Genomic DNA, 144,179 nt, shown 5'->3' with positions numbered 1-144,179 from the left:
AGGGAACGCTGTACAAAATGATAACCCGGAAGTCAAAAGAAAAGATTCAGGCCACTGAACACCTGTTAGGACACCTATCGATGTGCTGACAGCGGTAATTAACTCACTTTTGACTGCTTTAAGCAAAACTAAATGTACTGCAGGCTGTCTTGCAGGAGCCTTACAAAATGTATGACATAAATATAAGTGCAGGGGGAAAAACTTGTAGTAATGAGGCCTAATTAAAACAGCTAATTTGGCAGTCGGCTGAGAACTTTCTGCCAGTACTGCGGCAGCATCGTTCCTTGTTTATTTAGAAGTTGTTCCTTAACTCTGTTTCCTGGAAATGTAATGAGGTTATTTTGACAGAGAGGCAACTTTGATTATTTTAATCACAGAAAAGGTTTATAATTAAAGGTGAAGCACGCAAAGAAAGGTAAGGCAGTCTGCAGGAAGTATTAGTACAGGTGAAGAAGATGGTGCTACCCGGTGACATCAAGAAGCCTATTCATGATAATTATCGGGGTCTGAACGGCCCCCGATAATTAACGTTCTAACTCACAAAATCAGCTGTCCCCGAGAGCGACTTCACTGCTGCTTTTCGGAGCAGTGAATCTTTTCACTGCTCCTTTCGGAGTAGTGACGGGACTGCGCGTGCGTGACCTACAGGTCACGCACGCGCACAAGAGCCCCGAAGTCCAGCGGAAGGAGACGGACAGGGGCGTATCCCTCTTCGCAACCCGGACTTCCTTCCCATAGGAAAGGAGCGGGTTGCGAGCCCGGAGCAGGAGCAGGAGCCATCTGAAGATGGCTAAAGCTCCCACAGTCAAGCTCCGAAATATTATATTTTCGGTGCTTGATAAATTCTGTCCCCATACTACTGTATGGGGACAGCAGGCCATTCCGCAAAAGGAAGGCAAGTAGGAGATATCTGTGATATCTCCTGCTTTACCTCCTTGATGAATGGCCCGATAACTTAATTTTTACAATTGCAGGTGAAAATGTGCATTTTCACCTGCTTTTGTAAAAAAATAAGTGAAGAAGAATAGGCCCCTTAGACATTATTATTAATTAACAGTTGCTCATATAGCGCACACATATTCTGCAGCATTGTGCATAGAAGATTTAAACTACAGTACACACCATACAATATATAATCCAATATATCGTCCCCAAGTGCGGATCTAAACAATATATCATACACATCGAATAGTTGTTCCCAGTTGTCGTTCATTGAATCGTCCCATCTGCTGTGCTGCACATCCAATGGGACGATTCAATTAACGACATGGTGTAGTTACATGCAGCATTTAATGATACAATGAGTCATCGTAAATCGGATTGTGCAGTGTGTATGGCGCACGTGATATATACAATTTGCTGCATTACTGGATCTTTCCTTCGTAAGGTGTGTACCCAGCTGTAGTCATCCACATCATTACATCAGTTCCTGCCCCAGTGGATTTTACAACATATATTCTTTTATACACAAAATGGAAGTTGCTCAATCAATGTATGGGCCTGTTGCAGGTGCTTACAAGGGAGGGGCTAGTCTAGACAAGAAAAAAAGGCAAAAGTTCCCCCAGCAGAAGAGACTTACATCCTACATAATAAAATGTACAGATCTCAGTTGCACACATTTGCAAACATATGCTAAGCCACCAGCCATATTAAGCCTCCATATGGTTCATACATGTATGTGTTTCTAAATTGACTGCCAACTCACCTGGAGGCACATCAAGGTCCTCCCCTATGGCAATATAAGGATCAGCATTCCCTCCAGCAACTGACCCCATACTTGCCTCGCAAAATAGTGATGCACATAATGGAAGACACTCAATTTATTGGCCCATCACATTGATTATTATTATTACTATGTGGTGTAGGACCACCTTAGCAGAGACGTCTTGACGTGGCTGGTGGCTTATCATATTTTTGGAAATGTGTGTCCCTGAGTTTTGTGCAAGTTATTATGTACGATAGGATGCATGTCTCTTTTGCAGAGTGCTGGGGGAACCTTTGTCTGTTTTTTACATACATAAGCATGCGCAGGCTTTGAGAGAAAGGGTGTGCGGCAACCCTCCCAGACACCACCATCACCCAATCTCCTTAGACATAGGCTATCCATTTACCCATGTTAGAAAGCAGTGCGCTCCAGTATTGTCTCCTCACTGTGCATACATGCTGGGCACTAGGACCCAAAGTCTGCAGGAAGGTCCAACCTTCAACCTTATGTACTACTGCACGTGACTGCAGCCATCTGAAGTCTGTGAGTGGATACAGATACTTTGTGATGCTTATAGATGACTTCACAAAGATGACAAATGTGTACTTCAAAAATGTGTACTTCAGATATGTAGAAAATCAAAGAGGTTACATACATGAATACAGTATCTCAACAGAGAGGTAAAACAATTCTTACAAAAATATAGAATAGAGCATCATTTGACCATTGCCTATACTCCTGAGCAAAATGGTGTCAGTGAACGAGCAAACCATAGACTAATAGAGAGAGCAAGATGCAGGCTAAAGGATGCAGACCTAGACAAGTGGTTTGGGTCAGAAGCTGTGTTCACAGCAGTTTATCTCAAGAACCGTTCTGCTACAGTTGCCCTAAAGGACATAACACTTATTGAAACATGGTCAAAGAGAAAACCAAGTAGAAGACATCTCGTAAATGTTGTAAGTGTGGACTATGGGCCTGATTCAGCAAGGCTCACAGATGTGATCGCGGCAGCAAACGTGTACGCAATTCTGCTGCAAAATTATGCAAATGACTGCGATCGCAATACCACCACAGCACCTCATAAAGACGCCCACTTCCCTTTACTCACATCCATAATACCTTGCAAGTCTGCATAAACATTGGTACCATTGAGCACCAACTGACCCTTACGCACAATTAAGACAGGTCAGACCTCACTCAGGAATTGCTAAACTTCCTGCACGCAGTGAGTGCTCAGGCATATGGGTTCACCGTGGATCATTTAAGCACGCCCCTGTAACGGCATTCAAATGCACTGACATGCCTGTGTTCACTCGACCACCCCCCCCCCGTCACCATCCACAAACGGCATTTCCTGTCAATTACTTCCTGATTGGGTCTTCGTACACACTGTGATTGCAGTCCCAATCGTAGCACCTGGTTAGCGCCCTGCGACTTATATGCATACGCAGACCGCAAAAATCATCCGACTGTGTGCATCTTAGCACTTGCGATCCTTCCTGAATCAGGCCCTATGTGCATATACCAAAAAAAAAGATGAAAGCTGGATTTAAAGTCAGTAAAGTGCTTGGCTTTTGCCATGAGAGCAAAGGTTACAGATTGTGAAATCCAAATACCAAAAAACTTGTTAAGTCCAGAGATGATCTCTTTATAGAAGCAATGCAAATTGAAGAAAAGTTGGAAGTTAATAAGCAGAGCAAGTATGTGTTACTGACCATACCAGTAGCTGAGGATATATGTGAATTGAGAGACTATTGTTAAGTCCCATGCTATCATAGCCTTTCTTCCAAGTAGGCCAAGCTGAAGTCATGTGATGTGCGGGTGCCTTTTTTAATGTGTTTAGCCCAATTTATTTTACAGGTTGCTACAGAAAAGTTGAGAAGCTTGTAGTGAGGGGGAATGTTAGAAAGTAGTGCACTCCTGCACTGTCTCTTCTCTGTGCAAGCATGCTGGGCACTAGGACCCAGAGTCTGCAGGAAGGTCCGACCTTTAATCTCATGTGCTACTGCACATGTGACTGCAGCCATCTCAATGCTGTGTATAGAATTACATGATAGGAGACAGCAGTCTGCTGCTTAGCTCCATGTGAGAGACCCCAGTGTATTTTTTTTTCCAAAACCACCCTCAAGGGTTTTAGTTTTGCCAAAACCACCCTCAAATGTTTTGATTCGGATCTGGGGGTCTATTTACTAAGCAGTGTTAGGCGACAGAGTGAAAAGTGATAAGAAAGTGATAAGATGCCAGCCAATCAGCTCCCAACTGTTATCTCACAGGCTGTGTTTGAAAAATGACAGTTGGGAGCTGATTGGCTGGCACCTTATCACTTTCTTATCACTTTTCATTCTGTCTCCTAACACAGCTTAATAAATAGACCCCATGGTTTTGGATTTCTTTAAAAATTATAAAATCTGTTAACATCATGTAACCATGGACCTGTTTTTTTCCTATTCTATTGTTGACATCAATAACATTAATTTCCAGTCAATTACAAAAAAATTACAGCCGACCACCACCCACAATTAGGGTGGAAAAGCATTGGTGGTGGGCCAGTATTCCAGATCCTGTTGTACCTGCGGTGTCCATCTGCAGCCTCATTCTTGGGCCTGATCAACTCTGGTGGTCAGCTGTATTTTTTATCCTAGACTCGCCTAACAACATATTCCTTCTGGTAGGCATGCTAGGATCTTTTTTATCAACTTCTGTATATACAATTGTATATTTATGTCTTGCTGTTTTAAATTGTATTATTTTATTAAAAACTATATTATACTATATTAGTTTCCCTGTCTTTTCCTAGGGTTACTGGGGTTATTCCTATGAAGTGTAGATTTTTAAGGATCTGACTGACAGAAGACCTTTTGGTGTTGGAGGGGTATAGACTGTGGAAGACCATATAACTGGATTTCTGACTCCTGAGTGGGCCCCCATTTTTCCCCTGTGGACTTCTCATATACCCAAGGGATGTATTTCGTGACTGCTCTTTGAAGGCGGTCATATGACTTCATCCTATGTTTTATAGTTAGACGCAGTTTCTCCATCCGAGTATGGCCTCCTATCTGTATACACAATCACTGTCACTGACACATCCTTGACACTCCCATAACATGCTCATAAAACGGGCCATCTCCGTGCGTGCGCTAAGCCTTTTCCCTGTAACCGCTCATCACTTTTCCAAGACCTTTGTGATACTGTGAATCTCAATTGCAACAACTCCTTGTTGAATACATTCTGAGTAACGCATGCACCAGAGAAGTTTTCAGGGAGTTGCGCGTATACACAGTAGCCAAAAATTGCTCTACTATGTGAACATCGGCATTGCATGAGGCTCTGAATTAAGCCCTTTGTGACTACCAGGTTCCACAAGATCATCCTAAGGGCTCTATTTACTAACATTATTTTTACTAAAATGAAGTGAAAAAGGGTGTTTTCACACAGCCGACCCTTTTCACACACCCTTTTCACATTATTTTAGTATCACCTATAGTTATTACAGGGCAATTGGAGTAGAATCCATAAAATTCTACTCCAACCCCTAAGTATCACTTATTTTTAGTAAGCAGATCGCATTTCCCATAACTGTAATGGGAAATGTGATCTGACCAAACTTACTAAAAATAAATTGTAAAAAAATATTGGGGAAAGCCCTGTGATAACGCCACCTGGAGGTGGCATTATCCAGGGTCTCCCCTGGTTACCGGGCTCCTACTCTGCTCTAAAAGGCAGAGCAGAGCCCGGAGCCGGTCCCAGTGATCAGCTGTGTGGTCTAAACAGACCGCAAGCTGATCTCTGCTAAAAAAAAGAAATGTACTTACCTGACTCCATGAATCGGTGGTCGGGGCTCCGGTGATGACTCCCCTCCGGTCAGCTGGTCTCCCATGCTGCACTTCGGCCCGGTCATCAGGTGATCGGGTCCCAGTGCAGTATGGGATATCAGCTGACCGGAGGCATGGAAGACATCACCGAAGCACCGATGACTGCAGGTAAGTGCTATTAAGGGATGGGGGTCACGGGGGGGTCCGCGATAATGGGGGGTGGGGCTTAACAACAGGACGGGGCTTAGCACCGGGGAGGTAGCAGTGGCAGCCGGTCGGCGCATGCGCGGGCACTTTGCCACGGTATTTTTTGTGAAAATACCGTGACTAGTGTGCGGAGGGGATTCGCAGGGACAGAGCTTTATCGCAATCTCTCCCTGCAAGGGATTTGTAGCAAATCCCTGTGATATTGCCTGATAATATCACACTACAATCTGCATTACAATGTGGATTGTAGTAAATAGAGCCCTTAGGCATAATTAATTTGATAGTAAGGCTGCAGCTGCTATGGGGCCACAGCTGGCAGGGCCCATCTCCCCATGTGTATATGTGGGGCATACAAATATCTAGAAAGAAAACAATTTGGCAGTTATTTTGTAACAATACCAGATTTTCCTGATTCCTTGGAAACAGAGTTTTAGAGTTCTAGAGTTAACTAAAATTGCTCACTAAATGCTTGCACAGATCTGAAATGACCTAAACCTGCCTTCCTCCTCAGCTTTATACATTGCACCAAGCTGTTTCTACACCAATGGCCTTCACATGGAGCTGTCCTTCAGCCCCTGCCTTGAAGTAATTCTATTCCTGAGCACAGTAGGTTTGTGATCTAACGTACATCAGAAAATGTGTTGAAAGCAGTACAGTGATGTTCAGTTAATCTAGATTGTGTTGTTGGCTGTAATTATTTTCCATGAACTTTGATCTTATGGGAAAAATGAGCTTCATAACAGAATATATATTAATGCAGTGGTTCACAAACTTTTTTGAATCGTGGCGTCTAGAGTATCAACATTTTATTCACAGCACCCCTAGGTTAAATATTTCTTATGGAGTAATTCAGAAGACATTATTAAATTAAGTAAATTGTGCTTACCTGTCACACTTAAGTTCAGGTATGTGGTGGTGCACAGGGATGTGCCCACATTTGCAGCCCCTAGGTTAAATCCACCACTGCATGCAATACAAAAATGATACGTAGAGGAACATCTCTAAGTGCACAGCATGTGGAATCTTAAATAGTTTGAGCTACAGCAGAAGAAGACAACTCCTGTAAGCTAAGAACAGGACACTGAGGCTACAAATCACCCTGCATTACCAAATCTGGATATTTGAAGGTTGGAAAATCTACCGGGTGTGCCAAATCTCAATTTCTACTGCAACATGTAGATGGTACGATCAGAATTTGACGTAAACAACATAAATTGATGGATTCATCGTATAAACAACATACATTCATGTATTCATCATACTTTGTGTCAATGATTCAGGCTGATGGTCTCATGGTGTGAGGCATGTTTCTTAGCACGTTAGGCCCCTTAACCAATTAACTGGCTAATACTGACATTTCTTTATGATTCAGTTAGGTCATGAACATCTATTTATAACTTATCCAATACAAATATATATATATATATATATATATATATATAAAAAAATATATATATATATATATATATATTTTTTTTTTTTTTCAAAACACAGTGTACCATAAAAATATACATTTTCCACTCCACTATATGGAGATCCCTCACAGCTGCAATTCATTTTAGCTGGGCCCATACGGATTTGTTCAGCCATGGGGGCTCCGAACACTGTGCTTGTTACATTTGAGCCCCAGCCATGACTGTATTTATCTACTAAGGAGTAGAGGCTGGCGATCAGGGAAAAGAACGGAGGAGACATAGACTGATGAGGTAGCTGCATTTTCCGAGAGCTACACCAGCTGCAGCTGAATACTAGCGACAATTGGCGATCTCGCTGGAGAACCTATATGGAGAGCCACTGAGAACAATATCCAGCAGGCTACAAGTTTGTACTCATCACCAGCACATTATTGATTGGAAGAAAAGGAGCCGAGGAGACCTACACTGGCGAGGTAGCGGTGGCTGTGAGAACTACATTTGGCTCACCTGTGCTCCAGGGACAGCTGCCAAACTCGCCGGGAAGCCTACGAAGAATAATATCCATCAGGCTCCAAGTTTGTACTTATCACTGGCATTCCAAGTGATCTGCACCCAGTCCTATATACAGATTGCGACTATTACATCTGCTGGGAAGCAGCACCCATTTGGCTACTCGGGTCTGTGCCCTTGTTGGTCTCCATGCTGGTTAAAATAACATTTATAGAGTGAGCAGGGGCGCTGAGAGGGGGGGGGGAAGCGGGTACAGATTACCCAGGCCGGGCTTCCTGAGGGGCCCGGTGGGGGCCCGGGTCCGGCGCCACTCCCCCCCTTCACAGCAGCCCAACACACAGCGTGTGCTGAGCTGCAGTTGGAGACTGCTCGTGGCTGCTGAGCAGCAGCCACAGCAGTCTCCTATGCCTGTGCGGGGGAGCGATCACACTGATCGCGCCCCCCCTGGCTTTGCGCCGGGCTGAGGGGGCTCAGAGCGTCCCCCCTCCCCAGTGCGCAGCGCCGCTGCAAATCTTTTGTTTTTCTCGGCAAGGGGGCGTGGCCACGCCTCCCACGATTAGGCCACACCACCTATTATCGGGCCCGCCACGGCTCTTGGCGGGCCTGAGGGTGAGTACTCACATTCAATTTGATTAGCCACAAATAAACTCTTCTATGTACTGTTCAGAAACTATTGCCTCCAAAGTTGCCAAATAAATTTGCATTTGATTTACATCCTATAAGGAACACTGGCCCTCATTCAGAGCCGCTCGTTAGCGGCAGTACGCTCGTTCCGAGCGATGTTTGCACATCTGCGCATGCGTACGCTTTTTAGTACGCATGCGCGAACCAGTCAGTGCGGCCGAAAATCCTTTGTACGCTATATAGCGAGTGCCTGCTATTTTGAGTGACAGAATGAGGCGTATGTGGGTGGTAACAGGGGAAGGTGCTTGAAAATGGGGAGTGGAGATCCGAACGCAGGCGTGCTTAAAGGTCAAAACGGGCGTTTTATGGGTGTGTATATTTAAAACAGCAGCGTCATTGACCACGTTACTGGGTTATTTTATAGCCAGAACTGCACGCAAATTTGTGGTAGCAAACACCAACCACAAGAATAGCGAGCAGTTCATACGCTGGTCGATGTACTCGATTAATCTAATAAATAGCGGACATGACGTAGGATGCGTGCGGCCAGGGGGCGTTTTTAACAAATAAACGAGCGTATGTTTTGCTCGTTCGTTCAGACTTAGAGGTGTGAACACACTGCAATGTGCGTACGGATCATTTAAATAGCCACCCCTTGATTTTAAACGAACGACCGCAAATAGCGTGCGGCTCTGAATGAGGGCCACTACCTTTTATTGATTCCTAGCATCCATTCCTTTGCTTTCTTAGATACTGTATAGCTTTTTTCTTTATTATATGTGAATTTATTCTGTTTATTGCACATGCATTCTTAAGGTAACATTTTATATTGTGTATAAATAAATGTTATTTAAATATAACCAACAAAGTCTTGTGGTTACAAACTACCAAGTGGTTAATATCAACAGAGCATTGGTAAAATGTCACAGCTTACCTGAGTATTGTTGTTGACCATGAGCATCCCTTTATGGCCACAGTCATGGGCGCCGAGAGGGGTGGGGGGAGCGGGTACAGTTTACCCGTGCTTGCTAGAGGGGCCTGGCTGGGAACGGTTATGGCGTGGCTCCCCTCCTCCCTCACAGCAGCCGTGTGCTGGGCTGCAATGTGAGACTGCTTGCGGCTGCTGCAGCAGCCGGAGCAGTCTCCTATGGCTGTGGGGGAGGACTGATCACACTGATCGTAACCCCCCCGCTTAGCGCCGGGCTGGGGGGCTTACAGCGCCCCCTCCCACGGCGCTGCAAAAGTGATGTTTTTTCCTTTTTTTCCCCAAGGGGGCGTGACCACGCCTCCCGCAATAAGGCCACGCCCCCTCCTTTACCCGGGTCCAGCTCTCTACGGCCCTGGCCACAGTCTACCCATCTTCTAATGGCAACTTCCAGCAAGATTTTGCACCATGTCACAATGCGCATGTCATCTCAAGCTGGTTCTACAAACATTTCAGTGGGCTCAGTTTGGCCTCCGCAGTGAATCCAACAGAACACCATTAATGTGCAGCTGAAAAATCTGCAGCAGCCCTGTGATGCTAGCATGTCACCATGGACCAGAAGCTCTAATGAATGTTTTCAGCACCTTGTGAATCTGTGTTATGAAGACTTCAGACATGCAGACACAATTAATGGCAACAATGGACACCAGTTTATGAAGTAATCCAGTGGTTGTATTATTCCACTATAAACTTAACTTAGCCAAAACTATAGAAATAAATGTTGAAAGAGAAATGAGCTACTGCGGAGACTCCAGTCTTCCTGTTCTCCAGGGAGACTTAATGGTCTCTTCCAAGATGGCCACCGAGATCACTTATACGAGACCTGGTTAATACCTGTATTTAAAGCTGTTCTAGTATCCCTGCACTGCTACCCATTTGCACACTCCTCGGCTGTAGAGCTGTATAGCACCAAACTCTTCTCCATTAACAGTTTGCATGTAACAGTGAGTACGGCTGTACCTACTATACTGCAATGAACCAACACCACTTGTTAAGTAACTAGTCTGTTCATAGTTTGAGTCATTCGCTGGTGTGTGCCTCCCTAACTCTGCAGTTAGAGCACCTGCATACAAGCATATTGGAGAATGAAGTCACAGCCTAATTTATTGATGAAATTCTAATTGGTTATTATGAATGGTGGCAGGAAAAACTAATGCAACCTTGGCCACATCCCAATAAGATCATTTAAATAAATTGGGTGGAAGTCGACCCCACCGCAAATAGGATTGGACAGTACCACTCCCCATTAATTTGCCTAGCACCAGTGATGTCACCTCCTACTGACTGTAACTTTCCCCTCACTACACTAAGCTTCAGTGTCCATTGATTCTCCTACTAGCATCATTGTGTCGTCTCTTGCTGCTCCTAACAGCTCTGATCTCTAAACACTGCACTGCACTTCCTGGTCACATGACATCCAGTGTCCATCAGTGCTCAAGGCACACCCCCCATAGTCAGAGGCATGCCTCTACTAGCGCTCTTTCTGTGCAGCTTACTGCCCGTGGCGTGGCCTCGACCCTAGCTCTGCAAGCAGTATCCGACAATACAGAAGTGAGGCTGAGCTGTTGCTGCCTCATCTCTTGTCTCCCTGCAGTCCCAGGGAGCTCCACGAAGCTGGTGAGTGTTAATTATAAAAATTATTACAATAAACAAAGAAGATGTTTATAAGTTATAAATACCTTCTTTGTAATATTCTAATCACTTTTATATCAAATCTCAGAAGTATGCCTCCCCTGCCTACACTGACAAAGTCCCTGCCTAGCACTGGTACCTCCCAGAGATGGAGACCAGGTCCTCCCCTGAGGTAGTGACAAACTCTCCTCTCTCAAAGGGGAAGTGCCACCCAACCTCTCTGCAACAATAAACCGCTGAGGAACACTACTTTCTGGCAAGCTGTGCACAGACAGTCAAGTGTATTCTTACGGTCATCGTATAGTGTTGTCTGGAGACTCGTTCTCCTAATAGGAAGTGCTTGTTCTTTTACATGCCTGTACCCCGTCATGCTGTGCCATTGTTACATTCAAAATTACATTTAAAAAAAAAAAAGACATACAAACCAAACAAGGGATCACAATTGGAAAGAGAAAGATGGATCCTGTGCCTACATATTTATATATGATACCTGACCCAACCCCTTGAAACCTGATAGGCTGGCTAAGATGATAATTCATAACTGGTGATCTAACCTCTAGTGTTAACCCTTACCCACTCTAAACCAAATGATTACATAAAAAATGGGGTGCTGACACTTTTTTCTTTGGATAGACAAAAATATATTTATTAACATTATCTACATACAATCTATATTTGCTGCCAAGAGCACATTGACACATTAATCGCTCGTTAACCATGTCATTTTTGCAGAATAAAGAATCTCTATCGACCCATAATAATGTATATTGGGATGTATCAGGTTCACCAGGCTCATGAGCTAACACACGCACACACTTGGGGTTATCACTGGCTCCATTCTACCTTCAATATCTATTTTTTGGTAACGGTTACTTTTTCCTTTATAGTCTTCTGCTATTCACCTGGGTGACTCTGCTGATTAAGGTAGCTTGGATTGCTTACTTGCTGACATAATAATCCTCTCATAAACTAAAGGTGCATACACACTAGACAATATGCTCCCTGCGCGATATCGTCTAGTGTGTCCCCGGCAGGCTGTGCTCAATGTCGTTCATGACATTGAGCACAGCTGCTGAACGATATCATTAACGATATCGTTCAGCGCCGGGCTCTCTCCCCCATTCCCTGACATGCAGCAACCTGACGAGATCGTCAGGTTGGCCTGCATGTCAGCCCGATGAACGATGATGACGAACGACCCGCGGGAACGCGCGTCGTCGTCATCGTTCATCTTTTTGGGCTTAAAAATGGACGATAAAGTGGACGACTGAACAATATCGTTATCGTTCAGTCGTCCACTTTATCGCCCAGTGTGTACGCACCTTTACTCTCATGCTCTGGACAATCCCATTCTAGGAAATGTTCTTTGCTTTATCAGATTAACACAAATTATTGGGGTACATCTCAGATTATAGTGAACTCTTTACTCCATCCACTTCCGTTTATGTACAGTACTCGGAATGGTGGAGTCCCAGTGCGGCTGCTTACACCTGACCATGAGACCAGTAGTAATAGTTACTATTGTACAGTAAATGTACTGTACAGAAATTCAATATACTGTATGTCAGTACACAGCTATTATACAAATACTAGTATTCCCAGAAACATATGATAATAAATGCTATTTATGAATAAAATGAATATATTTCAAATTTTTTGGGGCTACTTAAAGTCATGCTCTCATCATAACATAAAATAATTTCAATGCTGTTTGTCTGAGAATTGCTTTAGGTTTTATCATTTGTTTAGTAATGAACTTGGCCTGTGATGTCCAGCCACACTTTCATATGTATAATTCCTGGTATGCAGTAGTTAAAGTGGGCCGGAACGGGGCGGAACTGCGTTCTGTCACTTCTATTTGGAAACAGAACCAGTTCCGCCTCCTCCGACCTACCTCAGCCCAGCGCCGCAGGGAGGCTCCATTTGCCGGGCGCCCGCTGAGATTTTGTTACCAGCGGGCGCCCGGCTCCCTCCCTGCAGCGCCAGCCGGAGGCTGGAGCTAACACCTGAGTTCCGGCTATCGGCTCAGGCAGAGCACTATGGGAGAGATGTCATGACATCTCTCCCATAGTTTCGAGGAGTGGCCAGCCAGACGCGGGAGTGGGCATTACTATTGGGGGCACTACTACTGGAGGCGTTTACTTGGGGGCACTACTACTGGGGGCATTTACTCAGGGGCATTACTATTGGGGGCACTACTACTGGGGCATTTACTCAAGGGCACTACTACTGGGGGCATTTACTCGGGAGCATTACTATTGGGGGCATTACTACAGGGGGCATTACTATAGGGGGCACTACTACAGGAGGCATTACTACTGGGGGCATTATTTCTACAGGGGGCACCACTACTGGGGGCACTGAATAAGGGGCACCACTACTGGGTCACTGAATAAGGGACACTACCACTGTGGGCACTGCATAAGGGGCACTACCACTACAGGGGGAACTGCATAAGTGGGACCACTACAGGGGGCACCACTACTGGGGGCACTGAATAAGGGGCACCACTACTGGGATCACTGAATAAGGGACACTACCACTGTGGGCACTGCATAAGGGGCACTACCACTACTGGGGGAACTGCATAAGGGGAACCACAACTGGGGGCACTGCATAAGGGGCACCACTACTGGGGTCACTACCACTACTGTGGGCACCGCTACAATGGGCATTGCATAAGGGGCACTACTGCTGTGGGCATTGTACTGTATAAGGGGCACTACTACTGTGGACATTGTGTATAAGGGGCACTGCTGTGTGTCGTAAATGAATAAGGGACACTACTATGTGGTGTAATGTGAATCAGGGGTGAATCAAGATTGTGCTACTGTGTGGCGTAATTTGAATTGGGAATACTATTGTGTTACCACGCCGCATTTTAAAATACCACGCCCCTTTTTTCTGGCATGAACGCTGTCCCTTTTCTTAAAATAACAGAGGGGGGGGGCGCGAGTTCCACTACTTCTCTAGGACCACTTAAAGCACTGCTGGTATGTTAATACTTAACAGCAACTTATGTCCTTCCTGCTGACCCGTGCGAGCAGGGCTAACCTCTCTTACAGCGCATCCACTCTGCAGGCAGGTGGATATCATATTATAGCATGTAAGCACACTCTCTATGTAAATATAATACAGTGGAGGACATACAATTATTAATGCTTACTTATATGTGTATAGGGCACACAGGATGGCAAAAAAAACCGTGTTGAATCTTGATACTTTCAAATAATGCCAACATTTTTCTAAATATAAATTAAGACTGATGGACTTAGATGGAACAATTAGACGTTAATGGCTTTGAAAGGTACAATAATAATATTGAAAAATGACAACTCATTGCAGCTTATAGAAAACATCTTGTAAATTTTAACTGTATACACTTGGCATCTGTTACCCAGGTACATCCTGGTTTGTCCATTGCCTGTATTTTTCATGTATTAATTATTTTGCCAATGTTCGGCGTCAATCACTTAGATGATCCATTTTTACGTGGACCAACAATCCAAACCACCAGTGTTTTGTTGGATATTTGTCATTGCTGTGTTTGCAGGTTTAGAAGTCGAGAAATTGTTTGCAGAGTCAAAGGGTTGAGACCTGCATATCTCTAGCAACAATACGTGTTCATCAAGGGCTGTTAAGGCAGTGACAGTTTCATCCATCTTGCCAATGGCCTAGGAAAGAGAAATGGCAGCTTTTCAAGTTGTTTACGGTATGACGGATGGGCGCTGTCAGGGATCTACTTGTTAGACTTGAGAACCGTCAAAAAAAACCCTCTTCTCTTGGGAAAGAGGCTGGCAGAACAGTCACTGTCTTTTACATCCTCAGAAAGTATGGTGGTGTTGAATTTTAATTGAGAAGGGTCAATCAGAATCTACATGCACTATTAAAGCTGAGGGTACACATCAGATTTGGCCAAACTGTATATCTCCAACTGCTGTGAAGATGCTAACAATGCATGCTGATACCTGTAGTTGCACAAAGCTTTGAAGCCTCACCATGCCTATTTGTGTTATGCACTATACAGGTTGTATAACATTATTTAATGTTTTTTTTTCTCATGCATATTGTAAAAAAAAAAAAAAATGTACAACCGGAAATTACCAATGAAGGATTCATGGCTAAGCTTTATTCATTTTCTGTACGTCAGTTATTAAACTTTTTTTTTTTTTTTTTTACAGTTTTGGTTATTTATTGGCAGGTGATTAAAGTCAAGAAATGATGATGTGATAAAAGAACGAATACTTGCATTATTGTGGAAAAATATGTTGACACTTTAGCTACTACATGAAAAATGTCTTTTGAAAGAGGAAAACATAACGTGAAAGCTACCAGTGAAGGATAAAAATGGAAACAAAATGTTAACAAGTGTCAGCAAGTTTGCTCAAAGCAATGTCTTCCACAACAATGGGGGCATACTCCAAGAGTGTCCAAGGGACAAGTGTGTGTTGGGCACTATTTGAGTCACTGCTCAATGGACCCATGATAACATAATCACATCTTTATCACTTCATCCAGGCCCTGCCCATTACACAAGCAGGAGAGACAGGAATCTGAAGGGAGGACTACTTTCCCAGGAGACTGGGAGGACTCCGCAAAATGTGTGTCCCCCAAACAGTCCAGAATAGTAGGCCAATATGAGTGGGGGGGGGGTCATATGATAATTTGAATAACAAACCAGCATACTAAGATACGGTGACCTTCAATCATATTTTCTATGACCTCAAGTAAATAAACAGGGCACAAAACTCTTAAATTATGGAAACAATACAAACAGAAAGCATTAATGAAATGGGGAAAGGGAAATATTTTATTTTTAGGATAATATCCCAGGAAAATTTGAACATATTTAATAATGTAAACACATCCTTATACATTCAAATTCTAGAGACAGATCATATAACCTAGAGTACTGAGCTAGGTGTTGAAAACTGTAGGGATGGTAATATTGAAAATAGTGGAGTTCTTAATGGAGCAAATTTCGCAATCTATTTAATGACCAAAGCAGCTAAATATGACTGGGATTTAGCTTAGATCTCAAGCCCACAGGCTTTTCTCAGCATTTGTAGTACGTTAAGCTTGAGCCATACTTACAACTTTGTTTAAAAGGTGGCCAGCGTTGTGGGGCAGTGTAATGTAAATTACATTGTGCAATGCCACGATGAAGCATTTTGCAGAGGTTCCAAAAAGGATGGAATGCATGAGAGTGATGTTATGATGGGAGGGAGTGGCTACAATCGAGGAGGAGGAGGGGCGGTGAGGAGGCCATAGTTATCACCATTCCAGTAAGATTTGTAGTATATAAAAGGGATAGAAGACTACTCTCATCTGAACACATAAAAAAAAAGTAAATAAATTAAAGTACGGTTATAAAATATAGAAGCTACCAATTTTTTATTTTTTTTGTAATATTTAGGTAAAACCATGGAACTCATCAACATGTACCATTTGTAAAGCATATTTAATACTGTTGTTGTGTTTTCTTAATAATTCATTAAATTCAGAGGGCACATTATACCAGACAATTTACAATATTTTATTTTGCAGCGTTTATTGGTTTAAATCATTTAAAATTCACTGTTATAACTGCCAAATCTGTAAACCACACATTACCTCAATTACGATAGCAACAGATTGTCCCTTATTTTTTTATGATAAAAAAGTAAAATGTAATACTTCACAGTTTTGCATATTTATTCATCTAAACAAGCTACAAAATAATGTGGTGACATCTGTTGCAGTAATACGTACAACTAAACACTGCCTTTTTTTCCTACGTACATGCAGAAGCTTGGTCAACATATAAAATATATTTTGCACAGAAAGAAAAAGAATTAAGGGATTAATTTAAACTAAAAGCACAGAAACTAAAACAACAGTTTTAATTTAAAAACAACATATGGAGTTGGATGGTGTAATTAAAATATTAAGTCTGCCTACGGTATTTGTTCCACTTTTTAAATAAGACTTTGTAATATTACCTGTTCCAGCTTTGTTCGATGCTCTTAGTTTTTGGTTAGTTATATTTTTCTTTTTATTTTAGAATATTTTATTGTGGTTTCTACTTGTAGCTTATTTTTATTTTTTATCTCAGTTACCAACAGTTTCTCAACGCATTGAAAATCCATTATGCGCTACTCTAAGTAGTTCTGATCTCATAATTTCCACATTGCAGTAACGTGCATTATAATTATCGTCTCAATCAAAAGAACATATTGAGCAAGTAAATTTAGGCTCAAGTAGGTTTTCCTATTTTTAAACACACTGTAGAAAGCTTACACCAGCCAGCTTCTCTGTGCCAAGGAATAATTTGTCATTGCTAAAAGTTCCACTTGAAAGAGAGAAATATTTTTTATCAAACCTTCGTCCTACTGAAAAACAGATGAAAAAAAAATTGTAAATTTATTTGTAGAACAGTTGTATTTTAATTATGCAGCCAGCAGCGATTTTCAGGGTAGTAGTACATTTTATTCAGCCTCGCAGGTATAAATAAATGCAGCTTAACCAAAATGATTATATTTCACGATTCTACACTTAGAAATCTGTACACTGGTAATTATGTTGTCAATTCAGTGTTTATATTATACACCCGTCAGTTACCCACTCTGAGCTCACCTGTCCAGCTTGTTCTGTAGTACTTCATTCCTGAAGTCAAAACTGCATAAACTGCATTCCATACAGTACATACAGTAGTGGCCAACATACAGTATGAACATAGTTTTGGGTGTATTTTGTTGAGAAGCAGATGAATCTGTGCAACTCGTGTGTAGAACACTAGGGACCAAATGTAAAAGCCCGCAATTTGCGGCAGCTGGCACTGTTCGCGCGAGATACTGTAGTCACTAGATTTAAATCGGCAATTAATTTAAAGGCAAAACCAATCATGCCATATCCCGCAGATTGCGAGATATGGGGGTCATTCAGACCCACTCGCGAGCGGCAGTACGCTCGCAAGTGGGTCGATGTTCCCCACTGCGCATGCGCACGACGGAGGGAGCTCCGTCGTGTGCATGCGCGAGACCCGGCGAGCGACGGGCTTTCCATTGCTCGGGGTCTCGCACCAAAGGGGGCGTGCTGTCGATGTTGATGGGAACGCCTACCCTCTGAAGCCGGCCCCACTGACATCACTAGTGATGTCAGTGGGAGTGATTTTGGCTCTGATAGAGCCAAAATCACTCCTGGGCTTGCGGCTGGGAAACCCGACCGCAGGGTTTCCCTCGCAAGTCCGATGGTCGCGATGGTTAAGACCATCGCGACCATCTTTTTGCACGCTCGTAAATGCTGTGGGTGGTGACCCACAGCTATACGAGCGTCCAGGAGGACGCTCCATCTTAATGGAGGAGGGCCCTGATTCAGAGCGAGCGCTCTGGTCAGATCGTCCGGCTCTGAATCAGGGCCTATAACGTTTGGTTCATTATGGTGATCAGTAGACACAAAAATGCAAATGTGCAGCTCCAGAGCCTTTACTTGCAATGTGAGTTCATTGGGACTTTTTTTCCCCAAACGCAACTTGCGTATTTTTTTGTGCGCTTGCACATACTTTCGCACAGCACTTATTTGTGAACCGCAAACATGACTTGCAACTGTATGGCTAGGGGCCCAGGACAGGGTCTGGAATGGGACGCAGAAGGGGAGGCATGCAGACATGGCCCAAGTAAAGTAAGGGCATAGCGTGGACGTGTAGTCATTGCATCTAAATGGCCTCTGAACAGATATGACGGATGCTGCCTGGAGGGGCCTGACTTGTGGGGGCTGAAACCCTGGAGTAATTAGAACACGGATGATGAGAACAGATGCAGTCTGTAAAAACATTTTGGGTTTGATTCAGAGGAGCAGGCATTGTCGATGCCGCACGATAGTGGCCGCTGTTTTCCATCTGTGCATTTGTCCAAATCACACTGTGCATGCGCCCCGATGTTTATAGGCAGGAGCATTATAATGAATTTGGACGCAGAGGGAATGTCTAGGTGGTAACAGGGGGGTGGCTAGCCAGATGCAGGCGTGTCGCAGTAGTCTTTTTCAGCAGTTGCACGGATGCCAGCAGTCATGTTCAGACGGAGATTCTGTGACTCCATAGGGCTGCTGCAATGTCTGATGGTGCATAGCGGGAGATTAGCACTGCAGCCGGTGGCCATATCTGTACGAATCCCACCGGCTGCGGCATGACGCAGTCGCGCTTTGGCAAAAGACGCAGTCGCGGCTGAAATAGCGACCACCTCGGAATCAGACCCTTAAACTGATGCAATAATGTTTTAGAAGTCAAAATCAATGCAATGAATGCTCGGTTAACACAAATAAAGTATGCTGTATACTCTGCAAGGGAAGACTGCACCTATGTGTGAGTGTTGTCATAAAAAAATATCTAATTATGTTTAGTATGGTTTACTTAGCAATTGAGATGCACCAAGCCCTTTGGGCACTTATATTCTGCACTATACCACCATTAAATGAAATTTGCATGCATTGTGTACAGCGATTTGTAGATATTCCTCCACCACTTATGGTATAGATCAAAATAAACGTACCATATTCACAAAGTGAACTATAAATAAATGTGTGTAAATGAATCTGTAACTCTTCCACAGAAGTATAGTGTACCCCAACTCACAGTGTGATAGAGGTCACCAAGCTTATAAAGGTTTCTTTACTTCAAGTATGAACAGGACAAGCATACCCAAGTATGAATAGGACAAGCATATCCAAGTATGAACAGGACAAGCATACCCAAGTATGAACAGGCTAAACATACCCAAGTATGAACAGGACAAGCATGCCCAACTATGAACATGACAAGCATACCCATGTATGAACAGGACAAGCATACCCAAGTATGAACAGGCTAAACATACCCAAGTATGAACAGGACAAGCATACCCAAATATGAACAGGACAAGCATACCCACGTATGAACAGGACAAGCATAGCCAAGTATGAACAGGACATGCATACCCAAGTATGAACAGGACAAGCATGTCCAACTCACAATCATAAAGGTGGGAACACGTGTGTTAAAGTATCTTTGCACTTCCAAAATCCCAAAATAAGCTGGAATGGTATGGTGAAAATAGGGAATATTTATTCATTGTACTTTGAAAAAGATCAAGAAGGAACAAAACATGTTTATTTCAATCTTACCATAAGTGGTGGAGGAATATCTGAACTTCAATCACTATCCAGCTTTCAAGTTGCTCACCAGGGTAGAATTGACTTTTCAGCTGTGACGTTCTACACCATTGTATGTTTTCTTGTTTTTATATTATCCACGAGAGAACTCCATTGAGAAAAGCCCATACTTACAGAACAACAAGGTCTTTTTTTCCTGTTACTGTACAGTACTGTATGTTGTTTATTGGATATGTGGTGAAACATTTCTTGGGCTGTGCTAAGTTGTACGTAGCTGCTATTGCGCCTAAACGTGGACTCCTCATACCTTGTAAAATTGAACATCTTCAGTCATACTCCAGACGCAACTGACCCAGGTATGTGAAGGGGAGAGAATAACGCCTGGTAATCTTGAATAAGTTCCAAAAATGGGACATTTTTCAGCCGCATTTTGCGATTCCGTTTGCATCCAAATCTGAAAAAGGCCCAATGTGTCTTTATGTATAGATCAGAATGCAAAGTTGGCGTCACCAGCGCAATCTGACCTTAGTAGTGGCTGGCATGTGCCATGGTTGGATTTATGGTCCATCTATTGTAGTTCCTGGACTACATGTGGAGTACCTAACCTAATTCTCTGTGTTCAACCGCTATCAATTACAAATCTAGTTATTGAAAAAAGAAAGCAGGGATGTTTTACTGCTCATGAAAAGTTTTTAAAAATTGGTTTATCCACTCAAATTGTTAGGATTTTGGGCCTGATTCAGAGCCGCTCGTTCGCTCTGAGCTATGTTCGCACAACTGCGCATGCGTATGAGTCGTAATGCGCATGCGCAAAACAGTCATTGCGGTCGGAAATCGTGCGCTCGTAAAACAGCGAGCGGCTGCTAATTTGATTGACAAAATGTACCGTTTGTGGGTGGTAACAGGGGAAGGTGCTTAAAAACGGGGGAGTGGAGATCCGAACGCAGGTGTGCCTAACGGTCATAAGGGAGTTTAATGGGTGTGCATAATTAGTAAAGGAGCGTCATCGACCACGTCACTTGGTTGTCTTTTAGCCTGAACTGCTCGCAGTGATAGCAGGAAGAAAAACCTACCACAAGCACTGCGAGCAGTTCAGATGCCTTTCGATGTTCCCGATTAATAAATACCGGAGATGACGTGTGATGCGAACGGCAAAGGGGCGTCTTTCCAAAATAGCAAGCGCATTTTTCGGACGCCCTCTCAGACATAGAGGCGTCAACACACCGCAAAGAGCGAGCGCTCAATTTAAATATCCGGCCCCTTTTTTAGAGTGTCCGCAAATAGCGTCCGGCTCTGAATCAGGCCCCGTTTGTTAACATTCCCCACCACCAGGGGTCATCCGGCCTCCTGTTATGTGAGCTGCAGTTCTGGATCTCACCAAAGGGGCTGATCTTCTGATTGCTCTGCAGCCAGGTGTCAGATAATTGACTACTCATTCACCAGCATGGATTACACCTGACACCTGGCTATTTAAGTCTGCCCAGTCCCAGCATTTATTGCTGGGTTAGAAATGTTTCTGGAATAGTGTTCCTATGTATTATGCCTGCCAAGCTAAGTGACTTCTGCCATTCATCAGGTTACCTTCCTTCTGTTCCTTGTTCAGTTATACAGAACTTTATTTGTTTTTGCCTTGTTCCCATTCTCATATTTGGAGTTTATCTACACTTCCACAGTTTCCTGGGCTGTGCTAAGATGTAGCTGCTATTGCACCTAAACGTGGACTCCTCACCCCTTTTAAGATTGAACATCTTCATTCATACTCCAGCCGCATCTGAACCAGGTACTGTATGTGAAGGGGAGAGAATAACGCCTGGTAATCTTGAATGGGTTCCAAAAATGGGACATTTTTCAGGAGCATTTTGCGATTCCGTTTGCATCCAAATCTGAAAAAGGCACAATGTGTCTTTATGTATAGATCAGAATACAAAGATGGCGTCACAATGGGTGGAATTACAGGACATGAATAGATCGGAGCGCTCCATGTGAAATACATTATTCTGTGCATAAAGGCAAAAGCAGGATTTTCTTTTTCAGTTTAAGAGATACAAGTGGAACTAATTTCTGCTTTAGTGAGGAGCCACAGAGTCTTAAGCTGGGTACACACCTAATAGATATATCTGCAGATCGACTGATCTATCTGCAGATGATGGTTGTACATAGACACTGAACAACCATCATCTGGCCGCAGGTCCTGCTGGCCGGGAGTCGTGTTGCGGCCACCTCCCCGCGGCCTCTGCTGCAAGTGAATGGGCGGTCTACTGACGGCTCGTACACACAGCACAATGGGAAGATAGATCTGCGATCAGATGTGCTGCACACCCAACGCGTTATGTATGTGAACGATGGCATATATCTGCCAGTGTGTACCCAGCATTATTAAAGACACAAAAAAAAATCATGGATATCTGTCAATATGTACACATAAAATGTAAATATAAATTCAAATGTAAACACATTTACCATATGGCCGCAAGTGGGCAGGAGTTTAAATTTGCCCATCCAGTTGCGACTGGCAGTTCGCCCGTACACACAGCCAGGCATGGAGATATATCTGCAAGTTATATTTGTATCTGCTGTGCTACAGGACGGACCGGCCTGATATGTCTGTGAACAACATAGTTCACAGATATATCGAGTGTCCACACCTGCAGTTTTTAAAATTGTGGTTTATCCAATCACATTGTTAGGACTCTGTTCTGTTATGATTTCCCACCACCAGGGGTCATCCGGCCTCCTGTTATATGATCTGTAGTTCTGGATCTCACCAAAAGGGCTCATCTTCTGATTGTTCTGCAGCCAGGTGTCAGATAATGGACTACTCATTCACCAGCATGGATTACACCTGACACCTGGCTATTTAAATCTGCCCAATCCCAGCATTTATTGCTGGGTTAGAAATGTTTCTGGAATAGTGTTCCTATGAGCTCCTGTGTATTGTGCCTGCCAAGCTAAGATACTTCTGCCATTCATCAGGTTACCTTCCATCTGTTCCTTGTGCAGTTATACAGAACTTTATATGTTTCTGCCTTGTTCCCATTCTCATCTTTATAGTTGATCTACACTTCCACAGTTATCTGCACTTCCCAGTTCATCTGCACTTCCGAGTCTGTCTGGATTTTAAAGTTTGTGTGTATTTTCTAGTTCATCTCCGTTTCCAAGTTAATCTGCATTCCCTTGCCGCTGTATCCTACCTCAATAAACATCCTTTTGAATATATTACTATATCCTGACTTATCTGTCAACCGTACCCAGGGGGTTCATAACACACATAGTGGAGCAACAGGCTTGAGGAGATCTGGAATATAAAAAAAGTGTATCTAAAGAGAAATAGTTAAGGTTTAGACCTAGATCTTTGTTGTGATCCTGTAACTGTCCTCTAACTTAAAAAGTTTAAAAGTAACAGGTTTCCTTTATGAACTAAGAAATCCTTACATGAAAGAGTGTCCTGTCTGTTTATGTTTCATATAATGTATGTGACCAGATGGGGCATTGTGAAGTTTGATCATAGCTCTATGAAATAACAATATATATATTTCATTGGCTGTGTTAAACCATTACCTCTTTAGTAGAAACCATACCCACACTGGTTGGTCACACCTATATTACATTGAGACACACTGCTACAAGAGCGTGGGCCATTTACTTGTGTTCACTTCCCAGGCCAAAACACTGTCCAACCCTCCATTTCAGAGATGGTTCCTAGATAAGACCATAAAGCAGTTAGATATTTCGTTTACTGCACCATATTAAAAATTCACTCCAACCCTTTCCTCTGAATTCTCTGTAGAAAGACACCACAACTAACACTAATCAAATATCCCAATATCTGGTCTGATGGGCTGGGACCCAAAGGTCAATCTGGGTCAGAGGATGGGGACTACATCAGTAGCAGCAGACCAGGACAGGACATAGTAGGAGATGTATCAAGCAGAGTGGAGACGTCGACCAGTGGAGAAGATGCCACCAGCAACCATATCATCCATTAGGCAAACCAGACTGTCCCTGTATACTGTGTCCACATGCTCCATGCCTATCCCAGATTTTCGTTTCAAGATGACAGGACCCCCAATATTGCTAAAACATCACACATTCATAACCCAGAGGTCCCCGACACAGATGTTATAAAAATGTTGCACTATATATATATAATACATACGCTGCATACCAGGGATGTTTAATGTGCGTCCAATACAAAAAAATTGCAACATCATTTAAAAAGAAAGATTCATTTCTATCAAAATACTCATATGTAAAATGTTCTTCATCAGAATCATGACAACACTAAATATAATGAAATTTACTAATCAACATATATAGACACACATCCATTAAAAATCAGCACTTGAAAAAAATAGCCTTTCCCAAAAGACGCATCGGAATTAACTACGGAACGGACAATTTATAATTATTCGGAACTGGAATGCTTACACGTAATTGCATTAAGACTTCTGTATTTTGTGCTTCGTTATCATTGTACAAGACGTGGAATGTATCAGCTGTTTATAGTGGCAAACTGCGGCCGCAGCAGCACTGTAATGTAGTCATATCGCCAGAGTCCTCCGTCACAGAATCCATGTATAGACATATCACGTACACACTAGTCTGTAAAGTCTTCTGTGGATTCCGTGATCTGGCTCATGTTATGATAAAAGAAGGCGTAAACTGCCAGCAGAAGAACCAAGATAGCCACAATAACAAGGCACACCTCCTAAATAAAAGGAAACAAAACAAACGGTTATACAGTAATTCAATCGTTTCTGGCCTATTGGGTTTACTATAAAGTCAGGTTAAAGCAGTTTTACAGATGTGTCCTCATAAACCGTTGATCTAGGCGTGCCACAGAGCTCCTCTTGGGGTGGCAGGGCCCTTGCAACTAGCTGCAGCAGGCGTCCTTTTTAAAAAAAAGTTGTCTCTTATGTGCTCCGCTAAAAACTGAAAGAGGTTACAAAACTACATTACTAGTTTACACTGACTACTGGGGCAGGCTTACCCGACCACCAGGTTGGTGCTGCAGTGGGCGTGGCGGCGACAATGGCGGCTGAATCTGCAACTTTGTACTTAGGTTGTACCAAAAGTTGCAATCTAGCATCTCTGGTACACTGTGAGCGACTTTGTACATAGCTACAATGCAACTAAGACACAATATTTACTGTTGGAGCCTCTCAGTCATGCCAGGCTTCTCTTGCTGTATGGTGTAAAGATGCTAGGTATATGTACCACTTAATCGCTAAACTTTACTCATCTGCTCCTTCCCCTCTCCAGCTGTTGCCCCCAGGTCTGAGTGTACTGGCAAAAACTGTCCCTGTGTAAGGGGGTATGAGAGGGAAGACCCATCACAGTCACAGAGACGGTGAGGTAGATTTACAGTACTGAAAACAAACAAGTGGTGGTGTTGCATATAGCAATCAATCAGGATCGGTCTATAATTTTCTAGAATGAAATAGAGAAATGATAGCTACAACTTGATAGGTTGCTATAGGCAACACCTCCATTTTTCATTTTTAGAAGCTATAGTATATCTACCTCTGTGTCTTCGGATTCTCTCTCCCTGGCCCTCCTGCTCACATCCCACCCCTACCGAGGGGAGGAGATGGAGCAGGTGATTAAATTGTAGCTACTAGATGGTAACAAGGTTTTAAAAGAAAATTTTCTAACTCTAATGAATACAACTATGTGCAATGGCAATGAAATATCCTTTACAGTTGCAATCAAACGTGTTTGCTGTAGCCAAAATAAAAATAACAAATATTTATAAGAAAACTAATTTGCAAATGCAGAAAATCCCTGTGCAAATTGCTTGTAATCGCAACAAATGCATTTAATTTAACAAAAGGAAACTGTCACTTTTAAATATGTAAAAAAAATACACAATTGCAGTATGTGTACATACTGATAAATGCAAACAGTCACCCTTTCCTTCACTGCTAGTGCTGATAATTGCTTTATTACATTAGCATAGCTCCCAACTGTCCCACCGTTCATGCAATCGGGATGTCTAATGACCTACCGCCTAGTCTGAGAGACTGCATTTTTTTAAATGATAAAGGCCTACCTACAATGGCTAAAAAAATGGTTGCATTATTTACTAGCAAAAGTGAAAAGATTTCTGTTTCCTAACAGAACAATATATTTCATACGAATTGTCATCTACTGTACGAACATTTTATAAGCTAATATTCCTCTGCTGAAAACCTTTTTTTTTTTTTCCAAAAAATACTTTACGAATAACAGAATTAAATCTACTTTTTTTGTACATAAAATTAAGATAGAAAATTAAAAATACAAAAAAATTGCTTAAAAATATAATTCTACATTTTTATAATATTGGTCAGAATGAGTATTTAAAAAATAAAAATAAATACTGCATCCATACGTACTCTTATTTACAGTAGACACCTAAGTAAAAATGGGAAAACTAAACATTTTGTCATTCCATCCAGCTACCTCTGAAATTATTTGAAATAAAACAGTTTGATTAGAAAACATCTTGCAACAATTTACAAAAATAAATGCATAAAAGATTAAAAAATAAAATAAAAGAACAACCAAGCAACCTTCAAAACACCATTTGCAGTTTAGCATAAAAAATAAATTAAAAAATAATCCAGACATGAATAATTCATTTCATTTGTTTATGTTCTGCTGGGATTTTCTACCTGGCTGTTCATGTTTTAGTGCTAATGGCATAAATTTGTTCAAAGCATTCCAACTGTAACATACGTTTCTCCGAGGCATCATCTTGATTTTGCATTGTGACAAGTTTTTCGATAATTTCACTATTTATATTGCTCTTGTGTGAAATAAATGCACAGTCGCATTAAATAAGCAAATTATGAATATTTACTTAAATTAACAAAAAATACAAACAATCCAAAAGGGAGAGAGAAAATGTGTGTTTCCTTCATTGCAACTAGGACATTTATTCTTTTTAAAAAAAAAATCATGCAGGTTTCATTTATTTTCATTTTTTATACACAGCTGTTCTTTAAGGCCCATCTGGACACACAGCTACTAATCTTAAGAGGATGTAATAAGCAAGTGACACACAACTGTAGCAGCCATCTGCTAGGGAGAATGGACAGCAGACCTGTACAGTGCCTTCGCTATTCTCAACCCAGATAATGAATGTCAGAAGTGCTGCATGATACAGTGTGTACAGATGTGTTTTTTAATATTCAAGCAGACACACTAACAATGGCTTACATGTTGTTATTTTGGGGGGAAGGGTTGTATTTTACCTTGGCAAGCATAAACAGATTATTATTTAAAAACAAGCCACACTGTAGATGGGGTTTCTACGAACATTGAGCCCAGGGCAAAGACCACGCAAGTGGGCAACCTTACTCCTTTGGGAAAAAAAAAAAACACAAGAGTATATTGCAACTATACTTATAGTGCAGGGTGTAAAGTTTTCAAGGCAGAACACAGAGTTGTCTGATCCATTCAGGAGTCTACCAGAAATTTTGGGAGAGTAGGTAAATGTGATGTTAATATTTTAAGAATATGAGGATAAATAAGTAAATGTCCCCTTTGCACTGGAATAACTAAGTGATATTTTTTTTAACCAGAATCACTCACAAATGAACTATAGGACTCATGTTTTTGGTCTGGAGGTGCAACCTTAGAGTTTGGGCTTACAAAGCACAAGAATATGAGAATGCAAGTTTAATATTATAACGATGCAAGATCAGGACACTAGTGGATAGATTAAAAGTATAATTCAGAAGATGCCAGAGTGGGAGAAAAAACACTTTTGTGGGGTGTGTTCACAAGGCATGGGTTGGGTCCGCTGGCATGCCTGAACACATCATTGACAGGTAACCACTACGTTGTATTCCTTGATGACCATTTGCAGCCCTTTATAGACTTCATGTGCCCCCACAATGATGGAATATTCCAGCTCGTTTTCATGCCATGCCAAATAATATTACTGCTCCGCATAATGATGTCACAGAGGATATAATTCACTGAGTGACTAACAATATATGCCGGAGGTTCCCAAACCCGGTCCTCAAGGCTCCCCAACAGTTTAGGTTTTAGAGATATCCATGGTTGAACACAGGTGGTTAAATCAAATTGAGGTATTAATTTACTCACCTGTAGTCAACCATGGATATCTCTAAAACCTGGACTGTTGGGGAGCGTTGAGGACTGTGTTTGGGAACCTCTGATCTATGCCATGAACCAAAATAAAGTATACAGCAGAGCTCTGGATGGAGATATAGAGATTATAATTTATGTTTGTAGATTGTGGTTGTTCTATCCCCTTTGTACGGCTCTACAAAACCCTTTTGGCAACTTAGATATAAAATATAAAAATAATAGTTATAGAAATAATACTACTCATAAATTATGGGACAGAATAGTAAAAAAATGGAAACTGTAACAAACAAGGGAATTTGCAAGCAGACTTACTATCACCATCATAGAAACTAGGCAACGTACAATAAAAATAATATTTTTATAAGTTTACACCTTATGGTTCCATATTGAATAAATACAATGGACCAAAAACAATTGACTGACCAACTGCTCATTATCATCTACATTACTGTAAATGCTTAAATGATAAAGGAAACTTTGTGGTCTTTGCATTTCTATTTTGTAAGAATAGCAACTATCCTAAAATGGACCGTCATTTAAATACATTCTCCGTCAGTGGTGCAATCTTCAGGAGGCTGAGTATATGGAGACCTCAGTATACATCAATGACTCTGCATCACATGCCTGATTGTTTGAGAGTAAATTACCTTTAAGATTATTAATTATATTTGCAAAGTAGACTATTTGACGCCAATTCCATTCTGACTGATATGCTTTTGCACAAATCATTGGGAATTATGGTAGAACAACAATGCTCATTTTACCTGCCACCCATGTGGGTCGCAATGTATGGTGATACTACAGTATGAATCTTGTTACTAGCTCAGTACTGAATTGTCTCCTTTGAGGTGAAACAAGAGTTATGAGTATGTGTGATAGGGGAAATGTGACTAAACAGCTGACACACACAAGTAGGCTCATGGATACAGTAGGATTGACAAATGTGTATTAGACTGTCAAGATTAATGGTGTGAACAGGAGAAGTACTATAGCATAAAGACTAATCAAAATGCATTCACTTGCATTTTTACAGCAATGTCAATGCGTTGAGCATGGTATGACCAGACCACAAGATACAATACTACTGCATTACAAACAGTGGGATCAATCAGACATGCCGACATTCTGGCTGCCCCTTCCGGGAGGGGGCAGCCAGATCGGCAAATTGGGAGGCGTGGCTGGCGCTTGTGGGCGTAACTGGGTTGTTGCGTAATTTTGGCCCCGCCCCCGCTACACAATGTCGATTATCCCGGCATTGTGATGCAAGGGGCGGGGCCAAAATGACGCGATTCGGCATGAATCGCGTCACAGGCCCCCCGCTGCTGGGGATTTTCTTGTAATTGCGGTGGGGGGCAGGAGGGATCGGCAGCTACCGGAAGACTTGCCTGCCTTCCCGGGAGGGCGGGAGCGGCACCCGATTTTCGTGAGGCTCCCGACCAAATTGGGAGGGTAGGCAAGTATGGGATCAATCCTTGGGCGTAACTACCTTAGGTGCAAGGGGTGCAGCTGCTATGGGGCCCAGAGCCAAAGGAGGCCAATCTTCCTTGTCAAATTTACATGCATAATATACATTGTTGACCATTAGGTGGAACACAGGGACCCTTACAAACATTTCTATTGGGCCTTCAATTACCTAGTTATGCCCCTGCCAAGCACCTTTAGGGGCCTATTCATCATCACTAAAATGGCCCGTTAACCGTTCGGAAACGCTAGTTTCCGTATGTTTAAGTTAACGGGCCATTCATCATCAGAGGTCCGATAGGACCACCTTTAAGTTTTCTGTATTTGCCTGCGTGAACAAACGCCATCTTCAGCCCCGCTCCTTCCTATGGATCCCTCCACTGCCACCCCGGCGGCATTGCGCATGCAGGACCACAGGTCACACATGCGCAGAAGACGGCGACAGGAAGAGGCAAGTAACACTGCAACCACTGGCCTAACTACAGTAGATGCAGGCCAGCCATAGTCGTGTTTCCTTCAGTAGTGTGTTGCGCAGACATATCGGCTCTCCCGGTCGGCTCCTCCGCCGTCTCTTCTCACACATTGATACTGGGAGTATGCCTCCTCCCAGCATCAGTCAGTGTCTGTGAGGAGAGACAGAGCCAACCGGGAGAAGAGATTGTCTGCCCTGTGCAGCACACGCTGAAGGAGGATGACCACGGAGCAGAGGTAAGAGGGGGAGGAGAAGGGGAAATATGGGGGGCCGTGTAAATTTTGCTCTGGGGCCCCCCTAGGTCTAATTAAATCCCTGGATCAAGCCAATTAGCCGCGAAGGGGACAAGTTGCCCCCATTTCTGCCCGATGTCCCCTCAAACTAACAAAATCTGCAAGTTCAGGGGTTCGAAATAGGCATGATAGTGAGTGCCTGACGGATTTCTGAAGTGGTGCGGACATTCAACATTCCTTAATCTACAGTGTCACGTGTGTACCGGGAAAACCTCATGGAAGGCATTACCACCCACTGTGGATAACGCAGTGGCCGACCATAGATGCTTAAAGATTATGACCATCGGTACCAGGCCAGAATTGTCTGTGGTAATAGACAAGTGACACTGGCTCAAATCACATCCACATTCAAAGTAGGAGGCACCAGATACATATCCAGAAGGTCAATGCAGCGTTCTTTAGCTTCCATGAGATACGGTAGAGAAAGACCCACCAGCGTGCCCCTGTTTACACTATAACACCAGCCACATTGCCTCACCTGGGCTCGTGATGTTGCTAATTGTACCATCAGTCCCAAGTTGTCCAGAATTTGTTCGAGGAGCATTCTAGAGAGTTTCAATAAATGGTGTGGCCACAACGTTCACTTGACATGAACCCAATCAAGCATCTATGGGACATGGTGGAGAGGTTCATGTGCACCCAAGATCCTGCACCACAAATATCAGGAAGCTGTGGGAAGCTATCCAGACAGCATGGGTGAACATATCTCTAGAGGTCTTCCATCCTGGAATCAACACCACGTTAAGTTACATTATACAAGGCATCTATAATGACTTTTGGCACTTCATTGTACAGTATATGGGATTCGGGATGCGTGTGCTTAGAATGCCGGTACCGGAATCCTGATACCTGTCAAAATACTGGCATTGGCATCCCAAAGGTAAGTAGCGGGGTTGGGGGGAGGATTAGGCACTAGGGGGAGGGTTAGATAGAACTAGGTGGAGGGTTAGGTTTAGAGTGCGGGGAGGGGGAGGTTAGGTTTAGGCCCTTGGGGGTGAGGGTTAGGGTAGGAAGAGGGGGAGGGTTAGGATACTGACCAACAAGTGTTGGTATCCTAACCCTGTCGGGATGCCAGCGACGGGATTCTTACCGCTGAGATCCCGAGCGCTGGCATCCCATACCCAACCCGTGTATGTACTGTATATATTATATATATATATATATATATATATATATACACACACACACACACACACATATACACACAGTATATATATTCCTTCCCTTATTTTAATAAGCCATCATGCTTGCGTGACTGTGCCCCATCTATCACTGGGTGCTCTGTGCACATTAAGATGACCAGGAAGAGCATCGGGATGGGAGAGGAATCAGAGCAATATATATATACACACACATTCATATATATATATATATATATATATATATATATATATATATATACACATACATACACATATGCACACTGTATATATACATGCACATATACACACACAGTGTGGTGAAAAATAAAACTGCCTCAGGATTATGCAACGTCCATGTATTTTAATTTGTAGCATATGATTTCACTAATTCTTCTTTCTTGTTGTAGTGCTTACTACTCAGTGTACTGTACAACATTATGATGTCTTCAGCGGAGCTAACACAGCCAGAGGCAGAGTGATAGCAGGAGATAAGCAGAGCTTCTTCCCATCTCTATATGGCAGGCATGCAGATGCTCCAGCCGCGATGCTGCCACGTGCGATGCCAAGCAACCTGCTGCTCTGATATCCATGCCGCCTATGCCAATGCATCCACAGGGGAAATGGTATAATGGCACACACTGGTTGATGATGGCAATCAATCTCAATTCTCATTCTCTCTCCAAAACACACAAACTTGGATCGGACGTGATCTTGGAAGAACGCCACAAATCTCTCAGAGCAACAGTGATTAAGGAAGAAAGGAAGATAAGAACAGCATCTGATCGCTTTCAAAATGCAAATGTTCACGAGGTGCGAACAATCCATTCTAATCCAAACTCCGCACACAAAGTCGCTGTCTTAACACTTGCAGGAGAAGTTTTATAAATATATACTTTATACATTTACTACTGTAATGTATTTTATATACTGTATGTATTGGTGTATGATGCTTTTTTTAAAATAAATTCATGCAGTGGGTTTCATGTGTCACTTCAATATGGCCTGATATAGAGAGTCCAACATGGTCAATGAAACACTGCACTCAAATTAACAGTGCATAGTACATAAGAGGTTCAGTTATAGGAATAGGCTTCGTCGAACTTGGCACCCAAATCTAGAGTACTTTATAGACTGAAAAAGCACAGGTCACATGATGTTCCAGTTTTTCAAGTGCAAAAGCAGTGTTCTCCCCAGAAAAATTTTCCAGCCGTGTAGTGTCAAGAAGTAGCCGGGTGGGGCCTTCGCAATAATGAAAAATGTTATAAACCCTGCTATAATGATTTAAACAGTGCCCCCAGACTGGCTCTTTATGCAGTGCCCCCAGACTGGCCTCTTATGCAGTGCCCCCAGACTTTCCCGTTATGCAGTGCCCCCAGACTTTCCCGTTATGCAGTGCCCCCAGACTGGCCCCTTATGCAGTGCCCCCAGACTGGCCCCTTATGCAGTGCCCCCAGACTGGCCCCTTATGCAGTGCCCCCAGACTGGCCCCTTATGCAGTGCCCCCAGACTGGCCCCTTATGCAGTGCCCCCAGACTGGCCCCTTATGCAGTGCCCCCAGACTTTCCCCTTATGCAGTGCCCCCAGACTTTCCCTATATGCAGTGCCCCCAGACTTTCCCCATATGCAGTGCCCCCAGACTTTCACGTTATGCAGTGCCCCCAGACTTTCACGTTATGCAGTGCCCCCAGACTTTCACGTTATGCAGTGCCCCCAGACTTTCCCCTTATGCAGTGCCCCCAGACTTTCCCCTTATGCAGTGCCCCCAGACTTTCCCCATATGCAGTGCCCCCAGACTGGCCCCTTATGCAGTGCCCCCAGACTGGCCCCTTATGCAGTGCCCCCAGACTGGCCCCTTATGCAGTGCCCCCAGACTGGCCCCTTATGCAGTGCCCCCAGACTCTCCCCTTATGCAGTGCCCCCAGACTGGCCCCTTATGCAGTGCCCCCAGACTCTCCCCATATGCAGTGCCCCCAGACTGGTCCCAGCCCAGAACTTACCTGAACATGATCAGCGGCGGCGCTCCCACTCCTGCTGCCTCGTTGTGACTGGATCTAGCAGGCGCGCAGAGTAAGCAGTTTGCATTGCGGGTGACGTCATAATATCACCCGCGCAGTGCATCACTGGGAACGCTGGCCTCTGAAGCTTCAGAGGCCAGCGTTCCACACCAGGAGGCGGAGGGTGACCGGGAATGCGGCGGGGGTAAGTGCCGGGCGGTGGGGGTGTTTCTGCTGGGCGATGCGCCCGCAGAAAACAAACTGGGGAGAACACTGAAAAGTATAAGCATCATTCTGCTGACTAGAACGTATGGACTAAGTGAGTATTTTATGGCTTCAATATGTTGCATTTAGAATTCTGGAAAAATGCAGCGTTCAGTCATTCCAGTGGCACTCCATGTATAGGCTGGAAGAAGCCAACTCCATCAATAAATACTCTGCAGTGCTCTTACAATATTTAATTATTTCTCTAGAAAACAATATAGTGTTGGTGGCACATAAATGCCAACTGATCCTTTTACTTTTATCACGGCACAAGGAAGATTGGAATTCGGGTCAGGGCCCCTCGGACTAGCTGTGGTGAATGGAGTGTTAGTGAAGCTAGATGGCTGAATAGAACTTCTCCACATGCAGACTTGAATCAGTGGCTTTGATAGCACAACTGAGAGAAGACAGCAATAGAAGTGTATTGCTGCACAGGCACAGGTAAGCAAGAGTCCACAAGTATACAAGGTGCAGGAATGCAAAATCTTCGGAATAGAATTCAGGATAGTAATAACAAAGTACAGGTTTGCAGGAATCCAAAATATACTATAAGAGTTTCAGGATAGCATGAAAAAGGTATAACTGGATAGCACAGCAGGATATCAGGATTTCACAGTGCATGATAGTAATATTGCACCGTGCATTTTAGCAGGATTGCACCACAGGATTTCCAGTGCACAATGCAGATACAGCAGGACCAGGGGAGTATTAAGAGAGGAGGGGGCCCGTGTTTATTCTCCGTCCAGGGCCCCCTCCTCTATCCCCAGTGGCCAGCAGCAGACTGACGCGTCTGACCGCCTACCGCAGCATTAGTAGACTGTACTGCGCATGTGCAGGTTGCCGGGGAAATGGCGTGGCCACCATTTTCCCAGCGTTTTTTCCCCCCCTGCGCATGCGCAAACTGCCGAAAAAATGGCAGCGCCACCCATTTTCTGGCGTTTTGTGCAGGGCTGAGACACCCAACGCGGGATTATATTAGATAATATGGGGTGCAGGGTGTACTCAGGGGCCCGTGTGCACCGCGCACCCTGCACCAATTATAGATACGCCCCTGAACAGGATGACATGATTGCAGGATTTCAGGATTGCACAATGCATGTACAGCAGGGTAACCCAGCAGGATAACCAGATTTAAAAAGAAACACACAGGTGCTAAAAGTCAAGATACTGAGGCCTCTAGGAGAGAAGATATGCTGGAAATTGATTGCCAGCACCTGAGGGAATAAATAGGGCCCCTGCTGGTGATTGGTCCGGCCGCTCATGTGACCGGGAATTGCCTTGCTAGGATTGACTGGATGTCCGAGTAATTTTATTCGAAGATGGTGGTGCCCACGGACTGGAGGAGCGAGAAATGCCGGGGAGGATGCCAGGCGTGCAGCAAGGGACGGAAGCTGCACAGGTGCGCGAGACTTCAGTCTGGAAGGCAGCACAAGACAGCCCCGGACCTGGTAATGGGGTCCTTGGAGCCGGTGTGTGACACCTCTTCTTCTTATACTTAAACGCCCTATCATGGGTAGCGATTCCTACTTTCCTAAATGTTGTCTTATTTGCATAGTAGCCACATACACGGTTGTTACTGTGTACCAGACATACTAGATTAGTATTTTTGTTGCAAAGGATTTGCTATAAAGTCACAGATTAAGATATGTGGTTGGGGGGCATGGCACGGGCGCTCATATCGTCCACTGTCTTTCGTCTTTTTTACCCAGATTAAGGAGTACCACATACCGTAGAAGTACATGAAATGCCAGTCCCAGTAGTCGGTGTACCCTTGACATTTTTGTAGCATTAGTGAGGCAAAACAGATGCCTATTTTAAGTAAAAAGGAGCTTGGGTTGGGTAAGCCGCAACATCCATGGTGGCACAATTTGAACAAAGATGTATGTATTGTGTACTGTGGGTGTATCTAGAATTTCTAGACTAGAATAGGGGAAGGAGAGGGGTATGTCCATAACAGGAGGTACAAAAGACAGGGGTGTATCTTTAAGAGGAGGTGTAAGGAGACGGGTGTAATAAGTGGAGGAGTATCTAGAATAGGGGTTACAAGATGTATTTAAAAAAAAAATCAGTGAAGGTTATTTGTTTGTATCTAGAAGTGGGAGTGTATCTGTAAGTGGAAGTTCAATAAGAAGAGTGAATCTAGGGGTGGGGTGTATTTAGAACAACCTGTGAAGGTTATTGGTTTGTATCTAGAAGACGGGGTGCAGATTATTGGTGAGTGAATGGTGAATATCTAGAAGAGATGTCATTTCTTTCTTTAAGTAAATAGATTGATTAACTTTTACTGAGATTTACAGTAATCTGTGGCCCTTTGAAGGTTGGGAGCCAAACATGGGGTCCTTGAAGTGTATCAGTCTGCCCTTCACTGAAATACATGCTATTAAGCATGACACAAAGCTATGAAGAATAAGTGATGTATTGAGAAAAGGGTGCAGGGATTAATCCGCAACATAATAAAGTAAAATTGTCTCAAAGTGAAATTCTGTAAAACTTCAAATACCCCAAATATTTGTCAGTACAGCTTCAGAAAAAAAAATTTAATCTTGACTTTGAGCCTGGACGAGGATAGTATTTTATTACATTGCATAACAGAATGCCCCCAGCCTGTACATTGTATATTATGGTATTCAGCCGGCACCAGCTAACAGCCGAGTACCAGAAGGTTAATTGCAGTAAAATAAGACAATAAGTAGTGCTGAATCCTAATTAAAAAATCAACCAGTTGTAACTAGTATTTTTTTTTTTTTTTTTTAATAATCGTAATTTATTGTTATTTGTGATTTTTAAGAAATAATTCTTTCTTACCCATTTAGTAATTTTGCTTTGTGCCTGACATTATCATCATGAACAGAAGTGTTCTTTGGGGAAATTAAAAAGTTTTTAAATATCAACTGTTGAAAGAAACTCTGTCACCTTAAACACTGCATTAAAAACTGACATGATAATAAACACTCTAATAAAACAATCTAATTAGTATGAGACTAACTCTCCAAGGGCAATGAGTTTGATTTTATTTATTTTTTTATTATCACCTCTTACTTTGAGCTCAAAATTAATCTGGATACACAGTTAAACCTTCTTGTCCATCCAGCCACATACAACATGGAGATCATGGTGCCAGCAAACAGAAACAGACTGTGAATTCGCTAGGAACCAATTACAAAGGGGCCAATTCATTTGGAGGTAAATTGGCTGCAATTACACTAAAGTTTCGTGAATGGAAACTAGGGATGAGCGCCGACTCCCGTGTTTAAGTTTTGGATCTGGATTTGGTTTTGCCAAAACCACCCCTTGAGTGTTTTGGTTTCAGCTTTGTATTTTTTTTTTTATTGATAAAAACAGCTAAAATCACATCATTTGTTTATTTTTTCGTTCCTACAGTATTATTAACCTCAATAACATTAATTTCCACTCGTTTCCAGTCAATTTTGACCACCTCGCAGCTCACAATATTGTTTTCATCCAGTTTAGGCCCAAAATTTGCATCAAGCTAGCTGGCTGACTAAGCAAAGCGGCAGCAGTGGGCGGCACCAACACGCGGCAGCTCAACTTCCAACATGTCACATAAGAAAACATAAGAGGCCTGAGGGAGTTGGAGTATGTATGTAGTTGAAGACAGGGACAGGAAGGGTAGTAAATTTAAATTTCATTTTTGATTCCAAAGCAAATTTATGAGAGAGGAGGGGAGAGCATGGGTGAACGATATGTCCCATGTTTTGCCCACAAAATCAACTTGGTGGTTCAGAATATTTTTTTTCAATTAAAGGTGCATGCAGGAGATGCTGTCTGTGGCCATAAACATTTCTGGACATTTTTGGCATTCAGCAACCGCATGTCAAGGATTGCAGCAGCAGTGGCAGTTCAACATCCAACATGGCACGTCAGGAAACAAATGTTTTTATTATTCAAGAGGCCTGAAGGAGTTCGAGTATGTATGTAGTTGAAGGCAGGAAAAGGAAGATGTGATTAGTAGAAATTTTGATTTAATTTCTTGATTCAGAAGCAAATTTTTGAGGGAGGAGGGGAGCAATAACTGTTTCTTCTACTGGTGCCTGATGGATTAGTATCATCATGACTGGTGGCACTGGCAGCAGCTCCAGCACTAGTATGTGGTTTCTGCTCTCCTCTCAACTGATCGTTCTCCATATCAACAAACACAAATGAAGTGGGGTACAGCACACACATCAATTTGTGCCAATTTTAAATATTACACTGCGGTATCAATGACCTACAGTGTCAAACGATTTTTTATGAATAAGAAAAGAATAACACACTGCGCTGCCACTTAGTGCCACAAGATTAATTATTCATGAATAAGAATAACACACTGCGCTAACACTTAGTGTCGCAAGATTATTTATGAATAAGAATAACACACTGCGCTACCACTTAGTGTCACAAGATTATTTATGAATAAGAATAACACACTGCCCTATGACTTATAGTGTCACAATACGTGGACGATAAACTGCGGTCTGGCCAGCAGTGTCACCGTACAATAATAGCGCAGCTAAGTTTCTAACGCACAATATCTTTTTTTTTTGTGGATTGATATTGATATTATGAATTTAATTTCACTTTTATTTTTTCACACTGGGAAAGAGCACCCCTGAATGAAGCAGCAGCCCCTTGATGGCCAACACAGCACCCCTTTCTGATGGACAACAAAGCACCCCTGTCGAGTGCGGATGGACCACCTGCAGTGTCACAAATACGTGGACGATAAACTGCGGCAGTGTCACCAAACAATAATAGCGCTGCTAAGTTGCTAACGCACTATAAAAAAGGCACATTTTTTTACACTGGAAAAGAGCACCCCTGATTGACAGAGCACCTCCCCTGGACAACACAGCACCCCTTTATGGACTGCAGCTCTAGCCCTTTGATGGACAGGACAACAACAGTAGCCCTTATGTATAATAACACACTGAAACAGACAGTGACAACAACACGTCTGTACAGTTCAACTTCCACACCCGGAGTGAAAATGGCGCCGATCACCAGGACCTTTATAGAATCCAAAACCCGTGAGAATCAGAAAGCGTGAGGATGACGTTTTGCCTCGTTTTAAGATCAGAGTTATGCAGGAAAACCTGAGCCGAGCTCGGTTCTCGCCTCGGATCTGGAGGTTCGGGTGGGTTTGGTTCTCTGAGAACCGGACCCGTTCATCCGTAATGGAAACTAAGGGCCTGATTGAGAGGCGGAGGCTAATGCCAGCGATTTTTTTTACACAAAACTAATGCGTTTTTTAGCAGCTGACTTAGAACTGGTGCGGACCAGGGGAATCCGACTGTTTAATTAAAACAGCCAACGGAATTCACACAGAGATGCCCAACCGACTGTGGTGCTAGTCCGCGCTTTGCGTAAAAAGTTGCGCCATCTGACAAAGCACCAGCCCTAAGGAAGTGCAGAATGTCCATCTGAACATGGCCGCCTGAGTCAATGCAACTGCAGGAAAAACAAGAAGAAAAAAAAGGGGGTGAACCCTGGGTGCTGCACTGAGCCGAATAGATGTGAAGAGATATATAGCAAAATAGTAATAGGACCAGAAATGAGTGTTACTACCCTGCTGCTACTCTATACGGGACAGTCACCCGTCAAGTGAAGTAGAACAATGGAGGAGAAAGATGACGCCGTGTAATGAACTGATAAATCTGGTGGCAATAACCTCAAACAATATTGAACAATATATATACAGGGGCGTATCTACAATGGGTGCAGGGTGTGCGGTGTACACGGGCTCCTGGGTCCAGGGGGCCCGCTCCGCACATCCTGCACCCATATTATCTAAAACTTACCTCTCCGAAGTCCCGCGTCGGGTCTCCTAGTGCTGATCAAAATGCTGGAAAATGGTCACCACTGTGGCCGCGCTATTTCCCTGGCAATCTGCGCATGCGCAGTAGACGCTGGGCACACACTAGTGCCCAGAGTTTACTGATTCTGTGCCGGCCGGTCAGCCGCGTCAGTCGGCTGCCGGGGTGAGAGAGGGATGCACACGGGCCCCCTCCTCTCTAAAGACGCCCTTGTATATATGTTTCCTACATAAAATTCTACAGTAAAATATTATTTATTGATACATCCTTAAGAAGCCTGTATGAGTTCTATATAGGAGCACATAATGAATATACACAGATTACCTATAAACTATGGTCATATGTATAAAAAATAAAACCTTAGGTATAAAGTAGTGCTGTACTCCCTAATAAATAAAGATTAAGGGATTGACCTGGATTATATATGAACTCCAGAGCAGAGTGAGTCTCTTCAAATCGTTGCTATTACCAAGTCTGATGCAAAGAAAAGTTCCTTCCTAAATGGTATGAAGTAGCGCGTGGGAATATCCGGATTAGTACTGCAGCCTGTGCAGACCCATCCAGGAGTCATGTTGAACATGCTGGGTGCCAAACAAATGGAGGAAGATTCAATACCACATGTGATGGAGATTATCACAAGGAGATAGAGCTGTGGGCCCAAAACACTTGATGCAATATCCGGTGAATTAAAGTATATAAAAAGGAGAGTTTTATAGATTTCCAAAGTGTACTCCAATATTTAAATTAGCCTAACGCAGGGGCATTTTAAGAGGGGGGCCGTGTGCAGCCTCCGTTTGAGCCCCCTTCTCTCTGTCAGCGCACTGAGTGCTGTAGATTCTGGCTTCATGCCAGAATCTACTGCGCATGTTCGGGTCTCCGGGAAAATGGCGCCCGCGCCAATTTTCCCGGGACATCATTTCTGCGCATGCGCAGATCACTGGGAAAATGTCCGCCGCCATTTTCTCAGTGAGTTTTTGCTGCTCTGCAGCGCCAGTCCTCCTGAGCATCATCTGACTCACAGAAGTAGAAAAACCCTGGCCTTTAAGACGTAAGACTCAAGAGCCACACCGTCAAAGCCAGACGAGGTAGGTCTGGATGTAGGCAGAGGAAGTGGATTGTCTATGGATAGACAAGTCAGATTGGTGAACCAATGTCGCCTGGGCCAAGCCGGGCTATTAGTATCACCCTGCCGCTTTCTTGCTTTAATTTTCTAAGGACCCTTGGTAGGAGGGAGATAGGAGGAAACAGGTATGGCAATCTGAAATTCCCACCTCACCGCCAGAGCATTCACGAAGGCGGCTGAGGGGTCTCTTGTCCTGGACCCGAACCTGGGGACCTTGTGGTTGTGACATGAATCCATGAGGTCTATGTAAGGTAGTCCCTACTTGTCCACCAGGAGCTGAAAGACGTCCAGATGGAGAGCCCATTCTCCGGTGTGTATGTCCTGACGACTTAGAAAATCTGCTTCCCAGTTGAGGACTCCTGGAATGAATATTGCCGAGATTGCTGGAAGATGGCGTTCTGCCCAAACCACAATGTTCGCCACTTCCCTCATGGCTCCCTCATGGCTGTGCCTCCCTGATGGTTGATATAGGCCACTGTGGTCGTGTTGTCAGACTGAATCTGGACCGGCCGCCCTGAAGGAGGTCCTGTGCCAGAATAAGCGCCTTGTGCACTGCAAAGCTCCAAAATGTTTATGGGCAGGTGACCTTCCCTAGCCGTCCATCCTCCCTGAAAGGTGTGATTACCTGTTACCATGCCCCATCCTCGAAGACTTGCGTCTGTGGTGAGGAGAACCCAATTTCAGATCCATAATGGGCGACCATTGTTTAGATGGGCTGTCTTTAGCTACCATGAGAGGGAGAGCCGAACCTCTGTCGAGATGAGGATCATTTGAGACCTTATCAGATGATACTGACTGTCCCACTGAGACAAAATCCATCACATAAGGGACCTTGAATGGAACTGGGCATATGCCACCAGGTTGACGTGGATACCATGGATGCCAGGACCTGCATTGCTGAGTGAACCGATACTCTTAGATTGCGGTGCAATTGTAGAGTCGAAATCTTGTCTCCTGGTAGAAAGACCCTTTGCGTCAGAGAATCCAGTAGCACCCTCAGGTGTACCATGAGTTGAGCTGGAGACAGAGAAGACTTTTTCCAATTGACTATCCAGCCATGGTCTTGTAGACAGGCAACGGTCAGCTGGAGATAGTGTTGTAACATCTCTGGAGACTGCGCCAATGTGAGGAGGTCGATGAAGTATGGCAGTATCTTGACTCCTTGTCGTCTGAGATGAGCTGTCATGACTTCCATTATCTTGGTAAACACCCGAGAGGCTGTGAACAGACCAAAGGGCAGAGCCTGAAACTGTTGCAGATGAACAGCAAACCTCAGAAACCTTTGGTGAGATATGCATCATGTATGTCCAGGGAAACCATGAAATCACCAGGCTCCATTGCCAGCATAATTGACTGTAGGGTTTCCATATGGAACTTAGGCACATGGATAAACCTGTTGAGAGAGTTCAGATTCAGAATAGGGCGATGAGACCCATTTGGCTTCTGAATCAAAAATAAAATTTGAATAATAACCCCTTCCCTGTTGGGCCAGAGGAACGGGGATTATTACTCCAGCAACCAACAGGGCATAAATACAGGTCCTTGACCGGGTCTGATGGAGGTACCAAAAAACTTCTGAGGGGGATGCCTCTGAAACATGAGGGCATATCCTTCCGTTGTTGTCTAATGCCAGGCGTCGGAAAACTGAAGAAGTCGGCCTCCCACCCTGAGAGCCCCCAGGGGTGGCCTGCCCCATCAGGCAGTTGGCTTACCATCCAGCTTGGAAGCTGGACGTCTGACCGGCCATGATTTCGGGGACTCCATACGCCACAGCATAGCGCGACTAGCAGGGCGCGACGTGGCTAACTCGACATGGAGCGCCGCACACCACTTTCTTGAGCACACAGTGCATCAGCAGTACAGTGGCATAAAGTAGCATAGAAATGCCAGGTGGTATGAAGTTGTGGACAATGTATTGAGTTCGGTAGGCTTGGATAAGAATACTGAACTTCAATTGCTCAGTCTTTATGCAATGCTGGGAGGGCGTCTTTGTGGTCAACACAGATACCTGTATTAATGACAGAACTCACAAACCACCAAGTGATTTATTTTTAATCCTGTAGTGAAGATTGAAAAAAATATATATATTGTTCTTTTCCAGGTCTCGAACCCGGGACGACCACTCTACAAGGTGCTCACCCAAACCTCTAGCCCACACACGCCTGCCATATCAAGAGCCGCACCAGTCGTGTATGTGATGTTACGTCTGCGAATTATAGCAGGCAATGTGTAGAATGTCAATAGCGGGCTCATCCTTGTGCACTCCACCCACACGCTGCTGTTTCTAATAATAAAAAAATGTGTCTTCCTTTCAAAATATTATACTATTGTAATTAGAAATGTGCGCCGACCCTCGTGTTTTGGTTTTGGATCTGGATCCCCCCTAGTTTTGGATCTAAATTGGTTTTGCCAAAACCTCAGCTTGGTGTTTTGTTTTCGTGTTTTGGTTTTGGATGTTAATTTTTTTCTTAAAAAAACCCCATAAAAACAGCTAAAATCACATAAAATGGGCATGTTTTTGTTCCTACAGTATAATTAACCTCAATAACATTTATTTCCAGTAATTTCCAATCAATTTTGACCAACTCACAATATTATTTGCTTCATCTATTTAAGGGCAAAAGGTTGCATCCAGCTAGCTAGCTGACTAAGCTAAGTGACACAGTGAGCAGTGTCTTTAGTGCAGGATTGCTGGCTGTGCCGGCAGTGCGGGGGTGCCAGCGGTGTCTTTAGTGCAGGTTTGCTGGCTGAGCCGGCAGTTGCTGACGGTGTCCTCATTACATGGAATGGCAGTGCGTGTGTGCCAGCGGTGTCCTCAGCTTAGGTTTGCTGACTGTGTCGGCAGTGCAGGGGTGTTCTCAATGCAGGGTGCCGGCCGTGTCAGCAGAGTGGGGGTGCCAGCAGTGACCTCAGTGCATGTGTGCTACACAGGGTCGGCAGTGCAGGGGTGCTGGTGGTGTATTCAGTACGTGGGGCAGCATTGCAGGAATGTCGGCTTCGGGGGATGCCAGCGGTGTCGGCAGTGGGGGGTGCCGGCGGTGGGCACCATCTTCTATTTCTCTCTCTGTGCATTTTCAGTATGCTTAACGCTGATTGGCTGAGAGACGTAACAGACGGCTCTCTCAGCCAATCAGCGTTAAGCCCGCTCAAAACTAAACCTTGCGACCTGACAGCCTCGGGTGCCTTGCGTGAGGGATCCGGGGCAGGCAGGGAGATCCGAGCTTTGCTCGGATAGTCCCGGATCCACGAAATTCAGGTGGGTTCGGATCTCTGAGATCCGAACCCGCTCATCTCTAATTGTAATACATGTAAACACAGTACCTCACCATTAGAGAATAATTCATCCTGTCTCAATGAAAGCTGTGCGTGCATCTCATTAATGTACACTATCGGTTATACGGTCATAAGAACACGACAATTAAACTACTGCAGTTCTGTATGTGTACTGATTTGCGTTCCGTTCAAAGAGCTTCTGCGATATTATTAAAAAGATTGGTTGTGCGAACATGCAAATACACTGCGTGAATGTGATTAACTTCTATAGTATGGTATTGAGTAGTACAAATTTTATCAGTGGTGCATTTGCCACCCAGCGGATAAGAATGTATTACATGCCGTGGATTCTCTTTTGTTATAGAACACCACGGTACGCCACAGTAACGTTCCATGGCGCGACTCAGAAGCCTGAATGTCGCGCTATGAGCAACAAACTAGCTGGGCCCATCTGTAGCTAAGCTCCGCTGTGACCCGCCAAAATCACCATAAACGTTACTGGTGTTGCGGCATCAGTGGAGATAGAAGGAGCCACAGTGCATGCGTCTTTTTAGGACGCTCAGCACTGCTAACCCAGTAATGGAAAATTAATACAAATCATAAAATAAAAGCTTGGGACTGCCAGAGCAGTTCCCTGTTCAAAAGGTGCATCTGGACTACTGATGAGCACCAAACAAAAAACTGAATGCCTGTGGCTGGGATTGGGGTATATATGGAGGAGGACCAGTGCATTCTGGGAACTGAAGCTTTGACTGTTTGGTGCATGGATCTCTCCAACCACATACCCCAAGGTAGTTCCTGTGGACCCTGACGAAGAATTTGCCAGATAGTTATTCCCACAGCCACAAGTGGAATTGCCATTGAGATGTGCGAGACAAGATTAGGGGTGGGTATTGATATTTTGGATGATATTTCGCCATTAGCGATATCCCATATCGGCTCACTCAATATATCATACGAATTGATTCTTCCACCATCATATATTGATCCTAGCCCAGGCTCCAGACCAGCTGTAGACAATTAGAAAAATCAATATCATTTTAGGGATATTTTTATGTATCTCTTCGGATATGGGGATCCCGTATTGATCCAGAATCTTCGATTGGCCATCCCAACACAAGATCCATCTGCTAAAGTCTTGTGTGCAACACTGAATAGGCCCCATAGTCCGTAAGGTTGAAAATCCTAATTGCACGATAAAATTGGGTTTGGGGGTGGGATATAACAGCTTGGCTAGTCCCTTTGTGGACGTTTGTGTCCGTGCTCGGTAAAAAGGTTGACAACTGACAATGGACTAATGGGGTGATATTTAACATTCTGTTACAAAAGATTCTCTAAAATTGTCACCTTGCCCACCCCACTGTGAAAATATCCATTTGATCAGCCATATGAAGAAAGAAAAAAAAAAAAAACTAAAACATTCAATTTCTTTTCTGACAATACCAAAAAGTTCTGGCTAAAAGATTTTGATAGTATAAAATAAGAAGATAATTAAAAATGTTTTTTTTTTTTTTATGGGCAGTTGATAAAAATGTTTCTATTGAGGAGCCAGAGTTCTGTGTAATTAGGTGTATTTGAGGTCAATGTATTTATCCTGCTGTGTGTTTCTCGGACAAGTATCCATTAGCGATAGACAGAAGAGAGGTCAGGTGGACTGCAAGCTTTAATTGTCACAAATATGCTTTATTTAAAACCCTGCAGAAATTATTTATCAGACTGAAAATAAGATAATGGAATCAACGATCTAAGTATGGCGGGAACATAGCGCGGTTGGTGAACGTCTTGGCATATATGTAAAGTAGTGAGATCTACAGTATGTGAAAGGTGCCTGTTGCTTTGCTTCCTATACACTATTTTATCAACACAATTATTGATCAGAGCGTTAGTATTTATAAATAATTTGTAAAGTATAATTAAGGGGTTTATGTAATAGGGTGCGACTTGTGAGAAGTAGCGTGATTTGGCTACAGATTTATAGTGGCAATTATTTAACAAAGCCTGGTTTTGCCTTTTAAATAATTTTGGCTTTAAATCTGCAAGACTGTAGATAGTGCTGTTTCACACAACTCACACTCTACTACATAAAACCCTAAGGGTTAGAGACTAAAGACAAAAGGCACAAAACCCATCGCAATTTGCACTTAAAATTATTGTCTCTCTGAATTCCCAGGTGAAACTTGCCGCCGATTTGTATACCGGCCCTACTTCAGTGCATGAAATTCTAATATATTCCATAGCTTATTGTCGCAAGATCAGGTTAGGGGTGCCATCTCCTGGGTCCTGGTCTCTCTCTCTCTGTACCTCTCACAGGTGGTCTGGCAATCAAGGTTGCTAATTAGCTTACCATCTGCCAGACAGAAGATAGTAACCTGGGGCATATATATCTCCCTTTGACAACTTTCCCAGTTTTTCTGTCACACATGATATCTCCTAAAATGTGAACTGAGATAAGGTACCAGCCAATCAGCTCCTAACTGACATTTTTCAAACACAGCCTGTGACATGGCAGTTAGGAGCTGATTGGCTGGTACCTTACCTCAGTTCACTTTATCTCCTAACAAAGCTTAGTAAATAGACCCCTAAATTGTGTACCGGCAATCATGTGATGTCCAGGATGAAGGCAAATTGCTCTGAACATTGACACTAATGCCGGTCGTTTCGGTGTGTACCCACCCTAAGAAATAGTATAAAATGTAACTTTTATTTAAATATAAGTAATAAAAGTTACATTTTATGATATGTCTTACAGTGCGCCAAATAAAAAGACAATCCTTTTTCTGCTTGTGTACATTTGAGTACATGTATGGTCTTTGGCAGCACCCCCATACCAACCAACTCAATGTATTACATACAGTGATTAATAAACTTGGGGCTTCAACATTGATATTCTATGTGGTACCAACTAGTGCTGAAGTAACCTCCTTACCCCCCATTTTCACAAATAAAATGTAGCATTAACTTTAAATGAAATAATCATTTTCAACTTATATATTATTTTCTTTTTATCCATTCTGTAGATTCCATATAACGTTATGCTGGATTCTTTCAAGACGCTCCTTAGAACTCTGCTTGGCATTCTGGAGGAAAAAGCTTTTGCTCAAACGATGCCTAGCGGGGAAAAAAAGAATTCAACATGCATATTTGCCTACGGTCCCTAATTTTCAAGGGCTGTCCCAGTTTTTTTTTTTATCCCGGAGAAATTCCCTAGTTTTCAATAGTGACCAACTGTAGAGTACATTTCACCTTACACTGTATTCCCAAGAAGATATTATATACTGAGTATCGCTATTAAAAATTAAAGGAAATTCCATTATATTAAAGCTCAGTAAATGTATCATCCTGATTAATGTAGAGAGAATGAGCCTCTTAGACTGGGCCGTGTGTAATGAGATTACATGGGACTGCTTAACAAAGTGTCCGTGCAGTTTACTTTTAAAACTAATATTTTGGACCTGTCTTTCACTGGGTCGTTAGCGATTGTGCAGAGATATGTTTTCCTCTCTCTTACCCTACTCTCTCCCCCTTTTCCCCCTCTCTCCCTGTTTTTTCCCATGATCCTCCAGTCTCCCTTTTTTTCCTGTTCCTCCCATTTCCCATTTTTCCCCGTGTTCCTCCCCAGGCCTGCCATTTTTACTCCCATCTCTCCCTAGACGGGATATATCAGCAGTAAAATGCAGGAAAACTCCTGAAAATTACAGTTTTCAAAGGCTTACTGCAATATATATGGGTCCCAGACCCGTGGAACAGCAGTCGCCATAGAATTCCATGGGGCTGCAATGGGCCCGTAATGCAGCAAGCTCAGGACAGCGTGTATATTTCTGGAGCATCTACAAGGTATTGTCTATAGAAGTCTATCGACTTCTATAGACCATGATGAGTTCATGGCTTGGCCATGCGAAAAAGGACTCCGAAGTCAGGACTTCGCCGGACAAATCTACATTGGACGAACTGTCTCGGGAGGTAAGTAATCATGAATTCCGCCGTTAATAAACATGCATGTGATAGGGGGCCGGATGTATCGCAAAGTATATGTGATACTTGATATATCCCGCTCTTTGTCTTTTCCCGCTTCTCCCATCTCCCCTCTTTTCCGATTCCTCCTGCCTCCTCCTGTTCTTCCCGCTTTCCGCCAGTCTCCCCCTTTTTGACTCCCTTTCCTCTCATCACTCCCTTTTCTTCCCATCTCCTCCATGTTCATCTTCATCTTCTTTAGTGGAAGGTGTCGATTTGCTGGCCCTCTAATGGGGTGTGCTAATTTGCGCCAATATTGGTGGTGGGAAAAGGGGAAATTGGAGGTGCCAATTAGTGGGACCTACAGTGGGGGATACGGGAGATAATGATTTGCCGGACCTCCAGTGGGGAAGGAGAGGGTGCAAGAGGTACCGATTTGGGGACCCCTACTAGAGGAGAGGTGGGGTGGGAGGAACCGATTAGCGGGAATGAGTGGGAGCAGGCAGGCAACCGCATGGTGTCTGTTGGTATGGGGAGAGGAGAGGCTGTGGTATCTGGCAAGCAGTGAGAACTGTGGGGTTTATGTACCAAGTGGTGAAAAGCATGGAGATGTGGACTAGTGGAGAAAATGCCCATAGCAACCAATCAGCTTTGAAGTAGCATTAATTTAGTAAAGTCTATAAAATAATAGATAGGAGCTGATTGGTTGCTATGAGCAACTTCTCCACGCTTTTCACTGCTTGGTACATAGAGGTCTGTGAGAGGAGGGAGGGGAGTGGGCCTCCCAGCAGCTCTCTAGTTGACTTGCATCAGACACGTTGCTCTAGCTCGTTTTATAACAGACACAAACAGGAGACATCCATTTCCAGACTGTGCTGCTACCCAACATTGAATCACACTAAAAAGACCATATAAATGTTTAAAAGTAGTACAGTATCAATTAGCAGCCAGTTTGTAAACACACATTGCCTAAGTGTAATATTAACACTTCGCACATAATTTAGGCGTGATCATACTATTTCACATACACCCCCTCGAAGTCTTTTTCTCCCCCACATTGAGACAATGCCAACAGCAGCCTCAGCAATTTCTGAATAGCACGGAGTATCATAAAGGGAGCTACAACGACACAGATATCCTCAGGTGCAAAGCTTTGCTTTCGGCTGTGTTGAGTTTTTTTTTTTGGTCTCACACTTGGACTATAAAGCAAAAGACATTACAAAAAAAAAAAAAAGAGCGCATCAAACCTAAATTAAAAAAAAAAGCAACAAAAAAAACCATAAAAAAGAAACATAAGGTTAATGCTACATTTTTTAACAAAAATGGCAATTTCCTTTCCCTCATTAAAAACTGACACACGGCACTAACTGCAGAGATTATGTTGTGAAAACACACTATATCGTATGGCAATGCCTGATCAGGATCTGCAGTCGGGAAAAGGGAATTTTTAAAAAAATAAAAAGCAGTTTCATGATTAGAATAGCGAACCCTGGAACAAACCCAAATATGTCATCTGGCAGCGGAGCAGCTGGTACAGCTTGGTAGTAATACCTTGGCATTTCCTATTAGCTAGAACTTGTACAAAATGATTTTTCATCTGCCACATGCAAGGGAAATACTCTTCTGTTTTAAGATATTTAAATAGGTTTGTCTGCAACTGTATACGTTTTATTTAGAAAATGTATCTGTCTGGTCGAGTAGCTGCCAGTTTCATCTGTGTAGATTGATGCTGGCTGGGAAAGAGAGTTATCTTAGTTTCCGAGCACACAGCAAAGTTAATTAGCAACAGTTTGTAATTTGTTTTTTCTTTTATAAGTGTTTTTTTTTTCATTTTCTTTGATTTGGTGGAGCTTGTGGCACGTGTGGAAAAACGATGGCAATCACGTGGTACATTAAGGTGGCCCTTTAATTGATTGTATCAACATGAAAGTGACAGCTGGATTGAGACTATGGCTTCTCTAGAGATAGGTGAATAAAGACCTTAATGTTTCAAAAGGTTTTAATTCACTGTGTTCATATTAACAGTCAATTAACACTCTTCTAACAGGAGCTCGTAAAGAAAGGAACATTTTCAACCCTTATTTGATTTGCTCTCATTAAGATTCTCGAGTGGACCAGGGTATGGCCAAGGCTGGTCAAAGCACTTTCAGATCTCAAACCTAATCCATTCTCGGTGGGAGATGTATCAAACTTTGAGAGCACTAAAATGGAGAAGTTGGCCATAGCAACCAATCAGCTTATCTAGCACAGTATATAGAAAATAACAGTTAGAAGTTGACTAGTTGCTATGGGCACCTTCTCCACGTTATCCCTCTCAAAGGTTTGATACATCTCCCCCTTTAGACGTCCAGCGTAACGAAAAATACAGACAATGACAAACAATGGTTATACTGATCCACATGTGCTTGGTCATAATTTCAGCATTGCCCATCAATTTAAAAGAATGCAAACATTAAACATTAGTGGCTTCCGTTACAGTGACCCCCTCCCCTACACTAGTTGTCAGCGTTGGTGGTGAAGGGTTAAGGGAGGGGGCACAAAAGATGGTGCAAGACAGAAAATTTATTTACCTTCATGTCATTTGAAATACGATGGTGGGACTTTTAGGAAAACAGACACGTCGGTAACTATGCTATGTACTGAAAACCATATAGTAACGAGCGATAAAATATTTGCTTTTATTTTGTACTACTATACTACTACTAGAAGATAGAATCTGATTGGTTGCTATGGTTACAGCACCTTGTCCCAGTGTGCTCATCTGTAAGGTACAGATGTGTCCACTCCTTACACATCTTTGCTGCAGTCGCGCCAAAAAGCCCCCATCAGCGTGCCAGGTACCATGAGACTCTGCCAGCGCCAGGCATCTTTTCTGCCGAAAATGCATCTAAGTCACTGTGCTGATTCATTTGATGTGTGACACTTGTATATCTGTGCGTGACTGACTCTCTGAATCTGTATACAAAGTGCTACAGTGTAGCGGCCGCAACTTTTTCAATTCCAAGTTCTATTGTACTTCAAATACAGCAGACTCAGGTGCACACAGATATACAAGTGTCACATATCAAATTTATCAGCACAGTCACATTGCTTTGCAATTTAGATACATTTTTTACAAAAAAAGACGCCGAACACTAGCACGGGACCTGGAGGCTCACTCACGCCAGGAAAGTCGCGCTATGTGGTGTATTGAGGCTAGATGTATGAGGACACATCTGTACGGCTCCCAACTTATCTTTTGAACACAAATTGTGCAATTCTCTGTTTTTAAAAGTATAAGACATAGTCCATTAATATCTCGGTACATGTAAGCTGCGTTTAACACTAAGGAAATGACAAGACTTTTAAACCTATTGTTAGAAGCAATCAGGGGGTTAATCGATGCCTTAAGTAAAGCAGCACATGATAAATATTTCAGACACAGCCATTGTACTCAGGGTTTGAAGTGTCATAAGCAATCTCTCTCAGAAATCAATATTCACATAGCACATCCTGGGGGAAAAGGGAAGTAGACATGCAGTGCAACTTAATGTGAGCTATCAAATACATGTCTACCTTAATCCCTATTGCCGTTTTCTTGGCTTCAGCTTTTAGTCTTGTTGCTCTTAATACAGGCTTGTTTTTCTTGTAGTCTTGTCTTCCTAAAGTAGAATAAGAATGAATTATTGATGAAGAGATGTATACTCGGAATTATTTTAGCATTATTGATCTTTGGTTTTATTAAAAAAAAAACAACAACACAACACAACACAACACAACAATGCCCTTCTGCAAAAAAGTGAGATATTCATACAATGCAAAACAGAATTAGTCTTGGAGGCACCAAAAAGATAATCTACTAAAAATTCCACAAGTTAGGACTGTGGAATGTTCTACCGTGTCATCAATATATTTATAACCATGCTTCTGAATTTTGTAGGAGGAAGAGAGAGAGAGTGGGGGGGTGGGGAGCAAGAGAGAGGGGGAGGCGGCAAGAGAGAGTTCGACAGAGGAAGGACAGAGGGAGAGTGATGTTAGGGGGCAAATCATTATGAAGACATGATCAAAAGGAACAAATTGTATTATTTCACTATGTTCTTTGCTCAAAACTCACTCATTGCCTGACAAACTTTATAATTGCATTTTTTTTTAGTCTGGTCATATCAGTCAGCAGCAGAAGTCATAACAGGTCACATATTACAGCCATTAATGATCAATTAAGAGATAACTAATGTTAATTCTCAAATCTTTTAGATTGTAAGCTGCTCTAGGAAAACCTATTTTTACCATCCATCATTGGACAGCACTATGTAATATATTATACAAAATAATAATCATAATAATATGCAAAATCATTATATATATGGTGCATTGCATGAGTGATCCAACGGTTTCTTCAGCCAGATTATTAACATTGTTGGTTCTTCTCACAATACCACAATTCAATAGCAAAGAGCTCTGACAAATTGTGCATGCCATGATTTCATATTACATTATATTAGCAGAGTGACCAGGCTTAGGACACTGGGGGAGGGTTCATTCTTCGCCCTTTAATGGCCCGTTACACATGCAGAAACACTAGTTTCCCCGCACATTTACGTTACCGGGCCATTCATCATCAGGGGTCCGATAGGACCACCTCATATTCAGTAAACTCTGATAACTTAAAGTTTTCGGAGTTCGCCTGCGAAAACAAATGGCATCTTCTTCTCGGAGCCCTGCTCATTCCTATGGGAAGGAGGTTCGGAGATGCAAAGAAGGGTCCAATCGGATCCCTCCGTCGCCTCCTCACTGCCTCCCCAGCGGCTTTACGCACACTTGACCTCAGTTCACAAATGCAGAAGCGGGCGACGGGGACAGGTAAATAACGCTGTTACAGAAGTTACTGATCGCGAGAACGGCCCCCAATGATCAATAGACTCCTGGGTCCGTAACTTATTAGCAGATTTGGGGCTCTTAACAGTACTCTGAGCCATGGGAGTACTGATGGTGTGTGCAGCAATGGTGCTGGTTAGTCCCCACTGAACAAGGGCAAAAGTATTAGACGGATAAATTGGCACAAGAACAAAGATTAAGCACTGCAAAGTATAACACTGCATATTAACTAAAACCATGAGATGTCCACACATATGTACTATGGATTAGGTGATGCTGGGAAGCTTTTATTCACATGCTTTGCAAATCATGGGTCCATGGAACACACACAGAACCATTACACATATTGGATGGACAAAACCAGAGTATAATACAGAAATTATTTTAAACATCTAAGCCAATAGCCACTCTTATCAATTAACTTTGATTAAATGGAAATAGACCTAAAATGTGAATTAATTAAATCTTTATTCAGCACGATTACTGGATAAATGTTTACTAAATTCATGGGGGATAAGAGTCTGAGCAGAGAACTCCAGTAGAAAAAGGCTAATAATTAGTCACTTAGGGAGCAGGTTATCAATGCTCCATCTGTCTGCAGCTCACTTTCATCTACGCTGCGTGAAAAATGCTCCAGGTGGATCTCAAAACTTTAACACTGCATCATGTACACTGTAGATTGTATGGTGGGGGTACCGAAAAAGGTTGTTGCAGGGTTAGTGTAAGGGGTATGAAGTCGGCAGTAGAGCAGACAGTTTGAGGTAAAGTTGAAAATGACTAAAGAAAGTTGTAAATCATTAAATCAGAATTATACATGCACTATACGTGTGTGTGTGTACCCCCATTATCCATAACATTAAAACCACTTACAGATGAGGTGAATACCATGAATCAGGGGTTTGATTCGGCGTTGTACTCGTCTCTAATGCAAACGCAATTGCAAATTTTGTGGCTGAGTAACTGCTAAAATATACTAATGTATCCGCCGGCGGAATTTGTATGGCGATGCCCACTAGAACCCTCGCAGCTGCCCACAACTGGGTACACAAACACAGCATTGGACGCAGATCCTGAAAACATTGACTCCTCAAGTCAGTCTATGGTCACTGAGAATGGGCGCGGTTACTAAGATGCTGGAGCTTTGCTCTCTGGGCCTGATTCAGAGCCGGACGCTATTTGCGCATGCTCGTTCAGAAAAAGGGGTCGGCTATTTAAATTGAGCGCTTGCTCTTTGCGGTCCGTTGACGCCTCTATGTCTGAGCGAGCGAACAAAACATGCGCTCGCTATTTTGAAAAGACGCCCCCTGGCCGCTCGCATCATACGTTATCTCCGCTATTTATTAGATTAATCGAGTACATCGATGCTTGTGCTTGTGGTTGGATTTTCCTACCGCAATCAAGCGAACAGTTCAGGCTAAGAGACAACCAAGTGACGTGGTCGATGACGCTGCTTTGTTAATTATGCACACCCTTAAAATGCCCGTTTTGACCGTTTGGCACGCCTGCGTTCGGATCTCCACTCCCCGTTTTCAAGCACCTTCCCTTGTTACTACCCACAAACGCCTCATCCTGTCACTCAAATTAGCAGGCACTCGCAATTTTGCGAACACACGTTTTCCGACCGCACTGACTGGTTGGCGCATGCGCATTACGACCCATACGCATGCGCAGATGTGCGAGCACCGCTCGGAGCGAACGAGCGGCCGCTTACGAGCGGCTCTGAATCAGGCCCTCTGTGTGTGCGAGATCGCAGACGCTGGCTAATACACGCCCAGAAAATGGCCCCCGAAACGCCACTCATTCTGCCCGGAACTCCCTGTAACCACCCACAAAACTGTCTCTTCTTGTCAATAAATTGCTATGAATCCTCACAGCATGCGCGATCGTAATTCACTCACCGCACGTGCACAATATGGCTGTGATGCATGCGCAGACCACCGAAGATCGCTCAACTGCGTGAAAATCATCATAGCGTTCAGCTCTGAATCAGGCCCTATGTCATTACAATGGCACCTGTTAAGGGTTGAGATATATTAGGCAGCAAGTGAACACGTACTCCTTGAATTTGATGTGTTGGAAGCAGGAAAAATGGGCAAGCGTAAGGATCTGAGCGGCTCTGGCACGGGCCAAAATTGTGATGGCTAAACGACTGGTCCAACGGCAGGCCTTCTTAGTACCAGGGATGTGCGCCGACCCCCGTGTTTAGCTTTTTGGATCTGTATCTCCTTCAAGGTTTTGGATCTGGATTTGGTTTTGCAAACCACCCTCAAGTGTTTTGATTTTGGATCTGGATTTTTAAATAAAAAAATAGATAAAAATGTTTTAAAAACAGCTAAAATCATTATGCAATCCAAAACCCGAAATTAGGATTTAAAATCCGAATTCTGAACCGCAAAAAGATCAGAACGGCGACCCGGATTTACTTGGATCTCCTCATGAGATTAGAACCGCGACTCGGATTTACTCGGATTCACGAAATTTGTGTGGATTCGGATTTCTGGAGAACCGAACCGCACATCTCTACTTAGTACCTAACAAAAGTGTTCCAGGGAAGGACATATCACACTAGTATGGGGACAAAAATTCATCAAGCTCCGAAAATACAATGTTTTCCAACAGCTGATTTTTGAGATCAATGATGATGAGTTGCTCCGGCGCTCTCCACGAGTAGGAGTGTTAATTATCGGGGTCTGTCATGGTAGGTGGCCTCATTGTACTGTGACATCTTGGAAATGCCCATGCCTGTATTAGTTGTAATCTGTCATCTCGTGAGTAAGTTTGGCAAGATAACGTTCAAATGAGGCATGATAATGGGTGCTTGACGGATGGGGCATTCCATTTCCGAACTCGAGCGAACATTCAACGTTCTTCTGGGATGGACAGCGGTACAATAATGAGTGTCTGCAGGCCACAGTAAAGCATGGTGGAGGTTCCTTGCAAGTTTGGGGCTGCATTTCAACAAATGGAGTTGGGGATTTGGTCAGGATTAATGGTGTCCTCAATGCTGGGAAATACAGGCAGGTACTTAGCCATCATTCAATACCATCAGAGAGGCGTCTGATTGGCTCCAAATTTATTCTGCAGCAGGACAACGACCCAAAACATACAGCCAATGTCATTAAGAACTATCTTCAGCGTAAAGAAGAACAAAGAGTCCTGGAAGTGATGATATGGCCCACACTGATCTCAACATCATCGAGTCTGTCTGGAATTACATGAAGAGACAGAAGGATGTGAGCAAGCCTACACCCATAGAAGTTCTGTGGTTAGTGCTCCAAGATATTTGGAACAATCTCCCTGCCGAGTTCCTTCAAACACTGTGTGCAAGTGTACCTAGAAGAATTAATGCTGTTTTGAAGGCAAAGGGTGGTCACACCAAATATTGATTTGAATTAGATTTCTCATCTGTTCATTCACTTTGAATTGTGTTAATTGATAAAGATAAACTATTAAATACTTCTATTTTTGAAGGCATTCTTACTTCGCATAATTTTTTCCACACCTGTCTAAAACTTTTGCACAGTACTGTTTATATATATTATATATATATCTATTCACACACATTCGCTACTAACCCTCTTTTTTTCCAATGGTAAAACAACACATGTATATTTAACTGCAACAGAAATCATTCCATTCATAGTGTACAAACGCTAATCAGTATGAGACCAGGGATTTCTTGTGGGGTATTAATAATAGTTCCTGAAATGATTAATCCACAAGAGACCATTCAATTTCAAGAATTTGCAATCTCACTTAAAAAGCTAAAGACCAGATATTCATAAGCGTGTTGGTCCAATTAACATTTTTTCCAGACATAAAAAAATCTTAACAGTGTAAATGAATTGGAAAGATAGCATATTGCTTGAATGTCAGATACCTTCATCATGTAGTGGAACAGGGGAACTGAATCTCTATATACATAAAAATTCACAAAGACTATTCTGCTAAACCGAAGACCTGTATTCCAATAGAAGTCAGGACTAAACAGGGGTGTAGCGAGGGTGGTTCCAGTGGAGCATGAGCTCCGGGCGCCAACATGGACAGAGGGCTCCATCCAGGGTTCCAGAATTCATGGGGCGCTGCACAGTATAACAGCCACCTGTTAGTTTTAGTTTTATCTCAGTTTGTTTTCTCTATATCCTAAATAAATTACGGATCTGAGATCAGTTTCTACATTTCATGGTCCCTCAAGCTGCCCAGATTGTCTCCCCTCCAGCCCTCCCTCCTAAGTGATCATCTTCTGTTACCTCCCCTTTGCTGTCAGATTGATTACAGTCACTTCTCACCTCTGTAATACCCTCCCCTCTACCATGTGATCGGCTCTTTGCCCCATCCACTCCTTTCTTATTGGCTTCTGTCACCACCCCTCTCTGATCAACTCTTTGCCCCTCCCCTCTTTCTTATTGGCTTCTGTGATCACCCCTCTCCTCTCCTTTTCTTATTGGCTTCTGTCACCACCACTCTCCTCTAATTTTTTTATTGGCTTCTGTCACTGGCCCTTTCTGATTGGCTTGGCCCCTCTCCTCTCCTTTTCGTATTGGATTCTGTCACTGGCCCTCTCTGATTGGCTATGCCCTTCCCCTCTCATATTGGCCTCTGACACCTCCCCTCTCATGAGCAATTTCCTCTCCCCTCTCCTCTTTGATCCCTTCCCTCCTTCTCTCCTCATTCATTAATTCAATCATTGTGCTTCAATGGACTTAATAGTTACACATCTGAGGTAAAATCCTAAACTTCATTTATAAGGTATGAGTTTAAAAAGAGTCACTGTTTTGCTATTTAAAGTAGTGGTGGTGTTTCCAGGCATGAACACACAGTATTATTTGAAAGGTCTTTTAAAAAATATTAGGAGACCTGAAATAATAATAATGGTGGTAGACAGAACAAGATTAGTAGTACTCACATTAATATAGGTGCAATGTAAATTTGCAAAGTAGGAGCATAGCTAAGAAGGGAGCTTCCTATAGGTGTTCCCACTCCAGTGAAAGCTGCTTGGGGCATTAATTGCAGTAATAACCTGTACCAGGGCCGAAACTAGGATTTTTGTCACCCGGAGCAAGGCCATAAATTGCCCCCCCCAAAACAAAAATACAACATAGAAAACAAAAAGTGTGTGTGATGTTATGTGACACAGTAATGCCCCTTATAACACATTATGCAACACAGTAATGCCCCTTACAACACATTATGCAACAGTAATGCCCCTTACAACAAATGATGCCACAGTAATGCCTCTTATACATTATGCCACACCAATGCCCCTTATACATTTATGCCACAGTAATGCCCCATATACATTATGCACAGTAAGGCCTCTTTTACATTAAGCCACAGTAAGGCCCCATCTCCCTTTTCTTACCTGCCAGGGCCGTGCGGTGGGTGAGCTCGGGGTGGCTGGGGAGCTGTCAGTAATGCCATCATTGTAATATGGCGCTGCTCACGAACCAATTGGAGCTCATGGATGGTAGCCTCTGCTGATTGGCTTGCAACCCACACCACATTAGACTGACAGTGTCTCTGTGCTTCTCAAGGCTGGGATACGGCTCCAAACCCACAAGAGCAACAACCTAGCCTCCTGGCAACCTCTCCCTGGCACCCCTTCAAGTCCAGCACCCTGGTCACGTGCCCCCTTAGCCCCCCCAATAGTTGCGGCCCTGGCTGTACACCCTGTAGAATTTCACTCTAGCACATGTATTCTGTCAATTTAAATTAAATGATCAGAATATATTACAATCTCCCCTATTGACTAATAACAATGATTCAAAGGAGATAAAAGTCAGATCCTAGGTGCTATACATAAATAAAGCAATGCCAAAGGTTTAACTCCTTAATATAGATCACTGAAGCATTCTATTCCCCCAATTGGACCTCAACGCCCAGCATGATACAGCCACTGTTTGCTGTTTTTCTCTTCACTTCACTATTCCCCCACAGGCTGGCTATACCCCACTGGCACAGATCAGTATAGGGGGGGCGCTATGAAACACACTTTCTCTAGGTGCCATGGTTCCACACTACTCCTCTGGGACTAAAGTATGGGTAACCTCACTTCTATCTACAGTAATCCACAGCTTCATAAAATGTTGGATCCGGATTTGTAGGGCGGAAAAGGTATAGGGGTTTTTATTTATTTTGAAAATGAAATATGGCCTATTTACAGAAATATTTTTTTCTTAACCAGAAAATGAGCGGCCCAATAGAATGAACCTTTATTGGGACACTAATTTTACAATGCTATATGCTACTACAATACTGTATACCAGTGGTCTCCAACCTCAATTGGGGTGGGAGCTACTTGAGAAAAATTAGACTTCTTGAAGAGCCACATTTTAATTTTGAAAGCTAAAATCTGGCTAATAACCAAATTTGTCATAGAAAAATAACACTGCATATATTAATACAGTGATAAAGGGGTCTATTTACTAAGCTTTGAATGGAGATAAAGTGCCAGCCAACCAGCTCCTAACTGCGATTTTTGAAACACACTTTGCGACCTGGGAGCTGGTTGCCTGGAACTTTATCTCCATCCAAAGCTTAATAAATAGACCCCTTTATCACTGTATTAATAAATGCAAATGTTTTCTATGACAAATTTGGCTATTAGCCAGATTTTAGCTTTCAAAAATAAAATGTGGCAGGCAGAACACAGTGAATGAACAAGTCCCACAAACCCCTTTCAAAGTGCCCGATCTGTTGAAAGCCGTCAGTGGACACCAAAGTGCTGCTGGATAGATTATGCAGGTGTGATAGTGGATAGCCTGGTCCCAACACCCCCTTTTCAAAGTGCCTAATCTGTAGCTGTTGAGCACTGTCAGCTGGGAGCAGGGTGTTGCTGGATGTAATATGGCTGCAGGTGGGACAGTGGATGGCCTAGTCCCACACTCCCACCAAACAAGTGTCCGGTCAGCGCTGCTCTAAAGAACACTAGCAGCGCTGTCCTAACTCTGCCAGCGCTGCTCTGTCAGTGCTGCTATAGACGTGGTCAGCAGAGAGCCTGCTGGCAGTGACGGTCGTGCACTACTGCCAGCCGCATATGACGTCCTATGCGCGGCCTGCGCGTTTCCATAAGGTGAGCTCCAGTCGCGCTGCTCCATTCGGTGTAAGGCACGCTACAGCCACGCTGCCCCCGCGAGCTACTTGGATTGCAGCTGCGAGCGACAGGTTGGCGACCGCTGCTGTATACAATAGTAAATTACGTACTATGGGCCTGGTTCAACTTAGGATGGATTAGCAAAGATGCACGCAGACAGCTTTGCGATTCTGTCCTTGCAATTATGGTAATACAGCAGGAGACATCACACCTCCTGCATGCATTACGTATCTGAGCTGCGTTGTACAACGCAGCATCGGATAATCTGCAAGAACATCGTCCACAAGCCGGCCGACGCAGATGAGAGAAAGAGGGTAGGAAATCTCCGTCAGCCGACGGAGATCCTGGCCTCATCCCTCCCCCCAATGGCAGTGACATGCCTCTGCTTCGCCGCCCCCCTCCCACCCACAAATGGCAGCAGACTGTCAATCACTGACAGTCGCTCTGCGTGCGAACACGCAGGACCCGTACTGTACATGCACAGTACGGGTCAGGCGTCTGTGGTGCACTGCTGAATTAGGCCCTAGTATATTTGATAAAGCTAAAAAAAAAACACAACAAAAACAACATGGGTAGATTTACTAACCCACGGTTTGTCAAGTGGCCAATGATTAGCGGCCTTGACAGATAGTTTTAAAACGGCAACAAAAATAATGCTAAACCAGCCTGGTTTAGCGTCTATTCCTGTTGCCGTTTTACATCCATCGGTCAAAGCCACGACGATGATTAGCTTTGACAAATCGACAGTTAGTAAATCTACTTCCATGTGTTCTGCCCATGCTCACATCACAGAGACACCATGAGACAGGAGAGGAAACCAGAGGAAAGTGTTGCAAGGCCTGCATGTCACACATCGGGGTCTTTGTCCTACTTACCTGGTCCGGCGGTGTCACCTCACAACCATCTAGGCCCCTCCTGGCTACCTGGGGCACTCCTGAATCAGTCCCTGATGTTGCGCTTCATGGGCATGGCCATCTATTCTGACAAACCAGTCTCCTGCAACTCCGGTCACATGATTCAGCCAGTCAATTGGTGCACAGTGTGCCCTACTTAAACAGGAACTGCTGATTGCACAATGCCATAACAACTCTCTTCTTTCAGTGAATGGCCTCCTGGCTCCTATCCCGGCTGTAGTATATCCTGTCAGCATTACACCAGTGCCTCGGATTCTGTCCACCGTGTCTGCAAGTCAGCATCCTCAGAGTGTCTCTGATTCTGCATGCAGTATCTTCCGTCAGCATCACCAAGGTGCCTCTGACTGTGGGTACAGCTCCTTCTACTCAGCATTGGTCAAACACATGCTACTGTGGGTCGCGGCTCCAGTCAGTGCACCATCTGGTGCATCCCACTCTGTTTCTAGTGGCCCTGTGGCGGCTTACAGTTATGAGTGTTCTGCAGCTAGTGCCAGTTCAGAGTCTCCTGTGGCTCGTGCCAGCCTTCAGTTTCCTGTAGCGGGTTCCAGTCTTGTATGCCTTTCCTGTGACCAGTGCCAGTCCTGTGTTCGCTGCTGCAGATTCCAGTTCTCTGGTAAAGACTCTAGTTCTGCGTTTCATGTCTCAAGCCTAAAGCACCCACAGACGCTTCGTTAAGGAACCTGTTTTCAACTTCTCGTTTACTCAGCCAGGTAAGCCAAAGGTCCCAATCCAGACCCACAAAATCTTGCATTCATGACAGTGCAGACTCATAAGGGTCTATTTATTAAGCAGTGTTAACTGAAAAGCCTGGTGAACATTTCACACCATTTATTAAAGCGTTAAAACCAAATAAATCAGATTTTTACATAGTTTTTAACGCCATCTCCATAGAACTTTGCTTTTTATTCACTTGGCAGAAGCAGGGCAGCTTGTTAACCGCTAGTCAACATGACAGCATTGGCTGCTAGGAAACGTAAGTCCTGCATGTGCAGAATAGTGAACGGCCCATGAAGCAAAAGACTTTGTGAGGGAGTCTTCACCAGGACAGCCGATGGTGCTGTCCCCGCTAGACTTTTATTATATAGCACCGATAATGAATGTTTTATCGCTGCAATAAGCAGTGATAAGAATGCTATTTTCCAGTGATCATGTCATAATCCTCATAAATAGATCAGTGATAGATATATGAATAGCTGGTAGAGGTTTAATACATCTGTCTCCCTCTCCACATGTTTGCCTTCAGTTCCACCTTATTTTTATTGAATATAAAGACTCTAGCAAGGGGTCACAGTCAGAATGTTGACACCAAAATAGATATGGACATTTGGTTGACATGTAAAATGTAAACATTCAAATATGTCAACATGGTCAAAATGTGGACATGTTCATAATGTCAGCATTTATCATGTCTACACCAGAATTTCCACAGTACATTTGTGTGTTCTTTTTGCTTTTGTAGATTTAGTTTTAGGCTTAAGCTAAAATAAGCAAATAAACTGTATGTTGACACTCTGGTGTATGTCGACAGTCTACATGTCAACATAACATCCATGTCAACATTCTGACTTTCGACATTCAGTACCTGTGGACATTCTGAAAGGTGACTTTTCATACCATGCCTTTAGCAAAGTACAGAATACTCAAAATGGGGTCTCACTATCCACAATACTTAAAATGGGGTCTCACCTCCCAACCGTCCTGATTTCAGTGGGACAGTGACGCTTTTTGGGCACTCGCGTGAATCATGTCAGCTGCTGCCCCGGCCAATTACAGGGGGTACGAACTGCAGGGGGATGATGCCGGCCGGGAGGCTTTCACTCACACTCTTGCAGGCGGCGGGAGAGCACCCAGATTTTTGGGAGGCTCTCGACCATCCCAGGAAAGTAGGCAAGTATGGCATACACGCCACATCCACACTGCGCCTGGAGAAGCTGGGGGCTGCCCTGCAGCTGCGGGAGCTCCTGACAAACCCCAAGGTGATGAGAAATGAGGTCACACCCCCAAATCATCATGCACAAGGGGGTGTGACCTCATGGACACGAGGTCACGCCCCCTTCAGGGGGGGGCGCGAGATGTCCCGAGGTTGCAACTGCTAATGTTGGGACGTATGCATCCATGAGTTGGGGATGGGATCCCAGCGGTCGGGATGTCGGCGGTCAGAATACCTACAGCGGCATCCCGATAGTCAGAAGCCCTAAACCTCCTCCTAACCCTAACCCACCTTTCCTACAGCCTAACCCTAATCCTCCCCCCGCTGCCTAACCCTAACCCCCCACTGCAGCCTAACCCTAACGCTTATCCATAAACTTAACTCTCCCCTTAACCCTAATACTTACCATCGGGATGTGGGTGGTCGGGATTCTGGCGCCAGGATTCCGACTGCTGTCTGGATTTTTCGGCGCTGGTATTCTGCATCCATAACCTATCAAGCGGAAATAATTCTATCTGGTTTCTGCAATAAGCACACAGAACAATATAACAGCAACTTTTGTGCTGCACTGTGACAACATGGGAAACTTCTTCAGAAGTGTTTTACTGCTGCCCATCCTTTGCAGTCCACTGTTCCGCTCTTACAGAGCATCACTGTAATCATCTAGGGATTTAAAGTCTTTCCAGCAACATATGGTAAAATCCTTTGCAACATCATCAAAACAGACACATTTATTAGTGTTGCCAAACGGTTGCCTGTAACCCCTGCTTATTTATACAAAATTACAGTAGTCTAATAGCTTCTAGCTATGAGCCTCAGTATTTATCAGCCTCCACCAGAGCCTCGTTGCCTACTTGCCACGTCTTCACGTTCCTGTCCAGGCCTCATTATCATGTGAATATCTAGTTATTGTTTTATGAATGTTCATATTTCAAAGCTTTCCTCTATGCTTTTCCTCGCCATACTTTACAATATCCAACCTCATTATCGTCATGTGTCAGGACTGCTTTCCGCCTGCATTTCCTGCTTTAAAAATTAATGCATTGCTATTTTCTGAATGCCGCTTAAGCTGCTTAGGAGCACATTATGCTATCAAATAGAGACATGCAGAAAAGCTTCCTAAACTGTTGTTCCTTCAATGAAAATACAGCTGGTTCTGTATGAAAGGCATGTCTTTTCACCTGCAAATGCTGCTGGATTTATTTATTTATTTGGGGCTTTTATGCGCCAGTAAATCTTTAATTTCCCAAAAATTTAAATAAAACCTGTTCAATTATAATTCTTCATGAAGAGAGTATGGGTTATTTTACTTTTTTATTTCTTCAATAGAAGATGTGAGCATTTGTAAAAATACAAATATAATATAACGAGCGCTGAAAGGAAACGAGCGATTGTGTGACCAGAGATTAATCTCAACAATAAAATATTTTTAGAGCTTTACGGCACTGTTAAAATTACAAAGAGGACTTTATCTATATTAGACTAAGAAAACGTTTTTTATGCTTTTTAATATACATAATTTAAATTAATAGGGGAGTAATTGGGCATTATTATTAAATTGAAAGGGAGAAAAGCATACACATGAAAACAACAGAAGTTGTAACTTACAGAGGTATAAATAAACTATTATTAAGTGTACGGCAGAGTGAAAGGTAATCATATTTGATGCAAAATAATTGACATGTATGGAATATTTTATACAAAATACCTTTATACTGAAAACTGGGTGGTTACCATTTGGATGCACGGTACACATCCATCGTGGAGTTTCATGGGAGTGTTGTGATCGCTTGGAGGGTGTGGACGCATATCTCTGACAAATATTCTGCACCCGGCATGGGGTGGAAGTAACGCAGGGTACACACTAGGAGATAATTGATGCCGATCCAATAAAAGCTCTGATCTGACGGAGCAATTATTGGATCGGTGTTCACCCATCTGCATGACAATGGAAGGGTACTTGCACTAGTATAAAGTGGCCGCAGATACATAAAAAACAGAATCAGAGCCATAACCCCGAAGCACCCACTTCTACAGGCAAAGTGAGGAACACTACCAAAAGGTTAATGAAAATGGAATGTCATACAAACAGACATGAACTTTGAGTGCCTCCTATAAGTTACTTTCACGAACATTGCTTTAAAAATTAACTATTTTATTGGACCCCCGTGATCCTTCTCCACCCCTGTCACACCATCCTGCCACAACCCCCTTCCCGGCAGCCTCATCCTACACTGTCTGCCCTATTTAACCTTGTTCTCGGCGGCTGGTCCTCCTCTCCTAGGTCTGTCCTGTCTCTCTCGCAGTGGGAGCCATTGGGGTGTGCGTCAAAGCTTCCACCACCAGTGCATTCAGGAGATGGGACAGCAATTATTATATAGATGAGGAGGGGGCAATGCCGGAAACAATAGTGTTATTTGTTAAATTTCATTTAGTACTGTATATGTTATGTACAGTGCTTCATTTATCAGAAAAGAAGAAAATTGCATGGTGATAATAGATCTCCTGTATCTATATCTGTATGTTTTTGGGATAATAAAATGCATTGAATGAACACTTTGTGAATTGGAATCTAGAAACAGTACTGCTCTAAAACTATAGGGAGGAAAGAATAAGTAGCCCATAGTAGAACGTATTCCGCACCATGAATTTAAAAGGAATGTCAATAGACTACAGATAAATGTTACCATCTCCATCTGGGAATTAAGCTTGGTCTGTATCCAAGAGGCAATGTGAGAATTCTAGCAATGCATGGGGATATACCGCTATAGCTTCCATTATATTGAACTCCTGCTCTTTTAATAGTGATGTGTAATTAAATTTCCAATAAACTCCAGTCACTTTCTCTTGTACAACAAATCTGAGTCTGTTAATAAACTATTCACTTAGAAGTGTTGTTTAAACAGAACAACATCCCTAAGAGATATCTTACAACTCCTATAATAGAGACAAAAGGTTTGGGACCCGTTATAGAAAAAAAACAATCTAATTTGGCCAATCCAAAAAAGTGGTTGGCACTATATACTCAATATGAAAAATATTACAGTAGGATATATTATTTTTTTATTTTATTATGTGTAAAAGACAAACTTAAGATTTAAAGCAATAGCTGTGGTGGCTTCCTAATTCTTGGTTGGTGGTGCTCTCCTGAGTCAGAACAGTATCAATAAGATGAAGGAAGAGAAACTCCTATAATATGAATTTTTGTTTTGCATAAAGGGCAAACAGGACAAAAAAGTGGGTTTTGGGGCACTCTTGACTAATTAGATTATAATCAATTGTTAGGTAAACTGGTTGAAGAACACTCTATTAAAACTTAACTTTTACTAATTATGAAGTAATAAAAATGGAGTGATTAAAAAGGGGGGGATTTGTACACTCCCATCCCTAACAAACACTATTTAATATTAATTCTTGCTCAACTATATACAGTAGCATGTTTTTAGAATACTGGTATGTTTGCAGAGGTTTAATTAACAGAGTTTACAGTCCTTTATTCCACAACTTTTAGAATTAAAAGGGAGCGTCCAACAACAATCCTTTATTACCAGTGGATAGTGCTTTCAGTCTAAATCAGCAGTTCTCAAACTGTGGGTCGTGACCCCAAAGTGGGTTGCGGCCATCTCAGCTTGGGGTCGCGACTCACATGGGGTGAGGTTGATGACCCCTCTGAGGAGAGTGAAACCAGTTGAACTGTCTGTTATTACACACGAAAAACAAAATGCACACCAAAACACTACAAAGCCACCTAAACCTTAGCTGTTGGAAACAGGCCCTCAGGGTACTAGAAGTCCTTAGGTTAATGCCACATGAGGACTATCTGACATGAGTACACGGTTAAAGATGATATGTGACACTTGTATATCTGTGTGCGACCGAGTTTTGGATCTGTATACAAAGTGATACAATGCAGTGGCCGTGGCTTTCTTCCATGCCAAGTTCCATTGTGCTTCATTTACAGATGCAGTCGCACACATACAGTATATACAAGTGTTGCCTATCAAATTAATCAGTGCAGTCTACCGACTAATGCCCGTATTTAATTAGATGCGAAAAGTGCCATTTTGCAAAAAGTTTTCGCCGATTTGGACTTTTCACATGGTTTCAAAGTATCCAGGTTGTTTTCGCGTCAGTGCAATGTAATAGGCGAAAAAGATTCACCTCTGAATAGCAGGTGAAAAGTGGTGCAACATTTTTATTTTGGGGTGCAAAGGTGGGGAAACCACTCAAAACCCTTGGGACAGCCCCCAGAGGACAACTGTTTAAAAAAAAAAAATTAGAAAAAACTTAACACCCCAAGACCCATTTTCGGGGTGAAGAAGATGCAAAAAAAGCAGAGTCCCATGGGACCTGGCGGCTTACTCACGCAAGGCGTCTTGTGCCACATGATGTCTTGGGGCTAAGTGAATGAGGACACATCTGTTCGGTAGATCACGATCCTGGAATACTCATTCCCACACACTGTTGACCTTCACTGGTGATGCTTGTCCCTCTGAACTTCCTGCTGATATCCCATTAAGCAGCATACACACTACACAATGTGTGTATGCGGCGATATCCTCATCGGCGGGGTTGCCGGCATCGCACCCCCGCCGAGCCCGCCGATGACGATATCACCGCATACACACATTGTGTATACACACTTGGCGATGCCGACCAGCGGCAGATGATAGTGTGGGGAGGGTGGGAGCAGGGCCATAGCAGGGCCATACTGCATCCCCAGATTAAGCTACTTGTACAGCAGACTGGGGATATCGTAAACGACCAACGGGAGCGGCCATCGCTGGTTGTTTTTAGCATACACACTTGTCGATATTGTGAACGATTGAACAATAACGATATCGTTATCGTTCAAAATATCGTCAAGTGTGTACACGGCTTCAGACTGGCGTGGACAATAAGTGGCCCCCCAGCTGTTGTAGAACTACATATCCCAGATGCCATGCCACAGTTTTGCTATTTGGCCATGCTAAAACTGTTGCAAGGCATGCTGGAATGTGTAAGTCAAGAACAGCTGGAGAGCCACTTATTGTCCACCTCTGCATTAGACACAAGTGATAGCCAACTTCTTCAAAGTCAAAGTCAATGACACCTCGTGCTATTATGCTAAATACAGTAAGTAGGGAAGCCTTACATTTTTAAAAAATTGCATGGACTATGCTGTGTTGTTATTTACTTAATTATCGCATGAACTCTACCTGTGTATAAAGCCCCTTGCTTTCAATAGGCTTGGTGTCCCTCGTTTACACACGTGTCTTTATCTACTAATTCTAGTACAGTTGCTAAAGTAACTGATGATATGCGAGGGGTCATGGATAAAAGCCAAACAAAGCTGCCGAATTACAATGTTCAAGAGAAATTGGTTTCTAGCCAAACAGACATCTATAAGCTTCCCAATAGCTTGGTTGATTACCTGTTAATGTGCTGCGTATATACTGAAGGGCAGCTCCAAGGGGCAAGAGCACACCTTGTGTCAACATGGAACCCAGCCATGATGCAATAACAAATTCTAGTCAATGACATGAATCGCATCCTCGCGCAGCAGACGCGAGGCCTGATTATGTCGTTTGCATGAGCAAGGCCCTGTCCACTTCACAATACAGCGAAGCTTGAGCCGAGTGGGGAGACCAACTATCCTGGGAGAAGTCCCGGAAATTCCATGAGCTCCCCAGACATTATGGGAGCCGACAAGTGGAACCAACTTAACGGAAAAAATAACCTATAGAAATCACACTTCCATGTGAGGTTTGACTCAGACAAAATGTAGTAAATCACAGACTTTCATTAACTGCAGAAAAACAGAGAAAGTGAAAGCAATGTTGTCCTACTTCATTTTGACGACTATCTTATACCCCTTTTACACCAGAGCAAAAATCTGGGTTTTTGCTGGGTCTACCCAGGTCGCAGCTCAATGTAAAAGGGTCCCTGAAAAATAACCCAGGTCAAGTGACCCAGCAATCCAACCCAGGTAGCTACCAGGGTTGGACCCAGGATGGACCCGGGTAATGGTGCAGTGTAAATGGTGCAACCCAGGTTACCTGACCTGGGTCATGCCTAAAATTAGCTGATTGGTGGTTGTGGGGCATTCGCCTCCCACTTTTTATGACCTCACAGGTTTAGCAGGGCAGACCTGAGTTCAGTGTGAACAGGGCTGACCTGGGAGTAACCCAGATCAAAGGTGCAGTGTAAATGGGTCTGACCTGGGTCTGACCAGGGTTGGAACCATGTCCAAAAACCCAGGTCGGACCTGGGTTTTTGGTGGAAAAGAGGTATTATAGTAATTTATGTACTACAATAATAATGTGGTCTACAGTAACACAATGTACAGTACTAAGTTCTAACCACAATGCTTGCCAGATTTGCATTTTGTTAGGTTATATTAATCAGTTGCATTTATGATGCTTTTATCTACAACCTGAAAACCTAACACCCTTCAGTGTAACTACTGTAAGATGATGTGAATTGTTACAAATGACAACACTAGTACAAGATACACAAAATCTAGTTTTTATTAACAGGCCCTCCAGCATGATCCTTTTCACCTGGTACAAAATAGATACAAAGGAAAACCCAAAATGGTGATAAAAGATAAATAGGCAGCTGTAATAAGTTCTGCCCCAGCTGTACTCAATAAAGAAACTATGATTCACTGAACTAAAATAAAACATGTAAAAATCTATTAACTATTTAAAAATTCAACATTCTGCATATAGATTAATTATTGATTAAATAAAACTAAAGATTACAATAATATATATAACCAAAGTTGTACACAGTGAATAAATCTACTAGTAATTATTAAACTGATTTGCAATCAAAGTTTTATACACTTAAAACAACCAAATGTATTAATATTCAGAAAACACAAAAACAAATTGATCAGCTGCAGAACTACCAACCTTATTTATTTATTTATTTATTTATTTAATCTGCTTATCTGGTGAGAAGGGTATTTTTACATCAATTAATAAAATTAAGTACTGTTTGTTTACTGCATTAGTAAATTAAGCGGGAAGTTTGTGAAGAGAGCATTGTGTTCTGTGATGGAGGCATGGGATGCAGCTGCTATGGGTCCCAGATCTGAGGGGGACCCATCTTCCTTGTCAAAGTTACATATGATATATACATTTCTCACCATTGGGTGGTACATAGAGGCCCTTACAAACTTTTGCTATGGGGCCTTCAAATATCTAGTTACGTACCTGGATGGAGGGTCTACATTAAAGTGGATTATAAACATATTATATCTCCAGTGCCTTTTAAACAATTATAATCTATTTTAGCAGTGCTGACAGGTCCATGAGTATTACTATGATGAATATTAGTATGACAATTTACACATACAAAATGTTCTTAAATGTTACGCACTTAAGAATGGTCTTTGTGTTGAGCTGGGTATTATAGGGCAAGCAGCAAAACAAGACCTTGTCTCTAATGCTTTACAAAAAAAAAAAAAAAGAGTGCAATTGCTATGATTACAGGTATTTGGGGTACATCCACTGCACCCTTAAACGTATTAAATTCATATTTAACATTTTTCAATCTTAGCAAGTGGGGCAATTTGTCACTAATAATACATTGGCAAAAGACACATCATTTTACACAGCATTAAGTGCCTGAAAGGAACTTTCCGTTAGTATACACAACGCGCTCAAATCTTGACATATTACATTTAATGGCTGGTAGGTATTCAATTGGCTATACTTAAGAGCAAAACAAAATGTTCCCACAATTTGTGTTCAGTATCCAGCTATGCAGGAGAAATATACATTAATGACACAAGATAGCTTATTTATATAAAAAAACACACAGGTCAAAAAAGTGTCTAGCTGAAAGTTTTTGACAAGTTGTTTTCAATCCCTTTTATATATTACATTCACGTACAATGCCAGACTGACCGGCAAGATAGAAAAATAATTCTTTATGTTAGAAATGTAGCATAATGTAGTATAGTAACCCTATCCTGAAGTAACCTAATAAATTATTTTGTGACTAGTAAGGGGTGTCGGATGCATATAGCAGCAAAGCTGGCGGTCTCTATGCGGAGGCCTGACCACTGACATGCGCTACTGCGAATGTGGCCCTGTTGGCGCATCTTTCCTCCCCAGCGTTCCAGGTCTCCTCTGAGACTCCTGGCCAGAAGAGACACATACAGAGCCCTATAGAGTACAGCAAGTTCCCTATACCGTCACTACTATTACTAACGGGCATAGGGCCACTAATCACCGAAGTATATACATTCTTGATACCCGGCATACTACAATACCCTTACATTCCAGGCTGCTCCAGTTTTGTTCATCCCTGTATCTCTATGCCACCTTGCCGTTCTACCTGGTTAAATAAACCTGAAACCTGGCTAAGCTGTACCACGTGTGGACTAACTGCCACCAGCACCTCTGCTGTGCAACTCACAACCCAGGGACCAGTGTACTCCCCATATACGGTCGGTGGTTATATACATATATTTACTTCAAACCATGTATCAAGTTATGGACCCCAGTGCCAACAGGTCACTTGCCCAGGTGCACTCTGCTATACTCTGCTAATATAGGAACTTGTCAAATGCCGGTCACCTCAGACTGCCCCTGCTTCCAGCTGTCTGGCCTTGCCCCATCTATCCAGAGCTCCGCCACCGTAAAACAGACTGCGTGACCTATAATACAGTTTATTTCAACTGTGTAAATATTTTGCCATGTAATACTCCTTTCATTCCACCCTTAAAGTAAGGAAGACCTCCCTGTGCCCACATCTCTCTTGCATTAAAAATTCATAAGCCCTTGTACACTATATGGGCAGTTCATTAAACAAGTTTCCATATTGCCCTCTAGTGAATTTACACATAATAATTATTAGGTCATCTCTAAAGCCGCATATCCACTACACGATATAATGAACGACTGAACGATCATATCGTTATCATTCAATCGTTCATTATATCGTGCAGTTGACATTGAGCCCACACTGAACGATATATATCGCTCAGTGCCGGCACCCTCCCTCATCCCCGAACCTGCACAACCTGACATGATCGTCAGGTTGGACAGCAGGTTCGGGCGATGAGCAACATCGTAAATGACCAGCGGGAGCGCACATCGCTGCCTGTTGACGGCATATCCACTGTACGATATAATGAACGATTTCGTAATTGTTTAATTGTTCGTTATATCGTGTAGTGGATATGCGCCTTTAGACGCCTTTTAACGCAAGTGAGCAAACTTAGTTTTTCTACTCTTTCAACAGTATGCCTTTCCATTCCATTTATGATTGAGGCTGCCTGCTATGGAACGGTCTTCAGTTCTCCTGTGCCCTTCTTACAGTGAGAGGACTGAGTGGATCCCTATGGAACGCCACTATAACGTTAAACCGTATTTTATTTTATTAATCTTACCAACGCAACCTTTGTTCCCAATGGCCTAGTACTTATCCATAACAGAAGTCAGACTCAAAGGTCTATAATGTATTGGTTTTCTTTTTAAAGACTGGAAGCACATCTGCTTTCATATAGATATACTAAAAATAGCTGCTTATCAAATACCAAACTTAGGGGGAGGTGTATCAACCATTCTAAAAAGAACAAGTGGAGTAATTACCAATTCAGCCAATCAGATTCTAGGGGGCATATTTACTAAAGTGCGGGTTTTTAGAAGTGGAGATGTTGCCAGAGCAACCAATCAGAGTCTACATATCATTTATCTAATACCTTCTAGAAGATAATCACTAGAATCTGATTGGTTGCTATGGGCAACAACTCCACTTCTAAAAACCCGCATTTTAGTAAATATACCCCATACTTGTCTACACTCCCGGTAGTCGCGGGAGGCTCAAGAGTTTTCGGGTTACCCTGAAAGAGTAGTCAGATCTCCTGCAACCCGCCCACTTCCTAGTGAAGAGGGAAGGATGGGGAGATTTTACGAGAACTTTGCAGGTCCATAGGGAGGGGGTGGGGCTAAATGACACAAATCACGTAATTTATCCCCCTCCCTGCGGACACACAAATTTCAGCCTCTTCATGTGAAGGGCCCTCTCTCCCAGCTGCTACCGGAAGGGATTCATACAAAGTCGGTAAGTATGATATACCGTTACATCCCATTGTTCTGTCATGCGATTGTATGGTTTGTACCCGGCTTAATATTTAATGGTGTGCATAGGCAGGCGCGTATTAAGAGGAGGAGACCCCTGTGCAGTCCCCGTCCGGGGCCCCCTCCTCTCTACTTGGCGGCCAGTAGCGCACTGAGCACAGCAGACTCTACTGCGCATCCGCAGGTCACTAGAGAAATGGCGTGGCAGCCATTTTCCCTGCGACTTCCCTACTGCGTCTGTGCAAAACACGGGGAAAAAGGCTGCGGAGGCCATATTCCAGGCGATGTGTACAGTGATACTACTGCCGACGCAGGACTCCGGAGAGGTAAGTATTTAATAAAGGGGTGGAGTGTGTGGCGTGTGCGCCCCCCAGCACCCAGTAGATACGCCTCTGTGCATAGGATATTTGCTACACAACCTATTTCCTGGCAATTTTTTTTTCCTCCTTTGTAAATACAGACAGAAAAAAAAGAAACCATTAAAAAGATCATCCCTCTTTTTTTATCTCCTATTGTATAACATCTAGATTCCATTTATTCCCAATATGCACATCAGTAGCTTCTAGTTTTAACAAATTAAGTGCTTTTTCCCTTATTACCTCCAGTATGTTCTGGTTGCCTTTTATTCCCAGAAACTAATGTTGCCCTTTGGTATGTATTTGTGACAGCAATTGTTCAAAATACTCTTAAATAATAGTACGGAGTCCAAATGAGAAATGATTAACTTCTGCAGCAGTATAAACTTAGTATAACGGTGTCCTTCAAGATTCCAGGATGGCAAGAAGTCAGATGCAGGCAAAGGTTCAAGATAATTGGCCTCATAACTCCGTAATCGCAGCTTAATGTCATTTAACACCATCATAAATATTTTAAACAGCCGCTGTATCAGGGTCAGCTCAGTCAGCATATAGCTCATAACGCAAATATAAAAATGGTGGCTGGATACACGAGTGTGCGCAACAATGAATCTGACAGTAGCCAATCATTCCAGTCCCTGACCATGTGATCACTGCGACAGCCTTTGTTTACTTATATTATATCAGCATTGTTAGCTACTTTCTATTCATAGGACATAAAACAGAAGGGAAAGGAAAACAAACACTTCTAAGCGCTAAGCCGAGCTAAAAAATACACAAATAAATAATTGACCTAAAATTTCCACCAATCTGCAGCTAGAGGTTGGGATGAAATGCATACAGTGACTTAAAAAAAAAACCACACACACACACATTTGCGGCGCAGAAAAGAAAGAGAATGGAGGATGTATATGATATATAGAATTAAGTTGAAATATTTTAAATGCTTCTTCTAAATGAGCGATACAGCAGTGCATAGAAGGAAAAAAGTTACGAAATAGTTATCACCTATCTGCATGACAGACACTTCCCGGATATCATCCCTCAACAGAAAATCTATAGGTGGCTTTGGATGAGATCCAGGGTTTGCTCAAAACATCTCTTTTCTTTTCTCTCTTTCTTTCTTTCTCTCAAAAATAGAAGTGTTAATAGATATTTTTATAAATTAACAAAATGCAAAGTGAATGAACATAAGAGTAATCTAAGTTAAACCAATATTTGGTGGGACCACCAAAAAGCATCAAAATCAGGGATTTTGTAGGATTATAGTCAGCTGTATGGTTAACCAATCATACCAAACAGGTGATAATGGTCATCATTTTCATATGTAGGTTGAAAAACAGGGTCTGATTCCTTACTGATCGCAACTGCGAATACGCACGCAATTGGCCGATTGTTGCATTCTGCGTATGCATCGCAGTGTGCGAACTGGTCACTGCAATCGGGACTACTCAGACCCATCGCAGAGTGATTGACAGGGTGCCGTTTAGGGGTGGGCGACGAAACGCAGGCGTCCAGTGTGTTTGAACGCTGTTGCATGGTTAAATCAGCCACTGCAATGCCTTACACAGCTTGAACACTCATAGCATGCGATGATGCTAGCAATTCCTGAGTAAGGTCAGAGCCTGTGCAAGTGTGCGTGAGGCTATGATGGTACTCGATGTTACCGATGGTTTCGCAGTCTTGCTAAGGATTACGGATGTGTGTAAGGTAAAGTGGGCGTCCTTATGTTGTGCTGCGACGGCATAGCGATCGCAATGGATTAGCATACTATCACAGCGAGACTGCATGCGTAATCGCTATTGCAATCGCAGTTGCGATCCATAATGAATCAGGTCCACAGTCATTAACAGAAACAGTTGTGCAGGAGGTTTAAAACTGGGTGAGGAACAGCCAAACTCTGCTACATAGGTGAGGTTGTGGAAGACAGTTTCATGTCACATGAGGTAAGGTAAATGGCTGGGGAGACACTGGCTGGTATCACAGCCAAATTTACACATATATCATGTGGGCATTATACAAAGGTGCAGCAGTATATAGTATTGGTGTGTTTCGATCAGGGATGTGTGGAAAAGGTAGGCAGCGGAGGCAGTGCCTCACCTGCCTTACACTTTTTACCACAGAGTTTTGACTATAAAAATGATTAGAATAATACAATGAGTTTGATTTCTCTTCTGTTCATTCACTTTGCATTTTGTTAATTGATAAAAATAAACTATTCACATCTCTATTTTTGAAAGCATTCTTTGCAGCATTTTTTCCACACCTGCCTAAAACCTTTGTACAGTACTGCTAAACCACTTGATGGATTTTGATGGGGGTTTTCACTAAATGTATACAGCATTGGTCGAGGAAGGTTTGGGTATATGAACTATTCATCTGTGACAAAAGGGAGTCGAGTTGACACTTTTAGTGAAGCTAAGTCACAGAAAAAAAATTTACACCAAGCTGCTGTATGCAGCTAACTGCGGTTAGCGCGCCCTAACCAGGCGGTTTCTCACACATGCTCGCACCCTCCTATCGCGCCCTGACAGAGCAATAAATTGAATTGCTCCGCCGGGTGTCTTAGAGAAAGAAGCCGCCAGAAAACAATTGAATTCCTCCGTCTGAAGGGATCAGTAACACATTTCTCATGGACCCTCATCTTTTCCTCTGGCCTGGGGAGAACAGTTTGAACATTTAGGCAAGACTGCAGACCACATGAATACGAGATTTCAGATTGCAATAATCCATTTCATTTTTGGGATATGAGCCTCTCACTCGCTTCTTTCATGTATGAAAACACTTGACCTGAGTTAAGAAACCTGCATCCCTGCATGTGTGACCCAGCTTGCCTGATCCTGAGATGGTAAAGTAAAAATGAGAGGAGGATTGTGGAGTAGTCCATGAAAATCTGGGAGAAGCCCTATCTCCTCCACTTGCTGGAGACCGGGCATTTCTCTAGTTAATAAATGGACCCTATTGTGCATGATCTCATATGCTAGAATAGAATTAAATATTATTAAAATATGTTAGGAACAGGTTATCATTCTGTTTACAGCTTGTATGCTTACCCATGTTGGCGTGGAGTTTTTCCCATAGTCCAAAAACAAACTGGTAGATAAACTGGATTCTGATTAAATTGTGTCTAGTAAGCTCCACTGATGTAATGACTGAATTAATGTATTCAATAGCTAAAGCACTATCCACTAGAGTGGGACTAGGTTATATACATGTAGTAATGATTTTGATATGTAATAATAGAACCTTGAAGCATGTTTGCTGTTGTCATGCCATTCACATGCCATGAAAAGAGATGATTTGCAGTCCGATCATTAACAATGTGGACATTGATTGTAGGTGTGGTTGGGTTTAGCAGCTGCCCATTAGCAATGAATTATTGAGCTGCTTAAACATGTCTGCAATTACACATAGTAGCAATACATTTAATGGAGTCCTTGTTATTTAAGTACTATGCAAATTGTACTTGGATAAATGTCACTCGGATTGATTGATGGGAAAAAATACTATGTACAATCTCCATAGGCTCTATTCAAGTTATATGTGCACTGAAATATTGATGTAAAACAACTTACCTATTTGCTTACGGTATTGATCGACTGGTGTTCTTGTTGTTGAAGCATCTTTTCTACCCATTTTCTTCCTCTAAAAAACAAATCAATGACATTCATGGATTATACTGTGCACACTGTAAAATAAATATGTAAGCCCTCGAGTTTACTAGGGCTGTCCACTAATATGCAAGTTTCAGACAATACAATCTGGGTGAACATATTACAGAACGGACTCAATATAAAATTAACATGATCTCACTGCAGAGTTTTAGAGGTCAAAAGCCGGAACACAATCATGCATAAAAATAATTAAGGACAATGCAAAAAAACAAAACAAAAACTAATACCAAAAATAAAAAAATTATTTTCCAGTCTTTTCCACCACACAGATGTTTTACTTGGGCCCTTCAGCGATTTATACTGGCAAGTAAACTGTATTGTGTCTACATAACAGTACCATGTATCCCACCTCCAAAGACACGGAACAGACTTGGTGGTGGAAACGCAGTAGTACCAGAGACACAAGTGGTCACTAATAACTTACAGAAATGCATAAGGCACTGGTACTGAAGGACACCTTCTACTGTACGTAGTGTTCAAGAGTCTGAAATATGATAAACTGGGCGAATATGTAGTACTGAAGAATGATTTAAAGTAGTAGTAGGATTTAAAGCCCAATGTGCTCCAATCGGATATAAATATAAAAAGATTTAAACTATAAGTAGTCTACCTGTTTATTTTTTGTGACAGCATGCAAGACAAGTAATGTAACTCTGAACACTTGCAACATAAATCTACAAACTATTACACAAAGTACATTACTTCATTTTCTTTAGCTGACACAAAAATGCCACTTTGGTGTGTACCGTATGCGTATTTTTGGTTATTTCCGATATCCTCCTTCTCCTAACAATATAGAGTACCATAAGACAAGCATTGACATCTGACAAACCAAACAGATTATACATTTGCAATCCAATCCTAAAGAATTAATGTTCACAGTACTACCATGAGAAGAATACATTATATTAAAAAAAAAAATTAAAAAAAGCAAATAAAGAGAAAATAATTCTAGACAACAGGTTTACTAGAATAACAGATTGTGCTATGCAATGTTACGTAATCTAATGTATGTTTTGATAATCTGGAGATGAATACTAAAATGTTTTGCACTATAACTGTTCCCTAACTGAGGATAAAAAAAAAAAAAATGCTTACAAAATATTGTCACATAAAAAATCCAGAACAAATTCACACTGTAATAAATAAAGATATTAACTTACACTGAACTGCTGACGCCTAATATCGGAATGTTTGTTACAGGATGACGCACATTTGTGCTATTTAATCATTATATGACTGTAACTATCATGGTATTAGTCCTATTTAACACCAAAAGTGGTATCGCTATCAAGTTTGCCTGCTGGGGGGTTTTGTGATCAGCAGTCGTGACGGGGTTCCATTATTTTGTGAAGCACTAAAGAAAACTGCTTGAATCAAAATAATTCCCATCGATGACATCATTAAATTTATAGTAATATTTAAAAAATAAACAAATGAAATAAACAAGCTGATGTTTACTAGAAATAACGGTATTCACTGCAACAGAATCCAAAATGTAAACCTTACTTTTTTATTAGTATAAAATAAAGGCTATGTTATCTAATGGCCTTATAAAATAGAAGTGAAGTGAGCATAATTAAAATACAGTACAGCATGAGGTTAAATAAGGAGGATTTGAGTAGCGCTTCTAAGATTCAGATGATTGCTCATGTTGCCTGCTGAATAATCCCATTAACTGCCACTGGCATTTCCTGGTAACCATTTATTACAAAAAAAATGCCGCAAATGAAAGAATCTTAGGACTATAATTTTAGTCCTGCCAATAAAACATTTCCAAGTGGATGATGACAGTATTTCTTTTATTATTTTTCTGAAATGTATATCCGTTACAATAGCTACTTATCCAAAAATCAGCAGCCTTGTTCATCGGTAACCCTCATGCTGTCAGGATCTAAGACATCTGACACCGATAAAACGCTGTGACTTTTCTTTGTTCATCAAAGCTATGTAATAATCATTATTCATTTTTACAGCTTTGACGACGCTCGATGATAAAAAAAAAAATAAAAATCAGAGATTCCAACCGAGACATTAACACAAAGTCCTAATAAGCCAGCTATTTTGCATAAAAGATCAGCAGCACTTTACAGAGTGCCGTGATAGATGGAGGAATGGATCCTAGATTAGTATGTACAAAATCAAGATTGTTTTCACAATGCCGGTCCTTAGGGAACATTGCTCATCACCTAACCTCAGAAAGAATTTGCACTTCCCTGAGGATGCTTGTCACTGAAACTTAAACTAGAATATGGATTAGACTGAGATTCTGTTTATTACTTATTATTCTATCTGCTGGAGTAGAATTACATTACTGAATTAAACATCAAAGGGAAAGAGACTTGAAATTGTCATTTTTTGTTTTTGCTTAGGTACGAACCAACAGAGCAAATCATAATTTCCTTATATTACAGTTAATGACCAGAATTAATATTAGATCCATCTATATCTACAACTAAATACATAAAAAATATATATATATATATAATATAAGAAAAAATACTTGGTGATAATTGATTGAAAAATCCGAGGAGTGCCGCCTATACTGTATCTTTCTGCTGGATTTGGGGATTGTCTTTTCCCGAGGAGGTCACCGAGGTAGTTAATTCAGCGTTTTTTGGAGTGCCAGTCAAACAGTGTACAAGAATATACACACACACATATTTTAACAGTTGAAGTGCAGAATTATTAAATTTTGCTAATAAACATTAAATTAGTCTTTTAGTATTAATGAAGAAATTATGGAGTTCACAAAGCTCCTAACATCCCATTATATCTTAATCATTATCTGCATCCTCGATTCAGCTTTTTGCTTCTATAATAACATTTTAACATGTAAAATAATAATTGTCTTAGTAAAACATCCAACTGAAAAAAGTAAAAAAAAAGTTTATATATATATATATATATATATATATATATATATAATCACACACACATACACGAGAGAGAGAAAAACAGAGAGAAAAAAAGAGAGAGAAAAAAGAGAGAAAAAAAAAAAAGAGAGAGAGACAGAGACAGAGAGAGAGAGACACAGACATAGGTTCTTTATATCTAAAATAAGCCGGTTTAGAAAGTACAAGACATCCACTTGTGTTTCCCCCACAGAGGTACGCTGCACTAAAGTGACATTACTCTGTCACAATATCAAATTGAAATATCAAAGTCTCAGACAGTCCCAACTGAAAGCAGTGGGAGGGTAAGGCAGACTAGAATCATGAATTAAAGATGAACTGTAAAAAAAAAAAACCACAAAAACACAGTAAAATGGATTAAAATATCCAGTGACTGTATATGGTAAACGGATCACTTGGTCGGTATAAAGATCACTTGTATTATTTGGCTATTTGCAAATTACCAATATAAACCTTTTAGAATGTTCAAATAACAGTAAAAGAAGTTGCATAGCAACACAACATCCCGCATATGTTTATTTTAATCCTCTTCCACGGAGTCTGAGCTGCCGTCGGGTGTGCATTTATTTTCTTTTAGCAGGACAACTACAGCGGTTCTGCTGTGAATATAAATGTGATGGAAGGAATTAAAAATGCAGGTTAAATACAGATGTCCTCTTTTTCTTTAAATTTTTTATAATATTTGCCCCGCAGACGCAGCGAAACACCAGAGTGCAGTACAGACGTTGGGCTGTGACTGTAACCGCACAGGAGTAGACTTTTAATATGTACCAAAGCGTAGATGACGCACAACGGAACTTGGCGTGAGAAAAAGCTGCGGCATTGTAGCACTTTGTATACAGATTCAGACTCGGTCGCACACAGATGTACAAAAGTCGCAAATCAAATTGATCAGTACAAGCTAGCAATGTAGTTTTGTCGCTACCAGTTGTTCATTTGTGAAAATAAGACACATCGCGAGCGAAAAAGATACTCTGCACACCCGAGTTGTCTGGGACCTGGTGGACCGAGAGGGGCTGTTTGGCGCGACTCACAGTGTATGAGGACACATCTGTATATAGTCACTGTATTCTTGTCACTTGAACAATTTAACTAGAAAATACACGTTTAACGAACAATAAACACATAATAATAATAATAATAATAATAATAATAATAATAATAATAATAATAATAATAATGCCACTGTACAAGTAATATTATAGATTATAAATTTACGAGCAGGGCCTTCCTACCTATATATCTGTCTGTTATTACACAATTTTGTTCTATTAATGTTCCAATTGTTTCCCGACTGTCATATCCCAGCGAGGGATGAAATGGCGGGTGGGGAAGGGGGGGATTAGTGTTAGGCACTTGGGGGGGAGGTTAGGGTTAGACACTCCTAAAGAGGGTTAGGGGGTTAGGTTAGATTAGTTAGTACTTACCTATCCACCATCGTGATTTCCAGCGCTGTCGGGCTTCGCTGCTGGGAACTCTGCAGTTGTCGGCCAGACGCTGACGGGAATTTCATACCGATTCCTCCCTTAACTTTTTATGTGGGAGCTGTGTGCACTACTGTACATGCGCGTGTGGAGAGTGCTGAGGAGGGGTTCCTACAGATCCATCTCCAGTTACTTTTTATGATCTGTAGCCCATAGGCTAAAATGGCTAATGCCATCTTCAGGTGACCCCTATGTGGGCTGCTTTAGGGAGTGAAGACAGGAGACTGCAACAGATATCTCCAATATCTGCTTTGTTCCCCCATACATACATTTGGGGGAAAAAGTCCTTGAAAAAGTCCAAAGTATTGGTCAAAACTAGTTGCTGCCTTGCTTACCTTCACGTTGTCCAGACTGAGCTCAAGAGGCTTTCTTTCCCACCAAGCACCCTGAATTGAGGTTTGCGATTCACTAAGACACGGCGCATCTGCTGATCCTGGCACACTGCATGCCCGCGTGCTAATTGCTACAGCACTTGTTCCCAATACTATAGCCGGCAGGACCCAGCGGGGAGAGTGAGCCGCAGGGCATTTGAGGACCGGGACGGATCCAACGCAGAGCTGCCGCAGAGCGCTTCAACAACACAGGGAGCTGCCGCAGAGCGCTACAACAACACAGGTAGCTGCCGCAGAGCGCTACAACAACACAGGTAGCTGCCGCAGAGCGCTACAACAACACAGGGAGCTGCCGCAGAGAGCTACAACAACACAGGTAGCTGCCGCAGAGCGCTACAACAACACAGGTAGCTGCCGCAGAGCGCTACAACAACAAAGGGAGCTGCCGCAGAGCGCTACAACAACACAGGTAGCTGCCGCAGAGCGCTACAACAATACAGGGAGCTGCCGCAGAGCGCTACAACAACACAGGGAGCTGCCGCAGAGCGCTACAACAACACAGGGAGCTGCCGCAGAGCGCTACAACAACACAGGGAGCTGCCACAGAGCGCTACAACAACACAGGAAGCTGCCAGAGCGCTACAACAACACAGGATCACTTACAAAGTTTTTTGGTGTTGGAAGGAATTTATTAAAGCAGCCAGTGCTTGTGCTATGAAACTAAGAGGAAGGTAACTCTTGTATTTTACACACGGACATTAAGCCGTCCATTGACATTTTTCATGAACCTCCCTTTCTCGTTATCCGGTCTATACTTCTAGATTTCATCTGCTTCATTAACATATATCCAGCTGGACTTTTATTCACTACCATTTATATGGTTCATTTTATATGTACTATGTATGGTAATATGTCATTATTTTCATATGCTAGTTCATTGTATGATCAGCAGCGCTGAGTCTATGTATATTCTAGACTGAACACAGATAAATTTTTGCAGTGACTAGTCAGTTGTTTTTACTGTGTAGCAAAATATCTTTATTGTTACAATAAATTATTATCCTGTCTCAATCGGTGGCTGTTTCTATCCTGCACAGTTTTTTCTCTTTTTAAAATCTATCTTTATGGAGTTGGCAATTTTTTTCCTTCATTAACTGCAGCAGGTTTGTTTCGGTACATTGATAGTTTCAGGCGCTGGAGAGATTCTTTTTATACAATTGGTGGGATTACTTATTATTTGTGAGTACCCCCAGAAATGGGTGTTTTCCGGGAGATATCCTGCTAATAATTGATAAATAGGCCCCCATGCTCAGTGGCAGATGACAGGCTGCCTGCCCTGAGGGATTGTGGGGGTCTCGGGGCACATGGGGCTATTTTGGAGCGTGTCAGATATGAGTGGAATGTGGTGGTATTTGGGATTAGTGGTGTTGGGGTGTCTAATTTGTTTTTGAGGTTTAAACATTTTTTTTTATGTATCTCTGGCTGAGTTGGGCACGTCTTTGCCGTGAATTCAGTGTATCCAGGCGGGGATTGGGCAGCAATATTGTGATTACATGGAACGGTCCTGTATTATGTGAGTGTTGTGGGCGTTTAGCTAGATTCTAGTATACAGAGAATGGAAGCATGTTTTAGATGCATCTCTTGCACTTAGCATAGGGTTTGTGCAAGTGGCAATAAGAATGACAATGGTGGACAGATCCTCACATTAGCAGTAGTTAGTAAATCAGACTGCCGCACCACCACGCAAACACTGCCACTTTGCGTCCAATCAGAATCAGCCCCATTGCACGGCCGTTTTGGAGGGCAGCTTGAAGTTTATGATGTTGCATAAAGGGTTGTGGGCATCCATGCGCAAGCCTGGCTTACTACTAGCCTCCATGATCAGCGAATGCTTGCTCATACCCTATACGGATTACAAATGCTATACCTCTAAACAGGTGTATTTTCACTTGCGACCAGTTAATATCCCATCCCAGTTCCACCTTTTCAGTTTTCAGTATAGATGCAATAAAAATGTATAAGCCTCAGCATCGTCCATATATGAGCGCACCCTTTTCCAGAGTACGCGCAGTGTGACTTAATGCAAGTTACCCTATAGCGCAGATCAGTGCTTGAAAATGGTTTCGCGGCAGCGATTAAAATAGTTACATCATCACTATAGGAGGAGGCAGCCAAGACAGCAAAGTGTGGGAGGGGGGGGGGGCGGAGCATGGCGAGAGATGTAACAAGTGATTGGGGCCAAGCAGGGGGGGGGAGGAGACGTGACTGCACAACCGCATCATCGCTTCCCCGTCCCCGCATTGCCGAGGTTACTGGCATTTTTCACCAGAAGGGGGGCCACGATGATGCGATTCAAAACAAATGGGGTCATCGACTCCCCTAGGACCGCCCACTTGTGGGAAGTAGACGGCGGGGGGGGCAGGGCAGTGCTCGCAGTTCCAGATGGCCGGGAGCACCACCCAGTTTTCTGGAGCCTCGAGGCAGTTCCTGGAGGGTAGGCAAGTATGAGGTAAAAGCGTAAGAATGCTTAAGGTCTCCTTATACACCAAGGGTCTTGCGCAGCGGCAGCACTGTGTGTGCGCAAGCCCCGGAGCGAAAGAGAAACTCTCTCGCTCTGGGGCTTACTATAAAAGGGGCGGCTGTCAATGGTGATCGACAGCTCGCACCGTTTTGTAGGCCCCACTGACATCACTCGTGATGAGCTTCCGGCACTAATAGAGCCGAAAGCTCACTGGGGCTTGCGGCAGACGAGATCCTACCACAAAGGTCTCATCGCAAGCCCCAATGGTCGCGATGGTCTTCACCATCGCGACCATCAACTTGGCCGCTCGCTAAAGCTGTGGGTGGTCACCCACAGCCTAGCGAGCGGCCAGGAGGCCGGGCCGGAAAATAGATGCGGCCGCCCTCATTCAGAGCGAGCACTCGCATTTTGCGAGCGCCTCTGAATGAGGTCCCAAGTGTGTTTGAATGCTTACTACATATATGATGGGCTACTAATTTATGTATCTTAAGTAAGTTCCATATTGAAAGTGTCCCAGTGTCTAGAAATTCTTGTTTTATGGCTGTTCAGTATAAATAGAAAAAGAATACTTGCAGAAAAACACAAATCAATTTGAAGCTAAAAATTACAAGTAAGCTAGTCAGAAGACTTCAGGGAAAACAAGGTATTATAAGATACAACACTAACAGGATACTGCAGTAGCAATTGTGTGGGCATAAATCAAGCAAGGAGTTTTACAGACAAGTAAAATGACAGAAATCAATGTTTTCATCTGTCTTCCAGACTGGATGTATCAGCAGCTCAGGCCCCAGGTTGGAAATCAGCAATTTCATTCCACTTTCCCATTTTCAGCATACTTGTACACCTTTGGTCTTAATTTACTTTTACAGGCTTTCAATCATTTGGAAGTTAAGGTCACAGGGTTAATAGGTCACAAACCTCAAATTTTAAGAACAGCTGAGTCCTTATGAGCAATAAGAGAGAAATAAACAACCACCTATGAGCAGTCACACATTGCACAGCGAGAAAAACGTACTGCACAATGGAGGAGGTGAGCAAATATGTACATGACGGCGGCCGCAATTAAGGTACATAAGGCCTAATTCAGAGAAGTATGTAAATTCGATATTTACGTACAGCTCTGATGTTTCCAGATCTGTTTCTGCAATGTTGGTCGCAGTGCCGGAAAAGGAGCAGCATGATTGACAGCGTGCTTTTAAGAAAACGGGCGCATGTTGACCCAGTTTTCTTGGCATGCCGAAGACAGTGGCCACGTCCTTGGACACAGGTCCACTGGCTCCAGCAACGTGATGTACCAGAACGTTTCCCAGATGTCCGATGGTGATGCAGTTGAACCGATGCTGACAGTGGGTGTCTTTTTACTTAAGACGTATCCTGCAGCTTTTGCATATATCAGCATCGTTGGATGCAGTGGCTGTGCTATAGCCTCCACCTCTGAATCAAGCCCATATACTTTAAATTGTATATTTTTTAATATAACACAAATAGACGATTCTCGTTTTCAGGGTAGGTGGTAGCCATCTTGGTGTGTCTCTCGCTATTCTTCTGCCTGGAGGTGGCAAAGGAGATAGCGTACCCTTCTCATCACACATACACACTACCAAAAACATTTGCAGGATCTATTGCGCAATATAAAATGTAAGCATTATTAGATCCTCTAGTTTAGACATTTGTATCAAGAAAATTGGAATTTTGTTAATGAATGACATTAATTCATAAATGTAGTGAATGTAATGCATACTTGCTGACTCTCCCAGAAGGTGCGGGAGACTTTCGGGCAGTCCCACTCCTGCATCCCGCCCACTTCCTAGTGAAGTGGGCAAAATGGGGTGACGATACCTGAGATCGCTGTACCGTGGAGAGAAGCCTGAGCTAAAACTAGGCAAATTGCGTCATTTTAGCACCGCCCTCTCCCCATGGACTATTTGATGTATTTTGCCATGCTGGGGCCCAATGATGTGCGTGTCTGGTACCCCCCCCACAGTGTCTGGTCCCCTCTCCAGTGCTGGCAGCTGCATCTGCTCTCCAGGCTTCTCCCAGAGAGAAGAAAGGAAAAGTAGTTAATGAAAATGTATGATGTAATGTAATATAAATGCTTCAAATAACATCCATGGAGTCAAAGAGTTTCGACCAGCTTATCGACCTCTAGATGGAAATTCCAGGGCTACAATAATATAGATTTGTTTATTATTGTTACACCGAAACATAGTATGGTGAAAATTGTAGAAACCTTCGAAAGTGTGTTGAAGTGGACCAGTGGATAAATTGCGCATATCCACCAATTAGCTTCTAGTTGTCACTTACCAAGTACATTCTATAAAATCATAGGTAGAAGCCGATTGGTTGCTATGGACAACTTCTCAACCCTGTAAATGCTATAAAGTAGAAAACATGTAAAAAGTAGGTCACGGACCGAGGGGAAAGGTTTGTTTGGGTTAGATCAGTCATACCCTTAGAAGACAATAGACTTAAAAGGCAGCATTTCTTTCCTAAATAGAGTGGTCTGTTCCAGGGTCACATTGCCCCCATCCAGAGAGCATATGTAATGTCACAGTGGTTTTGTTCATTGTATCAATATATCATGGCATTCTTGGGTGGTAGGTCCGAAACCAATCAAGCATTTATTGTATATTCTTAAACAATGAATGAGACCACATTTTCCAACACCATCAACCAGGCGTCAGTTGAGTGCCACTTTTTGTAAAAGAATGGATTTCTTCTTCCCCAGACAGCAATATACTAATTTTTGTCCATTTCTTATACTTGCAGCAAATACCCAATCAAAATATTTTAATCATTTGTTTCTTAATGCTCATAATTTTTTTTCTAGCAATATGCATGGCTGATGCGTCATGTGTTGCCATATCCAAGATAAAACTAATATCAGCTGGCTCATTAGTTACTATATAACAATCAGCGGCAGTGATTTTTACATCCCATGGTTTGGGAAGATTGGGTGAATGGCCTACTTTCTGATTTTCTGGCATTTTGGCTGCTCTGGTTCAATCAACACCTAGCGCTTTACCCTGACTGTGGATGAGGTTTTAAATTTTCACCAGCAACCTTACAAAAAGCACAAAGGCTACTGCTTCATAAATAAAGCCCCTAGTTTACACTGGTCCTTGTAATGGTGAGCAAAAAAAATAATTTTCTTTTTATTTCTGACCCTACCACTTTGTTAAACTTTCCAAAGGAAGTTAAAACTTGGATTAGTAATTAATTGGGTTGAACTAATTGTATGAAAGGAGCCATATTCAACTGCTGCCCACATGGAACACTTTGCATTGCAGGACATTAATGAAAACTGCTGTATGGATGAATGTGATGAGAAGACACCAAATCAAATTCTTCCCGTCATTTTTCCTAGTATTCCCTAGAAAAGTAAAATAACATTTGCAAACGTCCATCCTGTAGCTTTTTATTTTCACTTGGCCATCTTGAGGATTCCAAAGCATCTATAATACTTGGGTAGCAGGCCTTCCATCCAAATACTAATCATCTCTGGTCTTTTTACGTGGTTAAAGATTCCAGCTGGAGCTGTTCATTACGGAGAGGTCTTCAACTAAAGCCCAAATCCTACCTCGATTGCTATTGGCAACCTCTCTTTATCCTAAATCCTGCCAGTGGTCTAAGCTTATGTGCCTACCGTATGCTGCCAGTCCTAACTCCCGCCTCATTCTTATAATCTTCCCTGACTGACCTGGATTAGGAATTTCCCTGACCTTGGGGTATTTTGACAGTACTTGCTGCATACCTGTACCCATATTTGCCACTGAATTTTAGCGGCAGTTGAAAAGAAACAAATTGTCCATAGAAAACCACTTGACAAAAATTGTTACTCTTATCCAAAACTCTGGTGATAAAAAGTGTACAATCAACTTTCTTGCCATTTAAAAATATGGCATCTCTAGAATGACCACTCATTCATGGTGACCAAAGGTGGCAGCTGGGTATCCTCCAAGTGCTGGCTACCCACTATAAATTATACAATAAGTGTAAGTGACAAAATTGCAACAATAAACACCTCAATGCTTAAATAATTTCACACATTTTACCACACAATTCATGATGCAACTTTTAGCGTGTGCTTCTGCGTTCATATTTTTTTTTTCTTTTATTTCAATCTTTTTATTCCTTATACAATAGTAAAAATATTTTAGATCTATAACAATTGCAAGTGTAACATGCTATAATGCAGTGCCACTGACAGACTGTAGATTTGTGGCAGTGAAAGGGTCATATTTTGGATGAAATAATCAAATGTCGAGGGACAAGGCCACAGCGCATCAGGGAAGATTTGACAAGAAAAAAATAAATAAATAATTTTTGACTGACAGTCACCTTTCTGACCATTTCGAAATAGGTCATGACCAACCGTTATCCATAAAATACCTGCATTAAATACCTCAAATCCTTTAGCAATTTGTTTAACTGCCTATAAAATGGATAGTAAACAGACAATTTTGGAGAATATAACACACAACATCACCTATTGTGTTATCTTATCACAAACATGGCAAATTTCAGATTTGTTTTATTTAACGTACAGAATTTATAATACAGTATATGATACTGTTTCATATCTGAAACCATTTTAGCTATAACTTTGTTTGCTGAATAAGCAAGATACATTTGTTTTAAATTTTGCTTTGCTTCTGTTGGAGATTGAAAAAATAAATAAATAAATAAATATAAATATATATATTATATATATGGATCGACAGTACAGATGTGTCCTCATACATCTAGCCTCCTTGCGCGTTAAACAGCCTCCTAGTCCCGCCATTCTGTGCCGTGACTTGGTAGCGACTTTTTACCTTCAAATGCATTTTATTCGCACAGAGATACATATAGGAGGCACAAGCAGCTTCTGCTGATTAGAATGTCACAGCCTCTGTCACTGTAATGTAGCATTTTGCATGCAGATACACCCGCAGTTGCACACAGAATATAGGCATGCTGCATATCATTGCACATCGCATCACCCAGTGCCGGATTAATAATGGGGCTGATGGAGCTACAGCTCCAGGTCCACCATCAGAATAGGCCCACAGCAATATGATGTGTGGGTGTGCTGCTGTAGAAAGGAATTTTTTCTTCCCTTGTACAGCAGCCTGAGAGCCGACCACGCTCCCTCCCCCCCCTCCTGGCCGCACACCCCCCCTTCCCCACCGACCACGGCTTTGACTAGCAACGGACAGGTGCATAAAGAAAATGGCAGCGCAATGGATGGCTGGGCTTCACTAGCCCTCCCAGGGCTTCTAACAGAGAATTGGCAGCGGCACTGCCTCCACGTCGTGTGACGTCACATAGGTACCGCCTGCCGCCGCCGCCACCACCACACCCTCACGCTGCCCGTCCCAGGCTGTGCGCCGACCACCTCCATCATCATAGGCTGTCTGCAAGCCAGAGTGTGATCATCTGAGTCCCCCAAAAGGTGAGCTGCTTTCAGTCCTGCTGACCAGGTTGCCGCTGTATAGTATTAGTATATGTATTGATATGTATGCAAGTATGCATATCTATACATAATATTACATTATTAAATATTCAAAAAAAATATGTTTATAAAATAAATATATGTGTGTATATATATATATATATATATATATATATATACATATATATACATATACACACACACACACACACACATATATAAGGGATGCGGTCAGGATACCGGAGGGCGCCATCCCGCCTGCCGTTATCCCGACACTGACATCACAACATGGGACTAACGATAGGTGTCAAAATCCTTACGCCTATCATTAGCCCCACTACGGAATCCCGACACCCAGCATACCGAACAAGGGTAAGCCGGGTGTCTAAGCGGGTAGCCACGGGGGGAAGGGGGGGCGGGCTTAGGTTTAGGTTCCCAGGGGAACTTAGGGTTCGGCACCCCCCCCCCTCCCGGGACGGTTAGGGTAGGGCAGTGGTTCTCAAACTCATCCCTCTGGACCCCACACAGTACACGTTTTCCAGGTCACCCAGCAGGTGCACAGGTGGTGCTAATTATTTCACTTGTGATGCTGTGAGGAGACCTGGAAAACATGTGCTGTTTGGGGTCACTAGTCACGACCGAGTTTGAGAACCAGTGGGGTAGGGAAAGGGGGGTTGCGGTTAGGCACCACAAGGTGGGGTTAGGGTTAGACACCCCCTGGGAGGGTTAGGTTCAGGGTTCGGGGAGGGGGGGGGTTAGGGTTAGGCACTAACGGGGGGGAAGTTAGTTTTAGGCACTAGGGGTGGGGCAGTTTAGGGTTAGACACCACTAAAGGAGGGCTGGGGGAGGGTTAGGGTACTTACCACCTCCCGTCGGGATATCCCTCCTCGGTCTTCTGAGTCGGTATACGATCCGGCAGCTAAACAGCCGCCAGCATTACATACCGACATGTCCTAGGTCCGGCACAGACCACACCCCTACATCACTGGTCACACCCCTAAATCAGTAGTCACGCCCCCTGCGACAGTACACAATAGGCCCTGACCTTAATCTGGCACTGGCATCACCGCGTCACACGGGTCTCACGCGTTATGTGTAGCACGACTTGTAGCACACGGAGGATAGATGTACAGTATGTGGACACATCTGTAGCACTAGTGAGTGAGATCACTGGTAGGTAAAGAACCGCATTGTTGTTACAAGGAGTTAGTGTCAGGTGCAGGCTTAAATAGGCCACTCTGGTCAGGGACAGGATGAGGTGGTCATTGCAGGATACAGGTAGAGACAACATGGCTGCGCCCATGAACCTCAGGGAATGGATTGACAGCGCACTGGGACAGAATGGCCCACCTTGGTAAAGCACTGCCGGACAGGGCAATAGTGACCATGTCTGGGTTTAACAACAAAGCAGCCACACAACATCATGTATAATGGTTATTCCGTCATGTATAAATTTAGGTTATATGCTTATTTAGGCAGTGCCATTTTATTTTAGGTCACTGTAGGTTATTTATTTGGATCATTGTCCCTTCAATTTACAGGACAGAGCTACATAATATATTTCCTGCAGATATTTCTACTGCACAATACAGTATGTTGGCACTATTAGAATAAAATCATCATATCAACAATGTGACTCCTGTGAAATGAAGGAAAGAGAAAGAGAGAAAGAGGTTTTGTACCTAGTGTTAAAGTCAAACAATTGGATGAAGTCATTTGCAATTATCATCTTTCGATACTATCGTCTTTGTGTGAAAATATGCGACTAGCACGCTACGGCGTGCTAGCGTGTATTTTCATATCACATGCGAACGCATTTTTATACATATGCAATTTATATATATTTGCATACATACACATTCACTTATAAAATGGTCTTTCACCAGAGTTATATATGGTTATTAATAATAATGTAAGATATGCCTTTTAGAGGTAATGGGTATGATAATGGGTTTCGATTCCCGTCAGCGGCAGCCCGACAGGAGCAGAGTGCGGCGCAGCGGAAGCCCGACAGCGCTGGAAATCCCGATCGTGGATAGGTAAGTATCCACTAAGCTAACCTAACCCCCCTAACTCTAACCCTCCTTAGGGGTGCGTAACCCTAACTTCCCCCCCAAGTGCCTAACCCTAATCCCCCCTCTAAGTGCCTAACCCTAAGTCCCCCCCGGGAGCCCTAAACCTAATCCCCCCCCCCCGCGGCTGTCCGCTCGCGGCGCCCGGCATCACTACGATCGTGATGCCAGGCGCCGGTCTTCCGGCGTCGGGGAAATGCGGGCGTCTACATCCAGACGCCCGGTATTTCACCCTTGCCGGGATAAGACAGTCGGGAAGCCGGCTGCCGGTATATAGGCAGTCGGCTTCCCGATTGCTTCCCTTTTAGAGATCTAAGGTTCAGGATACAGAGGACAGATAATGTTTGGTATCATTCTAATTCCCTATTTATTCGCAGACATCCGAGTTTATTGGCAAAGAGATCGCTCTTTGCGTATGCAAGTTATGGATGATAGGGAATTAAAGATCAGAATGCATTTGTTTGTATAATGTAAATAGACCAGGTTTCGGAGGGAAATCATGTCTGCAGCAGTTGGAATTCTGACCCCCACCCTTGGTGGGTACCCTTTGAATTGACCAATGTCCTGCATTACACCAGACTGATTTGAAGCCGGAAAACCAATGAGAACCTGCCAAATCGTCTCCTTTGTCCTCTGTGTAACCAGAACTGTATATATTATTGTACTCTGGGACTAGCAAGGTCTCCTTTGTGTGACCACAGTTTTCAGGAATGAATAGCTGTTTGCTGGATCCAGAGCGCATGCGTATGTATAGATTGTACTTATTGTAGATTGTACTTATTGTATACTTTGTACTTATTGCATATAATGTTTAACCTGCTATCTTTTATTATTAAATCACTTTGTGCTTTGGAACCACAAGATAAGACTGGAAAGCAATTAACTTTATAGCGACTAGACGGAATAAATACTAGCTTCACCAAATTTGGCAAGGTGGAATAGTATGACCAGGATTAGGTTTTTGGTTGAAGTTAGTCAGGGCCATAGTGGTCTACATGGTTCCCACCAAGTAGGCAGTGGAGTCTCTCATTTGAAATTTTTGTTTATGAAAGTATCTTCCAGTGCCTAAAATTACAATGATCTGAAGGCAAAGGCTGATATGTACCAGTAGGGGGCAGGCAGAGCTCCAACGTGTGAGCAGTGAGTCGGAAGATCAACTGTCGCACTGCACCTGCATTGACAGTTACTAACTTCCTCCAAGCACATTTTCATATGCCATGGCCTCCAATGTTAGCCTGCAGAGATTTCCACTTGGCAATGATTTCTGTTCTGCACTGATTTCTGTTCCTGTTCATATTTGGGAAGCTATACTGATTTCTGTCCTGTGAATGAAGGCTGCAGATGGACTACAAGGTCCATCCTTCAACCCGGGCAATGCCCAGTATTCCAGCTAGTACCAAATAATCCTGATGCACTACAAATTGCAACAACTCGAAAACTAGTACGGAAACCAAAAATAGAGTTCTAATACGTCTAGCAAAACTTTCTTTACCCCTTTACAGGAAATGTGAGAATTATATTATCAATGCTCTGTTGATTGCCTTTTCTCTGCAGTTAGAAAGTTATTCATAGATAATATGACTTATTTAACACAAGATTAGTCATCATACTTCCATTGTCTGTAAAATCATAGTTCTTCTTAAAAAGTTCAAAGTAATTTCATGTCTTAAAAAAAGTTAAGTCTTTTCCACAAGAAACTTTGCAGGAATGAAAGCAAAGTCTCAGGCCAGATGACAGGTGTTAAATAGAAACACTGTAGGCCCCATCTGCATGAAACCTATGATCAGTAAAGATTTGAATATGTTAAATATAACTGTATATTGCAATTTATTTAACTAGAAAGGTGTACAGCCTTTAATTAGCATTTTAACAAGGTCGATAACATGGTGCAGGGATTATGGCGCAATCTATACTAATATAATAAGAATGTTGTGCCTGTTTGTTCCAAGTTGGCGCCAAAATTAGCGAACCGATTTCCGTGAAAAATGTCATTTTGTAGTGGAAACTCACAGAAATAACCTGCACTTTGTTTCATCTTTATCTGTCAAATTAAAGCCGAGCAATAATAAAAACAAATTGTATTGACATCATCTATGCAAGAGATAGGTGTGACACCATGAACTCGGCCTGTAAGGGGTGGGGGAGAGAGGTGCTTTTGGTCCGCGTTCATTTAGGCTACATAGCAGAGAAAACAAAGGAACAGGGAGTGCTACTTTGTATAGCAATAATGAACCTTTAATAGGTTGAAAATTAGATGATTTAAAATCTTGATAGATTAAAATAAACACATAAATTAAAAAATTATCCAAGAATATATGGACATAATATAGTACATTGACACTGGTAATGGACCAATTAATCAACAGTTGATAGAATAATATACATGCATGAATTATAGTAAATAATAATGATAAATGAATCTGATTATTGGTAATCAATCTAATAAGACATGTGCTTAATAGTCACAGTTCATCTCAGCCAGGAAACATAAAATAGTGTGAATAAAAAGGTATACCTCTTGCGTAACTTTGGCGATGATGAGTACTCAGAGATGTGATACCAATTCAGAACAAATGTTAGTAATTCAATGGGAAGCTGTGTCTCATATAGGGATGACCGTGATAATGGTGAACAGCTTAGCCCATAAGCATCAGATGTATGCTGTCTGCCAAGGTGAAAAAAGTCACGGCAATGGTCCTGTGTGGAACACCAAGCAGCCTGGTATAAAGGGGCTCCCGCGACGTGTGTGCCGATGCCCAGCACTGTGGAGCGGTCTCCCACAGCACGTGCACCGGCCGTGCAGGTGCTCTGTGTGTAGCGGCAGTCGGGCAGCTGTTCTGAGCGGCAGGAATAGACGTGATGTCTGGAATGTCCTGCCGCGTCTGCCGGTATCCTACACCTATGCAAAAACGTAGTTCTAGGTGACAAAGGAGACCGTGATGTGCGAGTTGCAAGGAAAGAGGATCTGGCAATCAGACCGGTCCGATGATGAGAGTCCTGTGCTAACGCATTTCTCGGCTCCAAATACTGGCCGTTTCTTCAGAGGCAATGTGTCTCACCATGCCCCATTGGGTCCATTCATTTAATTTATATTTATTAATTTTTCTTTTTTTTTTATTATCTTTCTGATTGACTGGTGTATGGATAGGTTACATAGCAGTCTGTGCACAGGGCACACAGTGACATTGGTGTGAGTGGTGGGTGAATAGGATAGGCTACATAGTCTGTGCACAGGGCACACAGTGACATTGGTGTGAGTGGTGGGTGAATAGGATAGGTTACATAACAGTCTGTGCACAGGGCACACAGTGACATTGGTGTGAGTGGTGGGTGAATAGGATAGGTTACATAGCAGTCTGTGCACAGGGCACACAGTGGCATTGGTGTGAGCGGTGGGTGAATAGGATAGGTTACATAGCAGTCTGTGCACAGGGCACACAGTGACATTGGTGTGAGTGGTGGGTGAATAGGATAGGTTACATAGCAGTCTGTGCACAGGGCACACAGTGACATTGGTGTGAGTGGTGGGTGAAGGCGCTCCTGCCAGTCACCCGGGCCACATCCCCGTGGCAGGGCCCCTATGCAAAGCAATACAACTAGAAAACCTCAAATAAAAAAAATAAAAATAAAATGTTGGCAGAAGCGATCATGGACGAAGCTGCGTGCAACAGCTAGTTTTTAAATAAATAACTTACCAAGTAGTTTATTCTTCCGTAGGTATTTCTTTATGGTATGCAAATATTCCAAACAACGGAATATTCCGATATCCAAAATACCCCTGGTCCCAAGCATTTTGGATATGGGAGACTCAACCTATAGTACCAAGGTATTATGCAGCACTGTAGAGAGAATACTCGTCATTCAGTCACTGTCCCATTGGAGATTACAGGCACATTTTACAACACACGTACATGCATATACTGTACTGTACACACACAGACGTAGACACACACATATATACAGTACCTGTGGCGTATATCAGATTAGTCAGTGCAGTCTCATAGCATTGGATTGTTACTAAAACAGATTTTCGGGTGAAAAAGAAGCAAAAAATAAAATAAAAAAAGACACGGGGCGTAAAATGAGTTGCACGGGACCTGGCAAATTTGTGTCGCATGGCATATTGAGGCTAGGTGTAATGTATGAGGACACATCTGTACACACACACACATACATTACATTTGAATCAGCAGACTATCAACCTTTCTATACATGTTTTTGGGAAGAAGTGGAGCATGCGGAAGAAACCCATGCAAACACAGGGAGAACATACAAACTCCACTGAGTTAACAATTCACAAACTCAGCGTTGAGGCAGCAATACTCATGGCCGGCTCCTGGGGCGTTCGACTAGTGGAGTCAAACAAGGGCGCCACCCATAGTGTGCCCAGTCCTCACAGCCATCTCGATTTCAGCGGGACAGTCCCGTTGTTCCACCCATGGACCGCAGTGTCCTGCGGGCGGTCGGGAAGTTGGGGACTCGTACAGCCGCAGCTCTGCTTTGTTAAGCAGAGAGCAGCGGTGCGGGTGAAGCTGAGTGGATATGCTGCAAGCATGTGCGCGGCGTCCATTCAGTGCAGGGAGACGGCTGGGGGCAGCCCACCTGCAGAAGGAGTACTGGGCTCGCCCCCAGCCTGACTTAAAACGGGAGGTGTGCCACACAGGCCCCAAATAACTTCATCTAGGGGGTGTAGTCTATTGAAATTAGGCCCCACCTCACTTTCGACGCAGGGGGTAAGGGGCACTAACTAGTGCTGGCACAGGGCTCTGCTCCACCTGGAGATGGCCCTGGCCATACTAAATTCTGTGTCATCTGTGGCTTGCACCTTCACATAAGATCAATGAGAGGAAATCAGCCTTTTCCCTAACACTAAAATACTAAGGACCCCATTTACAAACGAAGGGAAATACCAGGGGGAATTTTCGTTTAGTATCACTGTGATACAAACGAAAATTCCACTGGTATTTAGTAATACTTACCCCTCCGGCGAGGTCCCGCGAAGTCCAGCGGAATCCTCGTCCTTGACGAGGTCCTCTGCTGGGCTGCTGGCAGCCTAACGCTGCCAGCGACGGGGCTCCAGTGTCATGCGCATGCGCGACGGTCCGTCTGTGCATGTGCATGACAGGGTGACCCGGCAGTGCCTGGAAAGCTTCGTTGATGGGGCAATGGGGCCCGCATCGCTCTCGCCATCTTTTAGATGGCGAGAGCGATGCTGTACAAACAGCGGTAATCTTAGATTACTGCGGTTTACTAAATACAGCAAGAAGGTATATCCCCTTTAGCGAGCGCTAAAGGGGTTATATTTCGTTTGTAAATGGGGCCCCTAAATGATAAAAGGAAACAATTACAGGTATTTTAATTTAGCAATACAAATCTAGCAATGTGAGCAAAGTGACGGGGGACAGGTTGATGTGAGGTTGTCAGAATGCACAAAACTTCCTTTCTTTTCTAAGACTCTTGTTTTACTTTTCAAATGAGCACAATCCCCACAATGGGATTTACTGAAGAAACCTGCATCAGTTATTGACTTCTTTTCTGCCTTTAAATCTAAATCCCAGTTGCCAGATGTATAAATAAGGTCAACCTGTGTCACTAGCTGTATAATAGGAATACGTGCATTAACTACCTGAAAGGAGAAGCCCTGGGAAAATAATGTGTCCGCCTCAATGCTCACTTGCAGTCGCATCCTGCACTTGTGATGAAAGTACAATTAGTACAACTTCACCATGGTCTGTGTTGGAGGAATCTAAGACACTTAGGGGCCTATTCATGATAATTATCAGGGTCCGTACGGACCCCATTAACATTCTAACTCGCAGCGGACCCCGGAGCAAATCATCATTGCTCCGGCGGGGAGACGGCTGCTGCGAAATCAGTTGTGCCCGAGAGCGGCTTCATTGCTCCTTTCTGAGCAGTGACACTAGTGCGCATGCGTGACCTACAGGTCGCGCATGCGCACAAAAGCCCAGCTTCCGGAGGAAGGAGCCGGACAGGGGCGGAAGGGATCCAAAAGGATCCCTCTACGCAACCCGGAGCGGGAGCATTCGCCATCTGAAGATGGCGAATGCTCTCGCACTCAAGCTCCGAAAATATTATATTTTCGGAGCTTGATGAATTCTGTCCCCATACTAGTGTATGGGGACAGTGGGCCATTCCGCCAGAGAAAGGTAAGCAGGCGATATCTGTGATACTAGTGTATGGGGACAGGGGGAAGTAGAAGATATCTGTGATACTAGTGTATGGGGACAGTGGGCCATTCGGCCAGAGAAAGGTAAGCAGGAGATATCTGTGATACTAGTGTATGAGGACAGGGGGCCATTCCGCCAGAGGAAGGTAAGTAGAAGATATCTGTGATACTAGTGTATGGGGACAGGGGGAAGTACAAGATATCTGTGATACTAGTGTATGGGGACAGTGGGCCATTCCGCCAGAGGAAGGTAAGTAGAAGATATCTGTGATACTAGTGTATGGGGACAGTGGGCCATTCGGCCAGAGAAAGGTAAGCAGGAGATATCTGTGATACTAGTGTATGAGGACAGGGGGCCATTCCGCCTAAGGAAGGTAAGTAGAAGATATCTGTGATACTAGTGTATGGGGACAGTGGGCCATTCGGCCAGAGAAAGGTAAGCAGGAGATATCTGTGATACTTGTGTATGGGGACAGTGGGCCATTCCACCAGAAAAAGGTAAGCAGGAGATATCTGTGATACTAGTGTATGGTGACAGCGGGCCATTCCGCCAGAGGACAGTAAGCAGGAGATATCTGTGATACTAGTGTATGGGGACAGGGGGTCATTCCGCCAGAGAAGGGTAAGCAGGAGATATCTGTGATACTTGTGTATGGGGACAGTGGGCCATTCCACCAGAAAAAGGTAAGCAGGAGATATCTGTGATACTAGTGTATGGTGACAGCGGGCCATTCCGCCAGAGGACAGTAAGCAGGAGATATCTGTGATACTAGTGTATGGGGACAGGGGGTCATTCCGCCAGAGAAGGGTAAGCAGGAGGGAATAGGTATGATTTACCGCCGGACATGGTGGAATCCCGACAGCGGCTGCCCGACATGGGTGAAAATCCTGATTATCCCTAAGGTAAGTATTCACTAACCTAATTCCCTCCCCTAACCCTCCTTAGGGGTGCCAACCCTAATCCCCCCTCTAAGTGCCTAAACCTAACCTCCCCTTCCCCGCCGCCTAAACCTAAGTCCCCCGGGGGGGGGGTGCCTAACCCTAAATCCTCCCCGGGTGTGCCTCACCCTAACCCTCCCTCCCCCTAGCCAAACCCTAACCTCCCGGGGGGTGCCTAACCCTAAGTCCCCCCGGGGGTGCCTATCCCTAAACCTCCCTCCCCCTAGCCTAACCCTAACCTCCCGGGGGGTGCCTAACTCTAAGTCCCCCGCGGGAACCCTAAACCTAACCCTCCCCCCCGCGGCTGTCCACGCTTGGCATCACTTCGATCGGGATGCCGGGCAAAATGACCGCCGTCTAGATTTAGACGCCTGTCATTTAACCCTCGCCGGGATAAAGCAGTCGGGAAGCCGGCTGTCGGGATTAGGTCCGCCGGCTTCCCGAATGCATACCAGCAGGAGATATCTGTGATACTAGTGTATGGGGACAGCGGGCCAATCCGCCAGAGGAAGGTAAGCAGGAGATATATGTGATACTAGTGTATGGGGACAGCGGGCCAATCTGCCAGAGGAAGGTAAGCAGGAGATATCTGTGATATCTCCTGCTTTACCTTCTTGATGAATGGCCCGATAACATAATTTTTACAATTGCAGGTGAAAATTGCTTTTGCATAAATTAATTGATGATGAATAGGCCCATTAATTCTGAGAGGTTAAAAATTGCAATAGCTGCATTACATTCCAGGGCAATGTGCTGTTTGGATTCACCAAATACACATGAAAATGGAAGTAAACGGTTTTAAATGGTGGCGTTTTCTAGAAACAGAGGTACAGTGCCACGCACGCCGAGCTCCTACCACCATGCGGCCGGCGGTAAATCATATCGAACCCATCCCACGTACAGGCCATACACACTTTACACTAATGAGTGCAGCAGTGAAAGGATATTTTATGGGCAGGAAGGGTGCTTCAGAGGCACTAGGCACACAGTGGGATGGCCCATAATAATAATAATACATAATAATAATGACACATAATATCAGAGTAACACATTGTGAAGTGGCCAGACCCACTATCCTATTTTAAAGCTTGTTGGCAGATTTGCTTAAGCATTAAATAATAAGTAATAAATATTAACTTCTAATATAAAAATTTGGAATATACTGTAGCGTTAAACAGGCGCATTCGTAAAAGAAAATCGCGAAATACATCTTTTTATAAAACATGCAATAAATTTCTTTCACTGCATAAAGAAATTAATGTAGGATAATTCTGGAATTGTGTAGAGCTTAATGCACCAACTGCAACAAAAAGTGGTCAATTAGCATAAGGTATTATGAGAAATATTTATTTAAAAACTGTAGTTTTTACATGCAGGGTATTTGTGCCCATTAAATACCTGCTGCTCAATTTTGAACATATTTCAGATGCAAGTTTTTAATCAAATGTATCCCTTTCAGTGTTGTCCAGAAGGGATCATCTCAAATTTGTAGGGGCAGTCCTAAATAGCAGACCTCAAAACGAGTGGGGCTTTTGCAAAAATTAGCACGCTAATGTCCTAAACTGGGTGCTTTGAAATGACTCAAGGTGGGGATTATGTTGTTCCGATTTCACATGTTTGTCGGTCAGAGATGGCCATTGACCATAGATGGTTAACATCCAATGGCTCTCTGCTATAGATGGCTCTAAGGCAACAAAGCCTCACTGGACAATGAGATTTTTCCCGACCTCTTCCCTGATTGATCCACCACCTACCACTCCCTACAGAAGTGGGTGCAAATCATTTACGATACCCCATTGATGGTTTCATGCCACTGATGTTAAGCAAGGATGGGACCATCATTGGTTATCCCACCAATGGACACCCCTAATGTTGAGATGTACAGTAGGCACCATGTAGCTAGCTGTCAATACACAAAGAAGAACGATTTTCTTTTTTCATATTACTTTAGAGATTTCTAGCTCACTGCTCCCTGGGAGCCACAAAACTAACAGGATTCTCCTTGGCCTGATTACACCACAGTATAAAAATTGGGAAATGACAATTTCATCTGTTTTATTATTTGTTAATAATTTCTATCTCTACGGTCCTGACGCAAGACCAAGTAAACAGTTCTGCTACTGAACAAAGATCATGTCAAGGTGACATTATTATCATGGACATGTAGCAGCGATTTCAGCCAAATGCACAATCTCAAAAGATTTGGTCAATATTGACTTTAATTTAAATCCCTTGCTTGCATGTTAAAAGTAAGCAGGGGTCATCTAAATGTTAAATCATCTGCAATCTTAGTACCTGTAACAATAACTGTATCATGAGTTTTAAAATAACAATGAAATAACATTTAGGACGAATGGGGGAAAAAAAAAAGAAAAGAAAGGAAAGGCGTTTTCGTATCTAATTGAATACGGGCCCAAGTCGAAGTAATACATATAGTTTGGATTTGTGGCATGGTAATTTCTTCATTAATCACTATACTTGCTTACAATGAACAAATGTACTAAACCAAAGTGCAGACTGCTCAATCTGAAGTGAATCTCAGAATCAATACTTTGTTGTCAATTGTTTCGGTATCTTGATTGTCTCAATTCACAAATGTAAAAAAAGGAAAAAAGGTGTATACAGTATAGTGTAACTGTGAATAATCCTCAAATCAATGTGCTTGCCTGTTAACATTATACTCACATTAACTAAACTTGTGATTTTGCATACAAAGGTTTCTTAGCTTGGATACTCTCCTCTATTTTCCACGATCCCACCCCCTGCTTTCCACGATCCAACCCCTTCTTTCCACGATCCCATCCCCTGCTTTCCACGATCCCATCCCCTGCTTTCCACAATCCCACCCCTTCTTTCCACGATCACATCCCCTGCTTTCCACGATCCCATCCCTTCTTTCCACAATCCCATCCCCTTCTTTCCACAATCCCATCCCCTTCTTTCCACAATCCCATCCCCTTGTTTCCACGATCCCACCCCTTGTTTCCACGATCCCACCCCCTTCTTTCCACGATCCCACCCCCTTCTTTCCACGATCCCACCCCCTTCTTTCCACGATCCCACCCCTTCTTTCCACAATCCCATCCCTTATTTCCACGATCTCTCCTATATATTAGGACTTTAACTCCATCCTTACTTTGTATGGGTATTCGTACCCAGCGTAATATGGTGTTAATCACTGAAAATACTGTCCTCCACAGCCCGGACATGCCGGGAAGATGGATGCAGGATGGCCGATGTATGTAGCTCACGGTGTGTAAAGTCACCCTTTGCAATCCTCAGCAGTGTCAACATGTTTTGGATATCTTCCTTTCTCAAGACTATACTCGATAACCACAGCTAGTATAAGAATAAGGTTCTCAAAACATGTTGGCGAGCTAGTCCCCCCCCCAAATTTTAATTCTTCATGCCTACATACCGGAAGTTAAAAAGTTCATAAAAGTCTTTGAGTTTAGAGGATTTCAATTGTAGAAATCACCAGAGACTTCATTAAACAATATTGGGAGGGGACAGAAGTATCCTGGGTGGCCATTGGGTTCTCCTTTTCTAGTTTGTTGATATATTTTCATGCTTTCAGTTCTTGTAAATTGTAGCACCTGGAAGAAATCCAAACATGGGGCTTCTACACACTATATGAGTAAAAGGTTTAAGTGACAATTCATTAGTGAAAAGTGAAAGAGTTAAAAGACAGTTAGAGGGTATGGAATGTTCAAACAAATTTGTGGAAGTCATTTTGGAATATTAGTTGTCTCTTATGAGGTCATGCAGGCAATGGTGAAACGCATCAGAATTTAGGACTACTGTTACATGTGGATTTGCGATACTCTCAAAACTGATTGTCTGGGCAAGTAAGAGTATTAACACCGCTTGTTTGAGAGCATGGAGCATAAGGACTGACAAGTGGTAAGCACATAACTTTTTTTGTTGAAATTTTAAATATATTGACTTTCATTATATCATTAAACAATAGGTAATAATTTTTCTACAATCTGCCTCATTTGTGTATTTTATGTTGATAAACCTCTTGGCTGACTGTTTTTCCTAAGTGAGGCTTTTTGTTCTCTCCTTATATTTATTTGGTGTGCGCTATATTGTGGTTTGTTATCCTGCTAAGGACTTTATTCACTTAAGTGCAAAGCCATTTTTAGCAAAAAGCGTTTGCGGGTGTGAACTTTTTGCATTTACGTGCGTATCGCGCTATCCAATTGCTGGAGTGTTTGCATGTGTAAAAACTCCAAAGGCAGAAACCGGCTAAAAGTTTTCCCTATCTCAGAGCAGGTGATAAAATGTGCAAAATCCCTTTGGTCACCCCCCCTAATGACTAATTAGGCATAAATAAAGATTACAATTAGCTTAATTCCCCCTAATAAAGACATGTCATTTTTGGGGCGAAAATGTTAAAAGTGTTGAAAAACGGGTTTAAAAGTACTGGTGTCAGGTATTTTGGGGGGGCTGTATTGATGGGACAGGTGTTTTTAGGATTGCAGGTGGCTGCAGCAGGTGTATTTTTAAAAAAATGTAAAACCACTTTATAGACACAAAAATATACTAGCACCCATTTTAATGTACCCCCAATTTAACTACAGCAATTATTTTTTCCCCCCAAAAAAATAACTTTATATAATTTTTCCACTTATGCAAATATGCATATAAAAGCCATATGATGCAATTTAAGAGCCCAAAATACTTTTATTGGGGCTATTAATTTCCATATTGATTTCCAGTGTCAGTTACAGCAGGCTTTTTATGGGGTACAGACTGATTTCCCAAAAATGTGCTGAACTTTTTGCTAGTTTCGCCATGCGCAATTATCGCACATATGCATTTGTGTGTTTTGCAATTGGATAGGGCGAAAAGCGGGAGCGTGCTTTGAGAGTACTCAAAAAGATCGCATCAAAACTGGCGAATGAGGCGTTAACTTCGCCAAGCGAATGCTTTTTGCCAAATGCGACTTTTTGCACCTAATTGAATATGGCCCTAAATAGTGATTGGATCTGAAGCTTGGCTGATGGTAATGTTGGGGGCTTATATCATCAGTAGAGATATGGTAATGTAAATCCTCCATGGTTTAAACACAATCTTCCAACAAAGGATTGACAGGAGCATATTATCACTTATATTCTGCTGTTGTAATTGTAAGATACTGAAATGGACTTCATGATGGCATAGTACCTCACAATTTAAATTTGCCTATATATGTACACAAATTATTTTACAGAAATGAAACACTATGCTGCTGGTAACATTGTACGGCTTTGATTGGCTACATTTTGTTCTAATCCTGCTCACTTCTGCTTGTCGCCCCGGTGGTTTGGCCGGCCCAGGATTCTAGGTTTGTGGACTCCAGCTTGTGTCCCTTATTTCCCTTATTTAGGGTGCATGTCCAGGTTGCCCTCCTCTAGTTCAGTTCCCTGAGTTCCTGGTAGCAGGTTTCAGTTCCTCTCATTGGATCCAGGGACTGGCTAGTGGTTTCCAGTTAGTCTGGTTCAACGTCACTTGTGGTTCAGAGTCATTCCCTACTTGTTGGTCCTCTCTGGTTTATGACCAGAAGTCTTATTCAACCTACAAGGTTTCTCTACTCCTCGTCAGTCCAGCCTGGGGGTCCTGCCTCAAATCAGAACCCCAAGTTTGTGAGAAAAAAAAAGTCCTCTGGGACCTCAAATATCCTTGACCTGAATCAGACCAAGATTAAAGACAAGAATTAAGAATTAAGACAAGATTAAAGGCAGTAGCCACACCACATAGGGATCTACATGCAGACTATTGCACATCAAGCCATGTATTGTAGGGACTCCAAACCATGGCCTAAGTAGCACAGAGTATGGGCTAAGGCTAAGCCCTAAAAATGTAGATAACAGGGAACATGGGGGTGGTAACTTTCAAAATATCTACTAAAAATAGCTAGTAGAAAGACTTTCGATATTATAGCAGAACTAGATAATAGGGATGTAGTTAGCATCCTGGTGTGCGGGATGCCAAAGGTCTAAATACTGTCCGGAATCCCGAAGGTAAGGGTTAGCTTTAGAGTTAGGCACTAGAGGGAGGGTTAGGGTTAGGCACTAATGGGGGAGGTTTAGGGTAAGGGTAGTGGTTAGGGTTAGTGGTAGTATACTTACCTATGGGTGTCGGGATGCAGCTGTCGGTATTCTGACCAGCAGCATCCAGACCGCTGGGAACCCATACCCAACCCAGATATTGTAACAGAAGTCTTTTAAGTCATTACAATAGACAGATAACACATTCATGGTTAGTTAAATGTAAACCACTACAAGGACCATGGCATATGACGATTTATTTATCGTTACACCATCCAAGGGAAGCTAAATAAGCTTTTTTCTCTTTGCACAAATCCTCCACACTTGCTTTGCATAGAAAGACTTCCCATCCCTTCAATCCTCAGTTATCTTTGCTAGCAGGACAAAGGCCTCCTCTTACACGAAGGACCTCCAAATAACAGTGTGGAGGCCTCAGTCCGCTGCACAACCAGGTGCGTCTTTAGGCACAGAGCAATGTATAGCTCTGCAGGGCTTAACTTTATATTTATAGATTATGGTGGAAGAAGAGGCCTTGTACCACCTCTTCCCTACAAATTCAAGAGCTATGGCAAGTGACAACACAGACGTCGCCAAGTATGACCTGCCCCTAAGTTGTCAGTGGAGAAGGGAGTTGAAGCTGCAGACACTGCTACCCCTGCTTCAATGAAACTGGAGGCTGGTTAGCCTTTTGTTTACAACAGCTATCTGTTTAAAAGGTCTTTTCATTACGTCATATTTGAATTATTTTCTGTCTACAACAATTTAATTATTATCACTAACACTGAAAGGTTTTTAAAGACGGTATTGACAAGTTTTATGCTTTGTACATATGGGCATTAGTCGTATTACTGTACAGTATTTTCATAAGGAGTCCTGTGCAGAATAAATTATAGATATAAGACACTAGTAGCCCCTGTGTGCACGTGGTAGACCACATAGAGCTGTACGAGTTCCTGCTTTACTTGCCATAGTTTGATTAATAATCACTCTTCTACTAATCCTGGAATGCTGATCAGTTCATCAATATATGTTATGACTCTCCAGGGTTCCGGCCCCCTTACATCCGAGAGGACATTGATTTCTGTTACCCCAGGCATAATCTCCATGTAGGAACACTATCTGAATATGCCAGCTGAGCCCTTGACAGTCACAGAGGTAACTTGTGCAGTCTCTAGGGTGAGATTAATTAGCACTTCTTCAAGATCACATTCTCATCACAACTGTTGGATATGTGGGCAGCTGCAGAATTGGAAATGAAAATAATTAACCCAGAGGCACAAAAGGTATATGTGAAAATCCCAGAGCTCCACTTAGACCAGTCCAGCTTGGCGCAGGCAGCAGGACCTATTAAATGAGTCTAGGAGCTATATATAGCTGTATTAGTCATAGTGTGAAACTACATTACACCAGAAAAATAGGGGGAATATTTACATATGAAGTATCTGTAACTTTTAGGGTACAAACAGCCCATGCCCTATATACAAGTAATAATTATCATCACTAAAGAGAAAACAAACACACACAGAATACTATGCTTCTCCTGCAAATTATTAGCACTATGTAACACGAGTCTCTTAGCAGAGGTTTAATTCCGCGTACACACTAGACGATAAAAGTGAACGATATGAACAATATCTTTCAACAATATATCGTTCATATCGTCTAGTATGTATGGGACGAACGACCAACGATGCGCGCTCCCACGGGTCGTTAACGATATCCCCAATCGGCTGTACATGCAGCCTAATCTGGGACTATCATGAGCGATGCCATGCTGCTGAATGCAGCATGGCCCCACTCCTTAACACCCCCCTGTCGTAGTTCGTCGGCATTGGAAAGTGTGTATACACTTGCCGATGCCGGCACCCCCGCCGCTGACGATGTCGCTGCATACACACATTGTCTAGTGTGTATGCGGTTTAAGATTATCCATAATGGGTAACAAAGTACTGCTTGAATGACTTATGCATTATTATGTAAATTTCTGGTCTATTGGGGCGACTGAATCACCACTTTCTGCTCCTCTCGTATATAAGTGGGTGTTACAGGGGAGAAGATGATGCAATTCATGCTGAATCGTGTCTTAGTGGCCGCGTCCCCTGCTACACTATGCCAGTAATCTTGGCATTGTGTATTGGGCATGGGGCAGAGATTGCGCAATTGCACAGGCACTCCCCCCACCCCGCTTCCTAACTTGCATCACGCCCCCCCCCTCCCATGCCGACCTGGCTGGCAGATTGCCAGCAAGTATATTCTGAATCAGACGCAAGTAAAAATGAGGAAATATCTGGTAGATTTCACCATATTGTGCAAATGCCAAAAGAAGAAATTGGGGACAGCACATGTTCTGGATCAGACTTAAGAAGATGGACCGAGTTCGCTAGTGCGTACAGATAGACCTCATCCTTCGATGGCCCATCATGTCTGTTAAATGGGCATTTTTGGGTGGTGACTTTGCAAATGCACGGATCTGTTCCGTATAGCAGGGGCGTCGTGGGCATGTAGGGCGACTTTCGTGTTTGATCACAGCATGTGGTCGTAGGTTGGAAGCTGGTTTCAGGTGGATCACTTGCAATCTGCATGGGGTGGGGATGCAAGACCAAGTACTAATGATGATGGCTATTGATTGAAAAACATTGTGTGAGCCAGGCTTCCACACGCTGTAGCACAGAGTTTCTACACACACAGGAAAAGCTTCCACGGGCGTGTTCCGACTCTGAATCAACCGCTATGTCCGAAACATCTGCTGCGGTAAAAATAAAAAAGTAAACCTAGATATAATGCTCATTTAGCCCGCCCCGAAAAAGTTAAGTATAATTGAAACTTCTGTTTTGGGTGGAATAGTTTATGTGGCGCCCTACAAATAAAATGTAAAAATAATAATAATAATAATAATAATAATAATAATAATGCACATCCCAGCACCAAACAGCAAACATGTCAACAATATTGTGGCGGTCGACATAATGGTCATTATGCTGACAGTCACAATATTGACATTACAGGTGTGGGGTTAGAGTTTAGGGAGCGGTTAGAGTTCGGTTTAGGTTGCTGCTAGGATTTGGACTCTAACAAAAGGAAAATGGTATGTCGGCATACCGACTGTCGACATGCAATGTCGCCATTATGACCATGTCGACAGTTTGTAGCACACCCCTTTATTTCACATTTAAGGAAAATTATTTTTTACATTTGCATTGCGTGTAACTACTGTATTACTGTGCTTCCTAATTAAAATTACACCTAAAGGTGACAAATGATTACCCTAAAGGACTGTAGTAACGGCCCAATTACTGCCGCTTCTCATGTCGGGGTAACAATATGTACATTTTGAATGTTGAAACGCTCTGCAGAATAATATTAAACTGGGCATGGTTCCAAACACTTGTGATACTATACCATCCCACAAAAATAACATTTTGTTTTTGCATAAGTCTGCATAACCCATCGCTTTAGTGAGCATTCTGCACGATTTGCCCAGCAATGAATGTAGAAAAATAACCTGATCCATCTTCTTACACCTGTATTCTTATTAGTGTGGTCACAGAAGGGGGTTCGAGTTTGTTTTGCCGGTAAAGTTACTTGATGTTTGCCAACTTAAGCTGGGTACACACCTATACAATAGTTGGGCCGTTCTTTTGATCCCAGTCACGCAATATCGCATGAGTGTGTACGCACCTTCAATCATGTTTTGGTCTGCAGAAAACTGGTCGAATCGAAGGATCGCATCTTATGTGCAGTACACCTATACATGTGTAGACTGTTCTGCACATGTGCAGGCTGAATTCATGCAAGAGGCACTGCGTGTCAGGGCCAGCTCTAGGGGTGTTCGACCAGTGCGGTCGCACAAGGGCGCCACCCCTAGAGGGCGGCACCCTTCCCCAGCATCCCGATTTCAGCGGGACAGTACTGTCCCGCTGCTCCATCCGCGGGCCAAAGTGGTCCGCGGGTGGTCTAATTGGGAGGTTGGGGACCCCCACCGCCGCAGCTGCATGCGCGCGGCATCCATTCATTGACGGAAGAGGGCTGGGGGAAGCCCAGCCAGTGACGAATTGCTGGGCTTTACCCCCAGCCTGATGTTATTTGGAGGTGTGCCATGCGGGCAAGCCTCCAAATAACGTCAAATAGGGGTGTGTGGCCTATGGTAATTAGGCCATGCCCCCAAATTCGGTCGCGCGCGATGAGAGGGCGCCATGTGATGGGCTGGCACAGGGTGCTCTGACCCCTGGAGCCGGCCCTGCTGCGTGTAGTACTCCTAATGCATCAGCCCTGAGTGCATATGGGCTAAATAAGAATTAGATAAGAAAAGCAAATGCACCTGCAAGTGCAAACACCTACAGTAGCATTGATAGGCCTGTAGCCAGGGATGGATTAACAATGGGGTGGGTGGAGCTGCAGCTCCAAGCTTCCAGTGAAAATAGACCCACATGAACCACTGTAGTTTAGACAATGCCGACAGGTTTTTTTTTTTGTCCCTCCGGCTAGCAGCACTGCAAAGTCTCACCCACTCTCCCCAACCCCGGCTGTCCTTAGCCCTTCCCATTCACCGCCTGAAAGTTCCAAATTCCATCTATTCAACTTGGCTGACCTAAGCCCCGCCCCATTGCTATAATTCCCTGAAGCCCAGCCCACCCACATCACCAGAAGCCCTGTCATATATACAGTATATTGAATACAGTGTATGTATATATATATATATATATATATATATACCCACACACACACACACACACACACACATATATACACACACACAGGCATATTTATATTTATATACAGATGTACATATGTGAGTACATGTATGTGTGTATACACACACATATGTATATACGCACACGCATATATTACACTCTTTTTATCTGCTGCTCTATCCCCTCTGTGCTCCTCTGTCTGACTCCAACATATTAATATATTTAGAATATATATTAAAACGAAGGACGCTCAAAGATGGTCAGTGTCATCCTCACTTACATGATGACATGCTGGCCTGATTCTGAGACACATGAATCTCTGTAGTGAGTATCTGCAGGCAGCACATGCGCAGATGTAAGTTTACGCTTTATTGCATATCTCCATCCTAGTCAGATGGGGCCGGATCTGTGAAATACTGCGCTACAGGACGGGAACTAAGCGGCGACAATCACGCGTAACCGCCCTGATTTGTGGGAGTGCTGTGGGCAGGTATCTAAAGCTCCGTGTAATTGTGGGTTGTGTGCACGGGGAAGGGAGGCCGCTGCTGATGGATCTCTCCTCCTAGCATAGGGACTGATGCACATGCAGATAGTAATAAAATGAATGGGCGGGATGGGTTTCCACTTGCAGATGCACAAATTGCCATATTAGTGCTACAGATTGTTTACTTGTAAAGTGGATGCACGGCCAATGCATACCTCCCAACTGTCCCGCTTCCAGCTGAACAGTCCCGTTTTTCTGGGACTGTCCCGCCCGCAGGCCGCAGTCTCCCGCGGTGGGGGGGGAGTTGGGGAGAGCACACCCGCTGCTCTGCCTAGCAGAGCAGCGAGTGTGCAGAAGGTGAACAGATGCCATGCGCATCGCACGGCATCTGTTCACTAGTGTAGGGAGAGACTGGGGGGCTGCCCAGCATCTCGGAGAGTGCTGGGCACGCCCCTATAGTGACGAAAATGGGGGGAAGCCGAGAGGCTCCACCCCGTTATCAGTTGGCCCCCCTTTTCGGAAGCCACGCCCTTTTTCGGGCACGCGCCCTGTCCCTCCTTCCCATTCTGAAAAGTTGGGAGGTATGCCAATGTAACATGTGTAGGAACATACCTGTCATGCCTGTATGCATGTCTCAGACTGTCTGTTCCCTTGTAAGAGGACAGAAAAGAGTTTTGGAGAATATTACAAGAAGATTGGCTGTAGACTCACTAATATACACACACACACACACACAAACACACAAACACACACACACATATAAATAATAGTGGTATTTGGAGGAGATGCTAGTTGATACAATGCTGAGGGTACAGGAGCTTGACACAGAGGGGGCGATTCAAATGTTTTTGCCGGCAGCTGGTAGAGCCAGGCGACCAACGGAACAATTCAATTGTTGCTTCATTAGAGCGATAAATCCTAGTTTTGGGTGCCCAATGGTAGTTTGGGTACCCTAACCTGGACTTTAAATGATTTAGCCATCTTGATAATCTGTGTCATGCCTAAAAAAACTTGACTGGCAGACACAGTAGCGCTTAAAGCTGACAAGCGCCCATTGTAAAGCTGGATACACACTTAACGATTGTTTACCCAGCGATGCGACCCGCAATCCCAGGGCCAACGTATCGGGCGGTCCGTACACATTGGGCAATCCGGTGCCCAATAGCTCGATATGTCGCCCCCTCCCCCGAATAGCTCTACATAGGATCGTCAGCCGCATCGCCTGATCTTACATGCTGCACATAAGATCAGGCGATGAGGCAGACGACCCCCTACACCATGTACTGCATACACACTACACATATTTTAACGATTTGTCGTTCCAATGTGTCGGAGTCGGCAAAATCATTAAACATATCGTGTAGTAGTAGGGGCCTTTAGACGGAAACCCCGGGGTCACTGGAAGACCTGGGTCTGGTGTAAGGGTGACGAACCTGGAATAACCTGGGACCACCATCCAGGTGTGAAAAGGGGTAAGTACTGAAACCCCGGCTTCAACCCGCGCTCAGTGTCCAGGGTTCCAAGCCGGGTTAAAGCTGGGGTTTATGTCTGAGAGGGGTATAATAGTAATATACACAAAAATCCAAGTAACTGACGAAGAATTACTTTTTATATACCACTGATAAATGAGAACACTGCTATCTGGTGACGGCATCCCACAGTCTTTGCATAGGGAAGCCTATTTAACTAGTATTGTGGCGATAATTGTACTGCCACATTATCTGTCCTCTTAGCGCTAGCACAAAATGGCAATAACAAATTAAAAGTTATTTGAGGGAAAAAAAAAATTTTTTGTATGTCATTTTAAATATTTAAATTTTTTTTCTTTATTAATAAATAGAGCTAAAAGCTACACGCATGCGCATCTGCAAAGAAGTAAATTAACCCAATTGTCCTGAACCAGTATTGTCATTGCAGTTTTTTTTTTTTCGTTTTAAATGGCTACAGCTAAAAAAGCGGTTCATTTATTATTTACTGCAGTGGTTAGGAATGTGGAATAAACATTTCTAAAAATGTGGCAAAGTAAAGGCTCTCACAGAGCCTTTACTTTGCAGTAAAAAGCGATTCTCAACAACAGTTCAAATAGCTTTTATCTTTATATTTTAAGTTTACCTATTGCATCTAAAATGTTGTGACACGTCCAAACTAGTATTTCAAGGCACAAATGTGCCCTTACACCCTGTTGGGTATTCACGGATTATATTGCTTGTTCAGCCAGGATAAAACACGCGCATCATTAAAGTAAAGTGTAAATCATCATAAAAACTGTCTGAATTCATGAAATACAAAGAAAAAAATCCCTGGCTACATGCTGCACAGACAAACTGATCGTCAAAGTCAGCATTAAACAAATGTATTTCTTGAGACTGATTCGAATACAGGGCCTGATTCAGAGCCGCTCGTTAGCGGCAGTACGCTCGTTCCGAGCGATGTTTGCCCAACTGCGCATGCGTACGGATCGTAATACGCATGCGCGAACCAGTCAGTGCGGTCGAAAATCGTTTGTTCGCTAAATAGCGAATGCCTGCTATTTTGAGTGACAGAAAGAGGCGTATGTGGGTGGTAATAGGGGAAGGTGCTTGAAAACGGGGAGTGGAGATCTGAACGCAGGCGTGCTTAAAGGTCAAAACGGGCATTTTATGGGTGTGCATAATTAAAACAGCAGCGTCATTGACCACGTCACTGGGTTATTTTATAGCCAGAACTGCTCGCAAGATTGTGGTAGAAAAAACCAACCACAAAAATAGCGAGCAGTTCATACGCTGTTCGATGTACTCGATTAATCTAATAAATAGCGGACATGACGTATGATGCGAGTGGCCAGGGGGCGTATTTTTCAAATAAACGTCCGCCAGTTTTGTTTGCTCGTTCAGATATAGAGGCGTCAACAGACCGCAAAGAGCGAACGGATCATTTGAATAGCCAACCCCTTTTTCTGAACGAGCGAGCGCTAATTGCGTCCGGCTCTGAATCAGGGCCACAGGGTGAGGGGCAGTTTACAAATTAACCAAACACGCATTCAGTACCTGACCGGAGAGTAGCAGTGGTCACAAAATACTTTAATCATAGAAAAATTATAAGGCTAAGAAAAAATATATATCAAATTAAAAATACTAGCTGGGATACCCTGCTTTTGCCCGCGTTTAAGAATTGAAGTCCATCTGCAGCCTTCTTTTACAGGACAAAAATCAGTATAGCTTCTCAAATCACTGCAGAACAGAAATCATTGCAGAGCAGAAATCTCTGCAAACCAACAGTGGAGACTATGGCATATAAAACTGAGCTTGAAGGAAATTAGTAACTGTCAGTGCAGGTGCAGTGTGACAGTTGATCCTCCAACTCACTGCTATTCTGTTGGAGTTCTGCCTGCCCCCCACTGGTACATATCACCCTGTGCCTTCAGATCAGTGCAGTTTTAGGCACTGGAAGACATCCTGAGTGAACTTTCAAATCAGAGACTCCACAGCCTACTCGGTGGGCACCTGACAAACTTCAAAGATAGCCAAAAACCTAATACTTGTCAAACTACATCATCATGCCAAATTTGGTGGAGCTAGGTACATAACTCTGGCTGTGCATAAAGGACAGACAGACAGACACACACACACACACACACACTTTCTCGCTTATTGTATAGATGGGTTGGGTATGTAATACCGCTGGACGGAAGCCCGGCGGTTGAAATCCCAACGCCGGAAGGCCGGCAGATGAAGATCCCGACAGGGAAGGTAAGTAGGCTATCCCTACCTCTCTCCCCCCTTAACTCTAACACTCCCTTAGTGGTACCTAACCCTAACCCCCCCCCCCCCACCCGTGCCCAACCCTAACCTTCCCCCAGGGGTGCCTAAACCTAACCCTCCCGGGGGGTTACTACCCCTAACCTCCTCCCGCTGGTGCCTAACCCTAACCCCCTCTTCCCATAGCCTAACCCTCCCGGGAGGGTGCCTAACCCCAAGTCCCCCTGGGAGTCCCTAAACCTAACCATCCTCCCCACGACTAAGAGCTACCGACGCTTGGCTTACCTACGTTCGATATGCAGGGCGTCGGGATTTTGGCATGGGGCTAATGATAGGCGTCGGTATTTAGACGCCTATCTATAGTCCCATGCCGGGCTTTTAGTGTCGGGAAGTCGGCATTTCGACCGACGGCTTCCTGACTACATACCGTGTGGATATATTATAATAAATATATTGTTTCCCTTTGCTTGATACCAGTTATAAACACAGATCAGAATACTAGAAAGACAACAAGGAAAAAGCTTTTCTGCAATGACATTACACATACAAACTAGACAGTAATAAGGGATCTGCCAGGGGAAGTGTGGGGAAAGACAATGTGTCCCAAATTGCGGAAAGGTTATTTATCTTTACAACAAAGTTCCAGGTAATAATAAATGACACACCCTTCTTTAACTCTATATCAATAAACAAAAACATTGTAACCACTTTCAAATGTGACATAATACACCTCATACAGAACTGTTATCATATCCCTGTCACTGACACAGACTCGGTGAGCTACAGGAAACGCAGTACAGTACTTGCCACAGGTTCTCCATCTATGGTAAAAAGGCAAGACTGGAGTGTAAATAGCACATGTATGCAGTGTATACTCCACAGCGCAATACAAGTGCTTTAGATTCCTGACCCCCTTGGCACAGTTCTTCATATATGGTGATGTTTAGGTGTCACACCTGACTCCACATCATCATTTCCACTGCTATACTGGATGTTATTTCATCAAGGATTACAATACTAAAGAAATCTAAAACAATCTAGGTTCATCTGGGGCTAAGAAGCGAGAAGCAGAATAGTTGCTCCAAATACACACAGGATTAGGATTATTTTTTATTTTTTTTACAATAACTGGATTGTGTAATAAAGACTTAAACACAACCTGTGTACAGAATAGAACGTTTAGGTCGTACCCAGGTCACCTGTAAAGTCTACGCAGTGTAACACCTGACCTTTTATATAACACACGGAATTCTGGTTTAAAATAATAGACATAACGAAGGAGCTTCCTCATATTACTAGTTATGTTGTGTAACACTAGGCAGCCAAGGGAATTCTAAAGAGGAATTAATCGCACTTCCAGATAGAATTATACCATCAGCGCAAAGCATTGTGGGAAACTCCACAACGATGACTCTGGCAGGGCTCCTCCACTGACCTCGTTTAGCTAGACCTGAGCTCAAGGAGCGAAATAACAGATAAAAGCCTGAGAGGTCTGTTCCACTGATGCAGTGACTTCATTGGTTGGGTATCCTATAAAAGTGGAGTATGCATCATAGTGAGGTTAAATCGTCTTGAAAGGTTAAATCCATCCAGTTATTACATTGCTCTGCTTCCTCTTTGTGTCTGCCCAGGTGACTGCTACAATGTAGGCTCTCACAAGCAGGGCCCTCTCTCCTACTATCTCCTCCATGCATTTATGTAATCTGCAGGTTCTGATTTTGTAATTTTGTATAATATATTCATTTGTAAAGTAATCTATATCTGTATAATGTACCTGTTTTTTTGTTATCCTCTATGTGTTGCCAGGGCCGACAAGACTTACAGCAAGCCAGAGTACTGTGTGGGGGTGACACAGAGGGGCCATGCCCCCTCGTTCACTTCCCGCTCTAAACGCCTGTGTACAGAGCTACGGAAACTTTGTGGAGCCATATAAATAAAAGATAATAATAAAAATCCTCTCTACCTTTAGCTAGCAGAACCTTGGTGGTCCCATGTTAGTGATTCATTCTGTTTGGGACAACTCACCTCGCTGCAAGAAATTCTTGCTATTGCTCAGACAAGTGAGACAGCACAAAGGCCCTGATTCAGAGCCGGACGCTCTGACCAGAGCGCTCGCTCTGAATCAGGGCCCACCTCCATAATTATGGAGCGTCCTCCTGGACGCTCGTATAGCTGTGGGTCACCACCCACAGCCTATATGAGCGTGCAGGTTGATGGTCGCGATGGTCTTGACCATCGCGACCATCGCCACTGCGAGCCGGAGCCTGCGGTTGAGTTTCTCAACCGCAAGGCCCGGAGTGATTTTGGCTCTATCAGAGCCAAAATCACTCCCACTGACATCACTAGTGATGTCAGTGGGGCCGGCTTCTGACGGTGGGCGTTCCCTTGGGAACGCCCCCGTCTGGGAGGCACGCCCCCGGCACGCCCACCAAAGGGGGCGTGCTGTCAATCAACATCGACAGCACGCCCCCTTTGATCAGACACAACGAGCGAAGGAAAGTCCTTCGCTCGTCGCGTCTCGCGCATGCACACGACGGCGCTCCCTCCGTCGTGCGCATGCGCAGTGCACACCATCGACCCACTTGCGAGCGGACAGCCGCTCGCGAGTGGGTCTGAATCAGGCCCAAAGTCAGACATCATGCTATGATTTCTAATACTGGTGCAGGATGGGCAGAGCTGAAACTTTATGCAGTAGGCACCTGTGCTAGCACCTCTGCGATGCTTCCTCATGGCTTTTAAAAGACATTAAAGAGACTTTTTTTTTTTTGGTGTGTGTGGAAGATTCAAAGTGATTTTGGGGTCGATATATGAACGTTGTGATTACGCTTCCCTGCATGCGTTAATTCGGGAAAATATTCAGAATGACGGAAGCGTTATGCGCCCTAGTCATTATCAGCGCCACTATTCCTAAATAGGATGGCGATCAGCAATCGGTAGCTAAGAAAGGTCAGTGGTACTGACCGTTCTGGCGAGTATTGTTATCGATGTCACCTGCTCCGGCTGGTGCTAAAACACACACACACACACACACACACACCACACACACAAACCACTGTCCCAGGTTGACAGAATATGCAGCCAGGGACTGCACATACATAAAATAGACTTTTTTTTATTATTATTATTATTTTCCAGTTTTCCTCTGTCAGCTGTGGGTGCCACAGCGAAGTTTAGACTGGCATATGTGCAGACTCGCTGCAAGTGCCAGTCAGATGCTGAAAGAAAGAGATTACCATTCGCCGGAGAGGAGAGTTAACACTCGCCCTCTTCAGCAAATGCTTTGTTCATACATCCCATTGGTAATTGGCCGTGCTTTGCCTCCATAATGGGCGGAGCAGGGCCATGCATAGTCACATCACTAGGGGGGTGCTGGCTGCACTGGGTGACACCATCCGAATGGGTAACGACACTAAAACAGCAGAGCAGCTCTGCTGTTTTAGTGTCACCTCCTCGAATGGTGTCACAGAGCAGCGATGATGGATGGTGCACGCATGCATTCCACACACCCCTGTATCCGGAGAGGCTGGGGGCTTCCCAACAGCTCCGGGAGCACTGGCCAAGCCCCTAGCATGACAACAACGGGGGCATGACATGCCCGTTGTGACACCTCTGGCCATGCATGTAAAGATCATTACCCATAAGGATCGTACATCTGACCCTTTATCACCAGTTCAGCATCACAAGTGCCAAATGACAAGCAAATTGTACATGGATTCAAGTTATCTATATAATTAGTGAGAAAGCGTGTCTGTCTGTTTTTTATGTCTTTTATGCACAGCCAGAGTTTTGGGCCTAGCTCCACCAAATTTGCCTAGGTTTGTACTTCGGCGGGGCCACACACTGGGCCTGATTCAGAGCCGGACGCTATTTGCAGCCGCTCGTTCAGAAAAAGGGGCTGACTATTTAAATTAAGCGCTCGCTCTTTGCGGTCTGTTGACGCCTCTATGTCTGAACGAGCGAACGAAACATGCGCTCACTATTTTGGAAAAAACGCCCCCTGGCCGCTTGCATCCTATGTCATCTCCGCTATTTATTTGATTAATCAAGTACATCGAAAGGCGTATGAACTGCTCGCAGTGCTTGTGGTTGGATTTTCCTACCGCAATCATGCGACCAGTTCTGGCTAAAAGACAGCCAAGTGACGTGTTCGATGACGCTGCTATGTTAATTATGCACACCCTTAAAACGCCCGTTTTGACCGTTTGGCATGCCTGCGTTCGGATCTCCACTCCCCGTTTTCAAGCACCTTCCCCTGTTACCACCCACAAATGCCTCATTCTGTCACTCAAATTAGCAGGCATTCGCTATTTTGCGAGCACACGATTTTTGACCACAATGACTGGTTTGCGCATGCGTACTAAAACACAGAGCCCAATTATGTTATGCCATACAAAGCCCATTCAGGTTATTGCACACATTAGTACCTCTTATAAACATTAAGCCATGTAGTAGTGCCCCTTATACATTATACCACACATTAATGCCCTTTACAAATTATGCCACATAGTAGTAGTGCCCCATGTAACACATTATTCCACACAATAGTAGTACCCCTTACACATGATGCCACACAGTAATGCCCCTTAAACATTATGCCTCTCGCCTCCCACTGTGTGCCATCAGCAGCCAGCAGGTGTGGATTTGGTGCCGGGACGCCAGCTGATTACAGCTGGCACACCGACAGGCAGCAGCAGACATGGACAGACAAAGTCGTCGCAATTTGAATCTGGCGCCGGTTGTGAGCCAATCGGAGCTCGCGGACCAGCATCCGATCAGGAGCCGCCACTGCTGATTGGCTGCCGGTCCACGAGCTCTAATTGCTTCAGCTCCCGCAGCCTGGCCACAGGAGCAACGATCGGTCGCAATGGTGATCCCAGCATGCAACTTCGTTTGCAGTGCTGGGATCGCAAATACAGCAAGGTGGTGTCTGACACCTCTTTCTGCATTTGCATCGGAGATGGGCGGACTTGCACAACCTCTTGTGTGCGACTCTGCAATTCTGTCCATCTGTGAATCAGGCCCTTAATTAGCAGCATTTTCAGAAAAAAAAAAAACACCTTTTACAACTAAGGATGTTGTCACACTGGGGCTTTTATTCACTACAGGTTTAAAGCACAGTGTGTAGTTGCTCAATATTATTTATTTCAAAATGGCTAACAGTGGTGTTTGGGACAAATGTCTGAGGCACTCAACTTTAACGCTCTCCATCTGAAGCCCATTATACTGAGCAGGTCCTATTGCACTGTGCGTTTTAAGTGCTCATTATTAGTTGCGAGCTATAGAAACGCATGGCTTTTTCAGCCAAAATCCTCTATGAATATTAGGGATAAGAGCCTCTGAAGCTGGTAATGCGCCAGTGTGATGCCGAAGACTTTATGTTTTTCAGAAAGTATACAGCAAATTCTGCTCTGCATTTTTCATATACTTCACATAACTCCATCAGCCTGTTCCACTTTTATAGAATGCCCCCATTACATGTGTACAGAAGAGTAAAAATTTACCTCAGGAAATGAACTACATGACTCTTCCATACAAATAATGGCAAAACCAAAAAGCTCATCTTTGCAGGATTGTCTCCAGTTTGAGCAGAAGTTTGTACAGCAGTTGTATGAAAGGTTACCAGAATTAATCCAAGCATTTTGAAAATCCATACAGTACAGTATTAAAAATATACCTGTATTCACCAATCAATAGGATGCACAAGCAGCTTCTGCTGATTATAATGATATGCGGCATGCCTACATTCTGAGTGCCAGTGCGGGGGTATCTGAATGTGAAATGCTGCATTACAGTGTAGCGTTTTGCATGCAGATACACCCGCAGTGGCACACAGAATATAGGCATGCCGCATATCATTTTAATCGCCAGAAGCTGCTTGTGCGTCCTATTCACATCACTGTGCGAATAAGACATTTGAAATTAAATGGTCACACGAAAAGACGCTCAGCGCTACAGAATCACGCCACTGCATGGTGCTTAGAAGGGCTGTTTAACGGGCAAGGAGTCTAGATGTAGGAGGACACCTCTGTATGTCTGCACAGGGTTTTTTTTTGTGTGTATAATAAATAAACCTGTCAACACATTGTTGATCATTGCATTAAATCTGTTCAAAGTACATGTAGATGCATGCATTGAATGCTTGGGTCTCCAATTATGATAATCCATTATGTACATGGCGCCACAAGGGATCCACAGTGCCTTAGAAAGTGCATAAACAGATACAGTCCAGACCAGGACCGTTAAGAGTCATCCCAGTCCCCATTACTCATGAGGGGTCGTGAACTTAGAATTTTTTTTTAAAAAAAACCCTATTTGTAGCACCGGGGATGGGGCTGTTGTGAGCCTTTCACCCCGGTGTAAATCCAGGGGTGGGTGCGATCAGCCCAGCGTGTGCTGGGCTGCTGACAGGTAAGAGGGAGGGGGTGGTATCCGGCCCCACTAACAAGCCCAGGTCTGGGTAATTAGTATCCTTTCCTCTTCTCTCTGCGCCCCTGGTGCAGACATAAGATATAGGTACTGATTTAGAGCTGCACACAATTGGATCTTGTGGCTTTTAGGAAACGCGTCTTAAACGAGCTACATGGCGCATTTATAAGCAACACTTCTCATTTATAGCTGTGGCAGCAGATAGAGGTTCATGAAACGCGTAGCTTGATTGTTACTCTCATTTGATTTCCTTATACTGTTTTTATTATAGCGTATTACCTTTGTGTTTGAAAAAAAAAAATTTAAGGAAGTATTTTATTTTTTTAAACGCTATTTTGTACATACTTTTTAAAAGTATCTACCTGGAGCTATTTATGTTACTAATAACCGACAGACATTGGGGATTTAAATAAATGTACAAGGCGCTTTATTAAAACACAAAGGGCGAGTAGGAGTATCCACCTATGTTTTTTCAAATGCCATCTTTGTACCGTAATTGATGATGTCTGGCAATTTATGTGATCCCAACGTTATAGGACGTCAAAAGAGGAACCCTGAAGGAACTTCCTATTTTTCATTATTATTATCCCTAATATTAAATGGAAAGCACGCCAGTCTTTGCACTTTGTGTTAGTACAGCTCTAAATTTTGAGCTCAAACACACCAAGAAGCTGCGGGTTTTAATAAAAGACACCGCTTCTTAAATATACCCCTAGGGATCGTACCTGGGTTGACCCACCCCAGACAGCCAGTTTGACTGCAACATATGACGCATACTGGGGAACTGGATACTGGTGTTCTGGACTGAAGGCCCCTAACAGTTTATAGATCTATTTGCCGACCCACGCCCAGAGGATAATGAAGACAAACTGCCGAGAGCAACAGCTAATTTACTCGGGACTGTGTGATCGGTACATTTTTACATTGGTCTTTTCAGCACTTAGGACTGGCATTCATTATCAGTTATCCTGCAGTGATCCAATTATGGACAACGAATACGTATTACTACGATGTTGCACCTTCACCAGTTCGTAGGTCTCTATTATATAGTGTTTACCAATTTTATTTTTCCCATCATATATTTTTTTTTGTCTTCTGTATGTCCAAATGTACTTATGTTTCATTTCATTTGTTTGCTTTATCCATCCCCCCAAAACAAATTAAAATTGTTCTAAACTTTATAGGTTGTGAGATAAAACTTTTTGAAACTCATGGAGAGGGGGTTCCAGGATCAAAATTTCTCAGGAGACCCATAATTCTTATGGGTGGAGCTGCATAGAGATAAAGATATGCCCCCCTAATGTGAAAATAGCAAATATAAACACAACGTTACGATAAGGTGTTAGCATATAATACATTAGCACCGCCATAATAACATATTTTTTGCTCCCCGCCCAAGAAGAAATTACAAAAATATACATGGACAGTGTAAAGATTACAAGGGATATAATCATACATGCCTACCCTCGTGATTTTTCGGGTAACCCACTGCACCCCCGGAAGGGTAGGCACTTCCTAGTGAAATGGGCAGAATAAGGAGAGTTTTCCTGCAGACCGGCGGGTCCGCGAGTAGGGGGCGTGACCTAATGACGCGATTCTATGAGAATTGTGTCATTTGTCTCCATCCCCTTATTTAAATATGCGCCTTTCGCTGTAAATTGTCTCGCAGGATGCGGCTTAATAACGCAACCCATCCGGCCACGCCCCCAACACCTTCCACCAGCAACTGTCGGCAAGTATGGTTATGATTTTCAAATAATATAAAAAGGGTAACTACCATTTTTAAATAACTCCGCAATCTAACATGACATATAGACCACTGTTCATATTGCCTTCTATGAAGAATAACATTTGTATTTCCAGTCTAGTTTTTTCTCAGTGACCGTAAAAATTTAGAAATCATACCATGCCAAATACTGTTGAAAGAGGAGTGCTTTACTGCCCAGACTCCAAGCTTTCTCTGCTACCTCGAGGCTTCATACCCTGCCCTAAGATGGCCACTTTGATCACTACTGAGCATGTGCAGGGGCCAGCTTGTTTTTTCGCTGTGTAGAGTAACGAGGGAGACAGAAAGGGGCGCCGAGAGTTACTGCTCTAGAGACAGAAGCCTCCTACTTAGGTCCTATGAAAGAACCTGGTTAATACCTGCATTTTAAGCTGTTCCAGCACCCCTAACCATTTGCAGCATACACTCAGCAGCTGCTGAGCTGTAAAGAGCCCTGCTCCGCTCCATTACCACTGTGCATATAATAGGGAGTACGGCTATACCTACTATACTTCAATAAACCAACACAACTGGTTAAGTAACTGGGTTGTTCATAGTTTGAGTCAACCATTGGTGTGCCTACATAACTCTGCAGTAACAACAACCGCACACACATCATTTCCAACAAATACTACACAATTAATTAACAAAAAGGGTCATATTGACAAAAACAAAAATTTCTCTACTAAACTAAAGGAAAGTTAATTTGTGTATATATTTTTTTTGTTTTTAACATATGCTAAAACATTATATTACAATGTTAAATGAGTGCTGATGTTACATGCCAGATCTGATTTAAAAAAATATATATATATATATATATCTAAAATTTGGTCGGCATATGTTCTCCCTGGCAATCTATGCTTAAAAAAAATATGAACACAATAAATTCTAGAGTTTGTCTAAGTCTTGGAAAAGTTTAAACTTGTTGTTTATCAGAGCTCACAGATGCCTTAGACAGTTTACAACACATTTGAGACACATTAAAGAGAATTAAAGCACTTACCTAAATTGTGTTACTTTTCTAAACGCAGGTTATAAGAAAAGAATGATCCATAAACCACTATTGAAAAAAAACAAAAGAAGAATGGTGTAAGAGTTAGAGAGGGTTTTCCACATTATTTAAGAACGTTGTTCAATCCCCTCCCTTTCAGATAATAGAAGCCAACATAGCAGTTCTAACGCTTTCACTTCTGTACTGGATCTGAAGCTCCCCTACTATGTAGAGATTCATTAAAAAAACAAAAACGAATTTAATAATTGCTCAAATGTCACAAAACCTACATTTGCCGATGACTTATTTATTATTCAGTCTTCAAATATTATTTTTGCCTGCACACAAAATTTTTTAAAATAAAATTGGCATATATAGAATTCTGCAACATCATCTGGAGGAATGTACAGTAACCTAACATCTTCATTAACAAAGAAATGGTTTTATACTAAGATTAATGTTTCTCAAAGCCGATCCTCATGGAATGCTAATGCTGGGTACACAATTGTCAATATATATAGTTCATTTGATCGACAAACGATATATCGTAAGTGCATCGGTGGGTGTGTTCACAGACATATCAGGCCGGCCCTGCAGCACAGCCGATGCCGATACATCTGAAAGATATATTGGTGCATCTGGCTGTATGTATCGCCCATACACTTGCTGCAGGGACTGTCGACACTGACATCTCAACTGTGCGGGCCAGTTGTGAAGTCAGGCCAGACATATCGAGAGGCCGATTGGTAAGTGTGTATAGCTTACCAATCGGCTACTAGGAAGGTGGATTGGTCTGTTGTTGTAGTGTGTACCCAGCTTAACAGTGCATGTTGTTCACATCACCTAGCTGGAGCATAGGTGTGTTAATCAGGGGCGTTTCTAGAGAGGAGGGGGCCAGTGTGCAGTTTTCGATACTCCTCCTTTCTGTCCGGCAGCCGGCAGCGCCGGAGTTATAGACTAGAGTGAGCCCAGAGTCTATAGAGTATGCGCAGGTCACCGGGAAAATGGCCGCGGCGGCCATTTTCCAGTCGTTTTTACAGCGCCGGACCCCCGCACTGATGTGAGACTCCGGAGAGGTAAGTAATACTATAGGTGCAGAGTGTGCGGTGCGGGGCCCCCCCTGGACCCAGGAGCCCGTGTGCCCCGCACACCCTGTACCCATTATAGATACTCCCCTGGTGTTAATTGACTAACACAATAAATGTAGAGGTGGTACTAATTATCACTGCGGATACCTTTAAAATACGCATTGTTAGGGTTCCAGGAGGACAGGGTCGGATTAAGGGGAATGGGTATAATATACCGCCGGCCGCATGGTTCGATTCCCGTCAGCGGCAGCCCGACAGGAGCAGAGTGCGACGCAGCGGAAGCCCTACAGCGCTGGAAATCCCGATCGTGGATAGGTAAGTATCCACTAACCTAACCCCCCTAACCCTCCTTAGGGGTGCCTAACTCTAACTTCCCAAGTGCCTAACCCTAACCACCCCCTTCCCCGCTGCCTAAACCTAAGTCCCCCGGGGGGGTGCTTAGCCATAAGCCCCCCCGGGGGTGCCTAACCCTAACCCTCCCTCCCCCTAGCCTAACCCTAACCCTCCCGGGGGGTGCCTAACCTTAAGTCCCCCCCGGGAGCCCTAAACCTAACCCTCCCCCCCCCGCGGCTGTCCGCTCGCGGCGCCCGGCATCACTACGATCGTGATGCCGGGCGCCGGTCTCCCGGCGTCGGCGAAATGCGGGCGTCTACATCTAGACGCCCGGCATTTCACCCTTGCCGGGATAAGACCGCCGGGAAGCCGGCTGCCGGTATATAGGCAGTCGGCTTCCCGATTGCTTCCCGATTAAGGGCCACATGAGCCTGGGGATGAAAATGTTCAAAGGCCTATACTGAGACGGGTGCAGCCAGAGTAGGTGATTACACTCCCTACACTATCAGCCCATGGGCGGGATGTACTAAGCATCATGGATGCGGTACATCGTGCCACTTATCGGGTACATAGCAACCTTAATAACGCCCGCATGTACATAGAAATGCGATTACAATCGCAAAGGACAGCTCTTCCTCCGGAAGCTGCGGGTGGGCAATCCTTTTAGACTCGCCCCCCTTCTGTATACCAGCAGCTGCTGGAAAACTAGCTCCTCTGACACGATCGCATCAGATGCCACTGTGTAAGGGAAAGCCCAGCCTGGCATGGTTGCATCTGATGTGGCCATGCCAGGCAAGTGGTTGAAGCTGCACAGACACTGCGGAGGGTCTAAATTAAATGACATTGTTTTTGTCTGTGATTAGAAATGCCAATACAAAAAGCAAACTTAAACCGGCCACATAGTGCACCCATAAGCCTATAGTGCACGTCTTCCACATAACCATAAATACTCTACATATTATTTATTGTTATTGCATAGTGCAAGATTTTTTTTTTTGATGTTCTCTATTGCTAGAGGCGTTTACCTCCTGCTGTGCAGCAAATAAGAAAGTCTTTATAGTTTAGTGTTTCTGCACAGACAGGACAAACAAATTACTACAAGGGAGGGAGAGAAATAACGGATAGATTAAGACAAGAAAGTGCAGACATTCATATTGCGCATAGGATATGTGAACGTGTTGGTAGCTGCACAATTGCAGAGCGCTGGTGTATTCATTTCCAAAATAATAAACACTTCACTAGCCCTGCATAGAATTAGGCCCAAATGTAATCACCTGCGAGTTGCAGGCACAGGCGCCATTTTAGCGATTTAACCGCTAAATTTAAAGCAGCAATAATTTAAAAAGACAAAACTAACATGGGAGAGATGAGAGACCAAATATTGTGAATATCCAGACTGACGTTCTTACAATAAGGGGTATATTTACTAAAGTGAGAGTAATTATAAGTGGAGACGTTGCCCATAGCAACCAGATTCTAGCTATTATCTTTTAGAAGGTGCTAGTTAAGTGTTAAGTAGAATCTGATTGGTTGCTATGGGCAACATCTCCACTTCTAAAAACTCTCACTTTAGTAAATATACCCCTAAGAGTCGTGCTGTGCTGCAGTGTGGTAGGACTGTAGGGAACGTGAGTCATTGTCCCATGCTGCTATAGAAAACCTGGGGTGTTTGTCCTCTATAGGGGAAGTAAGGGTACAGCTAATGTGTTGTTCGTTCAAAGTGGGGGAGTGTTCAGAGCAAATTATGTGGAGTGTGTGATAATTGCCAAACTCTTTATGCTATCTTTCCTTTTGATTTACCGTAACCAGGGGGGTGCGTGTGAGGCACCTTGCCCTGGGCGCCCCGGCATAGCCCCCCTCTGCAACATCCAGTGCTGGGATCAAGTGTTGATCCTAGAGCTGGAATTCCTGCAGTGCGGTGAGAGGACACATCTCACCAGATTGTGCCCAGGTCAGGGTGACATTTAGTGTCGGCTGCGAGCTGGGTACTGCTCGCGGACTGGCGCCCATTTGAATTTGGCGCTGACTGCGAGCCAATTATGGCTTGCAGACTAGCAGCCAATAGAAAGAGGTCACTGGCTCCACCCACAGCGTCTGACATCAGACCCCACTGGGCAGATTAGTCAGCTTGACGGCGGCGGCGGCAGGCGGAGGAGCCAGATGTCGCGGGAAGAGCTCCAGCGGCCCTGGAAGAGGCCAGAAGATGCTGGGCTCAAGAAGGAAGAGATCCGGCGGCGGTGCCGCTGGCCAGGACAGGCCAGCGGCAGAAGACTGCTGCTGAGGACAGGTAGGCTATAACATGAATTCCTACCTAGACCACCAGGTTGTCAGGCACATGGGGTAATTAGGGGGGCGCAGTTTATTCCCTTGCCCTGGGCACCAAATCGCCTAGTTACGTCACTGAGTACCATAGTTTCTTCTCCCTTTCCGTTACCCTTAAATAAATACCACATTTGTACAGTTGTGGAACTTGCTGTGTCATGTGGTTTGTGCTAGTGGACCTTGTATCAGGTACAAGTATGTCCCAGAGTCACACCTGGTGGAAGAGGATTCCCATACTCGCACAAGCAAAGTCTTAAGCCGCGTACACACTAGACAAAATTTATGAACGATATGGATGATAACGATATCATTCAACGATATATCGTTCATATCGTTCAGTGTGTATGCAGTGAACCATCAATGATGCGTGCTCCCACGGGTCATTAACGATATCCCCTGTCGGCTGAACATGCAGCTCAATCTGGGGATATCGGTAACGATGCCATGCTACCAATACAGCATGGCCCCGCTCCCTGCCATCGTTCGTCGTGGCCGACATCGTCAAGTGTATATACACTTACCGATGTCGGCCCCCAGCCAGGCCCGTCCAATATCGCTCCTCACACACATTGTCTAGGTGGAGGCATTGTGTTGGTGAGAAGAATACGACTTATTGCACACAAACACAATGTTGTCACCCCCTTCTAGGGCTAGAGAAGGACTGTTACATATATGCCATTAGAGTGAGGACCGTTATGCTTAAAATGTCGATATCGCAAATGTAAAATGTTGGCATGGACACGGCACATGAAATGTTGATATTCTCAAAATGTGGACATTAATATTAGGCTGAGGGTTAGGATTAGACTCACCTGAGAACCACATTATCAACATTCTCACCATGTCCACATTTCATTAGTATTAACATGCTGAATGTCTGGTTGATTCAAGGGTACGGCACAATAGGAGTTATGCATAAGACAATCCCAAATGGGGTTACGTTTCCCTTTATAGATCCTTAGATATTTAACTGTATCTAGATCTGGTTTTCTAGCCGTTTTTAAAAGGGTTGAGTATGTAATATGAAATCCCGACGCCAGAAGGCCGGCAGATGAAGATCCCGACAGGGGAGGTAAGCACCCTAACCCTACCCCTCTCCCCCCCCTAACCCCTCCCTTCGTGGTGCCTAACCCTAACCTCCCCCCTAGTGCCTAACCTGCCCCCAGGGATGCCTAAACCTAACCCCCCCTTCCCGCACCCTAAACCTAACCCTCCCCCCTAGTGCCTAACCCTAAGTCCCCCCGGGAGTCCCTAAACCTAACCCTCCCGTCTGCGTCTAACAGCTCAAGATGCCCGGCTTACCTACGTTCTGTATGCCGGGCATCGGTATTTCGACGCCTATCTTTAGTCCCATGCTGGGCTTTCAGTGTCGGGAAGTCATCATTTTGACCGCCGGCTTCCTGACTACATCACCTTTAAAATGGCTATTAAAAAAAAACAAGTAGAAATAGGTAGCACCTATGCTGACAAATCATCATTATACTCCTCACTAATGTACTCCAAGAAAGCCCTGTCTAACCAGGGGAAGAGCGGTATATTTGCCCATTGGCTACAGGAAGACTGAGAGCAGGTCATTGATTGGAACTGGCACAAAGTTTTATAGATCAGCCTCCTGCCTTATGCTGTACTTTCATATGGTGAAGGCAGGGCCGGTACAATGCAGTCCGCGGTGTAAGCATTGTAGGGGGGTGCAGGGCTGGAGAGGCGCCCTCCCTGTTGCTTGTTTTCTGAGCACGTTTACAGCTGTACTTGCTGCCTGTCATGGGCAGGGCAGGGGTGGTCCGGGCGGCCGTGGACATAAATATTTAAATTCAGGCGGAATGGCGATCTGGCTAATGGGTGGGCCCGACTCCGGACCACCCATTAGCCAAATCGCAGATCCGCCTGAATTTAAATGTAATTTATGTCCGCGGCTGCCCAGTCAGGAACGGATTTCATTGCCCGGCATTACACGACCCTAAGAGCGAGGTGTTAGTACGTTCCCCAGCCTTGTTTAGTTATTAGAAACAGCGCCACTACCAGCAATAGCATGTTGCCTGGAAGTTTACACGCGCAACATACACGATGACGTCACAATGCGCGCCCACACTGGGTCTCTCTGTGTCTGGTGTGCTGTGCCTAAAAAGAGGAGTTGCCTCAGCTATGCACCGGAACGCCAGGAGTAGGACCCACCAAACAGTGAGTGAGAGAAAGGTAGACAGCTGGCAGCTGCCTGTTTCTACCAGGAGGTGAGGAGGGCACAAATTTATAGTTTGCAGTGGGATGCCGAACACCCTAGCACCGGCCTTGGGTGAAAGCTCTCAGAATTTAGGATGGACTTGAGCAACAATCTGTAAGGACTGGGATCCTCCGTTTTAAATTATGTTGGGTGAGACATTACCCATTCATATATTACCACCTGCAGTGTAAGCATTACTACAGGTGAGACAGATTTAATCCTTATGATCCATGTCTCCTTATGACGGATTACGATGACTTGTGCTGTAATGTAAAATAGTTTTACAATTTAGCTCATGACTTGGAAATCTCTTCTTACCAAAGCTATGCCTAAAGGTGCGTACACACGTAACGATTTTTTGAACAATTTAACTATAGCGACGTCTTTATCGTTCAATCGTTGAAAAAATCGTTCAGTTTGAGTTATGACAATGAACGATTATCGTTCATGCGATTTTCCGTTTGTAGTTTATTCTGACTGACCAACAGAACGATTTTCATTAAGGGAAGTTACAAAAATCGTTTGTAGTTCAAAAAATTGTTCATTACACTTTAAAAAATCTGACAGAAAATAGTTCATAAAATCGTTCAGAAAATCGTTGGTAACAAAATCGTTGTGTGTGTATTTAGGCTCTACCTAGACCTTCAGACATGTGTAAATATTATAAGAATCAGGTTTGCGAGCAGGAGACTAAAAGGTCCCTAGGGTTACAAGTATTATACTAATCATAGTTTAATATATCATATATGTACAGGTAAATGTAGGTTGCATATGAGGGTTCAAAGAATGTGACATTTAGCAGGGGACTCAATTACTGGCGATGTGTTAAGCTCAGTGCTAAATAGGCAGAGTAGGCACTGGCCTATGGGGCCCGCGCCTTTTAGGGGCCCCGCGACAACGGATCAAAAGAATATTGATTTGATCTTGAAAGAAAATTACAATCAAGCTTTCTTAACTTGTTTCCGAAAGATAGAAAAAAATCAATCAACTCATAGAAACTAAAACTTTACATTAAAGACTCTATAGAGAAAATACTGTATTAATGTAATCTACCCATTAACAACCTAAAATACATAAACCATAGACAACAGATTCACATTACAGTTTATCTCTAAAAATACTCATCTTCTGTCAAGTGTCAGTTTGTAAAAAAATGTCAGTGCAACCTACATACGGTTTATTAAAATGATTGGTTGGTAAAATTAAAAACGTATTAGGAGATCATTTGCGAGGGGGGCCCTGAGATTTCGACTGCCTAGGGGTCACCACAGGGTTTAATCCGGCACTGGTTACATTGAGCACACATCGGCAAATGATGGTACTCCCAACACTGCACACCTCTATGGGGTGCGAGGGAAACTTGCGATGTGGATGGATGCGATTTCCCATTCCAGAACAACAATTTGCATCAATCGTGTTGAACTGAATCACACCCTTGGTTTTCTTTCCAGATCAAGGCTAACATAGGTTTTCGCTTAAGCCCCTGGACGGCTTTTTTTTTTCAGAATTTAAAAATTCTGAGAATGATGAAGGAGGAAAATTGTGCATTTTAATTCTAACAACCAATATAAAAGGCGACTGAAAACAGCGCTTGTACATAAAAACAATTAAGTGCTTCCTACACAGTTGTACTATATAGTTAAATACATTTATTGCAACATTAAATTATAAAAGCGATGATAGATGCATAAATAACCATCAGAATACATATTAAAATGTCCATATAAAAATAATAACAATGCAGTCCTTTGTGTAAGCCACAAGTTGCTAAGAAAGTTTTTTGTATTGCTATTGCTTCCACCGATGTGGATACGGGTATTACCCGAAGTATACAAGTAGGAGAGAATAAAAGTTCAGTCCTGAGCCATGTGTATAATTACCGTGTGGGAGTAATCCGGGGAATGGGTCGGCTTTATCTGGCCCTTTCGGAAGCGTTTCCCTCCGCTCCACGGAGCAATGTTGGTCTGTCAGGGAACAAGCAGCAGTATTCTTTCATTCACCATTCCAAAAAAGAATCTATAAAGATCCTCGTGGTCCCGGATTGACCGGTCATATCCCTAAGAGGAGAGTGACTGTCTAACAACAGCAGAGTTCACACACAGGCCCTCATTCAGAGGCGGTCGGAGGATGCAAGCAGTCACTCAGAAACTGGGCGGCCGCTTGCATCCTGACCGTCCGCCTCTGTTTCGGTCGTTAGGCTGTGGGTTTACACCCACAGCTCTAACGACCGCTAGGGTGATGGTCGCGATGGTCATTGACCATCGCGACCATCGGGGCTTACGACGAGACCCTAGGGTAGGGTCTCATTTGTTGTAAGCCCCGGAGAGCTTCTGGCTCTGTCAGAGCCGGAAGCTCTCCACTGACATCACTAGTGATGTCAGTGGGGCCTCCCCCAAACGGCAGGCGTTCCCATGGGAACGCCTCCGTTTGGGCTGCCACCCCCCCGGCCCGCCTTCCAAACGGGGCGAGCTGTCAATCAACATCGACAGCTCGCCCCCTTTGGAAAGAGACCCGCTACAACCGTCGCTGTCGGTCGTAGCGGGTCTCACGCATGCGCACGAAGGAGCCGGCTCCCTCGTGCGCATGCGCACTGGCCAAACATCGAGGCGGCCGTGCGGTTGTAGACCGTACGGCCGCCTCTGAATAAAGCTCACAGCGTGCAGTAGGCTAATACGCTTGTTCCCTGACAGACCAACATTGCTCCGCCCCATCACCACCCCCAAATATCGACTGCCTGTCAATCATTCTATGATGGCTCTACGTGGTCTCCTTTGTTGAATGAGGCCCATAATCACTCACAGGGATGTAGTTACCATCCTGATGGTCAGAATTCTGACTGCCGGCATCCCGAAAGTATTAGGATTAACGGAAGGGTTAGATTTAGAGCTAGGGTTAGGCACTAGGGGAGAGGGTTAGGGTTAGGGTTAGGCTGTGGGAAGATAAGGTTAGGCTACGGCGGGGGAAGGTTAGGGTTGGGCTGCAGGAAAGGGGTCTTACCTGCAGGCGTCGGGATTCTGAAGCTAGCCACACACCAACCAATTATTCGTGAATCAGCACACTAATTGTATAATTGCCCTCTTTTATTGTATAGTGTATATGAACAATCGTTTTAGCGTTTCACCGATAAAACGGTTAGAAAACACAAATGAATTCCTTCCGTTATCCGATCTGTCGGTCAAGAATGAAAATCTCTGCCTCAATTTTCCGATATGGAGCAGTGTATGTGCATTCTCAATATTCTACTTATATTCTCTATGTACTCCAGTCACTATGTCATCCTCCGTGTGGGCGGACATATGCAAAATGAGTGTGGTGCAGTGGAAAAGCCGTAGCTTCGAGTAAAAAAACAAAAAAAAAAGTGTATCACAGATATTGAGGCTTTTCATTTCCAAAAAAAAAAAATCGCCCCATTCCCCGTACCGATCAAAAAAATCTGACAGGGTGTAGCAAGCTTCACTGTCGGGAAGCCGCTGTCGGTATTCTGACCGCCAGGATCCCGTACCCAACCCCTCCCATGCTGTTATTAATGTGTGATTATGTAAACGTATTTACAATGTACAAAAAAAAAGGAGAAAATAGGTTTTTCCCAGTGAATATTTGTTTAATATTTAGGTTAAAGAAATACAACTTTTTTTTATATATTGTTAAAAATTAATCACAACTTATACTCTAACTTATAAAACCAGTAATATACAATTTCTAGTTATAATAAAAATAGGTATATTAGATAAAGAGTGCAGTAAAGGCTTATGTGTACAATTATTCTCTCATGCTTATTTTAAAAATGTCTTTTATGTAGGACTTTATTGTATTTTTAGGGCCCTTCCAAAGGAATTAAATCCTAAATCTACTCATATATATGATAAATCTGCTCTGTGGTTAATGCATCCATTAATAATTAATAGGACCCAGAGCTATAGCTCACCATAAAGCAGCATTTGTAGGTGTGAGAGGGAATTTTAGAATCTTGAAGACAATTATCAGGGATTTGCCACTGTTAGGTAAGAGATACAACATATCCTCGGTCAGATCCCTTTTACAGTCTCCGGGAATCTCTCAGATTTAAGAGGATATTGTCTAACCAGATAGCAAGATGTCTCGGTGAAAAAGAATGATGCCATAATCCAATAATTGTACTTCAAAAACAATGTATCACTCTTGAACACTATACTATGTAAGCAATGAAACACTGAAGTATGTCTGAGTGGCCTTCTATATTCTCTTATACAGTGTTACGCAGACTAATGGAGCATACACACAGTCAGATTTGTCAGATGAACGATCTGAACGATTTGAACTATGAACGATTTTTGACTGCATTAAAATGAATGGCATCGTCCAAATCTGACTGCAAACACATCAGATGTCAGATATCGTTATCTGACCATCGGGAACGCGCCTCGTTCATACATGTCAGATTTTCCTTCAGATATGAACGATTTTTTAAATCGTTATCGTTCAGATCTGAAGAAAAATCTGACCGTGTGTATGCACCATAAAAACTTACCCGCTTGACCAAGGGTATTCAACATAAGGACCTCCAGCTGCTATGAAACTATACATTCCAGCATGCCCTGCCACAGTCATGCTGGAGGGCCTCATGTTGAATACACCAGCACTCAGGGTGCTGCAACATATACCACCGTACAGGGCACCGCAGGGGGGCTCTATTTGGACCTGTCAATTTTCTGTTTATAATCATTCTCACTTGCAGCTTCCACTTACATTATCCCCGGAATCTCCTGTCCACCCATATCTCCTCCCTGGCTGACTCCCCCTCCATCTGGCCACCTCCCCAAGCACCTTCAGGTCAGGGCCATAACTAGGGTAGTGAGACCAGTGCCATGGCACAGGGCACCGCAGGGCAGGGGGCACTGTTTGGACCTGTCAATTTTCCTGTTTATTATCATTCTCACTTGTAGCTTCCGCTACTGTTATCCCCAGCATCTCCTGGCCTCCCTTATATCTTCCCTGGCCCTTACCCATGAGGCCATGGCCCTTTTTCAGGTGCACTATCTTATGACCCTATTTACAAAATGGGAGGGGTGGCGCTAATGCTCTCTCTGGCACAGGGCACCAAAGAGTCTAGTTATGGCTCTGCCTTCAGTCACATTCTCTTGGCAGTGACACCTGGATAACAGTAGTTACAATGGAATCGGTAGCACTTCATCATCGTACGGAGCAAATCAGATTCGTCCCGGCCCTTGCCCATGAGGCCACACCCCTTTTTTGGGCACACATCCTATGACCCTGTGAGAAAAATAGGGGGGCGCCAATACTCTTTATGGTCCAGGGCACCAGAAAGTCTAATTACAGCCCTGCCTGCACTAGACACACAAAACAGAATACAGCTCTGCCTGCACTAGACACACAAGACAGAATACAGCTCTGCCTGCACTAGACACACAAGACAGAATACAGCTCTGCCTGCACTAGACACACAAGACAGAATACAGCTCTGCCTGCACTAGACACACAAGACAGAATACAGCTCTGCCTGCACTAGACACACAAGACAGAATACAGCTCTGCCTGCACTAGACACACAAGACAGAATACAGCTCTGCCTGCACTAGACACACAAGACAGAATACAGCTCTGCCTGCACTAGACACACAAGACAGAATACAGCTCTGCCTGCACTAGACACAATACAGCTCTGCCTGCACTAGACACACAAAACAGAATACAGCTCTGCCTGCACTAGACACACAAGACAGAATACAGCTCTGCCTGCACTAGACACACAAGACAGAATACAGCTCTGCCTGCACTAGACACACAAGACAGAATACAGCTCTGCCTGCACTAGACACACAAGACAGAATACAGCTCTGCCTGCACTAGACACACAAGACAGAATACAGCTCTGCCTGCACTAGATACACAAGACAGAATACAGCTCTGCCTGCACTAGACACACAAAACAGAATACAGCTCTGCCTACACTAGATACACAAGACAGAATACAGAAACTATGGAGAAGACCTAAGCGATAGATAGAAGGAGTAGTGTAATATAACTAAATAAGCCTTGTGATCGGAGTTGGCTTCCTAATCAGAGCAACAACCATAAAAGGAGTATTCAATGTGTGTCAGTAGTAATCTCACTAAAATTGCCTTTTGTGGGCGCACCTAATGGCCTCCTTTCCCTGTTGCCAACTAGTCTGTTATATAACGTGAATGGTTAAGAGAAAACAAGTTGAAAATAATAGGACATAATGAATGTGGAACGCGTTTCACATCGAATGCCTTGCTTAAGCCAACTCCTTTGAGCGAGCAACCCTTTTCTCCCAGGCACGATTCTCATCACAGGTCTTCTAATTAAACTGGTCTCAGGCACATTACCCATGTTAAAAAATGATGTGCAAGGCGACCTGCACCTAAATGAATTACCCTATAATGTACCCTTTATATTTTTTAAGATACATTGCTCTCATATAGAGGTTTACAAGGGTTTAGTATAAATTGTCAACAGTCAAAGTGTGGACAGCACAATGCTTTACCAACATGTTTATATTTATAATGCTGGCATGATTAACATGCTAAGTCACATTACTACCGTGTGGGCATTGTACAGTCAACATAACAGTGCCAATATTTTCAGTGTTGAATTTGTAACTAATGGCTGTTTGCGCTGCACCCTGAAACCAGAGGGGATCTTGCAGATTACTTCATATCTCACTCTAGTTTGTACACTGCAAAACTGATCATTCTTTCGAAGTGTATGCAAATACGATAAGTATTATTCACTCTTATGAAAGCATCTTACCTAAAAGTTGCAAAATTGCTTTGCTCAACATTTTACGCATATAACATAAAACAAAGAGGCCCGTGTGTAATAGCCTGTGAGTTCAACATACGGCGGGAGTCCGTCAATTTAGCCAATAATTTTAAAGCGGCAGGTTGTATTTGCCTTTGAAATTATTGCGGCTTTAAATCTGTTGGTTAAGTCACTGGAATGGCGCCGGTTCCTGCAATTCGCAGGCCATTACATATGAGCCATAGGGTGCATACACAGTATTTTTTTATGCAGTTCTGCACATTATTTTTACTAAATCACTCAAACTAAATTGCTATTAGTACTTTGTGACAGAAAAAATATCTAAGCTCTAACTACAGCTATTAAGAGTTTAAAAAGGGCAATTTTCCATACCTAGATCAGGTGCAACAGGTCAGATAATGGCCCTGTTCTGCCAAAAGGAACACATGGAACTTAACCCTGCACAGTGCTCCCCTCACAACATTTTATTTTTATTTTTTTACCAGGGCTCCGTAATGCGTCTTATAGTTGCAGCCAAAATAAAAGCCTATCAGATGCTGCAGAGAATACAACCGCAGAAAAGGTGTCATCAGAGATAATGGCTTCCGATTGGTCTTCCCGCTCACCACACCCTTCCAAAGTGGTGGTTCCCAAGGATATCTAAGAGCGCAGCTACAGTATAAAGTAACTACTTAGCTAATGTAAATTAGTACCAAATCAACACAATCTATTAAAAAAAAAATGATATAAGAAATAAGCCCACGCTCAGTTTTACCCATATCATACATAGTACCAGCAGCGTTGGGTGTGGCTCACAGACAGCCCATGTATAGATGTGTCCCTCTGCATCTAGGAGGTGAGTACATTTAACTGCAATGTAATGGTGTGCTGGGCATATATGCTAGTGTAGAGATCTGCAGAAAAAGAAGGGGGTCCCGTGACGCTGGGCTGCCGGCTTATATGCTTTGTTCAATTCATGACAAAATCCCCTTTGTTTTATTTGCTGCACACACATAGATTTGCAGTATGTTATTGTTAGCGCCGATAGCAAAGGTTTTTCTATATTTTTTTAATATATTAGAAATATATCTATCTCTCTATCTATCTATCTCTATCAGCACAGGCTCGGCACTCTTCCTCTGTCGATCAGTATAGCGGGTGCCCTCCGCATTAAATGGATACAATAGGTGCAGGTGGCGGCGACACTCCAAATAAACAATATTTAGGGTACAAAGACCTCTATTTGCTTCAACGTATCAGTCCTTATAGAAAGTCCATAAGGACTGAAACGTTGAAGCAAATAGAGGTCTTTGTACCCTAAGTATTGTTTATTTGGAGTGCCGCCGCCACCCACACTATATATATATATATATATATATATATATATATATATATATATACTGTATATATCTGCTGGGGCAAAGAGCTGTGCCGAAGCAGCTGAGGCAAAGGGACAGCAGTGCTGCAGCAGCCTAAGGGTTCAGCGAGAGGTGCTGCAGCATCTGATGTACACAGAGGCACTGCAGCAGCCAGGGCAGAGAGAGGTGCCGCAGCATCTGATGTACATAGAGGTGTGACAGCAGCCAGGGCAGAGAGAGGTGCTGCAGCAGCCAGGGCAGAGAGAGGTGCTGCAACAACCAGGGCACAGATAGATGCTGCAGAAGCTGGGGCAAAGAGAAGTGCTGCAGCAGCTGGACTAGACAAAGCGAGGTTCTGCAGCAGCAGTATCAGAGAGTGGTGCTGCTGCACAGGAGTCACCCTGCTGCACAGCTACAAGCAGACAGTAAGATACAGTATATAAGGAGGGCGGGCAGTGTGCAGACTGCAGAGCACCCAGCTGGGGAGGTCAGAGCTCCGGCATGTGCCGGCTGTCAGTGTCTCCTGCTGCCGCCTCTGGCCTGCCCTGTTCCCTACCTAGTCTCTCCGAATGTGTGCCCCCTCCGCTCCTCCTCCTCTTGCTCTGCGGCTGCCTGTAAAGCGCCCGGTAGCCGTGATGCGGCCTGCGGTGGGCGTGGCCTCAGCTCACCATCTCCCAATGGGACAGTCTATGGTTGCCGCCCTGCGGGGGGCTCGGCCTCAGCTCATCCTCTCCTGTGGGACAGGCTATGGGTGCGCCCTGCGGGGGGGCGTGGCCTTGGGTGGCTGAGCTGCAGGGACACGTTGCAGATTGTGACCCTGATCGATGTGTGTACAGAGAACGGGACGGGTCAGATGGAGACTCAGATCGTCAGGCACTGTTATAGCACTGCAAGAGGCACTGGCTCAGGGGGTTATATTAGGCGTCAGCCCGGATAGTGTCACCTAGTTATTACTATTTATTAGTGTGAATTATGTGTTTATTACAATATCTTTTGTTTTTCAGATAAAATAAATAAGTTTTTTCCACGGTTAGTGGCTACTGTGAAAAACAGTACAAGTACCATAATACTTATCCTGTTTGTAACTTCAACAAGAGAAAAAGAGGAGGGTGCAGAAGTGTCTTGCTACGGTTGTGTATATGTATACTTCTGGGTCAGTTCAGCATTGCATCCACATTGCGTGCAGGAAACTTCGGGCCTGATAAACTAGTGATCGCAACTGCGATTGCAATAGCGATTACACACATACAGACAGGGTCACATACATACACACACATGCAGGCAGGGTCACATACATACACACACATACATATAGACAAGAAGGGTCATACAGGCAGGAAGGGTCACACATATACAGTACATACAGACAGGAGGGGTCATATACAGTACATACAGACAGGAAGGGTCACACATACAGGCAGGAAGGGTCTCACATACACACACACAGGCAGGAAGGGTCACGCATACAGGCAGGAAGGGCCACACATACAGGCAAGAAGGGTCACACATACAGACAGGAAGGGTCACACATACATACACACATACAGTACATACAGGCAGTAAGGGTCCCACATACACACACACATACAGTCAGGAAGGGTCTCACATATACAGTACATACAGACAGGAAAGGTCATACAGTACATACAGGCAGGACGGGTCACACATACAGTACATACAGACAGGAAGGGTCTCACATACACACAAACAGTACATACAGGCAGGAAGGGTCACACATACAGGCAGGAAGGGTCCCACATACACACACACAGGCAGGAAGGGTCACACATACAGACAGGAAGGGTCACATATACAGGCAGGAAGGGCCACACATACAGTACATACAGGCAAGAAGGGCCACACATACAGTACATACAAACAGGAATGGTCACACATACAGACAGGAAGGGTCACACATACAGTACATACAGGCAGGAAGGGTCACACAGTACATACAGGCAATAAGGATCCCACATACACACACACACATACAGTACATACAGGAAGGAAGGGTCCCACATACACACACATACATACAGGCAGGAAGGGTCACACATACATACAGTACAGGCAGGAATGGTCACAAATACATACAGGCAGGAAGGGTCACACATACAGTACATACAGGCAAGAAGGGTCACACATACAGTATATACAGGCAGGAAGGGTCGTACATACAGGCAGGAAGGGTCACACATACATACACACATACAGTACATACAGGCAGGAAGGGTCACACATACAGGCAGTAAGTGTCCCACATACACACACACATACAGTCAGGAAGGGTCACACATATACAGTACATACAGACAGGAAAGGTCATACAGTACATACAGGCAGGAAGGGTCTCACATACACACAAACAGTACATACAGGCAGGAAGGGTCCCACATGCACACACACAGGCAGGAAGGGTCACACATACAGGCAGGAAGGGTCACACATACAGGCAAGAAGGGTCACACATACACACGAAGGGACACACATACAGGCAGGAAGGGTCACACAGTACATACAGGCAATAAGGATCCCACATAAACACACATACAGTACATACAGGCAGGAAAGGTCACGCATACATACAGGCAGGAAGGGTCCCACATACACACATACATACAGGCAGGAAGGGTCATACATATATACAGTACAGGCAGGAAGGGTCACACATACATACAGGCAGGAAGGGTCACACATACAGTACATACAGGCAAGAAGGGTCACACATACAGTACATACAGGCAGGAAGGGTCCCACATACAGTATATACAGGCAGGAAGGGTCACACAGTACATACAGGCAATAAGGATCCCACATACACACACACACATACAGTACATAACAGGCAGGAAGGGTCACGCATACATACAGGCAGGAAGGGTCCCACATACACACACACATACATACATACAGGCAGGAAGGGTCACACATACATACAGGCAAGAAGGGTCACACATACAGTACATTCAGGTAAGAAGGGTCACACATACAGTATATACAGGCAGGAAGGGTCGTACATACAGGCAGGAAGGGTCACACATACAGTACATACAGGCAGGGAGGGTCACACATTCAGCACATACAGGCAGGAAGGGTCACACATACACACATACAGGCAGGAAGGGTCCCACATACGTACATACAGGCAGGAAGGGTCCCACATACACACATACAGTACATACAGGCAGGGAGGGTGGGTGACACATACACACAATACATATAGGCAGGAAGGGTGGTAGACATAACTGGGGTATAACCTCTCTTACCTTAATGTGGACCCTGCAGCTTCTTCCTCGACATGCTGCTGTAGCCCCGCCCCCTGATGGGGTCAGATGAACATGTGCTGAGCTCCACCAATCAAGGCTCAGCACAAGCTCCTCTAGTGACCAGGAGTTTCTCACTAGAGCAGGAAGGCAGGACAGGAGCTGCTGTTGCTGCTGCGGACCAGGCACAGGCTGGCAGCTACTTGACAGCTGCTCGGGAGTCCGACTTCAGGGCGCCCTCTGGTAAGTAAGGCACCTGGAGCTCGCACTCCAGTGGAACGGCCCTCCATATGCCCCTGGTCATTCCTCGAATCTTCAGACAAGGAGGGACAGGTCGCGCATCCAAAAAGGGGCGTGGCTTGAGTAAAAGGGGCGGAGCTTATGTAAAATGGGGAGGGGCTTCGTGGCTTCCCCCGTTTTCTTCACTTTGGGGGCGTGCCCAGCACTCTCTGAGACACTGGGCAGCCCCCAGGCTCTCCCTACACGCGCACGGCATCTGTTCTCCTCCTGCACACACGCTGCTCTGCTATGCAGAGCAGCAGTTTGTGCTCTCCCCAACTTCCCCCCCACCTCGGGATACTGCGGACACTACGAGCGGGACAGTTCCAGAAAAACGGGACTGTCCCACTGGAAGCGGGACAGTTGGGAGGTATACCATACTTGCCAACTTTTGAAAAAGCATTTCAGGGAGATTGTGAACAGAGCCGTAGCTAGACATTTTGGTGCCCTGTGCCAGTAAGCACATTGGTGCCCCCCCCCTACTTTAAATAGGGAGAGACAAAAAAAGGGGCGTGGTCTCACAGGCAAGTGTCGTGACCACACAATAGTACCCCCAATTCACATTACACCAACCAGGAGTCCCCTAACAAATTATGCCACACAGTACCCCTTACACATTAAGCCACACAGTAATGCCATTACATGGTGCAGGGAGGGCAGTTACAGGATGTGGGGGTGCAGTTGCAGGTGGGTGCACTTATAGCATGCAAAGGTAGTTCCATGGGTGTGCAGTGGTGTCACTTGCATAGGTGACAGTTACACAGTGTAAGTGTGGGAGGTACAGTGTGTAGTGGGGTGCATTTACAGGTTGCAGGGGTGTCCCTTGCATGAGGGTAATTACAGGGTGCAGAGGTGGCAGTTGCAGGGGTGTAGATACAGTGTGCAGTAGGGATAATTGCAGGGTGTGGGGGTTTCAGTTGCAGGGGGGTCAGTTACACTTCACAGTTGGTGTACTTACAGGGTTCAGGAGGTAAAAGGTTCATGTTCCAGGGCTGGAAGGAACCGCAGGGGGGCATTTGTTTATAACTATTCATTCCTAAATCTCACAATTACACCCCCCCCCCCCATTTCCGTTCCTCCTCTACCTACTGCTTCTCTAAAAGACTGGAGACCAGGAGAGAGGGGGGTTACTTACTGTTGCTGGAGAGGGAGCTAACAGTCGCTGCGCGTTCAGTAGGAGGAGAACAGAGTAGAGACGGCCATCTGGGACTGGGAGCACTGCGCAGCGACGTGTTGAGGAACTTTGTAAGTACTAGTGGCCTGCAGCGTTGTTGTCAGCTCTGAGCTCCTGAACTCGCGAGAGGAGACTGTTCTCACGTGAGTTCAGGAGCTCAGAGCTGAACAGACTTCCACGCTGGGGGCTACTGAAGAGCTGAGAAGCGCTGGGCTGGTGGGCTGCCAGTACCTGTATAATGGTGCAGTGAGTGACATGCGACTGGGGGCGGGGCCACATACATCATTCGGCCCACAGTCCAGCCACGTGTGAAAGAACCGGCGGCCATCCGGCAAATAGACATTGTGGAGGCGCCGGTTCCGCCCCCAGGGCATCTGCGCTCTGTGCCTGCGCACCGGCCGCACCACCCTAGCTACGGCCCTGATTGTGAAAGCAGCACCCTATGAGTGCGGTGGTACAGTGGACGTGTACAGTAGTGCTAAATTTGAGAGGCGTGTAATTAAATTGATTTACATCCAAGTGTAATGAGCCCCAAAGCAGTTAGCAAGACCTACGTGTTGATGAAAACACACTGATACTTTTCTGAAAATGCATGTAGCCTTAGGGATCTTTGAGCCTGATATTCAATGTAGGGAAAGTATACTAATGATCTCATTTGAATGTATATATCTCTGCTTTTTCTTTTATATAACAGCTTCATAAAGGGAGTAAGGTGCAATCAGGGAGATTGCTAGGGGTAAATTTACTAAAGTGAGAGTTTTTAGAAGTTAGTTTTAAAAGTAATGTTGCCCATAGCAACCAATCAGATTCTACGTAACATTTAACTAGCACCTTCTAAAAGATAATAGCTAGAATCTGATTGGTTGCTATGGGCAACATCACTTTTAAAACTCACTTCTAAAAACTGTCACTTTAGTAAATTTACCCCCTAGACTCTTCCGGAAGTTAGGGAGACTGTTACTATTTCAGGGAGTCTCCCTGACAATGAGGGAGGGTTGGCAAGTATGGCATGCACATTTCAAAAAATCTCTAGACCTATTCACAGAACAGAGGGCCTGATTCTGAGCCGGACGCTCTGAATCAGTGCCCTCCTACCTTAAAATGGAGCGGCCTCCTGGCCGCTCGCATAGCTGTGGGTGACCACCCACAGCATATGCGAGGGGCCAAAACGATGGTCGCGATGGTCAAGACTATCGCGACCATCGGGCTTGCGACGAGACCCTTGTGGTAGGGTCTCGTTGCCGCAAGCCCTGGAGTGATTTTGGCTCTATCAGATGTCAGTGGGGCCGGACTCAGACGGTAGGCGTTCCCATGGGGACGCCTCCGTCTGGCAACCACGCCCCCGGCACGCCCACTAAAGGGGGCGTGCTGTCAGTCACCATCGACAGCACGCCCCCTTTAAAGACCCATAACGACGTGCGCATGCGCATTGGGGGAACATCGACCCGCTTGCGAGCGTCCTGCGCTCGCGAGCCGGTCTGATTGACCGCCAGACTTCCTTGCAATTCTGCAGCAGTAGTACCACTGTCTTTAGTCTTATATCTTGTCCCAATCCCACCCAGATCAGCATTACAATACCTTCAATACTCTTTCCTGGAATTTTAATAAAATTCCAGGCCTCTCTACCACCCCACACTAAAGCTGGGTACACACCTGAACTATGGATCAGCCCCTCGCCCGATGGACTGACCAATCCAATGTTTTGGTAAGTGATACACAGTTACCAATACACCTCCCAACATGTCTGGCCACATGAACCGGTAGTGACGTCATTGTCAGAGGTTCCTGTGCCAGCATATGGGCTGGTCGGCAGGTCAGCCATACCAGTATATCGACATCGACTGTGCTGCATAGCTGACTGGATATGTCTGTGAACAATGTAGTTCACAGATATATCTTCTGTACACACCCGCCAATGCACTGTGCCATAAGTTCTTCGGCTGATTGAACAACATATTGCATAGTATGTACCCAGCATAAATTACACTAGGTTGATGAATTTCCATGCTGTAGGGTCAGCACATCTACTTAATATTTCCTCAGGGACTAGGTGGCTCCCAGGCTATTTGTTGAAGTCCTTTTGATTCCCCTGGGAAACCAGCAGATAAGTGATGGGCATGTGTGGTGCTCCAACCATCAAAATAGCCATACATTAACCTTATTTATTAATAGTTTTTTCTCAATATATAAAGCAGCGCTTTATAAAGAATATTTAGTCATCCACATAAGTCCCTTCCCCATTGGAGCTTACAGTCTGTATTGCCTGGCCTACACAAAGACACTACAGTGCCACTCAAATCTATTCACATGCAACTCAGACCCCTGCACATACCACCTAGACCTCTGCGCATGCCACTCATAGCTACCCACATGCCACGCAGACCTCCTAATTTTTCCCCCACGTGCCATGCTGACCTCCCCATTTGCCACACAAGCCTCTGCACATGCCCTTCATACCTCCCCAAATTCCCCACACACCTCCCTACATGCTCGTCATCCGGTAACACATGCAGACCCTCCAACATGACCCCTTCCAAAATGCTTTGCTGCTGTAATTCCTA

At 43.7% G+C, this 144,179-nt stretch overlaps 1 protein-coding gene across 1 annotated transcript; it reads right to left on the bottom strand.

Annotated features, from left to right (window-relative positions):
- Positions 1–24,176: 24,176 nt before the first annotated feature.
- Positions 24,177–137,610, bottom strand: TRIQK (triple QxxK/R motif containing). The gene is made up of 5 exons (XM_088471504.1): positions 137,459–137,610; positions 122,834–122,890; positions 76,704–76,773; positions 51,458–51,543; positions 24,177–24,721 (listed from the first exon to the last, which is right to left on the bottom strand). The coding sequence occupies exons 3-5, from the start codon at positions 76,762–76,764 to the stop codon at positions 24,611–24,613; spliced, it is 258 nt and encodes an 85-aa protein (XP_088327630.1). The 5' UTR covers positions 76,765–76,773; positions 122,834–122,890; positions 137,459–137,610; the 3' UTR covers positions 24,177–24,610.
- Between the last annotated feature and the right edge of the window lie 6,569 nt (positions 137,611–144,179).

The sequence above is a fragment of the Taudactylus pleione genome, unplaced genomic scaffold, assembly GCF_031769625.1.
Source record: "Taudactylus pleione unplaced genomic scaffold, aTauple2 ptg000114l, whole genome shotgun sequence".
Classification (NCBI taxonomy): domain Eukaryota; kingdom Metazoa; phylum Chordata; class Amphibia; order Anura; family Myobatrachidae; genus Taudactylus; species Taudactylus pleione.
Note: the sequence above shows the minus strand (reverse complement) of the source record. Positions and strands in the feature narration are given on the sequence as shown.

Bases quoted from the DNA above. Each gene is read 5' to 3' on its own strand.
- TRIQK (XM_088471504.1), bottom strand. From the start codon at position 76,764: ATGGGTAGAAAAGATGCTTCAACAACAAGAACACCAGTCGATCAATAC. The intron at 51,544-76,703 runs GTAAGTTGTTTT...ATTCTACTTTAG, and splicing joins TCAATACCGTAAGCAAATAG to GAAGACAAGACTACAAGAAA. The intron at 24,722-51,457 runs GTAGACATGTAT...CCTTTTATTTAG, and splicing joins AAACGGCAATAGGGATTAAG to GAGGTGTGCCTTGTTATTGT.